Consider the following 102,618-nt stretch of genomic DNA (forward strand, 5'->3'; position numbering starts at 1 on the left):
CTCTCTACATGTAGAACTGATGGATGTACATATTCTCTCTCCATATAGAACTGATGGATGTACATATTCTCTCTCCATATAGAACTGATGGATGTACATATTCTCTTTCCATGTAGAACGGATGGATGTACATATTCTCTCTCCATATAGAACTGATGGATGTACATATTCTCTCTACATGTAGAACTGATGGATGTACATATTCCCTCTCCATGTAGAGCTGATGGATGTACATATTCCCTCTCCATGTAGAGCTGATGGATGTACATATTCCCTCTCCATATAGAACTGATGGATGTACATATTCTCTCTCCATATAGAACTGATGGATGTACATATTCCCTCTCCATGTAGAGCTGATGGATGTACATATTCCCTCTCCATGTACAACTGATGGATGTACATATTTTCTCTCCATATAGAGCTGATGGATGTACATATTCTCTCTCCAAATAGAACTGATGGATGTACATATTCTCTCTCCATATAGAACTGATGGATGTACATATTCTCTCTCCATGTAGAACTGATGGATGTACATATTCTCTCTCCATATAGAACTGATGGATGTACATATTTTCGCTCCATATAGAACTGATGGATGTACATATTCTCTTTCCATATAGAACTGATGGATGTACATATTCCCTCTCCATGTAGAGCTGATGGATGTACATATTCCCTCTCCATGTAGAACTGATGGATGTACATATTCCCTCTCCATGTAGAACTGATGGATGTACATATTCTCTCTCCATGTAGAACTGATGGATGTACATATTCTCTCTCCATGTAGAACTGATGGATGTACATATTCTCTTTCCATATAGAACTGATGTATGTACATATTCCCTCTCCATGTAGAGCTGATGGATGTACATATTCCCTCTCCATGTAGAGCTGATGGATGTACATATTCTCTCTCCATATAGAACTGATGGATGTACATATTCTCTTTCCATATAGAACTGATGGATGTACATATTCCCTCTCCATGTAGAGCTGATGGATGTACATATTCCCTCTCCATGTAGAGCTGATGGATGTCCATATTCCCTCTCCATGTAGAACTGATGGATGTACATATTAACTCTCCATGTAGAACTGATGGATGTACATATTCTCTCTCCATGTAGAACTGATGGATGTACATATTCTCTCTCCAGATAGAACTGATGGATGTACATATTCTCTCTCCATATAGAACTGATGGATGTACATATTCCCTATCCATGTAGAGCTGATGGATGTACATATTCCCAATCCATATAGAACTGATGGATGTACATATTCCCTCTCCATGTAGAACTGATGGATGTACATATTCTCTCTCCATGTAGAACTGATGGATGTACATATTCTCTCTCCATATAGAACTGATGGATGTACATATTCTCTTTCCATATAGAACTGATGGATGTACATATTCCCTCTCCATGTAGAGCTGATGTATGTACATATTCCCTCTCCATGTAGAGCTGATGGATGTACATATTCCCTCTCCATATAGAACTGATGGATGTACATATTCCCTATCCATGTAGAGCTGATGGATGTACATATTCTCTCTCCATGTAGAGTTGATGGATGTACATATTCCCTCTCCATGTAGAGCTGATGGATGTACATATTCCCTCTCCATATAGAACTGATGGATGTACATTTTCCCTCTCCATATAGAACTGATGGATGTACATATTCCCTCTCCATGTAGAGCTGATAGATGTACATATTCCCTCTCCATGTAGAGCTGATGGATGTAAATGTTCCCTCTCCATGTAGAACTGATGGATGTACATATTCTCTCTCCATGTAGAACTGATGGATGTACATATTCTCCCTCCATGTAGAACTGATGGATGTACATATTCTTTCTCCAAATAGAACTGATGGATGTACATATTCTCTCTCAATGTAGAACTGATGGATGTACATATTCTCTCTCCATATAGAACTCATGGATGTACATATTCTCTCTACATGTAGAACTGATGGATGTACATATTCTCTCTACATGTAGAACTGATGGATGTACATATTCTCTCTCCATATAGAACTGATGGATGTACATATTCTCTCTCCATATAGAACTGATGGATGTACATATTCTCTTTCCATGTAGAACGGATGGATGTACATATTCTCTCTCCATATAGAACTGATGGATGTACATATTCTCTCTACATGTAGAACTGATGGATGTACATATTCCCTCTCCATGTAGAGCTGATGGATGTACATATTCCCTCTCCATGTAGAGCTGATGGATGTACATATTCCCTCTCCATATAGAACTGATGGATGTACATATTCCCTCTCCATGTAGAGCTGATGGATGTCCATATTCCCTCTCCATGTAGAACTGATGGATGTACATATTAACTCTCCATGTAGAACTGATGGATGTACATATTCTCTCTCCATGTAGAACTGATGGATGTACATATTCTCTCACCAGATAGAACTGATGGATGTACATATTCTCTCTCCATATAGAACTGATGGATGTACATATTCCCTATCCATGTAGAGCTGATGGATGTACATATTCCCAATCCATATAGAACTGATGGATGTACATATTCCCTCTCCATGTAGAACTGATGGATGTACATATTCTCTCTCCATGTAGAACTGATGGATGTACATATTCTCTCTCCATATAGAACTGATGGATGTACATATTCTCTTTCCATATAGAACTGATGGATGTACATATTCCCTCTCCATGTAGAGCTGATGTATGTACATATTCCCTCTCCATGTAGAGCTGATGGATGTACATATTCCCTCTCCATATAGAACTGATGGATGTACATATTCCCTATCCATGTAGAGCTGATGGATGTACATATTCCCTCTCCATGTAGAGCTGATGGATGTACATATTCCCTCTCCATATAGAACTGATGGATGTACATTTTCCCTCTCCATATAGAACTGATGTATGTACATATTCCCTCTCCATGTAGAGCTGATGGATGTACATATTCCCTCTCCATATAGAACTGATGGATGTACATATTCCCTATCCATGTAGAGTTGATGGATGTACATATTCCCTCTCCATGTAGAGCTGATGGATGTACATATTCCCTCTCCATATAGAACTGATGGATGTACATTTTCCCTCTCCATATAGAACTGATGGATGTACATATTCCCTCTCCATGTAGAGCTGATAGATGTACATATTCCCTCTCCATGTAGAGCTGATGGATGTAAATATTCCCTCTCCATGTAGAACTGATGGATGTACATATTCTCTCTCCATGTAGAACTGATCGATGTACATATTCTCCCTCCATGTAGAACTGATGGATGTACATATTCTTTCTCCAAATAGAACTGATGGATGTACATATTCTCTCTCAATGTAGAACTGATGGATGTACATATTCTCTCTCCATATAGAACTCATGGATGTACATATTCTCTCTACATGTAGAACTGATGGATGTACATATTCTCTCTACATGTAGAACTGATGGATGTACATATTCTCTCTCCATATAGAACTGATGGATGTACATATTCTCTCTCCATATAGAACTGATGGATGTACATATTCTCTTTCCATGTAGAACGGATGGATGTACATATTCTCTCTCCATATAGAACTGATGGATGTACATATTCTCTCTACATGTAGAACTGATGGATGTACATATTCCCTCTCCATGTAGAGCTGATGGATGTACATATTCCCTCTCCATGTAGAGCTGATGGATGTACATATTCCCTCTCCATATAGAACTGATGGATGTACATATTCTCTCTCCATATAGAACTGATGGATGTACATATTCCCTCTCCATGTAGAGCTGATGGATGTACATATTCCCTCTCCATGTACAACTGATGAATGTACATATTCTCTCTCCATATAGAACTGATGGATGTACATATTCTCTCTCCATGTAGAACTGATGGATGTACATATTCTCTCTACATGTAGAACTGATGGATGTACATATTCTCTCTCCATATAGAACTGATGGATGTACATATTCCCTCTCCATGTAGAGCTGATGGATGTACATATTCCCTCTCCATATAGAACTGATGGATGTACATATTCCCTCTCCATATAGAACTGATGGATGTACATATTCTCTCTCCATGTAGAACTGATGGATGTACATATTCTCTCTCCATATAGAACTGATGGATGTACATATTCTCTTTCCATATAGAACTGATGGATGTACATATTCCCTCTACATGTAGAGCTGATGGATGTACATATTCCCTCTCCATGTAGAACTGATGGATGTACATATTCCCTCTCCATATAGAACTGATGGATGTACATTTTCCCTCTCCATATAGAACTGATGGATGTACATATTCCCTCTCCATGTAGAGCTGATAGATGTACATATTCCCTCTCCATGTAGAGCTGATGGATGTAAATATTCCCTCTCCATGTAGAACTGATGGATGTACATATTCTCTCTCCATGTAGAACTGATGGATGTACATATTCTCCCTCCATGTAGAACTGATGGATGTACATATTCTCTCTCCAAATAGAACTGATGGATGTACATATTCTCTCTCAATGTAGAACTGATGGATGTACATATTCTCTCTCCATATAGAACTCATGGATGTACATATTCTCTCTACATGTAGAACTGATGGATGTACATATTCTCTCTACATGTAGAACTGATGGATGTACATATTCTCTCTCCATATAGAACTGATGGATGTACATATTCTCTCTCCATATAGAACTGATGGATGTACATATTCTCTTTCCATGTAGAACGGATGGATGTACATATTCTCTCTCCATATAGAACTGATGGATGTACATATTCTCTCTACATGTAGAACTGATGGATGTACATATTCCCTCTCCATGTAGAGCTGATGGATGTACATATTCCCTCTCCATGTAGAGCTGATGGATGTACATATTCCCTCTCCATATAGAACTGATGGATGTACATATTCTCTCTCCATATAGAACTGATGGATGTACATATTCCCTCTCCATGTAGAGCTGATGGATGTACATATTCCCTCTCCATGTACAACTGATGAATGTACATATTCTCTCTCCACATAGAACTGATGGATGTACATATTCTCTCTCCATGTAGAACTGATGGATGTACATATTCTCTCTACATGTAGAACTGATGGATGTACATATTCTCTCTCCATATAGAACTGATGGATGTACATATTCCCTCTCCATGTAGAGCTGATGGATGTACATATTCCCTCTCCATATAGAACTGATAGATGTACATATTCCCTCTCCATATAGAACTGATGGATGTACATATTCTCTCTCCATGTAGAACTGATGGATGTACATATTCTCTCTCCATATAGAACTGATGGATGTACATATTCTTTTTCCATATAGAACTGATGGATGTACATATTCCCTCTACATGTAGAGCTGATGGATGTACATATTCCCTCTCCATGTAGAACTGATGGATGTACATATTCCCTCTCCATATAGAACTGATGGATGTACATATTCCCTCTCCATATAGAACTGATGGATGTACATATTCCCTCTCCATGTAGAGCTGATAGATGTACATATTCCCTCTCCATGTAGAGCTGATGGATGTAAATATTCCCTCTCCATGTAGAACTGATGGATGTACATATTCTCTCTCCATGTAGAACTGATGGATGTACATATTCTCTCTCCATGTAGAACTGATGGATGTACATATTCTCTCTCCATATAGAACTGATGGATGTACATATTCTCTCTCCATATAGAACTGATGGATGTACATATTCTCTTTCCATATAGAACTGATGGATGTACATATTCCCTCTCCATGTAGAACTGATGGATGTACATATTCCCTCTCCATGTAGAGCTGATGGATGTACATATTCCCTCTCCATGTAGAACTGATGGATGTACATATTCTCTCTCCATGTAGAACTGATGGATGTACATATTCTCTTTCCATGTAGAACTGATGAATGTACATATTCTCTCTCCATATAGAACTGATGGATGTACATATTCTCTCTCCATATAGAACTGATGGATGTACATATTCTCGCTCCATATAGAACTGATGGATGTACATATTCTCTTTCCATATAGAACTGATGGATGTACATATTACCTCTCCATGTAAAACTGATGGATGTACATATTCCCTCTCCATGTAGAGCTGATGGATGTACATATTCTCTCTCCATGTAAAACTGATTATGTACATATTCCCTCTCCATGTAGAGCTGATGGATGTACATATTCTCTCTCCATATAGAACTGATGGATGTACATATTCTCTCTCCATGTAGAACTGATGGATGTACATATTCTCTCTCCATGTAGAACTGATGGATGTACATATTCTCTTTCCATATAGAACTGATGTATGTACATATTCCCTCTCCATGTAGAGCTGATGGATGTACATATTCCTTCTCCATGTAGAGCTGATGGATGTACATATTCCCTCTCCATATGGAACTGATGGATGTACATATTCTCTCTCCATATAGAACTGATGGATGTACATATTCCCTCTCCATGTAGAGCTGATGGATGTACATATTCCCTCTCCATGTAGAACTGATGGATGTACATATTCTCTCTCCATATAGAACTGATGGATGTACATATTCTCGCTCCATATAGAACTGATGGATGTACATATTCTCTTTCCATATAGAACTGATGGATGTACATATTACCTCTCCATGTAAAACTGATGGATGTACATATTCCCTCTCCATGTAGAGCTGATGGATGTACATATTCTCTCTCCATGTAAAACTGATTATGTACATATTCCCTCTCCATGTAGAGCTGATGGATGTACATATTCTCTCTCCATATAGAACTGATGGATGTACATATTCTCTCTCCATGTAGAACTGATGGATGTACATATTCTCTCTCCATGTAGAACTGATGGATGTACATATTCTCTTTCCATATAGAACTGATGTATGTACATATTCCCTCTCCATGTAGAGCTGATGGATGTACATATTCCTTCTCCATGTAGAGCTGATGGATGTACATATTCCCTCTCCATATGGAACTGATGGATGTACATATTCTCTCTCCATATAGAACTGATGGATGTACATATTCCCTCTCCATGTAGAGCTGATGGATGTACATATTCCCTCTCCATGTAGAGCTGATGGATGTACATATTCCCTCTCCATGTAGAACTGATGGATGTACATATTCCCTCTCCATGTAGAGCTGATGGATGTACATATTCCCTCTCCATATAGAACTGATGTATGTACATATTCCCTCTCCATGTAGAGCTCATGGATGTACATATTCCCTCTCCATGTAGAGCTGATGGATGTACATATTCCCTCTCCATATAGAACTGATGGATGTACATATTCTCTCTCCATATAGAACTGATGGATGTACATATTCCCTCTCCATGTAGAGCTGATGGATGTACATATTCCCTCTCCATGTAGAGCTGATGGATGTACATATTCCCTCTCCATGTAGAACTGATGGATGTACATATTCTCTCTCCATGTAGAGTTGATGGATGTACACATTCCCTCTCCATGTAGAGCTGATGGATGTACATATTCCCTCTCCATGTAGAACTGATGGATGTACATATTCCCTCTCCATGTAGAACTGATGGATGTACATATTCTCTCTCCATGTAGAACTGATGGATGTACATATTCTCTCTCCATATAGAACTCATGGATGTACATATTCTCTCTCCATATAGAACTGATGGATGTACATATTCCCTCTCCATGTAGAGATGATGGATGTACATATTCCCTCTCCATATAGAACTGATGGATGTACATATTCCCTCTCCATATAGAACTGATGGATGTACATATTCTCTCTCCATGTAGAACTGATGGATGTACATATTCTCTCTCCATATAGAACTGATGGATGTACATATTCTCTTTCCATATAGAACTGATGGATGTACATATTCCCTCTCCATGTAGAGCTGACGGATGTACATATTCCCTCTCCATATAGAACTGATGGATGTACATATTCCCTCTCCATATGGAACTGATGGATGTACATATTCCCTCTCCATGTAGAGCTGATGGATGTACATATTCTCTCTCCATGTAGAACTGATGGATGTACATATTCTCTCTCCATATAGAACTGATGGATGTACATATTCTCTCTCCATATAGAACTGATGGATGTACATATTCTCTTTCCATGTAGAACGGATGGATGTACATATTCTCTCTCCATATAGAACTGATGGATGTACATATTCTCTCTCCATGTAGAACTGATGGATGTACATATTCCCTCTCCATGTAGAGCTGATGGATGTACATATTCCCTCTCCATGTAGAGCTGATGGATGTACATATTCCCTCTCCATATAGAACTGATGGATGTACATATTCTCTCTCCATATAGAACTGATGGATGTACATATTCCCTCTCCATGTAGAGCTGATGGATGTACATATTCCCTCTCCATGTAGAGCTGATGGATGTACATATTCCCTCTCCATGTAGAACTGATGGATGTACATATTCCCTCTCCATGTAGAACTGATGGATGTACATATTCTCTCTCCATGTAGAACTGATGGATGTACATATTCTCTCTCCATGTAGAACTGATGGATGTACATATTCTCTCTCCATATAGAACTGATGGATGTACATATTCCCTCTCCATGTAGAGCTGATGGATGTACATATTCCCTCTCCATATAGAACTGATGGATGTACTTATTCCCTCTCCATATAGAACTGATGGATGTACATATTCTCTCTCCATGTAGAGCTGATGGATGTACATATTCTCTCTCCATATAGAACTGATGGATGTACATATTCTCTTTCCATATAGAACTGATGGATGTACATATTCCATCTCCATGTAGAGCTGATGGATGTACATATTCCCTCTCCATGTAGAGCTGATGGATGTACATATTCCCTCTCCATATAGAACTGATGGATGTACATATTCCCTATCCATGTAGAACTGATGGATGTACATATTCCCTATCCATGTAGAGCTGATGGATGTACATATTCCCTCTCCATGTAGAGCTGATGGATGTAAATATTCCCTCTCCATGTAGAACTGATGGATGTACATATTCTTTCTCCATGTAGAACTGATGGATGTACATATTCTCTCTCCATGTAGAACTGATGGATGTACATATTCTCTCTCCATATAGAACTGATGGATGTACATATTCTCTCTCCATTTAGAACTGATGGATGTACATATTCTCTTTCCATATAGAACTGATGGATGTACATATTCCCTCTCCATGTAGAGCTGATGGATGTACATATTCTCTCTCCATGTAGTGCTGATGGATGTACATATTCCCTCTCCATGTAGAACTGATGGATGTACATATTCTCTCTCCATGTAGAACTGATGGATGTACATATTCTCTTTCCATGTAGAACTGATGAATGTACATATTCTCTCTCCATATAGAACTGATGGATGTACATATTCTCTCTCCATGTAGAACTGATGGATGTACATATTCTCTCTCCATGTAGAACTGATGGATGTACATATTCTCTCTCCATGTAGAACTGATGGATGTACATATTCTCTCTCCATATAGAACTGATGGATGTACATATTCTCTCTCCATATAGAACTGATGGATGTACATATTCTCTTTCCATGTAGAACGGATGGATGTACATATTCTCTCTCCATATAGAACTGATGGATGTACATATTCTCTCTCCATATAGAACTGATGGATGTACATATTCCCTCTCCATGCAGAACTGATGGATGTACATATTCCCTCTCCATATAGAATTGATGGATGTACATATTCTCTCTCCATGTAGAATTGATGGATGTCTATGTGCCCTGTCCGTGTACACGTAATGGATGTCTATATGCTGTGCCTATTAGAAGTGATGGATGTTTACTAGGATATATTGTGTCCATGTAGAAGTGATTAATGTGTTTATGGTGTGCGAATGTAGACGTAGTGGATGTCTTTATGTTTGTCCATGTACAGGTGATGAAAATTGATGTCCATATTCTTTCTCCATTTAGAGATGATGGATGTTTCTTTGTGTGCCCATGTAGAAGTGATTAATGTCCATATTCTCTCTCCATGTAAAAGTGATGGATGTATATATGCTTTGTCTATGCAGAGGTTATGGAGATTCATATACTGTCTCCCTATATGGATGACGGCGATGAAAGTATTTTTAGAAGTGTTTTGAAGCCATGCATTTGTGCAAATGACTGACAAAAGTATGCGATGTGATGAATCAAGTCTCTATACAAGTGATGAGATCGCTTACTGAGTAGCACTCTTATGCTTGACCCCTCTCTATATACACATTTCACACCTTCGATTTGCACGAAACTCTTATCTTTCAGTGCTATGTCTAATTGCCGGTGAGTGCGATTACTTATTTCGAACAAGGATGAATGGTGTACATTCGCGCACATTCAGGAAGATTCTGCTTTAACTCGTGCTAATCATTGGGAACACACTTGGAAAGGTTTCAAATTTCTGACCCAAGAGGTATCTGTTTGGTAGTATTTGCAGCGTCTTCAAACAACGACGAAGTAATTACCTCGCCTTAGATGTGACCAAGCATGTAGGCTACAGGTGAGGACGGTGCGGAAAAATTCTCCACAATTAGATGTCTTCCCATACATGTTTGTTTATTTAGTTTTGCATACACGCAGTTTAGGTGGCACACCTGTCACAATCCGTGCTTCACAAAATAGCCAGTAACTCACTCATGAATCACCCCGTCGGTCGGTTGACCAGTCAAGCAGTCACGTACTAGTAAGTCAAGTCAATCAACTACTGACTCTCCCACTCGCTGAGGGGGTCAGTCACGCAGTCACGTACTAATAAGTCCATCAACTACCAACTCTCCCACTCCGCCGACAATCACGGAGACGATCAGTCACGCAGTTACTTACTAGCAAGTCGGTCACACTGTAGCTCACCTTGCCACCTAGACCTCTGTCATCGTTTTACTCACTCAGTAATCGCCTATTCATTTATTCAGGTATTGACCAACATGCATTCGATGATGTGACAATATTTTTTGCTGTAGGTTATATGATATAACTGTAAACTTGAAGATGTGTCCTCGGGTGATAGTGGCAAAGTCAGGCTGGTTAAGTTAATTATCAGTTCAGGACCCTCGCCCCCTCTACATGTAGCCCAGAGACCGAATGGGACTTTCCCCAGGAAACGCTGCAAAGTCGAACCCACAAAGAACTTTCCGGATAATATCAGGGCTCCCCAACACTGCAGCCTTCCTCGTTACCGAGAGGGTTAGAAGGTCTGTGCTCCTGGTGACGAATCCGAGCACTTTCCTGATATGCGCCAAGAGATCCGGAGGTATCAAACCAAACTAAAAGTAAAATACCTTTAATGAACTGAAGGACTCTTGGTGATATAACTATAATCTTGCTGGTTCACTCTTGGTGATACAGCTTCAGTGTTACTGATTCTGCCTCTAGGGTGATACGTCTACATTTTGTTGACAGTGACTCCAGGTAACATGGCTGCAACGTTGCTGACTGTGACTCCGGGCGATATAGCTACAGCTTTCTTAACTCTGACTAAAGGTGATATAGCTACAATTTTCTTAACTGTGACTACACTGCTGCCGACTGTTACTTCGGGTGATATAGCTACACTGTTGCCGACTGTTACTTCGGGTGATATAGCTACATTGTTGCCAACTGTTACTTCGGGTGATATAGCTACATTGTTGCCAACTGTTACTTCGGGTGATATAACTACACTGTTGCCGACTGTTACTTCGGGTGATATAGCTACATTGTTGCCGACTGTTACTTCCGGTGATATACCTACATTGTTGCCGACTGTTACTTCGGGTGATATAGCTACATTGTTGCCGACTGTTACTTCGGGTGATATAGCTACATTGTTGCCAACTGTTACTTCGGGTGATATAGCTACATTGTTGCCAACTGTTACTTCGGGTGATATAACTACACTGTTGCCGACTGTTACTTCGGGTGATATAGCTACACTGTTGCCGACTCTTACTTCCGGTGATATAGCTACATTGTTCCCGACTGTTACTTCGGGCTGATATAGCTACACTGTTGCCGACTGTTACTTCGGGTGATATAGCTACATTGTTGCCGACTGTTACTTCGGGTGATATAGCTACATTGTTGCCGACTGTTACTTCGGGTGATGTAGCTACACTGTTGCCGACTGTTACTTCGGGTGATATAGCTACATTGTTGCCGACTGTTACTTCGGGTGAAATCGTTACATTGTTGCCGACTGTTACTTCGGGTGATATAGCTACACTGTTGCCGACTGTTACTTCGGGTGATATAGCAACACTGTTGCCGACTGTTACTTCGGGTGATATAGCTACATTGTTGCCAACTGTTACTTCGGGTGATATACCTACACTGTTGCCGACTGTTACTTCGGGTGATATAGCTACATTGTTGCCAACTGTTACTTCGGGTGATATAACTACACTGTTGCCGACTGTTACTTCGGGTGATATAGCTACACTGTTGCCGACTGTTACTTCGGGTGATATAGCTACATTGTTGCCGACTGTTACTTCGGGTGATATAGCTACACTGTTGCCGACTGTATACTTCGGGTGATATAGCTACATTGTTGCCGACTGTTACTTCGGGTGAAATAGTTACATTGTTGCCGACTGTTACTTCGGGTGATATAGCTACACTGTTGCCGACTGTTACTTCGGGTGATATAGCAACACTGTTGCCGACTGTTACTTCGGGTGATATACCTACATTCTTGTCGACAGTTACTTCGGGTGATATACCTACACTGTTGCCGACTGTTACTTCGGGTGATATAGCAACATTGTTGCCGACTGTTACTTCGGGTGAAATAGCTACATTGTTCCCGACTGTTACTTCGGGTGATATAGCTACATTGTTGCCGACTGTTACTTCGGGTGATGTACCTACATTCTTGCCAACTGTTACTTCGGGTGATATAGCTACGATGTTGCCGACTGTTACTTCGGGTGATATAGCTACATTGTTGCCAACTGTTACTTCGGGTGATATAGCTACGATGCTGCCGACTGTTACTTCGGGAGATATAGCTACATTGTTGCCGACTGTTACTTCGGGTGACATAGCTACATTGTTGTCGACTGTTACTTCGGGTGATATACCTACACTGTTGCCGACTGTTACTTCGGGTGAAATAGCTACATTGTTGCCGACTGTTACTTAGGGTGATATAGCTACATTGTTGCCGACTGTTACTTCGGGTGATGTACCTACATTCTTGCCAACTGTTACTTCGGGTGATAAAGCTACGGTGTTGCCGACTGTTACTTCGGGTGATATAGCTACATTGTTGCCAACTGTTACTTCGGGTGATATAGCTACGATGTTGCCGACTGTTACTTCGGGTGATATAGCTACATTGTTGCCAACTGTTACTTCGGGTGATATAGCTACACTGTTGCCGACTGTTACTTCGGGTGATATAGCTACACTGTTGCCGACTGTTACTTCGGGTGATATAGCTACGATGTTGCCGACTGTTACTTCGGGTGATATAGCTACACTGTTGCCGACTGTTACTTCGGGTGATATAGCTACATTGTTGCCGAATGGTACTTCGGGTGATATAGCTACATTGTTGCCGACTGTTACTTCGGGTTATATAGCTACATTGTTGCCGACTGTTACTTCGGGTGATATAGCTACATTGTTGCCGACTGTTACTTCGGGTGATATAGCCACGATGTTGCCGACTGTTACTTCGGTTGGTATAGCTACATTGTTGTCGACTGTTACTTCGGGTGATATAGCTACATTGTTGCCGACTGTTACTTCGGGTGATATAGCTACACTGTTGCCGACTGTTACTTCGGGTGATATAGCTATGATGTTGCCGACTGTTACTTCGGGTGATATAGCTACACTGTTGCCGACTGTTACTTCGGGTGACATAGCTACATTGTTGCCGACTGTTACTTTGGGTGAAATAGCTACATTGTTGCCGACTGTTACTTCGGGTGATATAGCTACGATGTTGCCGACTGTTAGTTCGGGTGATATAGCTACACTGTTGCCGACTGTTGCTTCGGGTGATATAGCTACATTGTTGCCGACTGTTACTTCGGGTGATGTAGCTACACTGTTGCCGACTGTTACTTCGGGTGATATAGCTACATTGTTGCCGACTGTTACTTAGGGTGATATAGCTACACTGTTGCCGACTGTTACTTCGGGTGATATAGCAACACTGTTGCCGACTGTTACTTTGGGTGATATAGCTACATTGTTGTCGACTGTTACTTCGGGTGATATACTACACTGTTGCCGACTGTTACTTCGGGTGATATAGCTACATTGTTGCCGACTGTTACTTCGGGTGAAACAGTTACATTTTTGCCGACTGTTACTTCGGGTGATATAGCTACATTGTTGCCGACTGTTACTTCGGGTGATATAGCAACACTGTTGCCGACTGTTTCTTCGGGTGATATAGCTACATTCTTGTCGACAGTTACTTCGGGTGATATACCTACACTGTTGCCGACTGTTACTTCGGGTGATATAGCTATGATGTTGCCGACTGTTACTTCGGGTGATATAGCTACACTGTTGCCGACTGTTACTTCGGGTGATATAGCTACATTGTTGCCGACTGTTACTTCGGGTGAAATAGCTACATTGTTGCCGACTGTTACTTCGGGTGATATAGCTACATTGTTGTCGACTGTTACTTCGGGTGATATACCTACACTGTTGCCGACTGTTACTTCGGGTGATATAGCTACATTGTTGCCGACTGTTACTTCGGGTGAAATAGCTACATTGTTGCCGACTGTTACTTCGGGTGATATAGCTACATTGTTGCCGACTGTTACTTCGGGTGATGTACCTACGTTCTTGCCAACTGTTACTTCGGGTGATATAGCTACGATGTTGCCGACTGTTACTTCGGGTGATATAGCTAAATTGTTGCCAACTGTTACTTCGGGTGATATAGCTACGATGCTGCCGACTGTTACTTCGGGAGATATAGCTACATTGTTGCCGACTGTTACTTCGGGTGACATAGCTACATTGTTGCCGACTGTTACTTCGGGTGATATAGCTACATTGTTGCCGACTGTTACTTCGGGTGATATAGCTACGATGTTGACAACTGTTACTTTGGGTGATATAGCTACATTGTTGCCGACTGTTACTTCGGGTCATATACTACACTGTTGTCGACTGTTAATTCGGGTCATATAGCTACGATGTTGCCGACTGTTACTTCGGGTGATATAGCTACGATGTCGCCGACTGTTACTTCGGGTGATATAGCTACACTGTTGCCGACTGTTACTTCGGGTGATATAGCTACATTGTTGCCGACTGTTACTTCTGGTGAAATAGCTACATTGTTGCCGACTGTTACTTCGGGTGATATAGCTACGATGTTGCCAACTGTTACTTCGGGTGATATAGCTACACTGTTGCCGACTGTTACTTCGGGTGATATAGCTACGATGTTGCCGACTGTTACTTCGGGTGATATAGCTACATTGTTGCCAACTGTTTCTTCGGGTGATATAGCTACACTGTTGCCGACTGTTACTTCGGGTGATATAGCTACATTGTTGCCGACTGTTACTTCGGGTGATATAGCTACACTGTTGCCGACTGTTACTTCAGGTGATATAGCTACACTGTTGCCGACTGTTACTTCGGGTGATATAGCTACATTGTTGCCGAATGGTACTTCGGGTGATATAGCTACATTGTTGCCGACTGTTACTTCGGGTGATATAGCTACATTGTTGCCGACTGTTACTTCGGGTGATATAGCCACGATGTTGCCGACTGTTACTTCGGTTGGTATAGCTACATTGTTGTCGACTGTTACTTCAGGTGATATAGCTACATTGTTGCCGACTGTTACTTCGGGTGATATAGCTACACTGTTGCCGACTGTTACTTCGGGTGATATAGCTACGATGTTGCCGACTGTTACTTCGGGTGATGTAGCTACACAGTTGCCGACTGTTACTTCGGGTGATATAGCTACATTGTTGCCGACTGTTACTTTGGGTGAAATAGCTACATTGTTGCCGACTGTTACTTCGGGTGATATAGCTACGATGTTGCCGACTGTTACTTCGGGTGATATAGCTACACTGTTGCCGACTGTTGCTTCGGGTGATATAGCTACATTGTTGCCGACTGTTACTTCGGGTGATATAGCTACATTGTTGCCGAGTGTTACTTCGGGTGATGTAGCTACACTGTTGCCGACTGTTACTTCGGGTGATATAGCTACATTGTTGCCGACTGTTACTTCGGGTGAAATAGTTACATTGTTGCCGACTGTTACTTCGGGTGATATAGCTACACTGTTGCCGACTGTTACTTCGGGTGATGTAGCAACACTGTTGCCGACTGTTACTTTGGGTGATATAGCTACATTGTTGTCGACTGTTACTTCGGGTGATATACTACACTGTTGCCGACTGTTACTTCGGGTGATATAGCTACATTGTTGCCGACTGTTACTTCGGGTGAAACAGTTACATTTTTGCCGACTGTTACTTCGGGTGATATAGCTACATTGTTGCCGACTGTTACTTCGGGTGATGTACCTACATTCTTGCCAACTGTTACTTCGGGTGATATAGCTACGATGTTGCCGACTGTTACTTTGGGTGATATAGCTACATTGTTGCCAACTGTTTCTTCGGGTGATATAGCTACGATGCTGCCGACTGTTACTTCTGGTGATATAGCTACATTGTTGCCGACTGGTACTTCGGGTGATATAGCTACACTGTTGCCGACTGTTACTTCGGGTGATATAGCTACGATGTTGCCGACTGTTACTTCGGGTGATATAGCTACGATGTTGCCAACTGTTACTTCGGGTGATATAGCTACATTGTTGCCGACTGTTACTTCGGGTGATATAGCTACGATGTTGCCGACTGTTACTTCGGGTGATATAGCTACATTGTTGCCAACTGTTACTTCGGGTGATATAGCTACGATGTTGTCGACTGTTACTTCGGGTGATATAGCTACGATGTTGCCGACTGTTACTTCGGGTGATATAGCTACATTGTTGCCGACTGTTACTTCGGGTGATATAGCTACGATGTTGTCGACTGTTACTTCGGGTGATATAGCTACGATGTTGCCGACTGTTACTTCGGGTGATATAGCTACATTGTTGCCGACTGTTACTTCGGGTGATATAGCTACGATGTTGCCGACTGTTACTTCGAGTGATATAGCTACACTCTTGCCGACTGTTACTTCGGGTGATATAGCTACATTGTTGCCGACTGTTACTTCGGGTGATATAGCTACGATGTTGCCGACTGTTACTTCGGGTGATATAGCTACATTGTTGCCGACTGTTACTTCGGGTGACATAGCTACATTGTTGCCGACTGTTACTTCGGGTGATATAGCTACATTGTTGCCGACTGTTTCTTCGGGTGATATAGCTACGATGTTGCCGACTGTTACTTCGGGTGATATAGCTACACTCTTGCCGACTGTTACTTCGGGTGATATAGCTACATTGTTGCCGACTGTTACTTCGGGTGATATAGCTACGATGTTGCCGACTGTTACTTCGGGTGATATAGCTACATTGTTGCCGACTGTTACTTCGGGTGACATAGCTACATTGTTGCCGACTGTTACTTCGGGTGATATAGCTACATTGTTGCCGACTGTTACTTCGGGTGATATAGCTACGATGTTGCCGACTGTTACTTTGGGTGATACAGCTACACTGTTGCTGACTGTTACTTCGGGTGATATAGCTACACTGTTGCCGACGGTTACTTTGGGTTATATAGCTACGATGTTGCCGACTGTTACTTCGGGTGATATGGCTACACTGTTGCCGACTGTTACTTCGGGTGATATAGCTACAATGTTGCCGACTGTTACTTCGGGTGATATAGCTACGATGTTGCCGACTGTTACTTTGGGTGATACAGCTACATTGTTGCCGACTGTTACTTTGGGTGATATAGCTACACTGTTGCCGACTGTTACTTTGGGTGATATAGATACGATGTTGCCGACTGTTACTTCGGGTGATATAGCTACACTGTTGCAGACTGTTACTTCGGGTGATATAGCTACATTGTTGCCGACTGTTACTTCGGATGAAATAGCTACATTGTTGCCGACTGTTAATTCGGGTGATGTAGCTACACTGTTGCCGACTGTTACTTCGGGTGATATATCTACATTGTTGCCGACTGGTACTTCGGGTGATATAGCTACATTGTTGCCGACTGTTACTTCGGGTTATATAGCTACATTGTTGCCGACTGTTACTTCGGGTGATATAGCTACATTGTTGCCGACTGTTTCTTCGGGTCATATAGCCACGATGTTGCCGACTGTTACTTCGGGTGATATAGCTACACTGTTGCCGACTGTTGCTTCGGGTGATATAGCTACATTGTTGCCGACTGTTACTTCGGGTGATATAGCTACATTGTTGCCGAGTGTTACTTCGGGTGATGTAGCTACACTGTTGCCGACTGTTACTTCGGGTGATATAGCTACATTGTTGCCGACTGTTACTTCGGGTGAAATAGTTACATTGTTGCCGACTGTTACTTCGGGTGATATAGCTACACTGTTGCCGACTGTTACTTCGGGTGATGTAGCAACACTGTTGCCGACTGTTACTTTGGGTGATATAGCTACATTGTTGTCGACTGTTACTTCGGGTGATATACTACACTGTTGCCGACTGTTACTTCGGGTGATATAGCTACATTGTTGCTGACTGTTACTTCGGGTGAAACAGTTACATTTTTGCCGACTGTTACTTCGGGTGATATAGCTACATTGTTGCCGACTGTTACTTCGGGTGATGTACCTACATTCTTGCCAACTGTTACTTCGGGTGATATAGCTACGATGTTGCCGACTGTTACTTTGGGTGATATAGCTACATTGTTGCCAACTGTTTCTTCGGGTGATATAGCTACGATGCTGCCGACTGTTACTTCTGGTGATATAGCTACATTGTTGCCGACTGGTACTTCGGGTGATATAGCTACACTGTTGCCGACTGTTACTTCGGGTGATATAGCTACGATGTTGCCGACTGTTACTTCGGGTGAAATAGCTACGATGTTGCCAACTGTTACTTCGGGTGATATAGCTACATTGTTGCCGACTGTTACTTCGGGTGATATAGCTACGATGTTGCCGACTGTTACTTCGGGTGATATAGCTACATTGTTGCCAACTGTTACTTCGGGTGATATAGCTACGATGTTGTCGACTGTTACTTCGGGTGATATAGCTACGATGTTGCCGACTGTTACTTCGGGTGATATAGCTACATTGTTGCCGACTGTTACTTCGGGTGATATAGCTACGATGTTGTCGACTGTTACTTCGGGTGATATAGCTACGATGTTGCCGACTGTTACTTCGGGTGATATAGCTACATTGTTGCCGACTGTTACTTCGGGTGATATAGCTACGATGTTGCCGACTGTTACTTCGAGTGATATAGCTACACTCTTGCCGACTGTTACTTCGGGTGATATAGCTACATTGTTGCCGACTGTTACTTCGGGTGATATAGCTACGATGTTGCCGACTGTTACTTCGGGTGATATAGCTACATTGTTGCCGACTGTTACTTCGGGTGACATAGCTACATTGTTGCCGACTGTTACTTCGGGTGATATAGCTACATTGTTGCCGACTGTTTCTTCGGGTGATATAGCTACGATGTTGCCGACTGTTACTTCGGGTGATATAGCTACACTCTTGCCGACTGTTACTTCGGGTGATATAGCTACATTGTTGCCGACTGTTACTTCGGGTGATATAGCTACGATGTTGCCGACTGTTACTTCGGGTGATATAGCTACATTGTTGCCGACTGTTACTTCGGGTGACATAGCTACATTGTTGCCGACTGTTACTTCGGGTGATATAGCTACATTGTTGCCGACTGTTACTTCGGGTGATATAGCTACGATGTTGCCGACTGTTACTTTGGGTGATACAGCTACACTGTTGCTGACTGTTACTTCGGGTGATATAGCTACACTGTTGCCGACGGTTACTTTGGGTTATATAGCTACGATGTTGCCGACTGTTACTTCGGGTGATATGGCTACACTGTTGCCGACTGTTACTTCGGGTGATATAGCTACAATGTTGCCGACTGTTACTTCGGGTGATATAGCTACGATGTTGCCGACTGTTACTTTGGGTGATACAGCTACATTGTTGCCGACTGTTACTTTGGGTGATATAGCTACACTGTTGCCGACTGTTACTTTGGGTGATATAGATACGATGTTGCCGACTGTTACTTCGGGTGATATAGCTACACTGTTGCAGACTGTTACTTCGGGTGATATAGCTACATTGTTGCCGACTGTTACTTCGGATGAAATAGCTACATTGTTGCCGACTGTTAATTCGGGTGATGTAGCTACACTGTTGCCGACTGTTACTTCGGGTGATATATCTACATTGTTGCCGACTGGTACTTCGGGTGATATAGCTACATTGTTGCCGACTGTTACTTCGGGTTATATAGCTACATTGTTGCCGACTGTTACTTCGGGTGATATAGCTACATTGTTGCCGACTGTTTCTTCGGGTCATATAGCCACGATGTTGCCGACTGTTACTTCGGGTAGTATAGCTACATTGTTGTCGACTGTTTCTTCGGGTGATATAGCTACATTGTTGCCGACTGTTACTTCGGGTCATATAGCTACATTGTTGCCGACTGTTTCTTCGGGTGATATAGCTACGATGTTGCCGACTGTTACTTCGGGTGATATAGCTACATTGTTGCCGACTGTTACTTCGTGTGATACAGCTACGATGTTGCCGACTGTTACTTTGGGTGATATAGCTACAATGTTGCCCACTGTTACTTCGGGTGATATAGCTACATTGCTGCCGACTTACTTCAGGTGATATAGCTACACTGTTGCCGACTGTTACTTTGGGTAATATAGCTACATTGTAGCCGACTGTTGCTTCGGGTGATATAGCTACATTGTTGCCGACTGTTACTTCGGGTGATATAGCTACATTGTTGCCGACTGTTACTTCGGGTGATATAGCTACATTGCTGCCGACTGTTACTTCGGGTGATATAGCTACATTGTTGCCGACTGTTACTTCGGGTGATATAGCTACACTGTTGCCGACTGTTACTTCGGGTGATATAGCTACATTGTTGCCAACTGTTACTTCGGGTGATATAGCTACGATGTTGTCGACTGTTACTTCGGGTGATATAGCTACGATGTTGCCGACTGTTACTTCGGGTGAAATAGCTACATTGTTGCCGACTGTTACTTCGGGTGATATAGCTACGATGTTGCCGACTGTTACTTCGGGTGATATAGCTACACTGTTGCCGACTGTTACTTCGGGTGATATAGCTACATTGTTGCCGACTGTTACTTCGGGTGATATAGCTACGATGTTGACGACTGTTACTTCGGGTGATATAGCTACATTGTTGCCGACTGTTACTTGGGGTGACATAGCTACATTGTTGCCGACTGTTACTTTTGGTGATATAGCTACATTGTTGCCGACTGTTACTTCGGGTGATATAGCTGCGATGTTGCCGACTGTTACTTTGGGTGATACAGCTACATTGTTGCCGAGTGTTACTTCGGCTGATATAGCTACACTGTTGCCGACTGTTACTTTGGGTTATATAGCTACGATGTTGCCGACTGTTACTTCGGGTGATATAGCTACATTGTTGCCGACTGTTGCTTTGGGTTATATAGCTACATTGTTGCCAACTGTTACTTCGGGTGAAATAGCTACATTGTTGCCGACTGTTACTTCGGGTGATATAGCTACACTGTTGCCGACTGTTACTTCGGGTGATATATCTACATTGTTGCCGACTGGTACTTCGGGTGATATAGCTACATTGTTGCCGACTGTTAGTTCGGGTGATATAGCTACGATGTTGCCGACTGTTACTTCGGGTGATATAGCTACATTGTTGCCGACTGTTGCTTCGGGTGATATAGCCACGATGTTGCCGACTGTTACTTCGGGTGGTATAGCTACATTGTTGTCGACTGTTACTTCGGGTGATATAGCTACATTGTTGCCGACTGTTACTTCGGGTGATATAGCTACGATGTTGCCGACTGTTACTTCGGGTGATATAGCTACGATGTTGCCGACTGTTACTTCGGGTGATGTAGCTACATTGTTGCCGACTGTTGCTTCGGGTGATATAGCCACGATGTTGCCGACTGTTACTTCGGGTGGTATAGCTACATTCTTGTCGACTGTTACTTCGGGTGATATAGCTACATTGTTGCCGACTGTTACTTCGGGTCATATAGCTACATTGTTGCCGACTGTTTCTTCGGGTGATATAGCTACATTGTTGCCGACTGTTACTTCGGGTCATATAGCTACATTGTTGCCGACTGTTTCTTCGGGTGATATAGCTACGATGTTGCCGACTGTTACTTCGGGTGATATAGCTACATTGTTGCCAACTGTTACTTCGGGTGATATAGCTACGATGTTGCCGACTGTTACTTTGGGTGATATAGCTACATTGTTGCCCACTGTTACTTCGGGTGACATAGCTGCATTGCTGCCGACTTACTTCGGGTGATATAGCTATGATGTTGCCGACTGTTACTTCGGGTGATATAGCTACATTGTAGCCGATTGTTACTTCGGGTGATATAGCTACATTGTTGCCGACTGTTACTTCGGTTGATACAGCTACATTGTTGCCGACTGTTACTTCGGGTGATATAGCTACATTGCTGCCGACTGTTACTTCGGGTGATATAGCTACATTGTTGCCGACTGTTACTTCGGGTGATATAGCTACACTGTTGCCGACTGTTACTTCGGGTGATATAGCTACATTGTTGCCAACTGTTACTTCGGGTGATATAGCTACGATGTTGTCGACTGTAACTTCGGGTGATATAGCTACGATGTTGCCGACTGTTACTTCGGGTGATATAGCTACACTGTTGCCGACTGTTACTTCGGGTGATATAGCTACATTGTTGCCAACTGTTACTTCGGGTGATATAGCTACGATGTTGTCGACTGTAACTTCGGGTGATATAGCTACGATGTTGCCGACTGTTACTTCGGGTGATATAGCTACACTGTTGCCGACTGTTACTTCGGGTGATATAGCTACATTGTTGCCGACTGTTACTTCGGGTGATATAGCTACGATGTTGTCGACTGTTACTTCGGGTGATATAGCTACATTGTTGCCGACTGTTACTTCGGGTGACATAGCTACATTGTTGCCGACTGTTACTTCGGGTGATATAGCTACATTGTTGCCGACTGTTACTTCAGGTGATATAGCTACGATGTTGCCGACTGTTACTTTGGGTGATACACCTACATTGTAGCCGACTGTTACTTCGGGTGATATAGCTACACTGTTGCCGACTGTTACTTTGGGTTATATAGCTACGATGTTGCCGACTGTTACTTTGGGTGATATAGCTACGATGTTGCCGACTGTTACTTCGGTTGATATAGCTACACTCTTGCCGACTGTTACTTCGGGTGATATAGCTACATGGTGCCGACTGTTACTTCGGGTGATATAGCTACGATGCTGCCGACTGTTACTTCGGGTGATACAGCTACATTGTTGCCGACTGTTACTTCGGGTGATATAGCTACACTGTTACCGACTGTTACTTTGGGTTATATAGCTACGATGTTGCCGACTGTTACTTCGGGTGATATAGCTACACTGTTGCCGACTGTTACTTCGGGTGATATAGCTACATTGTTGCCGACTGTTACTTCGGGTGATATAGCTACGATGTTGCCGACTGTTACTTTGGGTGATACAGCTACATTGTTGCCGACTGTTACTTCGTGTGATATAGCTACACTGTTGCCGACTGTTACTTTGGGTGATATAGCTACGATGTTGCCGACTGTTGCTTCGGGTGATATAGCTACACTGTTGCCGACTGTTACTTCGGGTGATATAGCTACATTGTTGCCGACTGTTACTTCGGGTGAAATAGCTATATTGTTGCCGACTGTTACTTCGGGTGATATAGCTACACTGTTGCCGACTGTTACTTCGGGTGATATATCTACATTGTTGCCGACTGGTACTTCGGGTGATATAGCTACATTGTTGCCGACTGTTACTTCGGGTGATATAGCTACATTGTTGCCGACTGTTACATCGAGTGATAGAGCTACATTGTTGCCGACTGTTACTTCGGGTGATATAGCTACATTGTTGCCGACTGTTACTTCGGGTGATATAGCTACATTGTTGTCGACTGTTACTTCGGGTGATATAGCTACGCTGTTGCCGACTGTTACTTCGGGTGATATAGCTACACTGTTGCCGACTGTTACTTCGGGTGATATAGCTACGATGTTGCCGACTGTTACTTCGGGTGATATAGCTACACTGTTGCCGACTGTTACTTCGGGTGATATAGCTACACTGTTGCCGACTGTTTCTTCGGGTGATATAGCTACATTGTTGCCGACTGTTACTTCGGGTGATATAGCTACATTGTTGCCGACTGTTACTTCGGGTGATATAGCTACATTGTTGCCGACTGTTACATCGAGTGATAGAGCTACATTGTTGCCGACTGTTACTTCGGGTGATATAGCTACATTGTTGCCGACTGTTACTTCGGGTGATATAGCTACGATGTTGATGACTGTGACTCCACCATGACAGGACTACAGTTTTGTTGACTGTGACTCCACCATAATAGGACTACAGTTTTGTTGACTGTGACTCTGCAAAACAAAGCTGCAATTTTGCTGACTGACACTCAAGATGAAATAGATTTACTGTTTCTGAATTTGGGATTCTTTTGGAATGACTTTCGCCTTTTTCTATCCCATCGAACATTTGTGACTACAACCTTGTGACATGGATTTTCAAGGATTTTATTAACACTCCTCCACTTTGAAAGCAACTCAGGCAAAAAGAGTGGCCTCCCTTGACTTTCTCAACGCCATACAACTTGCGTTAACTTTTCCAGGATAGTAGCGAGTTACCTGCACGAGAACTGAGAGGGGGAATGGCTAAACCTTGGGTTGCGAGTGCTTATGGAGGATAAGGTGCTGAATGTGTGTCATCTGCACGAGGACATATGAAAGGAATGGTTACACCACGAGGTGTGTGGTATCTTTTGTTTGTATAAGGTGCCGGATGTGCGTCAGCTGCACGAATACAGGGGAGGCAGTAATTACGCCATACGTTGTATATCTTTCCGGTGGACAATGGCTAGGTGTGTGTCAGCTGCACAAAGACAAAAGTAGGGAAGGTGACACCATTAAGTTAAGTTTTTTCACGTGGTAGGGTGCAAGATGAGTGTCATTTCCACGGCAAAGGTGAAGGGAACGCTCTGTGTCTTTTCTGTGGGCATGGGGCTAAGTGTGTGTCAGTTGCACGGAATAGGGGAGGCGAAATCGACAGAGGGCAATACGATATACCGTCACACTGACAGCTTTAATGTAATATTCTTGTGTCACAGTCATTTGTATTTGTCTGCAAAAATCTAACTTAGTATATTTTATAAGATCTGAAGCCCATGTTTGGAGATCAATGTCAATGCACCTCTGCCTAAATTGTATAAGGAGATTGTTAACATTTGTAATTTGTTGATCAATCCACACATTTATCTGAAGAGAAGTTTCTTAACTCTCCAATCCCAACAATCAAAATTCTTTTCAGTTAAGCGATACTGATATTTATACACCTCATACAGAATAGAATTCTTATTTTGATTTATTAGTCTGGTCCAATATTTCACAATTTTATAATAAGCATTAACTTTCAAAGAGTACCAACCTAATTCACAACTTACAGTATTATTTGCAGTAGTATTTGACAGGTGAAGTATTTGCTTACAAAACTTGTCATGGACATTTTGTATATTTGGTGAGGGATGGAACCCTCACATTTCAGAACCATACATCAAGACTGGAAGAATTTTAACATCAAAAATATATAATAAGACTTTTAATGGTACGTTTGTGAAATTTTTTATAGAAGGTCTAACAATAGACAGTACTTTCCATGCTTGTTCGGCTAAAGATTTTTGAGTTTGATACCAACTTCCAGAGCACGAAAAGTGAACACCAAGATGTTTATAAGATGGAGTTATCTCTATAGGGGTTCCGTTTAAAAAGAAGTTTTCATATTTCCTAAGTCTGTCTGCTTTTCTTAAAAAAAATAATCTTAGTCTTGTCAATATCTATTTTAAGTTTCCATTTCTTGCAATAGGTATTTAACAATGTCATCTGCGAACAACAGAATAAACAGCTCTATGAAGTTTAGATTAACACCCCTCTGGTTACACCATACGCTGTATATGGCTTTTCTATATGTAAGAGGCTAGGCGCGAGTCAACTGCAGGAATATATATGGGGAGGTAATAGTTGCACTTTACGTTGCGCTAAATAAGAATATGATTATTATTACCCAGGAAAAACACAAAACCAAAAAAACACGAAAGGCTGCCTGTTAATCATATGACTTTATCCATTCCATTTTCCATCCATTTTCTGCAGGGTGTACAGATGCAATTTTGACCAAACTCACTTGCTTAAGGTAAGACCACTTGTATTACATGTGCTCATTGTGTAGCAAGACTGAAGTCCCAGAAACTATCTGGAATCAGGCTACCAAACACGGTCACCCATCCATGGAATCGAACCCGAAATTGCTTAACTTCAACTGTTTCATGACCTGCGCCCTGTACACAGGACCGCACGCCACCAAAGGCATTTTGGTTGAGTCCAGTACCAAAAGGATTTTGGTTGACAGCAGTAACACAACGCAAGTGGATGAGATCACAACGACTAGACATACGAATGAGAGCAGTACGAACTTATATTTGGAAGATAAGGCGACAATTTGCCAATGTTGATACCATGGTTCACCAACATTCATTTAGCTTTGTTTTATGTCCAGAAGGGAGGATACCCGGAAATTTCAAAATGAGAAATACGCTGTGAAGAACGGAACGGTAGCGTTATTTCATTTTGGGTATCTCATTGTGAGACAAATTGCAATGTTTAGTCCATTTACCTGAGAGAATCAAGGTGGACGTTTTGAGGCCACTGGACACACGCGTAATGGTATTACAGATAACTAGGTTACGTTCAGAGTTGTCGCTCAGTACTGGCACTGCTCCAGACAGTAAGCTGAGCTCAGTGCACACTCAAGCATTGTCTGGGCTTCTCCAACAAACTTGTGGTGGAACAAACTGAAACAGTGCTCAAGTCAGTACTAACAGTGTAGTCTTCTTGACGTAAGCTTCCACGTGGGCGAGACTGGGAAGCTCACTATCCTGAGGAGACTCACTATCCTGAGGAGGCGCTACGTTTATGTCCTCGATGGTTTGCTCCACTGTTGATATCAAGTCGGGCAAGATGGCGATAAAAGATGAGGTATTGATCGAGAAATGCTGCGCCGACAACATACATTCCTAGTGACGCAGCACGAAGCTAGGAGGTGAGTGCGGGCTACAGTCGTTGTAATGTGGAATGCAGGCATTACAACAGCTGTTACTTCTCGCTGCACTTGTATACAGCATATATAAACTGGGGTCGGGGGTGGGTGGGAGATGCTAGATGATGTTGAGGCTGTTGCTCATCATACATTTCTCTCTGTGTGAAATATTCTAGAGTATGATATAACTAGAGTAAAGAATGAAATACGCTCAAAATCTAGTAGCATCAACAATAAACGACGCTATCCAAAGTGGCGCCATAAAGCTGTCGTGCAAGGGACACTGAAGCTGTGAACGTTAGACAAACATTGTAACCCGGAATCTGTACTCCACATCTTAAATTTGAGAAAGAAGACATATTGACTGTTTGTGCAACGCCGCTTTCAATATCAAGGGTAAAGTTCTAAATGGATCGCTATTAAAAAATTGCTCATGTCATGCAGTGGGTATCACCTAACTCATGAACTGCACTATGCCTCTTACCAAATGTTCCCCGACTGTTGCTGGCGAGCTATTTATAGTGCTCGTGACGTTACCAAGCAGGACTTTTCTCAAACGATCAGAGCGCGCCTCCCCTCAGCTGCTTCCGCGCAACTGTAAATCCCTGGCTGTCATCGTATGCTTTATATGTTGGAGGAAAATGTTCTGTGTAATAACATATTTCATAGTATACTTGTCAATGTAGCAATGGTGTATTCTAACAAATACAGTCGTTCGGAAACATTATGGATACGGCACGCATCTCATGGGAAAGTTTTATTTTGAACGTTCAAGGGAATGTAACGAGAGCAGGGCCGTAGCTAAGTTGTCTCATCACGTTAGGATACCCATATAATATAGAGAAACGATAGGACAATACATAAGTACAATTCTGCCTTGTGTATATTGAGATTACTAGATTACTTACTTACATATATATGGTCTGTTTACACAGACAATATCCGGTGTAACCAATCGGTAAATCTAATAACATCTCCAGAATATGGTACAAAAACATATACCTCAGACATAGCCACAAAGTGTGGAGTACGATCACCACTACTCATCAGTGCATCATCTTATATATGGCCACAAGCTGTGGAGTACGACCACCACTACTCAGGACTTAATCAGTGCATCATCTCACATACGGCCACAAGGTGTGGAGTACGACCACCACTACTCAGGACTTAATCAGTGCATCATCTTATATACGGCTACAAGGTGTGGAGTACGACCACCACTACTCAGGACTTAATCAGTGCATCATCTTATATACGGCTACAAGGTGTGGAGTACGATCACCACTACTCATCAGTGCATCATCTTATATACGGCCACAAGCTGTGGAGTACGATCACCACTACTCAGGACTTAATCAGTGCATCATCTTATATACGGCTACACGGTGTGGAATACGACCACCACTACTCAGGACTAAATCAGTGCGTCATCTTATATACGGCTACAAGGTGTGGAGTACGACCACCACTACTCAGGACTTAATCAGTGCATCATCTTATATACGGCTACAAGGTGTGGAGTACGACCACCACTACTCATCAGTGCATCATCTTATATACAGCCACAAGGTGTGGAGTACGATCACCAATACTCAGGACTTAATCAGTGCGTCTTCTTATATACGGCTACAAGGTGTGGAGTACGATCACCACTACTCAGGACTAAATCAGTGCGTCATCTTATATACGGCTACAAGGTGTGGAGTACGATCACCACTACTCATCAGTGCATCATCTTATATACGGCTACAAGGTGTGGAGTACGATCACCACTACTCAGGACTTAATCAGTGCATCATCTTATATACCGCTACAAGGTGTGGAGTACGACCACCACTACTCATCAGTGCATCATCTTATATATGGCTACAAGGTGTGGAGTACGATCACCACTACTCAGGACTTAATCAGTGCATCATCTCATATACGGCCACAAGGTGTGGAGTACGACCACCACTACTCAGGACTAAATCAGTGCGTCATCTTATATACGGCTACAAGGTGTGGAGTACGACCACCACTACTCAGGACTAAATCAGTGCGTCATCTTATATACCGCTACAAGGTGTGGAGTACGACCACCACTACTCAGGACTAAATCAGTGCGTCATCTTATATACGGCTACAAGGTGTGGAGTACGACCACCACTACTCAGGACTTAATCAGTGCGTCATCTTATATACGGCCACAAGGTGTGGAGTACGACCACCACTACTCAGGACTTAATCAGTGCGTCATCTTATATACGGCTACAAGGTGTGGAGTACGACCACCACTACTCAGGACTTAATCAGTGCGTCATCTAATATACCGCTACAAGGTGTGGAGTACGACCACCACTACTCAGGACTTAATCAGTGCGTCATCTTATATACGGCTACAAGGTGTGGAGTACGACCACCACTACTCAGGACTAAATCAGTGCGTCATCTTATATACGGCTACAAGGTGTGGAGTACGACCACCACTACTCAGGACTTAATCAGTGCGTCATCTTATATACGGCCACAAGGTGTGGAGTACGACCACCACTACTCAGGACTTAATCAGTGCGTCATCTTATATACGGCTACAAGGTGTGGAGTACGACCACCACTACTCAGGACTTAATCAGTGCGTCATCTTATATACGGCCACAAGGTGTGGAGTACGACCACCACTACTCAGGACTTAATCAGTGCGTCATCTTATATACGGCTACAAGGTGTGGAGTACGACCACCACTACTCAGGACTTAATCAGTGCGTCATCTAATATATGGCTTATATATGGATTACTACAGACCAGGGCCCACTTGCACAAAGCGATCTTAGCACTACAATGATTGTAACTCCCATTCTCCAGTATAGGCTTAAGATAGTTGTGTTATATATGGATTACTACAGACCAGGGCCCACTTGCACAAAGCGATCTTAGCACTACAATGATTGTAACTCCCATTCTCCAGTATAGGCTTAAGATAGTTGTGTTATATATGGATTACTACAGACCAGGGCCCACTAGCACAAAGCGATCTTAGCACTACAATGATTGTAACTCCCATTCTCCAGTATAGGCTTAAGATAGTTGTGTTATATATGGATTACTACAGACCAGGGCCCACAAAGCGATCTTAGCACTACAGTGATTGTAACTCCCATTCTCCAGTATAGGCTTAAGATAGTTGTGTTATATATGGATTACTACAGACCAGGGCCCACAAAGCGATCTTAGCACTACAATGATTGTAACTCCCATTCTCCAGTATAGGCTTAAGATAGTTGTGTTATATATGGATTACTACAGACCAGGGCCCACAAAGCGATCTTAGCACTACAATGATTGTAACTCCCATTCTCCAGTATAGGCTTAAGATAGTTGTGTTATATATGGATTACTATAGACCAGACAGTTTCCCACCATACCCATGCTCATGACACCTGGCTTTCAAGTTTCACAATTTTCACATCTCTCTATGTCTCTTCAGTGCGTCGGTGAATGTACGCAGACATCAAGTGGTCGATGAAGTCAATATCCTTGTAATAACACACACACACACAGACAGACACACACACACACACACACACACACATAAATAAATAAATAAATAAATAAATAAATAAATAGAAGTAGTTCTCACTGGTACAAAACAATAACTTATCAAAACCGACTTCCTCACAGTTGCAAACACAGACGTGGATTTCTGAATTTGTTAGGGATAGCCATGTGATGTATTCGCACTGTTGTAAATGAGTACATAAAAGTGTGGTATTTTTTATATAGCTGGCAAATCTCCGTTCATGCAGAATCTAATGTCAAATATAACAAAATAAAAACCAACAAAACAAAAACCAACAAAACAAAAACAATGTCATTTTCCAAAATATTCAATTACCTCGGGTGCCTTTTGAGTTCTGTAGCATCAGCATATCCACTTCCATTTGTTATTTTACCTGCCACTGATTCGTTTCTTCATACCAAACAACTGTATTCCTGGCTATAATTGGTCCTTGGGTCCTTCCATAATTTTCTTGTTGCTCACCTGTACATTGTCTCCCAGTATGTACCTGCCCCTTACTGGGAGTCATTCTCTTCCTGTACAGGTGAGTCAACTCTTTCAATATTTCAGGCATAAGTTCAATTTATTAAATATCAACGTATTAATTATTTGTTAGATTATCAACTATAAACTAGGAATATACGTAAATGTTAACTTAATATAAATTCCGGTTACTTATTCTGTTACAATTTTAGTTGAAATACATTTGACTATGGCCATGCGCTTGGTGTCGGCCATGACGGTTGTGTGGCATTGCTGCTGAAACTGTGTGACGTTGCACTTAGATAGCTAATGCAATGTCTATGCTGACATATCGTCACTAGATATTTGTTGGCCATACCGTGATTTTGCTTTTTGGCAAATGTTGTTGAATGTAATTATCATTTAGTTTGTATCTGTCCCTCACTAGGAGTCATTCTCTTTTTGTACAGGTACATGCCTCTTATCACCCTCCATTCAACAAAAATATTTAATTGTTTGTTGTTGATCATCTTTCCGGCGTCATCCAGTGACCGAATCCTCTCTACTCTGGATCACGGTTCCATTTAGCATTCTGTTGTCCACATCGACCCTTCCTTGACACTGGATGCTCACCTTAATCGTTTGAGAAGGACCTGCTACTTCCACCGGAGATCAGTTGGTAACATTTGGCAGTTCCTGACAACTGCTACAACGTGTTCGAGCTCATGTTACATCGAGGCTTGACTACTGTAACAGCATCCTTTCAGGCCTCAGATCTAACCTCTTTGATAGAACTTCACTTCTGCCCGCGTCATCAGCAAGACTTCTAGATGTTCCCAAATAACCCATGTAACACCCGTGTTGAAAGACCTATTCTGTTAGATACATATGATTGTGAGGCTCTGGTATACCAATATGCTACTATTTTAGAAAGAACGCATCTGAAATATTGTTGTTATGTGTGACATTACACGAAGTGGTTTATAGGGTATTAGTTAAACTCAGAATGATAAGTCACTTAAATAACGTAACTTGTACATTACTGCATGCACAAAACAATGTAAAGGCTAATGAGCTGAACTTTCCTTGTTTTGGTGTTGAATCTAGTCTGTTAAAGAGGTAAAGTATGCCCCCAAATGTGGCCACACAGCTTCAACACCAACGGCACACATTGCTTCTCCAACAACACCACGCACTTTCACTAGAGACGCCATAAACCTTCACCAGCATGTCACACAACTTCACCAGCAACGCCACACAGTTTCACCAGCATGTCACACAGCTTCACCAGGAACGCCTACACAACTTCACGAGCAACGCCACCCGTTTTCACCAGCATGTCACACACCAGGAACGCTACACAACTTCACCAGCAACGCCACACAGTTTCACCAGTAACGTCACACAGTTTCACCAGTAACGCTACACAGCTTCAATCTGCAATGTCATATAGCTTCAACAGAAATGCCACATAGCTCCACCAGCAGAGCCGCGCAGCTCCACCAGCAACACCAAGCAGCTTCACCAGTAACGTCCGCCCCATGTGGTGATGTTATTACATTCGACTGAACTCACTTGTAACTAAACCTTTCAGGTACAATCCAGGTACAAAGTACTGTGACTATCTGTCCCATGTCCACCCAGCTGTGAATGGTTACCCCTTAAGGATGGGAAAGCCACATTAACTCGGTGCGCCTGATAGGCTGTAAGAGTTGTATGATCCCCCGGGAGTTGAGATTGCAAATACTATGTGCCGTTGTGATGGGCATAAAACGGTCGATGGAAAAACAAAGCGCCCTTGAGTAGCTGAACTAAATGGATATCGGCGTTATACAAATATCCATTTGTATTGTATTGTATTTTGTTAATTTTACAGTAAATGTATTGTTTACGGATTGTGAAACAAATTAATCCGTTTTCTAAATATTTTTCGTCACTTATAAGCATCAGTATCCCTGTACTTTTACAAAGTAGTTGTAATTCACAATTATCTAACTTGATCTTCCGGTCTGTTAACCACGTGACTGTCAGGTTGTATGGTTGAAGTATCACTGTGCGGCACAAAATACTTTTATTTGGGGCTCATTTTGTGAATGGTTGGTGCTACCGTTAGGGGAGGACACCCTTACACTTTACAAGGACACACGGGGCCATAGCTCATTTTCTGTGATTAATTCCTTTAAAACCATGGTGTAATGTGTTTTCGGGGCAATAACGCAAAAGATGATCATGTAAACTAGCACGTATCAGTAAATTATCAAAACTGTAGTTCCGTTAATTAAATATCATCTCACCTTTCATAAATTCATTGTTAGAATGTTCTGTCGTCCGCTGGTTTCCAGTGCAGCGAACATTTTGTGTCTGTCCGCCAGCACGAGTGGGAAAAGTGACGTACCATGTTTTCGGGTTACTCGGTATAGCGGGATTACTACCTTGTATGGAAACCCAGGGGGTGAATTCTTCTTTTTTAAAGAAATCAAGAAAACCAACGTGTCATTGAAAATTGTTTAAAATAGTCATATTTACAGGTGAGTTATTCAATCATATGCACATTCATTCTTCGTCCCTGCATGGCACACCATGGCAGGGACAATAGGACATGACACGTCTGCGCAGTACAGTGACATCGCATCAGTATTTTAAATGAACATTGTGGTCACAAGTCGGGTACGAATACTGCAACAAGAACAAGAAATATGTAAGAGATGACCAGTTCGGTGTTTTTTTAGTACGTGGGAAACATTCCATTGGAGTGATGTTTATATTTGGCTTTTCATTCAAGCAGATGATGGTCTGCTTCACAAGTTACGAGCTTTGTTTCAAAGGTTACGATCACATCTATGAAGGTTTTGAAAATGCGTTACGTTCTAGAGTAGAAGTTTAGTACTTTAACAGAAAATTAGGACACACTTTCGTGAAAGCTGAACTCTTCAAACATTTGTGTCCTGCTTGCGACTGAAGCTTCTACACTCGAGACAGTGTTTACAGATGGCGCTGTCATCTCACTGTACGCAAGAAATTAAGGGAAAACGAAATGCATCGAAATCATGGAACCCCCGAAAACAAAGTAAGGCACGGCATTTACAGCTATTTTCCACTTTACACCAAACGAGAACTTTGTTTCTCAGGACAGTGAAGACAGGGTATTCTGGGTAAAACAGGTTCACTGATACGTGACGCCCGCAAAAAGCTTTTGATGGAAATGGTTAAATTCCCTTTCCTCTGTACTGACTTTGATCAATCAGTAATGAGTTAATGAAAATTAATATGTATATTTTGTTGTTTTTCAGGGCATATGGACACCATGGATGGGAGTATCAGGGAATGCGTCAGCCTAAAATTGGATCTTGTAGAAGCTTCGTTGAAACAATTGACGTTTCTGGCTGAGGTCGCCAAGCATCCCTGTTTGTATGATGGTCCAGTGCTTCAACGAGCTATCTGGAGATATGAGAAATTCTGGCTTCCACTTGTCTGTGAACACCGGGACACGTTGCTGACCCCACCTTTGGATATTGAGTGGGTGTGGCACTGCCACATGTTGGCTCCAGTTGCATATGAAGAGGACTGCCTCAGCCATTGTGGCTATGTTCCTGATCATACCCTCAGTGCCGTAAAGAAAACACCCATAGAAATCAAACAAATGTGGGAGGCTAAATATGGCAGGGAACCCTTCCAGGTGTCTCTGAGACCTGACCTCATAGGACACGATTTTACTTTTAAATCCGAACTGTCATATGATATTGCCGCTGCCGCATCTCGACAAAAAAACTTCTACTATCAAGTCTCGCTTCCCCATTTCAAAGATCGCTACTTCCTGGAACGCTGCTTGTTGCGTTACATGAAATTCTTGTACCTGAAGAAGATAAACCCAAATAATTTCTTGGTGCCTTGTTACGACATTGACATAATGTGGCACAGTCATCAGCTTCATCCGTCTGTCTACAAGAAAGACACAGTACGCCTGTTTGGTCAGCTGTATAATCACAATGACTCTGTCAATGACAGAAGCGAAGGCTCACGGCTGTGCAAGGCTGATCAGTTCACTAGAAAGCGCTGGATGGACACTTTTGCTGAAAGTTTTTCCAACTTTGGTTGCATGTATCGTGGGGAGCCCCCTACAGGACAAATGTACACAATGACCGACTCGGAAATGATTGGCGTATGTACTAAAATATCTATGATAACAGTGGGAAAAGTAGCGGTGAATGTTCCCAGTGTTGAAGGCAAGATTAAACTAGTTGCTTTTACTGCCCCTTATGCTGAACAAGGTTTGCCATTCCTTTCATGTCAAGGTCAAGAAAGAGAATGGAACAGTGGAGGTGAAACCAAGGTTACCTTCAACACCATGTACCACAAAGAACTGATATTCATTCTGAAGTACTACAGGCCTTCAGTCCTTTGTTGCAGCAGGACAATCAAATTAGGAGAGGCTGTCCAAAATACCATATCAATAGTGGAACACTTGCCTCAAGGAGGGAAGGTCTTCACTGATTCTCTTGCCATCATGTCAGACTCTTACCCTGACAGTAAAGTATCCGTGGATATGACCTTCGCTCCCAACGTCTTAGGATATGGCATGTTCTTCATCAAACGAGGTCCCTTCGGTTTGAGGACAATGCCTGAGAACATTGAACAACTCTGGGGACCAATAGCTTTGCCCAAGAAGCCAACTGGGTCCTACAATGTCCTTGTAGGGACTCACATGTTAGTATTTTAAAAGCAATTAGTATCAAGGGCGTGGTGTGTAGTAATAAACAGCTCTCTGTTGAAAACACGAGTTGTAGATATAGAATAGCCAACAGTATGTTGAAGACACTATTCAGGGGGGTTGTTTTGTAATGGGTTCATGTTCTTTGATCAAGTCATAAAGAACTTGGTCACTACGGCTTTCTAGCTGGGTTACTGAGAACTCAACCGCCAAAGTTATTGGTTCGAATTTCAAATATTAAGGATTTGTTCTGTATCGGAGGCAACGCTTTCTTCACAGTAAACACATTTCAGGGCTACCGCTTGCATTATAAGGAAGTGGGGTGGCTTTGCTTGATACAGTCCAGACTATTCTGTGTGATGCTTTCAGTTTGGCTTTGGTTACTGTTCCAGGATAATGAACCACTTCAACAAAGATGTGTTTACAGTCCGAGTGATTCACTGCGTACAATACCTCATGTCTGCAATACAAATATTCTATGAGGACAAGATGGTTGTGGTAGCTCATCTGATCGGCTCTGACCAACTCCCTTTCCCGTCACAGGTGAGACATTGGGAGAACACATTCATTTTACTGACTGCACAAATGTAGACATATTGGCACTTGACGTCAAAACTCATATGGTGATACATAGTTGTATATTTGTGATTTTTGTTTTTTATGTTTTAATTTTTATTCTTTTTTTTTCTTTTTCTTTTGCAATTGAAACATATGAGGCGTTTTTCCATTACTTCTAAGAAAGCAAGTCTGCTGAAAACTAGGCCCCAAATCAGGGTATCATGTGTATCATCAAGACATATGTGCTGATCCATAACATGTATGGTATTGGCGAATGATCATGGTGAGGCCATTTCAGCGTCAGTGTGGGCACTCAAACCTAAGAGGTCTAATCCGGACGTCACTAATTGGTCATACGTATGAATTCGTCGCAGTATACTTCTGCTGACTCGCCACATGTTGTTCCACTCGTCAGTGAGATCATCACGGGTGGTTTTGGACGTTAACACACGCCTCTGTCCATGACGCTTCAGACGGTGAGGGAAGATTCGATGCTGGTCATAGCAGAATGGGTTTTTTTCGATTTCTTCTGTCATGGACAAGCATGAACCTCCATTCGTCTGAAAGCATGTGATAAGCATTATCCCAAGTGCTGACGTTCTGATGACATGCAGTCAAGTTTGGGGTGACACGTGAAGGTCAATGTCAGCTGTGCAGACAACATCACAACCTCTGGGCATGTACCCATACTCAGATGATGGGCGTGGCCTGCCCATGAGGCGTCAATCGTCGACGTCATGTGTTTCGTGTTATCAAGGCCACAGTTTGCCATGACAGACTGAGAAGAATACTGCGCAAGGGTAGCAACATTGGGATTTCAATACTCAATCCACCTGCACATGCCATGTAAATTGACGTATTGTTCGATTTGGGACCTTGTTTTTTCGGAAAGGCGTTGTTGCATAAATTAAAATATTTCATTGCCAGATATTTATGCTATGTCCCTGTAGTTTTAGCTCGAAACGCAAGGCTCCCTACATTTCTCATGTTATATAGCTATGATGAGGAAATTACTTATGACGAATTGCATGACTATGATTTGTGAGGCAGTCGAGAGATAAACACTGCTATCCACACATTCACACAACCTATACAGACACATTGCCAGTGTTCACAATAACGTAGCTGATAAAACTATATCATCCCAGATACAGTCACAGTAACCCATGCAAATAAATTCACATATATTAAGTTTTTGATACATACGTACAACGTCCCAGACACATTCACAATACCATCCCGACCGAATACATTGGCATTAACGTAGCAGATACATAACTATGACGTTGGCATACATTAACTATAACATTCCGTTTACATGCACAATAACAGTAGTATACCAGGCTGAACCAGGACAACTCGAGACAAGCCCTCCTGTGATATCACAGGGTTAACCGGAAGTGACGTCATTACCAGACGTAGAAACGTCATAAGCGGAAGTGCCTTGAATCCTGGGTAAGAGGAAGTGACGTCATAAACCGGAAATGACGATGTGTGGGGATTCTGGGAATTATTGCGAAATAGTGATAGAGACAATGAAATTACACACGCCTCATTTTAATGGCTGTAGGGACAAAATGTGTGTAAGTGGGTGTATTAGTGTATCAGAGTTCCTCATTAGTAAAAGAAAGTAGTATTCGTATATGAAAATGCATTTGTTTACATTGTAATGTTTATTGACGTGTTTGTTATAAGTAGTGGTTTTACACTTATCAATTCACGAACGGAACAAACAAGCACAAATCATCATGTTGTCAAGTTTTCTTTCTTTATATTTGCTTGGTACTTATAAGGACCTTGGTATAGAAACGTATGTTGGAGTTAAACGCTTCTAAATACCATCTTCATATAGGAACAGTTCGGAGAATATCGTCTATGTTCTGTGACGGGATTGTCTGTACTTTTCCAACGATACAATTTAACGCCGCAATGAAAGCACTGTACCCGATCGTTAGTTCCGGAGTAGAAGAATCCACTCATTGCCAGATCCATGGGAGTTTGCTTCATCTGTATAGGCCATCGAATAAAAGTATCCAGACGATCTTGCATGTACTTCATACGAGGTGTGGCTGGTACATCGGGGTTGAAATATACATTGCAGTCACAGGTATCAATGCCAGAGTCGTAGTTGGTATCTGTACTTGACCTCCTTTCAGCGCTGCAGTCACACTAAGAATGACGGTTTCAGTCAAAAATGACAACAAAACGCGTCAACGACGTCGATAACCAATCAGCGAGCAGTCAACCTGCAGCCGGATCGTTGTAGGCGTGCCCGTGGATCAGTTAATCCTTATTACTACTCAGGGATTAATCTCCAACGGTTGTCGCCATCTAACGGTGAATAAATCGGGCAGGTTATCTTTAAAAAAACATGTGTAAAACAAACCGTTCATCCAAGTGAAGATAATCCGTATCTTATCAATGGTAGATTAAGATAATTACCCCCACGCTTCGTAAATCTTAAGCTGAGTACTAATCACACGTCGGGGATCCCTCTCAGTATCTTATCAGTGAAAGATTAACATAACTTCACCACGCTTCATAAATCTCAAGCCGAGTACTACTCAGATTATAATCCCACATCTGGGTCCTCTCGCAGGATTTTCAGCGGATTAAGATACACGTATCGCCTTTAAGCAAAGGTTACCTAATCACAAAGTTGATTACTACTCGGAGTATGCTGACCACATTGATATTAGTGTTTTGGCTAATCAGCAACCGTAATACGCTATCCACACATTACAAGATCTTTGAACATGTAAATTAAAGCAGCAAGGGAAAATATGAAAGCAGTGTGTTCCATTCATATATTTTATTTCACTTTGAAACATTGGTACGTCGTGCCATCTTCGCCATGTTCAAATAATGAAACATGTTGCCACCCACACACCAGCGTTCTGGTGTGGCACGTCCGATTTCAGTGTGGGAAAATATTGTTGTTTTTTTTGTCTTGTCCTCGAAACACTTTATCAGAGTTTATCACAGTAGTGTACTGGTTAATGTTTCCAACCATATGAAAGGGTTTCCAGTGGCGATCCATCTTCGTTGTACAGCACACGTCTCTTTGTGTAGACCATCCTGTATTTCTTGGCGGTGTTCAAAGACATCAGTTGGTTTTTCTGATTAAAACGCTGACGTACGATTTGGTTAGGGTAGTCCACACTTATTGAGTCGGTCTGTCTCTCGCATATGGGTGCTTTGACACTATCAAAGGTGATATGCTGGCTTGCACGATAGTTGAGTGTGAACCCCCTAAACTGACACACTGTTCGTATGCCGTCTTTTGTAGGGCGTGCCAATTTTTACGCTTAGTTTTTTGGGCCACATGGCACGAACGTTGATATGGTGTTGCCATCCAGTTCATCTGTCAGGTCTCCCAAAGTATCTGCTAAAGATGGGTTCCAAACATCAGGCTTGTGGACGTAAATGATGCTATCCGTGTCAAAGTACAGCACGCTTTGTTCAAGCGGCGACAGGTAGCTGTGAAAACAAAAAAATTTACATATATTGTAAACACCCTTATGACGTATTCACGTAATGTCTCTAATATTCCGTGTTGAAACTGATAAGTTTATTTTTTTAATGTTATAGTTTACCTGTATAATTTTAGTCGTGCTTGTGCTGTAACCCAGGTGGCGATTACGACATTGGAGGCATTATGAGTTGAATGGAAATCCGTCCTCGGTTCAGTGGACACGAACAGCATGTTTTCGTTGACGATGAGGACATCTTTGACTTCATGCCGATCGTCTCTCAACATGGCAAAGAGTGCGGAAGATTCTGTTTCATAGCTGGCTTTTCCAAACCCTAATCTCTGTCCAAACTTGCCCCTGTGGTTATTAAGGCATCCTTGTGCCAATGTTCTCAGCCGGGGATTTTTCCTGAGTTTTGTTTGATCGAGTCTGACCCACTCTTTCTGGTAAACCTGTTCAACATAATTTTGTGGAGCGGTACATCCTTCAGGCAGGCCGCTGGCTTCTTGTTTTTTTTTTGAAAAAGTTTTCCACATATTTTGCAAATAAGCCTCCTTGGTGGGTATTTCTGCAATATTGGGAAAAGCTATCAAAATGCCACGCTTTGAATATGTGGAGAACCCTGTACCCATATTCGTGTACAGCTGTCTGCACCTCAGTGGTTGTGTATGTTCCCACCCATGCACGTTCCTCACCCGTATGTTGATAGTCCCCATCCAGCTCACATCTGCATACAGGGAACATGAGTTTCCCTCCAGCCCTGTACGGCAATAAGGGGTGGTACAGCTGTGAGGGAGGAAGGATACAGCACTGGATGAGTCCTTCTAGCTGACTCAACTGTGACACGGGAGGATGATCCACAACGGAAGGGTGACATAGCGGGAATTTTCCGTACTTGCAAAAGTAGGGATACAGGGAACACACATCTACATATTTGATTTCTTCATCTTCTTTGGCAGAATAATGTAGTTTTGGTGCATTTGTTCTTCCCCCAAAGAAGGTGTCACGAGGGTCTAAGGGATTAGGCATGAATTCGAGGCTGGCAATGAATTCTTTCAATTCCGGATTTGCTTTCTGACTGTCTTTGAATTCACATTCCCATATCTGGACACATTTCTCCACGTCTTTATGCTAGCTAAGGATTGCAAGACGATACAGGTTTATTCTGGGTGAAGTTCTCTCATGGTTGTACCCAGGGCAGGATGTGCTTTACACCGTGCAGCCTTGTAACACTTCGTACAACCATGCCAGAAACAGCCCATGAATTCAAAGACAGTCTTACTTTCCCTATCGTATCCATCAACGCTGTACCGGGATCCATCCAAACACTGGAACGTAGCTTCCCCACCATTGCGTGCATACTCTATTTTTAGATTTGGGTCTTGATGCATTAACCATCTTAACCACTGGATACACTGTATCGAGTAGCGTCTCTCCGGTTTGTATCCATGTGGTGGTATGATTGCAATGGTTTCAGGCTTTAGGTAGTGTTTCCTGAACACGAGCATAAACGCTATAGGTAGGGTTGTTGCATCTAGAAAAGATCCACGTTGTTTTGGCAGATGAATACGTCACGGAAAGCAGCACATCCTCTCCTCAGAATATCAACATCACTTTGGCAGTAAGACAGTATGTCCTCAGACATGGTGAATACAACATTTGCAGACACTTTCTCATTGTACCATTTGATGAAAGTTTCTCGTTCACCTAAGGACATACTGTCGGGACCATAGGTGTCCATGGGAGGGAAGGCTCCTACGTAATTATTGTTGACTTTTGTATTGAAGAAATGAGGGAAGTACTCCTTTGACAGCTCAGACAGTCCAAAGGTTTTCGGAAATGATTTCAATGGCATGTTGAGGAAATTCAAACAATCTTTGAAGGTCAATCGTCCCACTTTCTTCATCAGAATCTGATGGCCCCTGAGTACAATGTTTGGAGCAGCCACCAAGTGCTTGTTAAAGTATTGTAGCAGCAGATGACCATCATATCCACGATAACTGTGGGCTATGACCAACACCTCATCTTTGTCTTCCTCACCGGCTTGGTTTTAGTGTATAGCCGAATTAGGGACATCCCTCTTTCTCTTCTAGTTTGGTTTCTTGTCAACAAGGGATAGAAGTCACCCTCCCATTTCCTCCAAAGTGTTGTCTCATCTGAAGACTAGCGATCTAGAAGGCCCTACATCTTCCTTTCTCCAAGGACATCGAACACACGGATCGGTTGATGTGTCCCCAATACACCTATCACATCCAAGATGCACTACACACGTTAGGTATATGTACACCCGTCTCCTGCTCACATTCAAAGTCATAATATAAACTTTTGTTGGTCATATTTTGAGACGGTATCTGCAGTGTTCGGAGTAGTATCTTGGTCCTCCACCACGGGTGTGACATAACACCTGTGTTTCTGGGTTAGGGGCTCCTTACAGTTCTTACATAGTCGTTGTTCCGAACATGTATGGTTGAGGGTATTGTCCTCCTGATGGCAGTTGGAACATCGATGTAATGATTGACACATGCTAGTGATAATGCCAGCTTTGTTAGGATGCATCTCTTTGTGGCGCTGGTAACAATAAAAAGTGGGAAACCACCTCTTGCAGTGAAAAAAAATGTAGCTAGATTCTTGGGACTGTGTTTGGAGCGGTGCCCTTGACCTTCACCGGTGCGATCCGGGTCCTCTACACAGAGGAACTCAATGTCCATGGCAGCATGTATCCTTGCATTGTCGTTGCTTTGGTGTACTTTTTCTACAATAACCTTGATATCCTCTCCATGCAATTCATGCAACTGACGAAAGGGTATTCTAATGGGTACATCTAACCCCGGATGATTCAAGGCAAGACCCATCTTATCATTGTCTTGGCCATTCACATCAAGTCTCAGGTCTTGTATGATAGCATCGAACTGTTCTCTAAGCACATGTGGTAATTTCTCGAGTCTCTGTTGTTGCAACCACGCAGGGTTAAGTTGCACGTTAAAATTTACAGCACTAGCTCTGACTCGTCGAGCTCTTTGCCTGGTCACCCGTTTTATGAAATAAGCTGGAACAACGGCTCTTTCTTGCTGTTCTGGCTGCCGGTCCATATCATTCATGTGGCTGGCTAAAGCAAGGTCCTCCTCGGTCTCTTCCAAATGCTCAAGCAGAGACATGTGATCGTCAAGTTCCTGCTCTACTTGGTCCAAATGTTGCAGCATGGATAGCCCGTCCTCAACTTCCGCTGTATGACTGGCTAACAGTTCATCGTCTTCCTGTTCAAGCTGTTGTTCAGCTTCCTCAAGGTGGCCAGCAAGGAGCTTGGATTCTCCGTCTTCATGCAGCGATGCCATACCTCTACGCTGAGAAAAAAAATACGGCAACATTTAATCTGATATGCTCAGGCAAGACAGGTGTATTTATATAGGTGTACATTATCACGTGACACTTTAAACATGTTACAACTTGTTCACACAGATAACACAATACTTGGAATGTGCTTACATATAAGTCATAATCTAAAACAACATTTAGCTAAATGGAAATAAGATTGAATCAGTTCTCGAACAGCATCCGTCAAACAAACACTTTATAACCTGACTATATTATCTGTATTTGGAGACAAAGAACCTGCGCGTGCGTGCGTGCGTGCGTGTGTGTGTGTGTGTGTGTGTGTGTGTGTGGTTGCTAATCCTCTTATCATGAAAACACGGTCTATGTATGATCCCACACGATCGTTACTAAGCCGATAAGTCGGATTTATGATAGTGCTCCTCCTATCTGAACGTTCAAGAGTAGTATTACCTGTCTCTAACTTATCTTCTCTGGGTCGTTTGCATGTTTAAAAGTACGTGTCTGTACATGAAGCCTGCTCACCAATGAGGGATATAAATATAACTGTCAACTCTACCTAATTATCAACTTCACAATGGCAGACAGTGCAGCAACATTCTCAGGGGATGATCAACGATGTCAGCTGGCTCTCGGAGGCAACGTCTTTGTCGTGGCAAAGCTCTGGAACGGTGAGATGAAAATACACATCAGGGAATATGAACAATATTATACGAAACGAGGAATCGCATTGACGTTACAGCGCCGGTTGGAGCTTGTTTCAAACAAAAGTAGGATAGAAGAGGTAATGGAGAGACAACCTGGAGCACTGAGATGTCATCGTGGAGGAAATGTTTATGGAGAAATGGAGAGTGCATACCCTGGATTGAACATACGCAAATGGTACTGGTGTGGAAAGGAGAATACCATCAAGTCACACAAACACCCGGGAATCAAGATGAATGTTGATCAGCTGAAGCAGCTTCTAAATTGCTCTATCGCAATGCCGGACTTAGTCTCTGAACTTTCGAACGTTGTGCCCTGCTACATGCATCAGGATCACATGAACCAGTATTGTTATTTTATGTATTCAGAATGTAACCGAAAGGGGTCGTCCGTGTGGGACTCAACTCATATGTAACCTACGATTGTATAACGTATGTAGTAAACCTACTTAATTTTTTCCATGAGTGTTATTTCCTTGTTCTATAAAAGGTGTATATATAGTGCATGTAAACATTAGTAGGTTAGGGATTGGTCATGGCTGGTCATACGATTGTTCCCTGGGATACTATTATGCTCACGCATCCATTTCGACTACTCGTTAGTGGATGCAGTGGAGCCGACAAAACCACTTTTGTATATACCTTATTGCAAAGTTTGGATGGGGAGTTCCCTTTATGCTTTAAACCGCACGTCATAGTGTGGGTATTCAGCGAACATCAACCTCTGTGTGATGAAATATCGAATGTTTGCGTAAGGCATGATGTTGCTATATATTTCGTACAAAGCGTGGTAGAAGCGGAGGGGTACATTCAGCTGGCTAGTTGTGGATGATTTCCTTGGTTATATTACGTCTGAGGAGGGATTAGAACTACTCAGGTGGTTTGTGAAAAAGTCGAATCACGAGAACGCGGCGCTCATATACTTACAGCAGAATTTATTTAATAAAACTCGCTACCGTAGATCAGTTAGCTTGAATTGTACATATATGGTTATTTACAAGAACCTCTGAGACATTTCTCAGATAGAAACACTAGCACGTCAAGTATTTCTTACAAAAATACGATTTATCCGAGATGCCTATTATAAAGCAACAAGAAAACCATATGCATATATTCTTTTAGAATTGACTCCCACTGTACCAGATGAATTAAGTGTGAGAAGTAACATATTTGACGGAGTGTGTGATATATACCTCCCCTTTTAAATATGGTTAGAAACTACTTGTACCAATCTCACATGTCTGACTGTGAACAAGCGAACATGTCGTGGCTTGCTGCACGTAAAAGATGAGTTGCTGTAATGACAGTAGTTCCGACACGGCCGATAGCAGCGATAGTGATGACAGCGATTATACATCTTCCCGCTCCGAAAGTGAAATGAGTAGTAGCGAAACTGACCTTAGTGAGGAGGAATTAAGTTGTAATGATAGCAATGGATCCCATGATACCTTTGATTCAAAAGCATTTGACCACGTGATAAATTAGAATACTGTTAAAGTATGTAATACACCACGCAAAGTTAAGTTAGTCATTCCACCGGTCAAACCTTGGGAATCATCATGAATAAAAGCACGGTTCAGTAGAATGCAGATACTTCGCATTATGTGTGCAGAACAAATCCGTGAGTGAGGAATAGCATTGCTAGACAGTTGCCCAAAGAGGTTATAGAATTGCATCGACTGAGTCGTAAGTCCGTAACGGTTAAATAGAAAAATACGAATACCACAGCTGGGTTTATCGGGGCCTTAGGTTCCGCGTTAGCACCCCTCGCAATTAAAATCCTTACGGGTATTGTGTCGTGATGTCCAAGGACTTTTCTAAACGCATGATATTGATTCCGTTATACGTTATATATAGTCGCTTGACTGAAACAACTCACAAAAGTGTCCTGAACAAGAACGCTTTGTTAACCCAAACTAGAAAAAAATAATTTAAACAATATTCAGGATGTTTTGGAAGAGTACGAGAACCCTCATGACCTTGTACAAAAGTATAATGAATTGCTAGAAAGAGCATTGAACTTGCAGCATGTAGCCAGAGAGCAGGAAAATGGTCCAGGGATACTTCCGCATGTGCATAAAACATCTACACAAAACGGTTATTTGGACTTTAATGTGGTAACCGACACATTACAGGGTTTACCTAAATCCTTTAAACATACTGCCTTAACTATACTGAGCCTTATTACACACCATCCCCGCTTAGAATGGGACCGACTAGGTAGATTAACAGTAGATACCCAACCGTTAGAGGGTCACAGTGTTGTCGATATAGAAAGTGATTTATCCAGGAGAAAGACAGCAGCTACTCCTCCTCGAGGGTGGAATCCTGTACTAAGCTTACTCAAGGCCGGAGGGCTTAGTAGGGACATAGTAGGTAACAGGTAGCGAGAACTTGAAGCCAGCATAAAAAACAAACCCAGCGACGACGATGAAGGCACATACACACCCAAATCGAAAAGGGTTAAACGTTATCGTGGGAACCGGCGTATTTCAAGTAAAAGCTAGGAGGCATGTTTAAAGCGTGTCAGTTATGACAAGAATAATAGTGCTAGTTATGGTTCCGTAAAACTACCTATGACAGCTATAACACGCGCAAAAAAGGCTAACAAACCCAACTCAAGTATGGTACAAGAGTGGCTGAATCATACGTATCTCGAAAAGGATATCCTAAGATATTTAATCAGTGGTTACCAGAAAACAACATACTAGATGTGTAATCATTGGAATTGTTGGGGGTCAACTGTAAGCAAGAATGCAGTAGTATTTGCTGTACAGATTATAGCGATATTTATTGTACTCAGAAGCTGTTTAGTTAGTCTTATGTTCAAAGACGGATAGGACTCCAAGCAACAGTTGTGGATCGCGCTCCTGTCGAGGTGTGTTGGTTATTTTTTACCTAATCCCACGATCACCCCTGTTCCAAGCCACATAGCTAGTTCCGATTCGGACAGTACGGGCAGTCACGATGGAGTCTACAGTAGATGTAACGAATTTTACGTAACGCTACCCGGCGATGCTTCCATGGACAATAGGCCCGACAACATAGCCAACAGGTATACAACAGATCTACCCTATCCCTTACAAATCAACGAATGAGAAGTAGGCGTAAGCCAAGTGCAAATTCCCGTGACAGGGCAAAACGTAAGATACCCGTTTAATTCCTTACAAATTACTTTTGTTGGTAAGTGTATGTCCAAAATAGTCGCAAGTAGAAGAGATAGTGAAGATGAAACATTTTCGCACTCGACAGCCACTGACATTCACGAAGGACACTATACGGGTAGTCAGCTAGTAGCCTCAGTAAATCGTTCTGTTCAGAAATCCATTGCAGCAAGTCTTCAACTACTTAATTATACTAATTTGTCCAATAAGTAAAACTATGCTGGATGACTTTGTGTATGTAAAAGATTACAACCCGGTGCGATATGTTCCTTTACGCTACGACAATATTCGGAACATCACAATACATATAAGAGATGACGCGGGTGAACCCGTTTCATTTCAAAGTGGTAGATCGGTGGTGATACTACACTTCAAAAAGAAACGAACATAATGTTACGACAGCATCGTAGACGAAGACGTTCCAGGATTCAGATAGGTGGGGACATACCCGTATACAGAGGCCGATACTATCAAGGAGGGTGTGGTTTGGGTAATATTTTGGGAGCGCTGGGAGGATGGCTTTACTCATGTTGAAAACGATAGGTAAACGTTTCAAGGCTAATTCTTGCCCCTTCGTCAGGTGGATAATGAGCATAGGTAATGTAGCTGAAACATTTAATCGTTTCGGATTCGGATACATATTTTGTAACTGACAAATTTAATCTTTTCGCATTGCGATCGATATTTTGTATGCCCAAGGGGCAAGGGAGGGAGGGCATGTTATATGCATAAACCTGCTTCATTTAGTCACAAATGTGCAGTTATTTCAGTTTAGGAACGCGTGGGTTAGCCAACCTTAGCGTCTTGTTTTTCACGTGTTTATTTTTTCTTGACTGTTACACGTGAATAGTACCCTCATATTTAGGGTCTTTGGACATGTAGGAATTACAGTTGTTCTTGCAGAATAATTTCACACTCTGTCATGAACTTGTGAATCATAATGTTCCATGTTTAATGCGCTGCATTACACCAGCCAGTGTTTGTAATGTTCGTTTCTGGCTACTAGAGTAAGTGTATTTCATCTACAAAACATTATCCGAGGATACATTGTTTACCATGATTATGTAATTGGGGGGAACATTTGTCAGTAGGTATTATGTACTATCAAGTATAAAACATCATGTTTTAGCTTGAACCGACTGCCGCGATGACGACGGCGATGATGATGATGATGATGATGATGATGAAATGTGGAAGAACATGAGAATTAATGAACACTGTGGTGTATGTAATGATGATGAGATGTCGAGTACAAGAAACAAACTGAACCCATTTGTTTGTTGAATTATAACAAAGTTCAAGAAAATTTCAAGTAACATAATAACATAACAGAAGCTTTCTCAAGATGTCCTTGAATGACTCTAACAAGGCATCAGTCAACAATAACAGAAGCTTTCTCAAGATGTCCTTGAATGACTCTAACAAGTCATCAGTCAACAATAACAGAAGCTTTCTCAAGATGCCCTTGAATGACTCTAACAAGTCATCAGTCAACAATAACAGAAGCTTTCTCAAGATGCCCTTGAATGACTCTAACAAGTCATCAGTCAACAATAACAGAAGCTTTCTCAAGATGCCCTTGAATGACTCTAACAAGTCATCAGTCAACAATAACAGAAGCTTTCTCAAGATGTCCTTGAATGACTCTAACAAGTCATCAGTCAACAATAACAGAAGCTTTCTCAAGATGTCCTTGAATGACTCTAACAAGTCATCAGTCAACAATAACAAGCTTTCTCAAGATGCCCTTGAATGACTCTAACAAGTCATCAGTCAACAATAACAGAAGCTTTCTCAAGATGCCCTTGAATGACTCTAACAAGTCATCAGTCAACAATAACAGAAGCTTTCTCAAGATGCCCTTGAATGACTCTAACAAGTCATCAGTCAACAATAACAGAAGCTTTCTCAAGATGTCCTTGAATGACTCTAACAAGTCATCAGTCAACAATAACAGAAGCTTTCTCAAGATGTCCTTGAATGACTCTAACAAGTCATCAGTCAACAATAACAGAAGCTTTCTCAAGATGTCCTTGAATGACTCTAACAAGTCATCAGTCAACAACACATCAGTATCAATAAATCCGGAAGATTCGGTTAGTCAGGTGTCTGTGGTATCTGCCTCGAGTCGACTGTCCACAAAATCTTTAATTGCTAGAGTTGCTGCTAAGAAGGCTACATTACATGTTCGTGCTGATGCATTGAGAAGAGCACAAGAACGTCAATTGGAGCTGGCAGAATTGCAGGAAACACTCAAATTAGAGACAGATATTGCAGCGATAGATATCAGTATTGTATATAGTATATATGGAAGCCTATGAAAGTGATACTTTGTCAACGGGTAAACATCAGATGTTATCTCATGGGATACAACAGGGGTTACAGTGCAAACCTGAAACGACTGATACTTTTGAACAAACCGTTAACAATGTTGATCAGCCACCAAATCCAAGTGCCGATGTGGATTCAGGTGACGGGATGGATTCAGATAGATGGAGTCATACAGCATCATTTAATGTAATTCATGAACAAGATCAGCTGATAAAAGCTCTTCAATTGCAGCAGCAAAACAGTGTTTCGTCTCATGCAGCTGGTTTACCAAAATATGAGAGTGCAGATCCAGTGGATAAAGTGGACCATGTCGATAAGCACAGTGAGTCAGATAATCATCATAGTGACGTCCAATATTTGGCAATGCAGAAGCAAATGCTCAACTTACTTCAGTTATGACATTTGATGGAGATCCACTGAAATATTGGATGTTTGTACGTTCCTTCGAGAACAGTTTTGGAGATGCATATGTCAGTAATAGCGTCAAGTTGAATCGCCTGCCGCAGTATTGCACCGGGAAGGCTTTGTCAGTCATTGAATGTTGTGCAGTAATGGAACCTAATGCCGGGTATTCGGAAGCAAGACGACTTCTGAGTGAGCGCTTTGGAAATCAGTTTGTCATCTCAAAGGCTTGGGTACAGAAGGTTACTGAGAGACCTTGTTTGAAATATGGAGACAGTGCAGAATTGCGACGATATGCAGACAATATAAGGAGTTGTGTTGTCACTTTAACAACCATGGGTCGTCTTAATGAAATTGATAATCAGATGCGGGTGGGAAAGATAGTGGAAAAGTTACCACCTTTTCTTCAAGGTAGATGGCAGAGAGAAGCTGTTGGTGTTCTGAGGGCAACTGGTTATTACCCTGACATTACTCACCTGGCTGGATTCATAGAGACAGCTGCAGAGGAGGCGAATGATCCAGTGTTCGGAACTATTAACTTCTCAAGGGACGTCAAGAAGAATCCAAAGATGAATTCAAGGAGGAATTCTGCATCTAACTTTAATATTCAAACCAAAGTTGGCTACGAAAGATATAGAGGACAAACACACTTGGGAAGAAAGAGGTTACCTGTTTGCAAGTATTGTACTGGTGACCATGCAATATACACATGTACACTGTTCAAGCAGATGAGTCCAGAAAAACGGCATGAGTTTGTTGCTGAGAAGCATTTGTGTTATAACTGTTTCTCCGATCAACATGTGTCATACAATTGTTTATACCCAAGCAAATGTGGTGTGGATGGGTGTATACGTAAGCATTCAAGACTTTTGCATTTTAATGGAAGCCAGTGGGGTAAGGCTCGTGATGCGGGAAAGAAATATCAGGAAATATCTACACAAACAACAGTCCAGTCTTTTCACAATTCAGTGTGTGGGGTTAATGGGGCCGGAGTGAGTAGGTTAGCGCTTCCCATTGTACCAGTTACAATTAAAGGCTGTGAAAATAACTGCATCAGGACTTATGCCTTACTTGACCCAGGTAGCACAAATACCTTCTGTACACAGGACATTGTTAAACAGCTTGGTCTTCAAGGTAGTAGGACAACTTTATCACTGACCACACTCACCAGTGATACAACATATGTCATATTTGGGATTTCACTTTCTTAGTAAAGTACAAATTCTAGTACCTTTTTCGGTTGAGTCCCATCCGGGATTCGAACCCGCACCCTCAGAGTCAGGCACCTAATCGCCAGCACACAAAGTCAGCCGCCTAGCCCGCTCAGCCACCGCGACTTCCACAAAAATGAAAGTCGGACAACTGGTAGTCTAGACTGCGTACTTTGTGTACCCCTCTGATGAGTGTAAATTGGCACGTCTCCCACGGCCGAAAGCTATGATTACACGATGCCATTTAGAAAGTGGTCAAATGCAACATATGTCATATTTGGGATTTCACTTTCTTAGTAAAGTAAAAATTCTAGTACTTTTTTCGGTTGAGTCCCATCCGGGATTCGAACCCGCACCCTCAGAGTCAGGCACCTAATCGCCAGCACACAAAGTCAGCCGGCTAGCCCGCTCAGCCACCGCGACTTCCACAAAAATGAAAGTCTAGACTGGTAGTCTAGACTGCCAATTTACACTCATCAGAGGGGTACACAAAGTACGCAGTCTAGACTACCAGTTGTCCGACTTTCATTTTTGTGGAAGTCGCGGTGGCTGAGCGGGCTAGGCGGCTGACTTTGTGTGCTGGCGATTAGGTGCCTGACTCTGAGGGTGCGGATGGGACTCAACCGAAAAAAGTACTAGAATTTGTACTTTACTAAGAAAGTGAAATCCCAAATATGACATATGTTGCATTTGACCACTTTCTAAATGGCATCGTGTAATCGTCACCAGTGATAACTCAAAATCTGACACTAGTATGGTACATTTGGATGTTGCTGACTTGAGTGGTAAACACTGGATAAAGATGCATTATGTATTTGTGATTCCTGACATTCCAGTTTTCGCAAGCAGTATAGCATCTCAAAGAGACTTAGACAAATGGCCACATTTAAAAGATATCAGTCTGCATGAACTTGAAGGTGCAAAGGTAGAACTTCTAATTGGACAGGACAATCCTTCAGCGCTGGCACCAATCGACATTTGTAGAGGAGGTTTGGATGAACCCTATGCATCAAGAACAATGTTAGGCTGGGTCATAAATGGACCACTGGAGCGTGGCAGCCCAGGTGCTGTAACTTCTCATTATGTCCAAGCTGTACAAAAGGATTGTGAATTACAGTCGTTACAGTTGCCAAACAATTATGCTATTGCAGAAGCAAGATTGGAATCTCTGTACAGGAGACTTTCTAAAGATAACAACTTGTCTGGAAAATATCAAGATGGAATAAGAGACCTATATTAGAAAAGGGATATGCAGAAAAGGTGCCTGATGATGAAATCATTACAACAGATAGGCCAGTTTGGTATATTCCTCACCATGCAGTAGTTACTCCACAAAAACCTGACAAATTGAGAATTGTATTTGACTGTTCTGCACAGTGTGAAGGGACAAGTTTAAATAAGGAAGTCCTACAGGGACCTGACCTTACCAATAAACTGATTGGTGTACTTCTGAGATTTCGTCAACTCAAAGTAGCTTTCATGGGAGACATTGAAGCTATGTTTCACCAAGTGAAGGTTAGTGACAAGCATAAGGATGCACTGAGATTTTTGTGGTGGCCTAACATGGACAGAACTAAACCACCTGAGGTGTATAGGATGACTGTACATTTGTTTGGTGGGGTATGGAGCCCCAGTTGTGCTTCGTATGCTGTCAGACGAACTGCAGAGGACAATGCTAATGACTATGATCAGGAAACAGTCCAAACAGTGCATGAAAATTTGTATGTAGATGACTGTTTAAAGTCAGTGTCTGCAGAAGATGAAGCCATGCGACTCATTAAGCAGCTATGTAAGCTACTGTCACAGGGAGGCTTTAGGATGACAAAGTGGGTGAGTAACAATAGAGCTGTGTTAGATCCTATTCCAAATGAAGAGAGAGCGAAAGAGATAAAGAACATTGACTAACTACAGACTTTCTGCCTCAAGAGCGAGCTCTTGGAGTAAAGTGGAGTACAGAATATGACACACTTGGATTTCGAACCACCAATACATCTAAACCGGTTACGAAGAGAGGATTAATGAGCATTATTGGTTCAGTGTATGACCCTTTAGGATTCATCTGCCCTGTTGTCCTGAAGGCAAAGGTTATCTTTCAAAGTGAATGCCGACTACATAAACATTGGGATGACCCACTGGAACAAGACAATGCTCAGAAATGGTCTGTCTGGCTTGAGAAATTGCCATTGATAGAAACTTTCGTGGTTGATCGATGTTTAATCCCCTCAGGGTTTGAAAACTTCAAGTGCGATTTCCATCACTTTGCTTATGCATCGTTGACAGGATATGGCACAGTGTCCTATTTACGAATAGTCAACGATGAAGGACAGATACATTGTGCTTTTGTGATGGGAAAATCTCGACTTGCGCCTTTCAGGCAAATGACAGTACCTCGTCTTGAATTATCTGCTGCTTTGATGGCTGTTAGAATTGATCAAATGTTACGCAGAGAAGTGAGATTGGACATTGGGGAGTCCATTTTTTTGGTGTGACAGTATGACTGTTTTGCATTACATCAAGAGTAAGTCTCTGCGTTACAAAACATTTGTAGCGAATCAAGTGAGTGCTATTCATTCAGGTTCTTCGCCGGACAGTTGGCAATATGTTGGATCACACTTGAATATAGCTGATGATGTATCCCGTGGCTTAGATGCCAATGAAATTCTTCATCATGATCAATGGATTCAAGGTCCAAGTTTCTTATGGCAAGAGGAGCATAGATGGCCAGTAATGCCTGAGATATTACAGGTATCAGAAAGTTCTCTAGAAGTCAAGAACACAGCAAAATCTTTTGTCCAGCTGAATGCAACAGTGTGTGGTATGGACAGATTACTGGAGAGGTTCTCATCATGGCTGAAACTGAAGAAAGCCACAGCATGGTTTCTGAGATTCAAACATTGGTTGTTTCAGAGATCAAAAGGGACAGAATTGACATCAACTAATTATCAGAAATATTTGACTGTACAAGAGCTGAAAACAGTTCAGCTTGTGAATGTCATTTTCGTGAGGAAATAGATTGTCTGACTATAGGTGACCAAGTAAAGAAATCTAGTTAACTTTACAAACTTAATCCAGTCTTGAATGGTCATGGAGTTTTGTGTGTTGGAGGCCGTTTGGGTCATGCCCCTGTTCCAGAAGAATCCAAACACCCTATGATCATTCCGAAGAATCATCAGGTTGGAAATCTCATATCATCTCACTACCATGAGGTCCTTGGACATTCTGGACGAGAACATATTCTGTTCCACATGCGGCAAAGGTCGTGGCTTATCAACGCACGTACTACAATCAACAAGATACTCCGAAAATGTGTCCAATGTCGTCGACATCAGAGTATCCAGAACTCACAACAAATGGCAAATTTACCCAAAGAAAGGGTGACTCCTTACAAACCACCATTTACTTATGTTGGAGTTGACTGTTTTGGTCCTTTTCTGGTGAAAAGGGGTAGAAGTTTGGTGAAGCGATATGGATGTTTGTTCACATGTCTCACTGTGAGGGAGATACACATTGAGAAACTTGACTGTATGGAAACAGATTCCTTCATTAATGCTTTAACAAGATTTGAGGCATGTCGAGGGAAACCAGAGATTATTAGATCAGATAATGGAACAAACTTCAAAGGGACAAATCAAGAACTTCGACAAGCTATTCAGGAGTTGGATCAATGAAAGATTTACAATTCTATGCTGGACAGAGACATACAGTGGATTTTCAATCCACCCACAGCCTCTCATATGGGTGGTGTGTGGGAAAGGCAGATCCGCACGGTGCTCAAAGTTCTGTCTGCTCTACTTAGCAAAGAGACTAGCCTCAGTGATGAAGGTCTCAATACCTTATTTTGTGAAGCTGAATCTGTCATTAACAGTCGACCAATAACTGTTGTGTCAGACTGTGTGAACGATTATGAGCCACTGACTCCAAATCACCTACTACTACTACGTTCAAATGTGTCATTACCACCAGGTAAATTTGGAAAGGAGGATGTTTATGGTCGAATGTGGAGACATGTACAGTTTCTTTCTGATAGTTTTTTGGAGACGATGGATAAAAGAGACTACCTACTTTGCAGTTACGCCAGAAGTGGTTAAAGCCCAGTGAGAACTTGAGAGTTGGTGACGTTGTCTTAGTGATGGAGGAAAATACACCTCGAAAAATATGGCCTTTGGCTAGGGTCACAAAGACATTTCCTGGAAAAGATGGACTGGTGAGATCCGTGGAAGTGAAGTTGAGGGGTTCATTGTTTTTGAGACCCATTCACAAACTGTTGGAACATGTTGAATGAGCTATTACAGAGATTCTGTGATATTGAACTATGTCACTGAGACTAATTTGTTTCGTGAAAATGAGGCCTTTGGAGGCAGATTTGGTTTGATTTTTTTCTATTGCCCATGCTTGAGGGGGGATCATTTCACAGATTCATTGGTTATCACCAAGTCATGTTATGTATGGCATTACATTGCTTGTAATGTCAACCACTGGATTGTGTGCATCTGTCTTGATGCTGTCACATAGCTGGAATATTGCTGAATGTAACGTGAAACAGAAAGAAAATCGGAATAGAAATTTTGATTTGAAGTGTATTTATTGTTAAAAAGGGATAAATGTTTGCTTTCTGGAATTTGCTGAACATTTAGGGGCCGGGAATGTAGCTGAAACATTTAATCGTTTCGGATTCGGATACATATTTTGTAACTGACAAATTTAATCGTTTCGGATTGCGATCGATATTTTGTATGCCCAAGGGGCAAGGGAGGTAACTTAAAGGATGGGAATGAGAGTGGACCATGTGCTTCGCTGCGGCGAAGTTGGAACTTTGTGGGTTTACAAATTTTGTGAGTATAATTTTTTAATTACAAGTGATGTAATACGCAGTTTGTATCTATTACAGTTATATGCATAAACCTGCTTCATTTAGTCACAAATGTGCAGTTATTTCAGTTTAGGTGGGTTAGCCACCCTTAGCGTCTTGTTTTTCACGTGTTTATTTTTTCTTGACTGTTACATGTGAATAGTACCCTCATATTTAGGGTCTTTGGACATGTAGGAATTACAGTTGTTCTTGCAGAATAATTTCACACTCTGTCATGAACTTGTGAATCATAATGTTCCATGTTTAATGCGCTGCATTACACCAGCCAGTGTTTGTAATGTTCGTTTCTGGCTACTAGAGTAAGTGTATTTCATCTACAAAACATTATCCAAGGATACATTGTTTACCATGATTATGTAATTGGGGGGAACATTTGTCAGTAGGTATTATGTACTATCAAGTATAAAACATCATGTTTTAGCTTGAACCGACTGCCGCGATGACGACGGCGATGATGATGATGATGATGAAATGTGGAAGAACATGAGAATTAATAAACACTGTGGTGTATGTAATGATGATGAGATGTCGAGTACAAGAAACAAACTGAATCCATTTGTTTGTTGAATTATAACAGGTAACATTGCAGAATATATACAGGTATATATGAAGCCAGAGAGGTAAGATGTATATACAAGCACATAAATGTAATTAGGTATGTACAATCACAGAGGAGAGATGAAAGGAGGAAAGTTTTAACAGTACATAGTTGTTTACACAGCTGATAGATTGAGAGTCTATGAGTCCTTGTTGACACACCAGGCAGGGGGTAGGTACACGCCTTGATCTCTATTGATCTGGGGTTCTAATCTTCTGATGTTGATTGCTTCCCAAAGCTTCCTTCTCCGCCAATCACTGATGTTGGAAGCCAGGATCTCGGTGTTTTTCCATTTGATGGAGTGGTTTGGATAGTTGACGATATGTTCAGAGAGGGCCGATTTCAGATATAATTTTCTTACTGAAGTTTTGTGCTCTTTGAGTCTGATGTTGAATGGTCTGCAGGTTTCACCTATGTAGCTGCTGCCGCAATCACAGTTTATCTTGTAGATGCAGCCTCTGGGTTTGGGGTTGGTTTGATCACTGCCACCTCTTCCATTTGCTCTAAGGATGTTTTTCAATGTCTTATCAGAATATAAGGTCACATCAACACTGGCAGATTTTCTGAGGAGTCGACTGATTTGATGACTTATAAGATGTTGACTCGGATGGTATAAGATGTTGACTCGGATGGGTGCAGGCTCAGGTTTAGGGAGGCGGTCGTTCTGATGCTGGAGAGTTGTGGCTATAGTCTGGTCAACGAGTTGTTTAGTGTATCCATTGAGGGTGATGAAAGTTCTCTTGAGGTGGTCAATTTCGTCTTGGAGGTGGGCTGGGTCACAGATGGCTTTGGCACGTCTGGCTAGGGTGGAGACTATGGCTTGCTTTATTTGTGGATGGTGGTTGGATAGGTAGTGAATATACTGGTCAGTGTGGGTGGGCTTTCGATAGACAGTGGGAACGATTCCTTCAGATGAGTTGTCAAGGGATACGTCTAGGAATGGTAGCTTGTGTTGGGCTTCTACTTCCATCGTGAACTGGATGTGGGCGTGTTGTTTGTTGAGGTGGTGAAGGAGTTCTGCAGGGTTGTGGTTGGGATCAAGGATAGTAAAAGTGTCATAAACTTTTCTATACCAACATAACGGTTGGAATGGCGATGTAGATAGGGCAGATTCTTCAAAGCTGGTCATGAAGATTTCAGATTTTCAGCAGAGAGAGAGGTTAGCCAATGGGTAGGCCATGGATCTGCTGGTAGATGTTGTTCTGCCATGTGAAGTACGAGGTCTGGAAACAGCTAGACACAAGGTTGATGATCCTGTCAATGGTGAGTTTGGTGTCAAGGGTGTCAATACAACTAGTTAACTTAGCACGGAGAACACTGATTAAGAATTAAGAAGTTGTCATCCATAATAGTGTCTTGTATTACCTCACCAACTTCTAAATGCCTTTGAAGAATTTCGATAGGTAAACGTGCTCTGAAAACAGGGGCACAAAAGCTGTCTCACGTGATACAGGATATAGTAGTAGATGGCGCTAGTCCAAATAGAAGTTTAAAAAAGCGAGCGGGAGAATTTTTGGCAGAAAGTGTTCAAACTGCCGAAAGAGCAATACAGCATACACCATCAAAGAGTAAAAGGAGGTACAAGAGAAAACGAATATGATTCGTTCAGAGGCCTACGAATGCACCAAGTAGGAATTAGATCCATTTTCTGTGCCGGGAGTGGTAACCTCCATGACAGATAGTCAGTGGGTACGATACAGTGCAACCACTACTGTTGTAGGTGATGGTCCCATTCGATTTGATATACGAAACCCTATTAACAGTTACATAGACTTGGCCCAATACGTTTTGCGTGTAACATTTAATTATAAAATATCAAAGACAGATGGGTCGGATACACAGGAAAGAGCTCATGGACCTAGTAATTCATTACCACCTGACTGCGTTGGACCCGTAAACAATAGTTTACACAGCTTATTCCGCGAAGGAAGAATTTACCTAGGTCAAAACCAAGCTGAATTAACACCATCTCTAGGAAAGTATTCCTACAGGTCTTACATTGAAAACTTACTCTCTTTCAATCAAGACGCAATGAACAGTTTCCTGAAATGCGAGGGATGGTATATCGATGCGGCTAATAAAATGAATGATGTGAACATGACACAAGAGAGATGTAACGGCGGTATGAAACAGGTGGCACCTAACAGTACCTTCTAGAGAAGTGGAATTGGTCGGCCGACATCTCTGTGATATATATTTACAACCTAGGTATTTCATAGATAAAGCTAGAGCTTGTGAGGAGTTCAAGTGCGTTTTGGTTGATGCATCCCGAGGATGGTCGGGCCTACAGAGGAAAAATACCCAGGGCCGAATTTTATGTCAGACAAGTGGAAATATCACCTGAAATTCGCGAATTACATATCACTACAAAAATAAGCTGGTTTCCGGAACACTGAAACCGAGAAGAAACGTCATGGAAACATTTCCAGTTGGTTTTCAGGGAGTTTCCTACAGTTTCATTGTGGTTTCCATGCAACAGAAACTGCACCATTTCAGGATGGTTTCCAGTTCGTTTCATTACCCACTCCTCTAAGCGGGATCCAGTTGGTTTCCATGTATGAGTTTATTGAAGGTTTCAACCTGGTTTCCATATATGAGTTTATTGTAGTTTTCAACCTGGTTTCCATATATGAGTTTACTGTAGGTTTCAACCCGGTTTCGGCACCCGTGGCGAGCCACCTCCTCGTGGTGGGTCCTGGGTAACGCCAAGAGATCGCCGACACCCCTGTAGTGGACCCGGGGGAATATTTGGTCCACCAACCCGTTTGCCGTGGGTTGCGGCCCTGTGTCCGTGGAGAAAGGGATCCTGGTGGCTGAGGGTAACAGGGGCCTGTGACCGTGTTCCTGTTGCTCAACACACCACTTTGGCCCTGACTTCACCTAGACGGGAGGTTGAATGGGCCCGATTCAATCAATCGGCTGGTCACGCCATGCCCTGTGCATAGAAATTGCTTACATTTTGCACTTACATTTTTCGGGTATTGGTCATTTTAAAATCTAGTGTACAAATTATTGATACATTTACTTACCTACAGTCCTATGCCAGCAGGCGGTGGCTCATGGGTTAATCTGGTTATATAGACCTCTGAATTCCGTGTTCTTAGGAACAGTGTCATGGGCCGAACCAGTCTGACACTTATTCTTTAAGTTACCATGGCTTTTCAAGTCTGTATTTTCTGGAGTATGACATCCCTGTAACCCTGGAGTTGCAGTCTGGTTTCCACTGCGGTACCGTCCTTGTTGACACTCCATGGTGGGTGGGGGGCAGGGTTGTTGAATTACACTAATACACCATGGCTAAAAACGCTCATTCTGGTTCATCTAAAACTAGCAAACGTCGTCATATGTCTTCTTCATCCGATGAAGAGATATCTACTTTCACACATGATTCCTGGCCAAGGTTTTTGGTCATTGAAAGTTCTGATGGCCATCCTTTAAATACCAATCCTTTTGCCGTCTCCAAGGGCATCCAAAGTATCTGTGGAGAGATAAAAAACGTCACACGTTTACGAAATGGTTCTCTTTTGATTGAATGTTTACGTAGGCAACAATCTGTCAATCTGCTGGGAGTACAGCAGTTTGTAAACAGCCAGGTTGTTGTTTCTGTTCACAAAACTCTCAACAGCTGTAGAGGTATTCTTAGAGACAGGGCACGTTGTTTGTACGATATGACAGAAGATGAGATTGTGGCAGAACTGAAAGATCAGGGAGTTACTTCTGTTAAACGTTTCAGCAGAAAACATGAATCAACTTTAGTCAAAACAAATACTTATCTTTTCACGTTTGGTCTGACAACTCTTCCAAACTTCATAAAGGCTGGGTATTGTAATATTGGAATGGAGGTATATGTACCAAATCCACTCCGGTGTTACAAGTGTCAAAAGTTTGGACATGGTGCAAGATCTTGCACAGGTAAATCAGTATGCTCACGCTGTAGTGGAAACCATGAAGGCACTGAATGTACTAATGACATAAAGTGTGCCAATTGCAGTGGTGAGCATATGGCATCATCCAAAACGTGTCCAAAATATGAGTATGAGAACAAAATCTTGAAACTGAAGTGCAATAATAATATCTCATACTTCGAAGCAAAGAAACTGATTCAGGCTCAGTCAAAACCAGCAGCAGTTCCTACCTATTCTGCCACAGTGTCTTCTCCTGTTCCTTCTTCTGTCAAAAAAGCTACCCTCGTTTCAACATCTTGTCAGACTGAAATATCTTGGATAAAGGATTCTCAAATAACCTTAGATGACGCCACTCGCTCATCACAAGATTGTCAGCGATCATCAGCTTCACAAACTGAGTACAGCCAGCCAGGACAAATATCTGATTTTAATTTAACTCAAGATACTCAGAGCGTTGAGAAACTGACAAATAAAGAAAAGAAAAAGTTGAGAAGAAAGACCAGAGCCCTTCAGCATTTAGAAGAGTCTTCTCATTTAACACCTTCTGTGGCGGTTCAAAATCTGTTTGAACCGCTTGACATGGACATAACTCCGTCACAAACAGGGTGTAGGGGTAGTGCTGCCACGCGCTCACGATCTCCAGTTGAAGCGCCCTAAGCAGTTTTTATGGAATTAATACAATGGAATTGCAGAGGCCTTAGGAACAATTTTAATGAATTACAGTTATTATCACAAGATTTTACACCATCAGCTTTTAGTCTGCAGGAGACGTACTTGAAAAGTACAGATCGATTTGAATTGCGTTGGTACAATTCTTTTCATGCATTCTCCCCTCCCGATGGAAAAGCCACGGGCGGTGCTTCTATACTAGTGAGACAGGGTGTTATTCATAGTCCAGTTCCTCTTAAAACCAATCTTCAGGCTGTTGCCGTCCGTCTTACTCTTCAGATAACCTTTACGCTTTGCTCTTTGTATATTTCCCCTTCTTCAGATCTTCAGCAGTCCGATCTTCAGAATCTATTTGACCAACTTCCCAAACCCTCTATAATTATGGGTGATCAGAACGGACATAATCCTTTGTGGGGAAGTACTAATATTAATAATAAAGGCAAAGTCATTGAAGACTTCCTTTCTAACAATAATCTATGCCTATTTAATGATGGATCAGCCACATATTTACACCCTGGAACTGGGACGTATTCTCAACTTGACTTATCACTCTCAGATCCAAATATGTATAACGAGTTTCAATGGTCGGTCCATGATGACCTTTGTGGTAGTGACCATTTTCCGACAATTCTCTCCGCTTTAAATCCGACTGACATACCTGCAACAAGGTGTAACTTTAATAAGGCCAACTGGCCTTTATTTCAAACACTTTGTACAGAAAAATTGAAATCTGAATTTTTTGTAAATGCTCCTGATCCTCTTCAGTTGTTCTCGGAAACACTGAATGATATCGCTGATGAAACTGTTCCCAAGTCCTCTGCTAAACCTCATTGCCGCAAACCATGGTTTTCTGATGATTGTTAACAGGCAAGGAAGAGCAGGAAAAAGGCGGAGAAGTACTTTCGACGACATCCTACAGTTCACAATTTAAATAATGTAAAAATAAATAATGCCAAGGCTCGGCGTACTTTTAAACAAAGTAAACGTCAGTCATGGAAGACCTTTGTGTCAAAAATTAATTCACGTACGCCAATGACGAAGGTGTGGAACATGATACAGAGAATCAAGGGCAAGGGTAGCAATTCTAGCGTTCATCATCTTAAAGATGGGCATGATATGTTAACAGATAAAATTGACATTGCCAACAAGTTGGGTGAAACTTTAGCTAGTCATTCTTCTTCATCAAATTATCTTCCGAAGTTTCAGAGATATAAAACTCATCAAGAAAAGTTGAAACTCAACTTTCATTCCGAAAATGGTGAAGACTATAATGAAGTATTTTCACTGCATGAGCTGAATACTGCCTTGGCACAAGCTCATGATACGGCAACTGGAGCAGATAATATCCACTACCAGCTCCTGAAACATTTACCCAATGCTTGTCTTGAGACACTTTTGAACATTTTTGATCATATTTGGACTACAGGACACTTTCCTCCTTCGTGGCGTCATGCCATTGTTGTACCAATACCTAAGCCTGGCCGAGACCATACAGATCCATCTAACTATAGACCAATTTCTTTAACAAGCTGCGTTTGTAAAACTATGGAACGCATGGTCAATAATAGATTAGTATGGTTTCTAGAATCCAATTATCTTATTTCTAACATTCAGTGTGGTTTTCGGAAAAATAGAAGCACTATTGATCATTTGGTTCGCCTAGAATCATTCGTTAAAAATTCCATTGTAAATAACCAGCATGCTGTGTCAATCTTTTTCGACCTGGAAAAGGCCTATGATACAACATGGAAACATGGTATTTTGAGAGACTTACATGACTTTGGTTTGAGAGGCCGTTTACCTAATTTTATATCCCAGTTCTTAGCAGGCAGACAATTTCAAGTTCGCGTTGGATCAACCCTGTCTGAACATTATAAACAGGATCAGGGAGTTCCACAAGGTAGTATTTTGTCTGTTACCTTGTTTAGTATAAAAATCAATAGTCTCTCGAAAGTATTAAATTAATAGATGGGTCATTGTTTGTGGATGATTTTAACGTTTCATTTTGTGGTAAAACATGCATACCATCGAAAGGCATTTGCAGATGTGTTTAAATAAAATTCATAAATGGTCACTTGAGAATGGCTTCAAATTTTCACAGATAAAGACCAAATGTATACATTTCTGTCGGAAATATAAGCCTCATAAAGATCCCAAACTGTTCTTGGATGGCTCTCCAATTAACGTTGTAAAGGAAGCCAAGTTTCTGGGATTGATCTTCGACAAACATTTGACTTTTTTACCACATATTAAGTATCTGAAGACTAAATGCCTGAAGGCATTAGATCTATTAAAAGTTGTGTCCAATTCAAAGTGGGGAGGGGATCAAACTACACTCCTTCATTTATACAGATCTCTTATCCGATCAAAACTTGATTATGGCTCCATAGTATATGGTGGAGCCTGCAAAAGCAACCTAAAACTATTAGATTCGATTCATCGCCAAGGTCTGAGACTTTGTCTTGTGCCACTGTCGTTGAATCCAGAACAATCTCTTTTAGAATACCTGATTATACCTCTATTTTTACAGCAGAAGCAAAGCAATACTAACGGCTCTTAAATATATTCAAAGACATCCTGCACATAAACAGTATATAATCTTTTCTGACTCTCTTTCTTGTCTTCAGGCTATTAAAAATCTATCTTGTAAACATCCACTTTTAATACAAATTATTGAGTTGTATAATGACCTTGCTACTGGCCAATATGACATCGTCTTTTGCTGGTTACCCAGCCACGTGGGCATTTCTGGGAACACAATGGCCGATTTTGCTGCTAAGGCAGCACTCAAAAAATCAGTGACACCACTCCTTATTCCATACTCAGATTACAAAGCAACCATTAGAACTTACATCCGTGATCTGATGCAAAAGAAGTGGGACACCCAGGTGGGTATAAATAAATTGCATGAAATGAAACCGTATATTGGTTATACCTACTTGGGATGTCAGTCCAGATTTGAGGAGGTCGTTATGCGACGATGTCGTATTGGCCATACGCGGTATACACACGAATATTTACTTAAAGGTGAGAATCCTCCGTTTTGTATCCCTTGTGATGAAGCAATCACGGTCAAGCATATCTTGCTTGACTGTATTGATTTTACCATCACAAGGGAGAAATATTTTACTGTCAAAACAATGAGGGATCTTTTTAATGTTAATTATCATTTAATCATTGAATTTTTAAAGGAAATAGAATTATTAGATAAATTCTGAATAATATCAACTTTCTATTTACAAAACATATCTTGAACATGGCAGTGTGAATTGTCAACTGCGATTGTTAGTGGCCGTACCCTCAAAGGGGGTTAAAGCAGCGTAAAATTATTGTCCCCCTGAAAGGGTGCGTAAGTCCAGAAACTTTCAAAGTGAAATTTAAGCTTACCAGTATTTTAAACGTAGTATTTTTGTCATTTTAAATTTCGGCTACATTTTCCTACAATCGCCAGCAGCTGAGGGGATGGTGTAAATCCAGCTAGGAGCCATGCAGGTTGCTAAAGTAACGTAAGTCCCCTTGGTTCCTAGTACGGTGATCTACCTTCAGTTGTTGGTGATCTATAGCCTACTTTTATATTATGTATTGTACAAATTGTGGTGTAGTTTTAACTTCATATGCTAGTTTTAGACTCGAATTGGTTTTATAATATCTACATGTTCTGTATAATCATGCTTATTCTCGTCACGATATGGCTGAAATATTGCCGATGTGACGTTAAATTATAACTCACTCACTCACTCACTCAACCCGGTTTCCGTGTTGCATTTTCCAATCTAGTTTCCAATCTAGTTTCCATGAACTGAAACTTGCTCTTGCCGGTCCTTTACCCGGTCCTCCGGAATAGAGGTTGTTTCATGTCTCACATGTAGCAAATCAGGTATTTTATACAATTGCATAATGGTAAAAGGATTCAGGATGACAAATAACAGAATAAAACACAAATCCATTAAAAGTTTATTTATATTCAACAATCTCTTTGTAAACAAATAATATACGGAATATTCAAATTAGTAAATGAAGTAAAAGCAAGGTAATAATTAGCAGTGAGTATAGAATGTTTTCTTAAACACATCAATGTAGATCAGCCCATATCACTTGGCTTCCTAGTTTGAGAAATGTTAGCTCTTTCCCCAAGAGAGGAAGAATTGTCTGCTTCTTCTCCTCCGACCAGTCAATCGTTTCACAACCTTCCTGCTTTTGAAATTTAGAAAACAAACTATCAATACAAACAAGTATTCGTCAACGGTATGCATGGCTAGAGAAAAGAAAACTGTCAAACATTGCTTGAGGTGAAATACACTGAACTCCTTGTCCAATAAGCGAAGAGCTCAACAAGTATAAACTGAGCATTTGACATCAAAAGTGACCAAAGTTTCAATCGCAGAACAGCTTATTGATATTTGATAGAGTGCAGAGACATGAAGAAATTCTCCTTTGAAAGCCATAATTTATTTTCTGAATGTTACTTACAATACACATTATGTGTATAAAACTACGATTTTTATCCGTTATTGTGAAAAGACATGTTTTCTTAACCAATATTGTGGAGTCATTCAGGCAGACAAGCTATGAATATGGGGTCAAGCACACACTGCACCATAATATGTGCTACTTAAAACTTTTTAGCTGTATATTTCAAAGGATACCCAGAATTCAAGGCGCTTCCGCTTATGACGCCACTACTTCCGGTCATGACGTCACTTACGGTTAACCTTTGCCCTGTCACGTCGAGTCCTGGTTGAGCCTAGTATACTACCAACACCTTCCGAGATGCATTCAGTATAGCGTTCGAGAGACACTTACAATGACGTTTGAGAGACATTCAAAGATAAACGTTCCAGATAAATAATGACCCAGATACATTCACAATGACGTTTCAGATACATTCAGTATAACGTTCGAGATATATTTACACCAACGTTCGGGTTTCAGGCAGTGCTGAGAGGTAGCGCTGTGCATGTGTGTGTCTCAGCTAATCATGTACGACCGGTTGAGTAACGATGTGACGGCTTTGAGAAGGGTTATTGAAAACGCAGCTCTTGGCAGTCGTCTCGGGGAGGTCATCTCTGCCAAGTTGACCACACTGTTGATTTTGTTACGGTTAAGAATTTACCATGACAAACTATGTAAGAAATCCCCTGTGAACAAGCAAAACAGAACAAAGACAAGTCATAAACGTTCAAATTCTGCATTATTATGCAACGAGAGCAAGGTATACAACGTCACAATTCAATAGTCACAATATCGATTGCAAAGTCAATACAAGTGATGCAATGGGTCACAAAATATAATATACTAAACTCACCAAAGTCTCAGTACGAGAGATAATCAACTATGCAGAATGTAAACACGGAGATAGGTCTGACAACAGATAATAGTTGACGGGTTTTGATGATCAAGCGTTGGCGGTGATGTATCTTCCAGTTAATATGAATGAGTGTCGCCCCCAACACGGCAACCAGTCTTTTTACATATACTCAGTCATTTCCCGAAAGTTCGGGCACTTACGACAATCGTCAACACTGTAGAATGCCCTCGATTAAGTCTCCACATTAAGTAAACACATATTAAACTAGGAGCAGATAAATTCCGGAAAACCAGATCCTAAAAGTGGTGACCGTCTATTAAAACGAAATGTGACCCATCATGATTATTATTAAAAACACTAAGTGTTGTGACCCAATAATAAGTATTACTGAATTAATAACAAAATATACAGAAAATACACACTTGTAACAATATCCGCAAAGTAATTTATCGTGAATTTTCTTCTTCAATAATAGTTTGGTTGGTTTTCTTGAGGAAGGCTGCTCGGGCCTTTTGCCTCCCTTGTTCTATGAGCTCTTCTTTGCCGAAGACGGGGCATTCGCGAGACTTGGCTCGAATCTCTTGCTCATTCTGTATTATTTCTCGAGTTCCGAGAGCACCAAACGAAACTCCTCTTGCAAGATTTTGCTGTGCGTGAGCGCGGTGGAAATATAATCTTCAATCGTGTTGAGCTTCGGTTTCTTCCAGAACTCTGATTTCATCGTGTCATGTCGTCTGTAAAGCGCAACAACAGACAGAAGTTTAAATGATTTCTCAAATTTGTGCAGCAAAATTTTCATGTACATAGGTTAGCATGACCAACCGATTGGCTGAAGCGGGCCCATTCAACCATCCGTCTAGGTGAAGTCGGGGTGTGATAAAGTGTTTTGTTAGGCAACAGGAATACGATTACAGGCTTCTACTGCCCTCTACCACCAGGATGCCCTCCTCCACCGACACAAGTTCGTAACCCACGGCAAACGGGTTGTTGGACCAAATATGTCCCTGGGTCCACTCCGGGGATTGGCGAGCTCTTAGCGTTACCCAGCACCCACCACGAGGAGGTGGATCGCTATGGGTGCCCATCACGGTACCTAAAACAGTACCAAATCATTCTCAAACTTTGGATACCTGTAAAACAAAACAGATCAAGAGTGAGTGAATGAGTGAGTTAAAATTCAAAGTCACTTCGGCAATATTTCAGACATATCGTGACTAAATATTAACAATAATGAAAGATAGCTTATACAATCCTGTAGACGAAAGACGGTAAACTGACTAGAATATTACAGATATACATGCAAAGGTAGTAATCAAAGGTCAGCCTAATGGCAAACAGATTAAGACTTACCTCTTAACACAGTGCTATGGTTTGCACAAGTCAATCTGTATCCCTTCCACCGTACAAATGCACAAATGTAAGAGTTCCAGAGCTTTCCGCGTTTTGTGACCCACTGCCTCGGATTTTGTCTCATTTGTATTGTATTTGAAATCAGTATTGTGAAATTGACTTGTGACTTTGTATAACTTGACTTCTTTGCTATTAATAATATTTGAATGTTTTAGACTTGTCTTTGTTGTGTTTTGCTGGTTCACAGGGGATTTCTTACACCTTTTGTCACGGCAAATCCTTAACCGTAACAGTATAAAACGTTTTATAGAAGATTTACCAGGTGTTATGATTCGCTTTCAAATGCTGAGCGGAGTTTTACATTAAGTGATCGATACAACACACATTTAACACATATTTGTAGGCTTGCTGACTTGGTTGACACGTGTCATTTTATCCCAAATGCGAAAATCGATGCTCATGCTCTTGGCCACTGGACTGTCTGGTCCAAGTTCGAATTGTTACGGAACTTGAATATTGCTGAGTGCGACGTAAAACAAAACTCACATAATCAAAATATCATTGAGTGAGTATTTGATCCCGGCCACCGGTCTTGGGCTGAATTCTTTCACCAATGGGTGGAGTCTATCTAGATGAAAACGTCGGTGAGGTCCTCCGGGTCGCACTAAGTTCATAGTTTATATTTCACCAAATTTTGGCATATTTCACCTAGGTTGGCAAGAGGGAGAAGTGTGTGTGTCTGAACGCCAAAGATGGAGAAAGGGCTGTCCTCATCAAGAACAGCAAAGGGGACTGGGCTATACTGACAGGCAGATGGATTGGACAACGCAAGGGACGGGCCGGGATTCCTGGTAAGATGTTCACATCTTTTGTTAAATATCACTCTCATCTATTTAATTAATATTTAACGTCACATCGGCAATAGTTCAGCCATATCGTGACGAGAACATTTAACACTGAAGTGAAAGATGTGTATATTATTTAAAAAACTGTTGAAAAAGGTCAGTAAAACAACTATAATATCACCATTAGAATTGAAGTTAGTGTTCACTATTTGAAGGATACAATATAAAAGCATAGATCGCCAACAACAGAAGGTAGATCACCAGACTAGGGACCAAGGGGACATACAGTACCTTTGCTACCTACACATTCCCTAGTTGGATATACTCCATCCCCTCAGCTGCTGGCGATTGTAGGAAATGTTAACCACAATTCAAAAACAAGAATACTACGCCTAAAAATCATTGTAAGTTTAAATTTACTTCAAATGTTTTGGGACTTGTGTACCCTCTCAGGAGGACAATAATTTTACAATACTTAACCCCCTTTGAGGGTACAGCCACCAGCAATCTCAGTTATTACTCTAAACTACCAATGATAGAATATGTAATTATGTTTTCAAGTCATTTAACAAATCTAATTCTTTTAAAAACAGAAAGTATTCATGAGTACATCGTGTGTGACCAATGCGACATCATCGCATGATGACCTCATCAAATCTGGACTGGCAACCCAAGTAGGTATAACCAACATTAGGTTTATTGCACGTAAAATTATTTATACCTACTTGGGTGTCAAACTTCTTTTGCATCAGAACACGGATGTAAGATCCAATTGTATCTTTATAATCTGAGCAGGGAATACGAAGTGGTGTCACAGATTTGTTGAGTGCTGCACTGACAGCAAGATCAGCCATTATGTTACCAGAAATGCCGACGTGGCTGGGTATCCGACAAAGACGATGTCGTATTGGCCAATAGCAAGATCATAATATAATTCAGTAATCTGTTAAAGAACGAATAATTTCATATTTTTGTACTCTTTTAACCATTACATATGAAAGACTTGTGATTAGTCTTAAGCAGAACACCTAACTCATTCTTAAAAAAAAATTGTGGTTAATTCATACCGAGAGAATAAAAGTTACCAAAAAGCTGTCTGCTCCACTCTCGTCCGCAAACGTGTTGTCGTGTTGCAGTCTATTGCTCCTTGGGGTACGGTGATGGTGTTATCATGCACAGATTTCCACCGGACCCCGCAGTTCGCGCTAAATGGGTTGTTTGTGAGTGCGAGGTGTTGTGGTAGCATGTGGTATATACTAAATCGGATGGTGCGCCCCCTACCTCGCCTCCTGGATTGATAATGCTATTGAGCTTTGTTTGCATCGAGTTACAAAATCAAAGCTACTAACTACTTGTAGTAAGTCATTGCCGGCCATGAGGATTTTGCATGAACGAAACGATTCCTCGGAAGCGAGGTTATGGTCGAAGTGACAATAATATTGTAAGTAATATTGTTTTGACCCCCAGCTCGCTTCCAACAGTGAAATTGTTATGCTGTAAGCTGCATTATGCAAAATCCTATTGTCCATCAATCAAATACATAATTTATCATCAGTACGAAGTAATTTTGATTATGTAAGTCGGTGAAAACAAACTTAGATAGCATTTATCCCCAGGCAGAGTGCCGCCATTTTTGAAAATCGTGAAGTCACGGGCTAACGTCCGTTAGAATTATTGTGTCGTTTCAGGTATGTCACAGTGGTGTATAGTCTCATTGGTCACCCAAGATATCAAACCTTGGCAACTAATTGCATAATGCCCTTCATTATTTTTAAAAAGCCATTTAGTAATGCGCAATCAATGTATAGGCGATAAATCCTTTGAAAGAAGGGTGGTTTTTTTTACACGGACACAGACACGACAATGTATTCAGTACAGATTAGTAAATGTACATATATAAACACAACCATCTTATAAATCCGCATGAAAAGGTATTTAATCAATCAGCGTGTTATTGGTTAATCCTTTGATCGGTCCAGACACAAGAAATGCCACATGGGGACCTTGGTCGGATAGTCTAAGTGGCGTTAGCACAAATGATACCTGGTATAAATTCATTAACTGACCATCAAGTGAATGATGACAAATTACGTGCACCTTTAAACCACCTAACACGGATTACATGTGAAAACTTAGTGGCCGACATTGTTTTGAGGATATGAACAGAAACTTTATTGTTGCTTCAGAAATACGCACAAGACATGTATACGAATTTGACGTGTTCTAGAACTGCATGTACCTATTTAGCTAAGTAAATTTTCAGATTCTTCTAGCATTGGCAAAGTAAGGTTATTTACTTTACGGTTTCAAATATGATTATCATACGTAATAGACGTCATATTCTTACATTTCGATTTAATATGGAGGTAAAAAATATACCAACGTTGAGAGGGCTTACTTAGGTTGGATAACTTCTTCCCAATCCCTTTCTCAATCAACCGACCGACGGCACCCGTGGCGAGCCACCTCCTCGTGGTGGGTGCTGGGTAACGCTAAGTGCTCGCCAACCCCCCGTGTGGATCCGGGGGCATATTTGGTCCACCAACCCGTTTGCCGTGGGTTGCGGCCCTGTGTCGGTGGAGGACGGGAGTCTGGGGGTTGAGGGCACTGGGGGCCTGTGACCGCGTTCCCTTTGCTCAACACACCCCTTCGACCCTTACTTCACCTAGACGGGAGGTTGAATGGGCCCGGTTCAACCAATCGGCTGGTCATGCCAAGTCCTGTGCATAGATTATAAATTTATTTATTATTGCACAAGTATGATTTGGAACTGATTTTGATTGATTTTGGTCTTGGCTTTAATGTCTAAAACATGTTTGATGTTGAATTATGTTGCTTTGAACTTTGCCTAGAGTCTTATGCCAGAAGGCGATGGCTCATGGGCCAATCTGGTAGACTAATTATTTCTAATTCTTCTACTGGAGTATATCATCCGGGTATCCTTGGTGCTGCAAGCTGGAGGCCCGCTTGCTTTAGCATCGTCCTTGTGATACTCCGTGGTGGGTGGGGAGCTCGGATGATGAAATCTACATAACTAACCATGGCTTACGAAACCCCCACTAAGAAGAGCAAACGTCCTCTCGAAAATGATCCCGTTGACGACCTCAAACCGTCCAAACAAATTGATTATTGGCCACGTTTCCTTGTCATTGAGACCAAAGATAACACACCTTTGAAGCTGAACCCGTTTGCTGTGTCTAAAGGTATCCAAGGCATTGCTGGCGAAGTAAAGAACATTCGACGATTACGTTCTGGTGCGCTGTTGATTGAGTGTGCCAGAAAGCAACAATCAACCAACCTTTTGAATATTGACACTTTTGTTGGTACTCCGGTTACTGTCACGGCCCACAAAACACTAAACACCAGTAAGGGAATAGTGCGAGATCGTGATCGATTGCTGGCAGACATGTCTGACCTAGATATCGTTTCCGAGATGAGAGATCAGGGTGTACTATATGTCAAACGTTTCTCAACCCGTAAAAACAACACAACCATAAAAACCAACACATATCTGTTTTCCTTCTCATCGCCTACTGCTCCAAAGTCACTTAAGGCAGGGTACTGTAATCTCAGTGTTGATACATACATTCCGAATCCGCTGAGGTGCTTCAAGTGCCAAAAATTCGGCCATGGTGTAAATACGTGCACATTGTCTGTTGTGTGTGCTCATTGTAGTGAAAAAACACACACAACAGAAGATTGTGACAGCCATGTTAAAAAGTGCACAGACTGCGCAGGGGATCACCCATCCTTCTCTAAAGAATGTCCTGTGTGGAAACAACAAATGGCCATTAACAGAATAAAGTTTACACAAAACATCAGTTTTGCAGATGCAAAGAAAATGGTCCAGAGCTCAGTACAAACGGAAAGCTATGCTTCCGTTGCCAGACCAAACCCAGACGCAACATCCACAATTATGAAATTATCTGCAAGCTGTCAGACAAACTTGACTTGGGTGAACACGGATTCCCCTCAACCTTTGTCACCTGCCATATCTACTCAAACTGCAGTATCACTTCCTGGTACATTTCAGATTCAATCAGCAACATCCCCTGATCATAACATATCTTCTCAGTCATCATCAAGGTCTCAACCCAGTAAAACAAAAACTAAGAAGCCTGATTCTGAAAAAGCTAAGTGGCAGAGCCCCAAAAGGTTCAGAGAATAAAATCCAAATTTACAACAAATATGGATCACTGGAAGACATGGACGTGTCTGAAAACGTCCGCTCTAGGGCACACAGCCTGTCGCCCACCAAGAAAGTGCGGGGTAGATCCCCAATAAATCCCCCCAAAAGATAGGTTATCAGAATAATATTATTCAGTGGAATTGCAGAGGACTAAGGACTAATTTTAAGGAATTGCAGCTTTTAATCCAGGATTTTACACCGTCAGCAATGTGTCTACAGGAAACATATTTAAAACACACTGATACTCTCGACCTCCGTCATTTCAATGCATACCATTATTTTTCACCTTCAGGTGATAGGGCAAGTGGAGGATCATCAATCTTGGTACGGCAAAATGTTATACATAGTTCAATAGCGCTTAAAACAAATCTCCAAGCTGTAGCTGTGCGACTTACATTACAAGTTGCATTTACGCTTTGTTCATTGTATATTCCACCTTCATCCACTGTCCAGTTAACTGATCTACAAGCTCTTTACAATGAACTTCCTAAACCCTGTATAATCATGGGCGATTTCAATGGCCATAACCCACTCTGGGGTGGTCCTACTACAAACACCAAAGGTAAATTACTTGAGGATTTCTTTCAAATAATGATCTCTGCATTTACAATGACGGATCACATACATATTTACATCCTGGCACAGGGACATATTCAGCTCTTGATTTATCAGTTACTGACTCTAATCTCTTAAATGAATTTGAATGGTCGGTTCACGATGACTTGTGTGGGAGCGACCATTTCCCTACAATACTAAAACCTGTGAGCCCCTCTGATGTACCTCCATCATCACGATGGAATTTTAAAGCGGCCAACTGGGCTCTATATGAATCTCTCTGTACTGGCAAACTTAATCCCGAACGTTTTATTACTGCTCCTGATGCTATTAAATGTTTTTCAGATGTACTCATTGACATTGCTGATGAGTGTATCCCAAAGTCTTCTGCAGTTCCACATATTCGAAAACCATGGTTCAACGATGAATGCAAACAGGCTAGAAAGGCAAGGAAAAAAGCAGAACATTATTTCCGTCGCCACCCTATGGTGCATAATTTAAATAGATTTAAAATTTTAAATGCTAAAGCACGGCGTACCTTTAAACAGAATAAACGCCAATCTTGGCAAAATTATGTATCTAAAATAAATTCTCGGACACCAATGTCCAAGGTATGGAACATGGTCCAGAGAATTAAAGGTAAAGGTACTAAATCTACTGTCCATCATCTTAAACATGGAGATCAGTTGCTTACTGATAAATCAGATATTGCTAATAAACTAGGTGAAACCCTTGCTAAACACTCTTCCTCTTCCAATTATGTACCAAAATTCCAGCAATATCAAAAACAAGAAGAAAAGAAAACTATTAATTTCAATTCTGATAATGGGGAAGATTATAATGAAACTTTTTCTATTCATGAACTCCATGCTGCGCTTGATCAAGCTCATGACACTGCTACTGGAGCTGATAACATACATTATCAACTCCTGAAGCACTTACCAGAATCCTGCCTAGAAACTCTTCTCAATATTTTTGATGATATTTGGACATCGGGTAACTTTCCTCCGTCATGGCGTGACGCCATAGTAGTACCAATACCTAAACCTGGACGTGATCATACGGATCCATCCAATTATCGACCTATTTCACTAACTAGCTGTGTTTGCAAGACCATGGAACGCATGATAAATAATCGACTTGTTTGGTACTTGGAAACAAATAACCTTATAACTGATATACAGTGTGGTTTCCGCAAAAACAGAAGTACTGTCGATCACTTAGTGCATTTAGAATCATTTGTTAAAAACGCACTAATTAATAAACAACATGCTGTGTCTATCTTTTTTGATCTCGAAAAAGCATATGACACAACCTGGAAATATGGTATTTTAAGAGACTTACATGACTTCGGCTTGCGAATTTATAGGCAACTTTTTAAATGACAGACAGTTTCAAGTTCGAGTGGGTTCTACCCTGTCTGATCATTACAATCAGGATCAGGGTGTTCCACAAGGCAGTATTCTGTCTGTCACACTTTTTAGCATCAAGATAAATGGTTTATCAAAAGTTTTAAACGATTCAATTGATGGATCGTTATTTGTGGATGATTTTAATATTTCTTGTCGTGGTAAAAATATGCATACCATTGAACGGCAACTGCAGCTTTGTTTAAACAAAATAAATAAATGGTGTCTTGAAAACGGTTTTAAATTTTCTAAATCCAAAACTACTTGTATACATTTTTGCAGAAAATATAAGCCACGTAAGGACCCTGAACTATCTCTAGATGGCACTCCCATCAAAGTTGTAAAGGAGGCCAAGTTCTTGGGCCTAATCTTTGACTCCCACTTAACATTTCTGCCTCATATTAAATCTCTTAAAACTAAATGCCTGAAGGCTCTTGACTTGTTGAAAGTTGTTTCCAACTCAAAGTGGGGAGGGGATCAGGCTACCCTCTTACACCTATATCGATCACTGGTCCGTTCGAAACTCGATTATGGCTCCATCGTATATGGTGGAGCCTGCAAAAGCAACCTTAAACTTCTTGATTCTGTCCACCATCAAGGCCTAAGACTTTGTCTTGGGTCTTTCAGAACGTCACCTATTGATAGTCTTTACGTTGAGGCCGATGAACCATCTCTTACTCAACGTCGTATAAAATTGTCTTTACAATACATTACTAAATTATATTCTAACGAATCTAACCCTGCCTATAACTGTGTGTTCAATCCGCTTTATGAGGATTTGTATAACAAAAAGTCGTCTCTTGTCCCCCCCTCTTGGGCACAGAATTAAACCATTTATTTCTTCTGCCAGCATTGAGCTGGAAAGTATATCGCCTTCCCGTCTTCTTTCTTCTCCTCCTTGGCAATTGGTTAGGCCACAAGTTGACCTAACCTTAACATCATTTAAAAAATCAGAAACAAATGACTTACAATATAAACAAGAATATCATCAATTAAAACATCAATATAGCAATTACAAACCCTTATTTACAGATGGATCCAAGGACGGTGGCGCAGTGGCTTGTGCCACTGTCATTGGATCCAGAATAATATCTTCTAGATTACCAGATAATAGTTCTATTTTTACAGCAGAAGCTAACGCCATATTAACAGCTCTTAAATATATTCAAAGACACCCGAAACGTAAACAGTATATAATCTATTCAGACTCTCTTTCTTGCCTTCAGGCTGTTAAAAATCTTTCTTGTAAACATCCACTTTTAATTGAAATTATTGAACTGTATAATAATCTTGCTACTGGCCAATACGACATCGTCTTCTGTTGGTTACCCAGCCATGTAGGCATTTCTGGTAACGCAATGGCCGATCTTGCTGCCAAGGCAGCACTCAACAAATCTGTGACACCACTTCTTATTCCCTACACTGATTATAAAGCTACCATTAGATCTTATATCCGTGATCTGATGCAGAAGAAGTGGGACACCCAAGTTGGTATAAATAAATTACATGAGATAAAACCTTACATTGGTTATACCCACTTGGGTTGTCAGTCCAGATTTGAAGAGGTCATACTACGACGATGTCGTATTGGCCACACTAGATATACCCATGCATACCTGTTAAAAGGTGAGGATCCTCCATTTTGTATCCCTTGTGATGAGAGAGTCACGGTCAAGCATATTCTGCTTGACTGTGTCGAATTCTCCATCACAAGGGATATGTATTTTACAGTTAAAACGATGAAGGATCTTTTTACCAGCGTTAGTTTTCATTTAATTATTGGTTTTTTAAAAGAAATTGATTTTTTTATTGAATTGTGAGCAATATGTTTCTGTAAAAATTGGTAGTTTGGATTCGTAACTAGAATTGTTAGTGGCTATACCCTCAAAGGGGGTTGAAGTATTGTAAAAATATTGTCCTCCTGAGAGGGTACGTAAGTCCAAAAACATTTATAGTAAATTTAAGTCTACCAGGCTTTTAATCGTAGTATTCCTGTTGTTTTAATTTTGGCTAGCATATTGTACACTCGCCAGCGGCTGAAGGGATGGTGTAAATCCAACTAGGGTCCATGCAGGTAGCAAAGGTACTGTAAGTCCCCATGGTCCCTAGTATGGTGATCTACCTTCTGTTGCTGGCGATCTATAGCCTGTTTTTATTTTGTATTGTCTGAATATTGATATTAGTTTTAACTTTCCAAGCTAGTTTTAATTCAAATTGTGATACTGTAGTTGTTTTACTGTCCTTTGTCGACAGATTTATAACACACATATATTCCTTTTCAGTGGTTTGTTCCCGTCACGATATGGCTGAAATATTGCCTATGTGACGTTAAATATTAACTCACTCACTCAACCGACCGACCGACCACCCGAATAGTACAAGAAACCCCTGTTGTGAATATTTGTATCTCGATTTTTGGTCAATACATAATAAATAAAAATTGTAGACATGTCAGTGTTTTATTTTGCTGGTTCTCAAGTGATCCATATTTGTTATAAAGTTTCATTTTATTTTCCGATCGTTTTGCGGTTCTGCCACTTTGCTTTTTAGAATAATCAGGCATGGGTTTGTTTTTTCCTATGGGATACTGTTGTTCAGTAGAGAATGATAGAGACTTTGTGGTTGACTGAGATGAGGAATGATCACGACTGACTCTGACTTTGGGACATGCCAGAAAGTGGCTCAGAAGTCTGCGTGGATATTGCAGATGAGAACATCTGTGACAAATCTGTTTTCACCTGAGTCAAGTTTGCTTGACAGTCTGAGTTAGGCATCTTTGTGGTTGCCTCGGATTGTGTTGTGGTTTGTGAAGCATAGGCTTTTGTTGTGTCGATCTTTAGACAATTTGTTTGACTTCAGAAAACTAATACCTTTTAATGAATTTGTGCTTGTTTATCCCCATCTGATGTTTCCAAACTGGACACTCTTTAGAGAAAAAGGAATGATCTCCTGAACAATTAGTGCATTTCTTATAAGAACTGTCAAAATCTTCTATTGCGTGGGTCTTCTCACCACAGGCAGCACCCACAACTGACAATTTGCAAGGCTTTATTGATTTAGGAGCAGTTGGGGTAGAGAATGAAAACATACAGGTGTCAGGTGTTCGTTCGTTGTATCTCATTCTTTATCCGGGTAGTGAAACGTTTCACATACACCACACCCTGCCCTTCATCTCAGAGGCAGTAATGATTTCCATCACATCTGGAAAAAAGACTGCCTCGGTCTTTCACTATGCCTTTGCTGGTGTTGAGTGTTCGATGAGCAATGCCGACAAATGATTTCAATGACAGGTGGTTTGTTGGTTTTGTCTCTTACTGCATTTTTTCTGCAAGTAGAGAACCTGTCCTCAAACCTATAACATTTGTCACGTTTCCTGCAATGCCTTCTATGCCCCTTATACGGCAAAAGGGTTCAGCTTAATAGAAGTCTTGTCAACGGTCACAATCACTATAAATAGTGGCCAATAGTCAATTTTTTGCTTTTTAAGTTTGTTGTTTTTTTTAGTTTTGTTTGGGGTTTCGTAAGCCATGGTTATTGGTTAGATGTTCATCATCCAAGCTCCCCGCCAATCAAGGAACATCACAAGGACTATGCTAAAGCAAGTAGATCTCCAACTTGTAAAAATATGCAGCACCAAGGATACGAGGATGATATACTTTAGGGGAAAAAAATAAAAGATTAATAACTCCACCGGATTGGCCCATGAGCCACCGTATTCTGGGCACACGAATCTAGGCAAGACATACATGAAACTATGCATTTGAAATTACAAGTTCAAAACAAGTTGGCCAAGCATGAAAAAATCAAGTACCATAATATTGTAGCATCACATAGTTGTAGCTCGGGGTTTTGCGTGACCATCCGATTGATAGAACTGGGCCATCTCTTAACTTCTTTGAGAGGCATGTTTAGAGCGGCGTTTTGATACAGCTTCTTGTGTCGTTGTGAACACACACACACACATACATATACACACACGCACACACATGTGTGTATAGGTGTGCGTGTGTGTGTGTGTGTGTGTGTGTGTGTGTGTGTGTGTGTGTAGAAGCCGTAACGGTAGACCGCATACAGAAGCCAATAAGGATGTACAAGGCAGCAGAGTATGAACATGTTTATACAAGTTGTCAGGGTGATTGATAGGTAGTATGGAAGTACAGGAGCAATATGATGACAAGGTATTACATCCAGAGGCCAGGACAATAGGTGGCATACAAGGGCCAATGGGTGGTACAGAGCTGGAGAGTGAATGAGTGAGTTTAGTTTTACGCTGCACTCAGCAATATTCCAGCTATATGGCGGCGGTCTGTAAATAATCGAGTCTGGACCAAACAAGCCAGTGACCAGCAACATGAGAATCGATCTTCAGAATTGGGACCCGATGGCATGTGTCAACCAAGTTAGTGAGCCTGACCACCCGATCCCGTTAATCACCTCTTACGACAAGCATAGTCGACTTTCATGACAAGCATAGGTTCCTGAAGGCCTATTCTACCCCGGGACCTTCGCGGGTGAGCTGGAGAGTGGGACATGTTACAAGCACTTAGCGTTCGTTGATGAGTTCGTCATATGCTGACGGGATGAAGTAATCTTGATCTCTGTTGATCCGAGGTCGGTGTCGTTTGATGTGGATGGCCTCTGTTAATTTCCGTTTTGGTGAAGTCGGTTTGGTTGGTGGACATTAGTGTGAATTCTGTCCAGTTGATTTGGTGATCGGGACTGAATATGATCTGATATAGCTGATTTGTTGTCAGAAAGCTGGCATATTCCATGATGTCGTATACTTGTCTTGTAACCTCTCCTATATAGTCAAGTCAAGAGGTGTTTTATTTGTTACGGTTAAAACTTTACCGTGACAAATGATGTGAGAAATCCCCCTGTGAACCAGCAAAACAGAACAAAGACAAGTCATAAACGTTCAAATTATGCATTATTATGCAACGAGAGCAAGGTATACAACGTCACAAGTCAATTTCACAATGCTGATTACAAATTCAATACAAGTGAGACAAAATCTAAGGCAATGGGTCACAATATATCTAGTATAGCAAACTCACCAAAGTCTTAATGTCACAGAGAAACAGTCGAGTAGAATGTGACACAACGAGCGGTCTGACAGTTTCAGGCATTTCAGGCGTTGACAGATTGACGATGATACTCCAGTGAATGTGTGGCCCTCGCAACACGGCAACCAGCCTTTATATATATATATATATATATATATACATACATATACATACATATACATACATATATATATATAGATAGATAGATAGATAGATAGATAGATAGATAGATAGATAGATACTCAGTCATTTCCCGAAAGTTCGGGCACATACGACCATCGTCAACACTGTAGAATGCCCTCGAATAAGTCTCCCGGAAGTAAACACATAGGAAACTAAGAGCAGATAAATTCCGGAAAACCAGAATCCTAAAAGTGCTGACCATCTATTAAAACGAAATGTGACCCATCATAATTATTATTCAAAACACTAAATGTTGTGACCAAATAATAATTATTACTTAATGAATAACAAAATATACAGAAAATACACACTCGTAACATATTGTATAAAAGGTCATCAGCCAATGTACAAGTTTACATATATCTGCCCTATATTAAGCATTTGTTTTCTGTTCTTCGCTTGTAAATGTGGTTAACGTTGGTTTATTCTCTCTGCTATAGATGCAAAGGCACGATTCATCTAACTCAGGTGTCAAAAAAATTGTTCAGTTATTTTTTCTGTTTTCTTTTATATATTTTTACTACAGGAACAACTATGGTTTTACACCTAACCATACATAATATCATTTCCCATAGGAGTTGATCTGAAACTCCAAAACCTTCGGGGATTGGGGGGGAGGGGTGTTCGGGTTCCTCACAAGTTTCATGTATTGTACTTTGTACGAGCTTTACATATCTGGATCATTTAAAAAAGTTCCAATAACCCTTACCCCGTTTCATCTTCTTTAACTGCAAAGGATATTATGAGAAACAAGGAAATAATCAAGACGTACGTAATTGTTTAAAAGAGCACGCTGACTGACGACAGGTATGTCTCTTTTCAGTTGGGTTATGTAATCACCAGGGTCTTTCAAATCACGTGACTTTAGCGTTGTTTTAGCTCTGGGTTTTGTTATATTTTGATAATGAAATTGATCGTGAAAAATACGAAAATATTTGCAAATGTATGTACACAAAATATGGAGTTCAAGCACATGCACGTGGTTTGTTAAGGAGATTCATATTCAAACATCTCTGTGGTGCATGAACGAACATACAGTGCATTCCGCTGAGCGTGTCTACCTACGACCTTAGCATTCTTCTTCAGGGACATCCTCCAGGAAAGCAGTACCGGGTGTCAAGGGCTCTCCGGGAACACTTGCAGTGGCATTGTATTCTCTCAAAGAAGGCACATCCTTGAACCAGACCTTCAACTACCACCGCAGCATTTTCAACTTCAAGTTTAGCGACATTAGCGTGAATCAAAGACGTGGCACGGTACTCGTGGACCCAAGTACCAAGCAAATACCAGAAAACATTGCTCTTGCATTCAGTGTATCCTTATTGCATGTTCTTTGCCAACCCCGGCCTCAAAACTGGAAGCCGAGGCATACTACTGTACCAACAGGGTCCAGAGGAAGTAAGTCAATCGGGGTAAGTCAGTAGGTCTTAATTTTGTAAAGCTGCATGTTATTCCTGAGGCCTTTCCTTTAGACCTCCTACGTTATGCAATGTTATATTCCTGCTGGAAAATAGTGTAGTATTTCTACGTAATTTTTTTACTGAAAACGTCTCTTTACACCTTCTATATTATGCAATGCTATTTTTCTAACGTCTCTTTAGACCTCCTTGATTATGCAATGTTACTGCGGAAAACGTCCCAACAGTTCTGAATATTGCATTGTTTTTCCTCTACAGTGTACACTTCTGTACTTCTAAAGACTTTGTCAATACTGCAATGTTGTTCTTGATTTGTTTGTGTAGCGTTCTAAAAGTTGGTGGTATAGAATCGCCAAAACTTTACGCCTCCTCATAAAACTTCCTAAATGACATTTCTCATCACTGGCTTCCAAATTATATGATCCACCACCACCTTGGCTTCTGCCTAATTAACTCACATTCACTAATTTTCATGGTAATCCCACTTAGCCCATTTAGGTCACACCTCGGGAAAGGTATATTTAAGAAAGGAAGCGTTAAAAATGGTGTGGCTCAACCGGCAATGGACATGGCTGAGCGATAGTTTGAATGTGGCTCTCTCTCTCGTCAGTGCTAATCCATGTCACCTTAAGTAATGAATATCAAACTAGTTGCCTCACATAGGCACTCAAACACCTTTTAAGAATTATTTGTGATTATACAACCTAATATTTCTTTGAAGCATTTTAACTTATGGAAGGGTCAAAAGAATTCAATGTTTTGTCCTTTTCTGATATTTTTTGAGATAATAGTTACTGATGTTTCAGTTATTATTTATGCTAAAGTTTAACGAAAACATCGATTTAGAAGAATGACCTTTTAGGGCACGATTATACTTCTAAAAAGTCTCATTTATGTTATCTTAGCTCGTCATTACGTTATTGCAGCTCAGCATGTATATTTCTTTGATGTTGTGTTTTACCACCTTTGTTATTGCCATCTCATTATCATAAATACATGTATGCTGCATGTAAACTGTTGTTCCCTATAATTCCCTCATTTGCTTGAACACGGTATTATAATCCATGCCAACACGTCGCCGTTGTTAAAATAAAGAAGCCTTTTTCATAACTTTATTTCTTTTGAGAGGTACAGGTCATTATTACAGGTAATTGAATAGTTGCAGATACATGTACATATATTATAATATCACGTTACGAGAGTGTATTTTCTGTAAATGTTATTATTGAATAAGTGATTGCTATTATTGGGTCACAGTGTTTAGTGTTTTGAGTGATACTTATTATGGTTCACATTTCGAATCATAAATGTTCAGTAGTATTGTAGCGATTAGTATTTTAGCTGCCGGCCTTTAAGGTAGGGCTCTAGAGTTGCCTCCCTTGACTAGGTAAGTTAGTTAGATATGAATCTTACTTCCGGAACACTGCGTGAAAGTAATATGTTCTTTTGTAGCAAGAGAACTTCTATTGAGATTCTATTGTTTCCAAAATGAGGGTTAAAATGACTCAACCATTTTCATGTCTGTATTGCAGTAGTAGGTTTTTTTTATCAGGTTTATCCGTCCACACAAGCCGAAAACATCTTCTTTTGTAAATCGTCCAAATTCTTTTTTTGGATTAGGATGCATGGTGAAAAGATGATTTAGGGAAAGGTAAAATCCGACTGTTGAGAACTGCTATATTGGGTTTCAGGTCACGACGGAACCACATTCTCATTGTTTGTGCATAAGATCTTTATTTTATCTTATAGTTTCGTTGAAACATTTCTGTTTGGTTGGAAGGTAATTCCAAGTAGAGTACATGATTTAAGTGGATCTACCATATTGTGTGCTAGATAGGTGTTAAGAGCCCATCCTGTTCACTGCAAAATAGAAGCACATCATCATGAATGTGTCGATGATGGTTGGGGGTTACAGTAGCTAGCATGGTGTTCTACCTGATAATCGGCTTTGCTGAGTTGTGCACGATTTTCAAAATAATATTTTCAGCCCTCTCTTCAACTTCAATGTACAAAAACAAAAAGTAAAAAAAAGGTTTTATTTATCCTTAGGATAGTCTCGTTGATGCCATAAATAAGTAGATTCGGTTTCCTACCGTGTATATCTTTGAGTACGCACTGTCGTTCTAGCGTAGACTAGGCACACTTCATGTCTGCTATTTCCTCTTGGAATGATATTGTAATTCATCTTTATGATTCAGAACATCGTATTCGACGCCCTCCAGTTAGTTTTTATATCTGATATTTCTTCTTTTACATTGTTTATGGGAGCTTCCACGTTTGATTTAACTCATAGTATCAGCTCAGACAGCTGTTGAAAGCATGTCTCCACATTTTCACAGGAGAATGGTCGTAGACCAGGAGCGCAGTTAAGAGCCTCTACTGAGAGGGATCAAACCTTTGCTTTAGCGGGAGAGATAATACTTCAATAGCATATAGTCATACCTAAGGGTTACTTATATGTTTGTGAGTTGGCAGGAGCTACCTCACAACACGTCTTGACACTTGCCATGCGGAGGTTGGTCAAACAGAGGTTGATCATCCATAAAGTGTTGTACTTCTACAGTGTACCCTGTGTGCTAGTAAAAGAAAGTATTTTGCATTTCAGTGTGTTCCTTCTGAGGACTTTCCAATAGTTATGGCGACAGGTTACCTGGAGGAAACACCCTCCAACTTCTACATCCGGCAGACATACGGCCCCACTGTTTGCAGTGGGTGTGGCGGGTGCACAGGGGACACGGGGTTAGACATCCTTGGGGATATGAATGGTATGCCAGATGCAGCTGAGGGTGGAGATGTGGGTGACAGTATGTGTGTGGCTGATGGTGGTGGATGCGGAGGGTGTGGTGGTTGTGGTGGTTGCGGAGGATGTGGTGGTTGTGGAGGATGTGGTGGTTGTGGAGGGTGTGGTGGATAACTATGGAGGTCTCTAGGCAAAATGCGGGAATTGTATTGGCTGTAGCACTAACTAAAATGCCATTGTCAAAGAGCGGACAGTCTTACTTGGATGTTACTGATAAAACGACTGTGACACCATCTTTCAGAATGCATGTAGTAACGTAGCTAGACACAGACTTTTCAGAGTCTGCATGGCTTGTCACTCTTATCAGTCTTGTCTGGTAAACAATATCAACCATGCACTTTTGACATGGATGAGATACAAAAGTATGTCCAAACCATGTACATGTGTTATATGAAGATGACACTATGTGCTGAGTGTTATGTATTGTACATACAAACAATGTACTGTGTGGATTATAATACGCACTATGTATTTTGTGTTACATACTATAAACGAAAAGTATGGGAACACCCTAAAATCTGATAGTCGTATAAAACTTAAATGTGGTGAGGTCACATATTCTGTAAGGTAAGAGCAACATTTTGTATGCGTAATGAGATCTTTAAACGGCATGTTAGAACATGCAGTGAAGCAACTGATCCGATATGCCTTGAGTTTGAGTGAAATGACACTTTGCCCTAAACAGCGAAAAACAAACGTGCTGGAACACACCAACTCAACGTTTTATTCAAACGCCCAGACACAAGAGCCTAGTGCATGTAAGTGTACGATGTAGTGAACGCAGATGGCATTATATTTTGTGAGATGATTTTATGAGGAGATGTCATTATGCACTGCGTCTAATGCTGAGATGACATTATGTATTGTGTGTTATACTGAGATGACATTATGTATTGTATGTTATTCTGAGATGGCATTATGTATTGCATGTTATTCTGAGATGACATTATGTATTGTGTGTTATTCTGAGATGACATTATGCATTGTGTGTTATTCTGTGATGACATTATGTATTGTATGTTATTCTGAGGTGACATATGCATTGTCTGTTATACTGAGATGGCATTATGTATTGTATGTTATACTGAGATGACATTATGTATTGTGTGTTATTCTGAGATGACATTATGTATTGTATGTTATACTGAGATGACATTGTGTATTGTATGTTTGAGGTGACACATGCATTGTGCGTTATACTGAGATGACATTATGTATTGTATATTATACTGAGATGACATCATGTATTGTGTTATTCTGAGATGACATTATGTATTGTGTGTTATTCTGAGATGACATTATGTATTGTATGTTTGAGGTGACATATACATTGTGTGTTATACTGAGATGACATTATGTATTGTATATTATACTGAGATGACATTATGTATTGTGTTATTCTGAGATGACATTATGTATTGTGTGTTATTCTGAGATGACATTGTGTATTGTATGTTTGAGGTGACATATACATTGTGCGTTATACTGAGATGACATTATGTATTGTATATTATACTGAGATGACATTATGTATTGTGTTATTCTGAGATGACATTATGTATTGTGTGTTATTCTGAGATGACATTATGTATTGTATGTTTGAGGTGACATATACATTGTGTGTTATACTGAGATGACATAATGTATTGTATGTTATTCTGAGATGACAATATGTATTGTGTGTTATACTGAGATGACATTATGTATTTATAGGATATTAAACGAGCTTCCCCTTTCATATCAAGTTTATGTCCCTCGCGAAATAATTTTGGTTTGTCACTCGCTAAAGCTCGTGATAAACCAAAATTATTTCCCTATTTCGCGAGGGACATCAACTTGATATGAAAGGGGAACGAGTTTTGTATCCTATTTAGTACCCACGTTCTAAAAAATGGAAATATCGTTAAAATAAAGCAATATTTTGCTTTCCTATATAGAACCATGTAACGCGGATTGATACATCATATTGGTGATTGGAATGTCAACCGCTTCACTCCAGGAAAACGTACGCTGCGTAGCGGCAATGTATTTCCTATATGGGGCCTAATCACAAGAAAATAAACAAATTAAGACAGAATCAAGTCGGAATCAAAATTTAATTCTTTTCAGTTGAGGATTTGTTTTCACAAGCAATAATATAATTCATCAAAATACTTGCGAAGTGTAAATATTTTGAACTTGACTACGTGACCTAAATCTTGCCTGAACGTCAGTCGGCCATCACTGTCCGGCTAGTCGTCATGTTGAGAAGTGTTCACAAAGAAGATTCTTGGAAGCATTTAATTAGACGCGGCAAACTCAACAGTAAAGATGAATGTGAATAACAGGGAACTGTATGTCTCATACAGTTGAGCTTAATGTTCTTCATCGGAGGACGAGTTAGTGTAAATAATTCGGCGATGCATTGCGCAGGATGCCAGTGACGCCTTCTCATCTCGGCTTGGAATTCCCACTTGTCGAGATTCGACGTTTATGTTGAAGACTCCACTGAAAATTGGTTCTGAAAACACAGCCTACAACCTCGTATGAAAACGATTTCAAGACTACTGTGTTCAGATTAAGGGAAGTGCTTTTGACCCCTACATACGAAACCACGGGAGGCATGGCAGTGACAATATGTTTGTGCTGGAGGACGCGAATGGATGCGACTGACAGTGGCAGTGATAGAGATACAAGAGCGCCGCTCGTCTGTTGATGTTGTATGTTACTGTGCAGTTCTGACAACATGCATGCAGGAGGTATTCAATCTCTTGATAACATTCACAACTCTTCCAGCCAACTGTCCGTCAATTTTGACGAAATCAATAACTTTTACGGGCGACGCCATATTTGTTTACACTCATGAGAGGCCTACAAGACGTATAAATTTGTTTACGTATTTTTATAGATTGTTTTATTTTCGTTTTTATTACAGAAACTTGAGTTATCATAAAACTGAAAATAATGCTAGTAACCACACTAAATGAAATAAATTTTATCTAATTCCATGTAAGTGCTGTCGTTTTACATGCTCTCAGGTGTGAAAACTTGAATGCAAATCATGAATGGAATGAGTGATGAAAGTAGTACCACTAATGTCAAAGTTCACGCATTAGTCAATCAGATCACTCGAATGTGTTATGACACTGAACGTGCAATCCTCTTTTAACCAACTAAGCGTGAAATGCCCTTTTTACCGATTGAGTGAGCTAAAATTTAACATTACACCGGCGATATCCATATCCATATAGATCGCCAACAACTGAAGGTAGATCACATTACTAGGGACCATGGGGACTTACAGAACCTTTACTACCTGTATGGACCTTAGTTGGATTTACATCATCCCATCAGCCGCTGGAGAGTGTACGAAATGCTAACCAAAATAAAAACAACATGAGTACTACGATTGAAAAACCTGGTACACTTCAATTTACATCGAATGTTTGGGGACCTACGTAACCTCTCAGGGGGACACTAACAATATCAGTTACTAATTTAGACTACCAATACTAATATACTAAAAATACATTTACATACATAAACATACATACATAAAAATCTATTTACAAGTCATTTAACAAATCGATTTTTTTGCAAAAATTAAATCAGAACTGATATTAGTAAAAAGATCCTTCATAGTGCGAGATTTAAAATAGGTATCCCTTGTGATGGAATATTCCACACAGTCAAACAAACCATGCCTGACCTTGATTCTTTCATCACAAGGGATGCAAAAAGGAGGATTCTCAATAGGTATTCATGAGTATATCTGGTATGACCAATACGTTATCGTCGCGTAATGACCTATTCAAATCTGGGCTGACAACCCAGTGGGTGTAACATGGGTGTCCCACTCCTCCTGCATTAGATCACGGATACAAAATCTAATGACGGCTTTGTAATCAGAGTATAGAATAAGAAGTGGTGTCACAGATTTGCTGATTGCTGCCTTGGCATCAAGATCGGCCATCGTATTCCCAGAATTGCCTACGTGGCTGGATAGCCAACAAAAGACGATGTCGCATTGGCCAGTAGCAAGATCATTATTCAATTCAATAATTTCAATTAAAAGTGGATGTTTGTAAGAAATATTTTTGATAGCCTGAAGACAAGTAAGAGAGTCGGAATAGATCATATATTGTTTATGTTTATAGTGTCTTCCAATACATTTAAGGGCCGTTATGGCGTTAGCTTCAGCTGTAAAAATAGAACTGATATCGGGTAATCTAGAACATATTGTTCTGGATCCAATGACCGTGGCACAAGCCACCGCGCCACCGTCCTTGGACCCATATGTAAATAAGGATTAGTAAGTGTTATATTTATTTTTTTTAAATTTATGATGTGCTTGTTTATATTGTAATTCATTTGTGTCTGACATTTTTAAATGACTGAATGAGCACCTCCAGAGGAACAGAAAAAAAACGCCTCTTCAGTACCTTGCTGGACATCTCATCAAGTTTGCTAAGTGATTGTCATCTGTGTGTAATTGTGTAAGTAAACCCACTGATAGACTGTAAAATCACTGTAAAACAATAATTTCTCATGATAACCCATGTCTCCATGTGAAGACTGAGAATTCTCAGAATGAACAAAGATGTCTTGCCAACCAACACTTGTCATTGTTAATACATCTGTAGGCTGACACCAAAGAACAGGTCAGTTCACTAACCAGATAGCTGGTCAAGTTCATTTCTGCAGGGGTAAAGCAGCTGAGTTCACTAACCAACTAGCTGGTCAAGTTCATTTCTGCAGGGGTAAATCAGGTCAGACCATAAACTTCACGCCCTGATCACTGGACCATATCATGTTGTTTTAACCTGTAGGGAGTTTGGAACTGTAGCCAGTATGAAAATACTCTGATGGGCCTACGTTAGAATAGGACAATCCGGATCACATGTGATGGCTAAAGGAACAGTGTTTCATTTAGGTTTCTGCTCACTTAGTTTACATACAGAAAATACATAGAAGGCGCAAGCAACAAGAGTTAGCGAGAAACTGTATATACAGATTTTATGCAACCATGTTACATCATGCTACATTTTACAGGAATCATGAATAGTTATATTATATCAAAATGCATATTGTTACAAAATATTTCAAATTTCTTAAATATACATGCACATTAATACCATTTATTATAGATGTGAACGAAAAGACGCTGAATCAGCAAATTTCTAACAGTTAATGGCCTATGTCAGATGTTGAAGACGGTGATCCAGGTATCGGTGTTATTTCTTCGTCGGTTGTCTTTGACCTATGGCATACAGCACCAAGGAGATGTAGGAATAAACTTATGTTCAAGTTGAGCATTAGCTATTTCGAAATCAAATGTTTTTTGCGGTTAATGCCTTGAAGGAAGGATGTTCTACATAGGTACTTTACGACAGGATGTAATCAGTGTAGGTTAGTAAATCTACATGTATAAACACTACATATTGACAAATCCAAGAAGAACGTAATCAGTCAGTCGGCATGATATCAGTTAATCCTTTGATCGACGTATATTTTTGTATCTCAGCTGATAATTGCCGAAAGAAAAAAATAAAAACAGTATGATAGATGCAATGTACATTGAGAGAAGTTACACATTTTCTTAAAGTTCCTAGCTTACTGGTGATAAGTATGACATTCATTTTTCTACATAGTTTGTCTAAAATAATAATACCTATCTTCCCTTACACATTAATGTCGCTGTCTGGCTGAAGAGCGCTCGTCTGTTATTTTCAATGTACCACGTGTACGCGAGGTGTATTGTAATACACCGCGTTGTCAATGGCAACGCATTCGGTACTTCGTGGTAGTTACTTTTTTTATCTCGAATAACATTAAATGATACATGATGCACGGAATTTACCGATGTTTTACGCATGGAAATCGATGAAAGGGAGATAACTCTAAAGCTGCTTTTCTTGTGTCGTCCGCGATTTTGGGATGGCTACAAAAATATTTGACTCTCTTTCCAAAAATAGATTTTGACAAAATGTTAAAATATAGTCCCTGTGAATATTAAGAAGGGGAATTACATCGCAGCGACTTTACTAAGACAAAACCTACTAGAAAAAAATCAGGAGGCTCAGGGAACAAACATCGAGGATACCTCAAAGCCATGGTCTCCTCGTGAAATGTGAACAAGTTATATTATAATCCAGACAAGAATGGGAACCTTTGTGGCGTAATCTGAGTGAGTACCCGGGAGCAGTTCATTATGACACCGATAGATATGAATTTTAAGTGTTTGTAACACCGCTCCAAGTGAGCTATGTCCACTACATACGGTTCATTCTCCATTAAACATGCGCATCTGAGATTAAAATGAAGGAAAAGTATTTTTGGAATATATCAGTTTTTATTACTCAACTCACGCTTTGTTATGTGAAAGTCACAAAACCAACATAAATGATCGCTGGGTTTGATATGTTCAAGTTGTAACATTACAGATGAGCACTCCCATTTGAGACAAACCAGATACGTTACCTGGTGATTTTGAAGCATAGCTTCTTGATGATGTGAAACACACATTAGGTTGTTGTTGTTACGTTTTCTTTAACACTGTATACCCTAGTTTGTATGCCTAACAACACATTACTAGGTACAAAAATTAAATAACCTCTGGTTTTGTTCATCATGTTTAATTTCATTATTGGTCACAATTTGAAAGCTGCTTCGATAAACTGAGTAGCGAGGGTGTCCACCTCGTGCAGCCACACAAGTTCGACACCGTGACGGCATGCTGGACACCAATCACCGGATTGTCGCCCTTGGAATCAATCCTCACTCTCGCTGTAATGCTCTGCCTAACGCGTCAAGATTGGCTGGTGCGGGATCCATGCAACGGACTCTTCGCCCTAAATCGTCCTACAAATGTTCAATAGGGGACAGATCTGGGGATTTGGGAGGCCATTGTAAAGTTGCAACGGCTTGTTGTTGCAGAAAGTCTACTGCAACTCTAGCCCTGTGAGGACGAGCATTATCGTCTTGAAAGACGAAGTTTCGACCAGCTCTTTGAGCGAATGGAACAACATGGGGCGTCAAAATTTCATCAACATAGATTTGATCTGTCAGATTTCCACGGACGATGACCAAATCTGTCCTCCTATCGAAAGAGATTCCACCCCAGACCATGACAAACCCCCCCACCGTAAGAATCGTGTTCTTTTACAGTGTTACCACAATAACGCTCCCCTCATCGTCGCCATACACGATTACGTCCGTCAGTGAACCTTAAACAAAAACGGGACTCGTCGCTGAACATGACGTGAAATGACGCTGTTTGATTTCCTGAAAAACTTTGCTACACGATTCTGAGACTGCCCGCCCTCTATCATGCCTATTGCTTGCCATTTCTGTGCATTTGTCATGTAATGTTTTGGTGACATTTTTTCCAATGACAGACTCAACGACACCGTGAATTTTATACGCTTACTCGCACGTGCAACAAGCAATGCACGTGCATCATGTACAGTTGACATTAAAGTTAAACATCGGTCAGTTTCCAGTGGATATGGTGCTGCGTTCGGATACAGTAGTCAGGAGACTTTTGTTTCACATTCATATTTACTATATATTGAATCTGAGGTTCCCGTAATTTTTGTACTTAGTATATATTATAAAACAATATGTAACATGAACATTGTACAAACAAGTACATTCTGTGGATATTGTTCTCCCATACAAAGTTATGTGGAAAGGGTAACACATCTAGTGAAAGTAGATCATACCCGTTTTACAGTTATGTCTTTTGTAATCATAGCTTTCTTTAAAAAATCAACGCATATTGATATCATAATGATGCCCTTGAATAAGTATACGTGAAAAGGCACCCGTGACAAGCCACCTCTCCGTGGTGGGTGCTGGTTAAGACCGTGTCAATTCTCCGTTGTGGACCCAGAGACATATTTGATCCACCAACCTGTTTGCCGTTGGTTGCTCCTCTGTGTTGGTGGATAACGGGTTCCTAGTGGTTGAGGGCAAGTGGAGCTTGGAACAGCATTCCTTTGCCCAACACACCACGTCTGGTCATGCCATCCCCCGTGCATGGAAAATATTCATGTTGAATGCAGTGCATTGTTTGCATTTATGAATATGAATGCTATTATTTGAAATTCACTGATATTTATTTGCCATGCCGAAAGTCAGTGGTTCATGGGCCAATCCGGTGATGTTGACCTCCTAAATCTGTAGGCTTTTGATTACTAGTGTTACGAGAGTGTACATTGTATACATTCTGTACATTGTATTATTAATTAAGTAATAATTATTATTGGGTCACAACGTTTGTTTTGTTTTGAATGAGAATTATTATGGGTCACATTTCGTATCATAAATGTTCACTACTGCATTTGAAAACGTCAAAGCCATACTTTATGAATTCTGCAGTATTGCAGGTACCAAATTTTGAGAAAGCATTTTAAGTTTCAAATTGATGTAAGTGATGTAGGTGTAGGTGCTGTCTTGAATCAGGAGGATGATTCAGGAATTTTGGCTGAAGGCCTTAAGAAAGTGCCCTAGAATTGCCTCCCTTGATTCATTGTTGATTTCCGGGAGGATGGCCTAGAGAATTCTATGTTAATGACAATGGTCGTAAGAGCTCGAACATTCCGGAATCAATGACTGAATGCACTGGTTGCACGGATATACTTATATTTACTGACCGATTGCTGCGTTACATTCTGCATAACTGTTTCTCACTCTCACATCAAGATTTCGGTGAGCTGACTTTATATTTGTGACGCATTACTTTAGAACTGACTCATTTGCATTCTACATGAAACCTCTATTGTGAATCTCTGCATTTTCCTGTGTATCTTGTCTTTGTTTTTGCTGAAAACAGATTATTGAAAATATCAGACTTCTCAGGGTTATATTTTGCTGGTTCTGGGGGATATTTCTTACACCTTTTGTCACGGCAATTCTTAACACTTCTTATGGGCCGAACCGGCCAGACAGTCAATTTGGTAAACAGATTCGGTTTTTGGTGATTGACCATGCACCCAACAAATGAAATCCATTTGCTGAGTCTAAAGTTGTTCCCGTGGAGATGTGAAAATGTAACGCATCCTGAAAGGGCTCACTTCTTGTGAAATGTGAGAGAAAGCAACAATCGCTGAATCTTCTATCCGTCACTCTATTTGCCAATACTGAGGTGGTAATGTCCCATCATAGGATGCTTAAGTCATGTCGAGGCGTTGTTCGAGAAAGAGATTGATGCTTGTCTGACATGTCGGAACAAGAAATTCAATCCGAATTAGACGATCAAGGTGTGACATCCATTAAACGTTTATCTCCACTTCACTCCGATGCTATAGCTTTCAGAAATTTGGCCATGGGTCAAACTCTTGCCACAGTCTTGATGTGTGTCGTCGGTTTGGTAAACACCATGTTTCAGATTAGACAAGTATGACATGATTTCTAAAACTAATCCTTGTGGTGAACTTTAGTGATGACAAGAAAAATACATTGAAGAACAGCTGGAAGATCGTAAAAGAAATAGAACAGCTACTGATCAACACATATCCTCTGCACTTCAAAGCCATGGCGTTGAAAAGACAAGGATAGACAACGGATAGTTGGATATTTTTAACTTTGTGAAATATTGGAATTATGGCTAGCAACACAGGTTGGTGGCCTTCTCTCCCGTCTCTCTACCTTCAGGACTGTGTGTGTGACTTTCTCTATTTTTGAAACTAAGGATGTAAATAAGGGCAAAAGTGTTCATACTGGGACAATGGAAGAGGATTTAGGAGCTGTAGGAGGACTTAGTCTTATGTCACAGTAGTCAACTAGGGTGTCTAGAAAATCTCAGTCTTCACATCGATCTGGAAGTTCAAATGTGAGTAAATACTGCAAGAAAGGAAAGCTTTGAACGAAAGAGAGCGTTTTCAGATGGAGCGTTTCTCCCGTAAGAGGCAGTTACATAAAGTAGAGAGGCAGTTAGCAGAAGCAGAACTGGTTGATCAATTGCTAGATCATAACTCTGCCATCTTGACGCCTAAAACTGGGCTTTCGTTGTCTCACGAGTCTCTGCTGGACCCTCACGCTGCAGTGTCTACATCTGTACTTCCAGGTAAGGAATTGAGTGATGAGATCACCCCTCAGCGTAGAACTCAGACTGAGATTCATTTGGCGATACATGAATACTGACGTTGAACCTACCATATACCAGTGGCAAGTTTTGCCATTCGGTACCACTTGCAGTCCCCGTTGTGCAACATACGTACTGCAGAAGCACGCCATCACCGCACAAGAACAATTCCCAGAAGTCACTAAGTGTGTGAAGGAAGCCTTTTATGTCGACAACTGTCTTGACAGTATAACAGATCCAGTGAAAGCAAAAGAACTGGTCACAAATCTGAGACACGTTTTACAAGAAGGTGGATTCAACATCCGCCAGTGGGCATCCAATGTACTTAAAGTATTGGCTGACGTGCCTGTAGAGGCTAAATCAACCTCTTTGAACTCTGGTCGACCCTGAATCAGGACTATGCAGATGAAGCTGCTCTTGGCCTCTGTTGGAAGTGTGACTGATTTACTGTCCTACATATACTGATTTGTCTCCTATGAAACACTGAATATGAAAGCTGTATTGTACTTGCCACCCAATATGTTCCCCTTGGATACCTGACACCATTCACTGCCCATGCAAAGGTATTGATCCAAGACATGTAGAAATGCAAGAGAACCCTGTCAGTCCAGATTTGAAGGTCATCATACAACCATGTCATATTGGCCACACAAGATCTACTCATGAGTGCCTATTGAAAGCTAATGTACTGTAAGTACCCATGGTCCCTAGTATGGTGATCTACCTTCAGTTGTTGGCAATCTAGAGCCCATTTCTATATTGGATTGTTTTTTATAGTAAAAGTGTTTCAGGTTTTATTACTAGTGTTATGGTGAATAATTTGCATGTCACAAAACGTAGAACTCCCCTCAGAACCAGCAAAATATAACACCGAGAAGGCTTAAAGTTTCAGTAATTTGTATTCAGCGAAAACAAAGGTAAGATACAAACGATTTACAATAGAGGTTTCATGTACAATGCAATGGAGTAAAATCTAAAGTAATGGGTCACAAGTATAATGTCAACTCACCAAAGCCTTGGTGTGAGAATGAGAAACAGTCTGAGAAACTGAATGTAACACAGCGAGTGGTCGGGAACACTAAGTGAGAAAACTTCGTGAAGAATACTTTGTGAAATCACACACACAGACACACACACAGACACACACACTCACACATACAAACACATGTATGTATGTATGTATGTATGTGTGTGTGTGTGTGTGTGTGTGTGTATGTATGTATGTATGTATGTATGTCTGTGTGTGTGTATGTATGTATGTATGTATGTATGTATGTATATACACTCACACATCTGTGTGTATCAGAGTACACAATTTAACTTAATAAGATTGAAAGCTTACATTTGTTCGAATTCTCGGAACATCAACAATATCACTGTACCTTTGCCGAGAGTATTTTCACAGTTGCAAGAAGTAATTTTATTGGATAAAGACTGGTTTCTTATGACGCTCTTTCTGCTATAAGGATCGTGATTGTTCAAAATTAGGCTTTGACAAAAATGCTTCATGCATATTTATTAGCATTAAACATTGTGACTGAGTGTGACGGAGTTTAGTTTAGTTTGGGGGTATTTGGTTCACCAACCCGTTTGCCGTGGGTTGCGGCCCTGTGTCGGCGGAGAATGGGATCCTGGTAGTTGAGGGCAATAGGGGCCTGTAACTGTGTTCCTGTTGCTCAATACACCACTTTGGCCCTGACTTCGCCTAGACAGGTGGTTGAAAGGGCCCGGTTCAACCAATCGGATGGTCGTGCCGAGCCCTGAGCACTAAATTTCATTTCTCGATCATTGTTTGGCTTGGTATTAATTTCAACACAATATTTAAATGTACATACATACATATGCTATGACACATGTGTTTTTTCAAATTGAGAAAATTTGCCTAGATGCCAGTGTCAGAAGGCTGTGGCTCATGGGCCAATCTGGTAGAATTATTAATTATTAATTTTTCTGCTGGGGGATGATGAATCAAAATAATCTTACCATGGACTACCAAACCCCCACAAAAAAAAGACAAACGTCAGCTCGACAATGAGAATGAACAGAGGTCATCCAACTCAACAGACAATTGGCCACGTTTACTGGTTCTCAATACTGTAGACAAGACACCACTGAAACTAAACCCTTTTGTAATCTCTAAGGGCATATATGGCATCGCAGGTGAGGTGAAGAACATAAAACGCTTGCGTTCAGGATCTTTTCTGATCGAATGCAGCAGGAAACAACAAGCCACTAACTTGATGAATACAGAAACATTTGCTGGAATCCAGGTTTCAGTTACTAAACACAGAACACTGAACAGCAGCAAAGGTATCATTAGAGACGGAGATCGTTTGTTGTCCGAAATGTCAGAACTGGACATCGTTTCTGAAATGACGGATCAGGGAGTCACGCGATTCACCACCCGCAAAAATAATGACGTCATTCCAACAAACACGTACCTCTTTTCCTTCTCTTCACCAAATCCTCCTAAGTGTGCCAAGGTTGGTTACTGCACTATGTCAGTTGATGTTTACATTCCAAATCCTTTGCGATGTTTCAGATGCCAAAATATGGTCGGTCATGGTGTCAACACGTGCACAAAGCCAATAACATGTGCTCACTGTAGCGAGACTTCACACGTAACTGAAGATTGTGAAAGTATGTTTCAAAAATGCACAAACTGTTCCGGTAATCATTCATCCTTTTCCAAAGAATGTACAGTATGGAAAAAACAAATGGCAATCAACAAAGTTAAATTTACTAAAACATTTAGCTTCGCTGATGCTAAAAAGAGTGTTGAATCAACAGTTCCCAATGTTTCATATGCATCAGTCATTAAGACACCGTTTGAAAGTTTGTCAAGAGTAAATTCGGCAGTCACTAGTTTTTCCATAGAGTGTCAAACAGATTTGACTTGGGTAACAGCCGACACCCCTCACCTTCTTATACCTGAAGACCAGTCTACTCAGACTTCGGAGCCATGCATACACAGTCAGATCCAAGTGAAGCAGTGATCCGGATGAAGCACAGTTATTGCCTCAGTCAACTCAGAAGACTCGTCCAGAAACAAGTTCAAAGAAAACAGTTAAAAATACAGTCAAGAATAGGGCAGAAACAGTGAAAAAAGATGTCAGAGCTTCTAAGGGTTCGGAGAACCATCTTCAATTATTTAACAAATATGGTTCATTGGAGGACATGGATGTGTCAGAAAAGCTCCATCCCAGGGCACATAGCTTGTCGCCCTAAAAAAAAGCAAGGGGTAGATTCCCTATCCATCCACCTAAAAGATAGGTCAGTTAACTGATATCGTACAGTGGAATTGTAGAGGTCTAAGAACGAATTTCAATGAACTACAGCTTTTAGTCCAGGAACTCACACCATCCGCATTCTGTTTGAACGAAACACATCTGAAACAGACAGATAATTTTAACTTACGTCAGTTTAACGCCTATCATTCTCTCTCCCCTCCGGGTGATAGGGCAACTGGAGGTTCTACTATTCTTATACGGTAAGATGTTATTCATAGCCCTGTTATACTAAACACTAATCTCCAAGCTGTTCCAGTGCGACTAACTCTGGGTGTAGCATTTACACTATGTTCTCTGTATATTCCGCCTTCTTCAACACTTCAACATACTGACCTTCAATCACTCTATGACCAACTACCAAAACCGTGTGTTTTTATGGGTGACCTAAACGGTCACAACCCACTCTGAGGCAGTACTAACACTAATCCTAAAGGCAAAATAATTGAAGATTTCATTTCAAATGATGACCTGTGCATATTTAATGATGATTCAAGCACCTATCTGCATCCTGCAACTGGCACTTATTCTTCTCTGGGTTTATCTCTTGTCGACTCTAACCTCCTCAATGAATTTGATTGGTCTGTTTATAATGACCTTTGTGGAAGTGACCACTTTCGAACTATCCTCTCAGAAATTGCTCCATCCGATTCTCCATTGTTTACAAGATGGAACTTTTCGAAGGCTACCTGATTATTTATATCAACTACTCGTATGTGTCTATCAAAACTGCGACCTGAATGTTTCAGTGATATAACTGATCCAATTCAAACTTTTGCTGACATTCTAAATGAAATAGCTGATGAGTGGATACCAAAGTCCCCTACGACTCCACATGTATGAAAACTGTGGTTCAATGCAGATTGTAGACACGCCAGAAAAGCGAAGAAAAAGGCAGAACATTATTTTCGCCGTCATCAACTGTCCATAACCTAGATAAATTCAAAATACTGAATGCAGAGGCGTGTCGTACCTTTAAACAAATCAAACGACAATCGTGGAGAAATCATGTCTCTAGATTTAATTCACGCACCCCAATGTCCAAAGTATGGAACATGGTTCAAAGAATTAAAGGCAAAGGTTCCAAATCTGCCGTACACCATCTCAAAGATGGTGATAATTTAATTACTGACAAATGTCAAATTGCAAATAAAATTGGTGAAACTCTTGCCAAAAATTCTTCATCAGCAAATTATGACCCTGAATTTCAGAGATATCAGAAACAAAAGGAGAAGACAAACATTCATTTTGAGTCAGATAACGTTGAAGACTATAATGAAATGTTTGCATCACATGAGCTTTATACCGCTCTTGAACAAGCTCATGACACAGCAGCGGGTGATGACAATATTCACTATCAGCTGCTGAAACATTTGCCTGAACCATGTCTGGTCACACTTTTAGATATATTTGACAAAGTATGGACATCTCTAAACTTTCCTCCTTCTTGGCGTAATGCCATTGTAATCCCTATACCCAAACCTGGTCAGGATCATACTGATCCTTCCAATTACAGACCGATATCTTTAACCATCTGTGTCTGCAAAACCATGGAACGAATGGTAAATAACAGATTTGTTTGGTATCTGGAAACCAATAACCTCATTACAAATATTCAATGTGATTTTCGGAAGAACAGAAGTACCATTGATCATTTGGTACGTTTAGAATCCTTTGTCAAAAATGATATACTAAATAAACAACATGCTGTATGCTATATTCTTTGATTTGGAGAAAGCGTATGATGCCACCTGGAAGCATGGCATTTTAAAGGATTTACATGATTTGGGGTTGAGAGGTCGTTTACCTCATTTTATATCATAGTTTTTAAAAGACCGAGTGGGTTCTTCAAGTCCGAGTGGGTTCTACCCCGTCTGACCATTATAATCAGGATCAGGGTGTCCGTCAAGGCAGTATTAAGTCTAAACCTAATTGGATACACTTTTGTAGAAAATATAAGCCGCATAAGGACCCTGAGCTATCTCTAAATGGCACTCCCATCAAAGGAGTAAAGGAGGCCAAGTTCTTGGGACTTATTTTCGATTCTCATTTAACTTTCCTACCGCACATTAAATCCCTTAAAGCTAAATGCCTGAAGGCACTGGATTTGTTGAAAGTTGTTTCCAACTCAAAGTGGGGAGGGGACCAAATTACCCTCTTACACTTACATCGATCACTCGTCCATTCAAAACTTGATTATGGCTCCATCGTATATGGTGGAGCCTGCAAAAGCAACCTTAACCATCTTGATTATGTCCACCACAAGGTCTAAGATTTTGTCTTGGGTCCTTTAAAACCTCCCCTGTTGACAGTCTCTACGTTGAGGCCAATGAACCATCTCTTACACAACGTCGTATAAAACAATACATTACTAAATTATATTCTAATGAATCTAACCCTGCCCATAACTGTGTTTTCAATCCGCTTTATGAGGATTTGTATAACAAAAGGTCTTCTCTTGTCTCGCCTCTAGGGCACAGAATTAAACACTTTCTTTCTTCAGCCGGCATTGAACTGGAAAGTATATCGCCTTCCCGTCTTCTGTCTTCTCCTCCTTGGCAAATGGTTAGGCCACAAGTCGACCTAACACTAACTTCATTTAAATAATCAGAAACTAATGAATTACGATAGAAACAAGAATATAATCAATTAAAAACTAAATATAGCAATCATACACCCTTATTTACACATGGTTCCAAGGACGGAGGTGCAGTAGCTTGTGCCACTGTCATTGGATCCAGAACAATATCTTCTAGAATTCCAGATAACAGTTCTATTTTTACTGCAGAAGCAAACGCCATATTAACAGCTCTTAAATATATTCAAAGACACCCTAAACGTAAACAATATATAATTTATTCAGACTCTCTTTCTTGCCTTCAGGCGATAAAAAATATTTCTTGTAAACATCCACTTTTAATATAAATTATTGAATTGCATAATGATCTTTCTACTGGCCAATACGACATCGTCTTTTGTTGGTTACCCAGCCACGTTGGCATTTCTGGTAACACACTAGCTGACCTTGTTGCTAAAGCAGCACTCAACAAATCTGTGACATCACTTCTTATTCCATACACTGATTATAAAGTTATCATTAGGTCTTACATGCGTGATCTGATGCAGAAGAGGTGGGACACTCAAGTAGGTATGAACAAATTACATGAAATAAAACTCTACATTGGTTACACCTACTTGGGTTGTCAGTCCAGATTTGATCATGGGACGATGTCGTATTGGCCACACACGATATACACATGAATATTTGCTTAAAGGTGAAGATCCTCCGTTTTGTATCCCTTGTGATGAAAGAATCACAGTCAAGCATGTCCTGCTTGACTGTGTTGAATATTCCATCACAAGGGATAAATATTTTAATTCACGAACTTTGAAGGATCTTATTAATAATGTTAGCTCTCATTTAATTATTGCATTTTTAAAAGAATCAGATTTGCTAAGTGAATTGTAAATAGGTAAATATTTTATGCTTGGAAGTTTGATTAAGTAACTTAGAGTGTTAGTGGCCGTATCTTCGAAGGGGGTTAAAGCACTGTAAAACTTTTGTCCTCCTGAGAGGGTACGTAAGTCCCAAAACATTTGAAGTCAAATTTGATCTTCCTTTTTTTTGCCGTAGTATTTCTGTCATTTTAATTTGTGGCTAATCTTGCATACAATCACCAGCAGCTGTGGGGTGGTGTAAATCCTGCTAGGGACCATGCAGGTAGCAGAAGAACTGTAAGTCCCCATGGCCCCCAGTATGGTGATCTACCTTCAGTTGTTGGTGATCTATATAGCCTGTTTTATATTGTATTGTCTGAATAGGGATATTAGTTTTAACTTTTCACGCTAGTTTTATTTCTCATTGTGATATTCTAGTTGTTTTACTGTCCGTCGTCGACAGGTTTTTATCATATACATAGATTCTTTTTTTAAGAATGCTGTCGTCACGATATGGCTGCAATACTGCCGACGTGACGTTAAATATTAACTCACTCACTCACCAAACGAGGCATTAAGGCTGGTAGGAACAACCAATGACCTATCAAAGTCTTATTCAATGTGTTTAGTCACAACAATCCCTCTCTCTCTCTCTCACAGTAAAAGTGGCGTCAATCATGAAAACCTGGTTAGAGTTTGGCCTAAGCTAACCTTGTGTCACCTACATATGGGCCTGTGGAATGTGCAATCGGTACGGAATAAGACACTTATTGTGCATGACCTTATTTAGGACAAGGAATATGACATTATGTTTTAACAGAGTCATGGCTGAAGCCAAGTGAATATAAGGCTAAAGTATCGAGCTGACCCCGCAGGGTTACAAGCTTCTGCATGCATCTAGAGGCTAGTCCTCTGGTGGGGGTGTGCCATGATTTACCGTAACTGTCTGAACATTACTTCAGTCTCCTGTGAACAGAAACTGTTTGCTTCATTCGAATCACTCCATTCAGTTGGGATCACTGTCCCTCAGGGTTGTGTGTTTGTATCGACCACCTCCTTCTACCAAGAATGAGCTGAAACAAAGTGATTTTTATGAGCACTTAGTCTCACTGGTTACTCTTGAATCTTGTCAGAATGTGCTATTTCTGGGAGATTTTCATGTTCATTATGATAATCCAAACAATGATGAGACAAAGAAGATCATGAAGCTCCTGGAGACTCACATTCT

The 102,618-nt window shown here is 40.9% G+C and overlaps 2 protein-coding genes across 3 annotated transcripts; both read left to right on the forward strand.

The window, feature by feature from the left end:
* The first annotated feature begins 25,021 nt into the window (after positions 1-25,021).
* On the forward strand, positions 25,022-87,586 carry LOC137296793 (uncharacterized). Of its 2 annotated transcripts, none has more exons than XM_067828647.1 (6): positions 25,022-25,208; positions 34,844-36,257; positions 36,654-36,804; positions 68,847-68,985; positions 81,468-81,793; positions 84,405-87,586. In XM_067828647.1, the coding sequence occupies exons 1-6, from the start codon at positions 25,184-25,186 to the stop codon at positions 84,711-84,713; spliced, it is 2,364 nt and encodes a 787-aa protein (XP_067684748.1). In that variant the 5' UTR covers positions 25,022-25,183; the 3' UTR covers positions 84,714-87,586. The 2 variants fall into 2 exon arrangements, with proteins under 2 accessions (XP_067684748.1, XP_067684749.1); XM_067828648.1 differs by lacking the exon at positions 25,022-25,208 and adding an exon at positions 27,307-27,552 and having other exon boundaries at positions 84,405-84,783.
* On the forward strand, positions 44,200-44,742 carry LOC137296794 (uncharacterized). The gene has a single exon (XM_067828649.1). It carries the CDS (start codon positions 44,200-44,202, stop codon positions 44,740-44,742), a length of 543 nt encoding a protein of 180 aa, XP_067684750.1.
* Positions 87,587-102,618: the final 15,032 nt, after the last annotated feature.

The sequence above is a fragment of the Haliotis asinina genome, chromosome 9 (genome assembly GCF_037392515.1).
Source record: "Haliotis asinina isolate JCU_RB_2024 chromosome 9, JCU_Hal_asi_v2, whole genome shotgun sequence".
In the NCBI taxonomy this organism is placed as follows: domain Eukaryota; kingdom Metazoa; phylum Mollusca; class Gastropoda; order Lepetellida; family Haliotidae; genus Haliotis; species Haliotis asinina.

Coding starts and splice junctions, on each gene's coding strand:
- LOC137296793 (XM_067828647.1), top strand. CDS start 25,184: ATGAAAGGAATGGTTACACCACGAG. Junction 36,258..36,653: donor GTCCTTGTAGGGACTCACAT/GTTAGTATTTTA, acceptor TTACTGTTCCAG/GATAATGAACCACTTCAACA. Junction 81,794..84,404: donor GAGGAAGTAAGTCAATCGGG/GTAAGTCAGTAG, acceptor TTTGCATTTCAG/TGTGTTCCTTCTGAGGACTT.
- LOC137296794 (XM_067828649.1), top strand. CDS start 44,200: ATGGCAGACAGTGCAGCAACATTCTCAGGGGATGATCAACGATGTCAG.